We start from the raw sequence: 128202 nt of genomic DNA, 5'->3' as shown, positions 1-128202 counted from the left end.
AGAGTTCAATCACGTATTGAAATAAGCCGAGCTAAGTGCTTCTGTTTGCCTCAGAGGCGGATGTTGCCTCTCAACAGACACGATCATCAATGGCATGAAAAAGAGATGAGGTATTGATATAGTTATGAAACCAATGTTTCAAAACATGCCACATCATCAGCACAGCGAGATGAGATATTAAATATACATCTTCCTTACACAGTGATTACAGAATTACAACTGAGAGGAGGAGAGAGAGAGGCAGCTGAAACCATTAAAGACGGTGATGCTGGACAGGATTTCTTTTCACTCACACAGCTGAGCTTAACTGACCTGTGGGTTTTAGCCCATTAATTACAAACCGTGTACTTCAATGTTTATTTGTCAAATCTTTCTGTTGCGTTTAAGATATTTTAACAGCAAAATCTTTTAGGAGCCTCTTGGAAGCTTTTTATTTCACTTTTTTCCCAGTATTTTTTACCATGGAAATTTGCAAGCGGCAAAAAGTAGCTGCTGTCCCCATAAGGATCCCCTGTTTCTCTCACTTTCTGCACAATGTGTTCTTAAAGACTACGACCACAGATTGAATCTGTTGTAATGTTATTCAAGTCCTGTATTTAGAGATATGCAACATGAAAGGCTGTTCATTGAGGGAGGTGTCCACTGTAGGGGGTAACTGGCTGAGAAGTAGTTCCAGGAGCGGGAGGAGGGAGTTACCGTTATAAAGCTACGATTTTGAGCGAGAGTTCGGCGTTCTGGGAAATATGAGACACATGATGAGCGAGCGAGAGCTAAACGAGAAAAGCAGTTAGCCAACCTGTTTGTTGTGTTTCTGCTGCTTATTGACTGAATATTCCTCATCACACTGCATTTTATACATATACTGTAATTAACTTACTGTATTTATTTGAGCCTTTTTATATTGCACCTGATTTATACTACATTATTTCAAACTTTATACCATACCATTTCATATTGCTAAATGTTGCTGTTGTTACCCATATATGTCACTTAATGCTACCAGGTCACTTTAGATTGTCACTTATGTCACTTTAGTATATTAGTTGTTTATGTCTCTTATTTAATTTAATTACACTTTTATCTGTTCCTATTTCTATTTGTACTTTCCTTCTTGCTACTTCTTACTTATCTTATCTTACACCTCAGCCTCGAGTTAGCTGTTGCTGCGACAAGGAAATAAATCCGGGCTCCACTGAGTTAGCAATGCACATCGCCTCTTCCTCGTTCTTCTTACATCCGTCTAACTATGCCGCAACGCTACAATATATTTATATAAATCTACAGTTTTGAGCGTGAGTACAGATATATTTAAGGCGTGCAGGAAGCACCGGGAACAACAACATGTCTTACTTTGTCTTAATAAAATAATAGTGCAGTAATGGTGCAGGGCGGTGTGCTCTGACGGTGATGTCGGCCTGCAGGATGCAGAGCCATGATTAAAGCAGAGTCTGTACACGATTCAACCTTAGGTTAAAAAAGAATTCATTACCAGCCTGGTGACATCGCTGCTGAGTAATTCTGACATAAAGGTTAAAGGTTAATTATGATTTCAATGCATGTTAGAGAGATTGAGTTTGTTTACGTTAAATCACAGGTCAGATTGCAGGACTTTAAGTCGGGGATAACTGCAGGTTGGTTCTGGTGTTGAGTTTTGGTGCAGGTTTAAAGGCTGTGTTTCATCACACCTGAAGTTCTGGTGCAGATTGTTTGGTGGCTAATCCAACCTTCCATGGTCACTGTGCATGCTTTATTAGCGCTGTAGTGTTTTCTGTTCAGTGAATCACTAAGCATGTAGCATAAAACTGCATTAGACAAAAACACAGACCAGCTGTCATCACGCGAGTCGACCGAACAAACTCCATCGACTTGGAAAGACAGAGAGATCCAGGTTGTTGGAAGGTTCTGGAACTGCAGGAAGAAAAGGTCAACAGATGTTTGATTTGTTTGTGAATATAAAAATATATATTTTTGTAGTGAGATTATGTTACTCTAGTTCTTGAATATTTGGTGATTGAAAGTCTTACCCCATGAATGATAGAAATGACACTGATGATAGTTTACCCTCCTAATGAGCGTGTATCACATGCCCCGCCCCCTCCGCCTCATGATTGATCCATAAAACCAACCAGTTACCACTGTCAACGCAGATAAATCAACCAATCACATGCATGGATGTGTTTAATCACACATTAGTCTAATGCATATCTCCTGCTGTTTGGGGAGCTGCTTTTACTGCTGACACACACACACACACACACACATACACACACACACACACACTGAAACAACAGCCCAGCAGGCCAATCTTCCGCCCCATCAGCGCGTTAACTTTCTAATTTACCGTGTTCTTAAAGCTGAGGAGGAGATAGTGAATGAACGAGCGTCCTGAGGAGGAGCCGGTCCCTCGCGCAGCGGGGGCTGGGAGGCCCCCAGCAGCCGCGACACACACTCAGACACACACTCAGACAGTCTGAGTATCACCGTGATGCACACACACGTCTAATCAGTGAGATGTCACCTCCATGATGATGAGTGTTTGCCTTCAGAAGCTTATTGTACAGAACTTCATTAAAATCTTAACTATCGATCCAGAAGAAGTTCAAGATAGAATCAATGTGCAAGTCAGGATCTGTTTATCTGAGTCATGTCTATAATGACGGACAAAAATATAATTGTATAATCATAGAAAAGGCAGTTGGGATGTAGTGGGCCTTACTGTGTGGAGTCTGCATGTTCTCCCTGTGCATGAGTGGGTTCCCTCCGGGTACTCCGGCTTCCTCCCACAGTCCAAAGACATGCTCGTTAGGTTCGTTGCAAGTCTGAGCATGAAAGGTTGTCTGTCTCTACAGCCGCTTTCCCACTGGTCAAAAAAGCTGCTAACACCCGGCTTTTTTGCTTAGTGGGAAAGGTTACAATCGGCATTCAGACCTGGGTCACATGACTCTGCAGTCGACCCGGGTAATTATCGCCTCGGCTCCGATCAGCATTGATGGGAACACAAAACCCGTGTCTACACGTTAATCTCCGCCCCCTTTCCGGCGCGATGCTACGCTCCGTCGGAAACTTCTGCGACTCCTCGTCATCTCAGCTACAAATTCTGCCCGTCTCCGTCCGAGCAGCGCTCGAACATCGTTCCAAATTTGTCGGCGCCGAGTTTGATAAACAGACTGAATGAGTAATAGATACAATAAAGACCTAACCACTTTAACATCTACACTGGTTACTAACCCTGTCTCCGGCGCGTTTGTGACGTCAGACGGTCACGCAGCAGAAAAGAGACCGACAGGAGGATACTTCACTTGCAATGGGAAAAGAGACAATCGACATTCATTAGCGGGTCTACCTCTGTCTGAAAAGGTGGGAAAGGGGTATAATGGATAATCATAACCACAATTATAAAACATGAGATTAAAATGCATTTATATAAGGCTGTAGAAAACTCTAAAAGAATGTTTTAAATCATGCATGATGACTTCATATTCAGCATTTACAATGCTTTATTAATAATAATAATAATAATAATATAAATAATAACCTTTATTTAAAGAGCATTTTTTTAAAGTCACAAAGTGCTTTAGGCAGCAAAACAAACAGGTCATAGAGTCAAAGGCAGATATTAAAATAAGTCATTCAACAATTATATAAAATTAATTTAAAAGAGCTCTAAAGGACATAAAATTAGTTTAAATGAATTCTAAAAATTAAAATTCAAGTCAAATTCAGAAAGGCTCAACGATAAAAGAAAGTCTTCAGTAGGGATTTAAAGGAGCTCACTGGCTTTATACAGCCAACAAGCCAACAGTGTTTGAAAGAAGAATCTGAGGTTACTAAGTAGGGGTCTTCACTGGTCCAAAATGATGGCACCTGACTCCAGTTGGCCCGGGAAATATGTTCTGATTGGATATGAATATTTATACCCAGAGATACTACAGACCCGCCTGCCACATGTCAGAGAGGAGAGAGACGTGAGACTGGAACACGTCGAGTCCAAAAATAGACCCGCAAAGGTGGTAAATAAAACCCCACAGTTAAAAAACAAATGATCTTTTCTGTTTTGTTTCATTCTGCCGCTTGTGACGGAGCTGCTTAACATGCCTAACGTCTTAATAGAGTCAAAACGTCTGACCGGGCGATGCACACGGAAACTTACATCTCTTATTTTTTGTCTTTGTCAACAATTTGCATGAAGAAGGAACCGACAGAGGAAGTGCTGCTCGGTTTGACCTCTTCATATTCATTTTCCTTTAGTTCCTGTGTTGAAAGGTTTCCATCTTTCCTCTCCACTGACTCGCTGAATGAACATGATAAAACTTGGACCCGAAACCTCGAGTCACGTGAGGCGAGCGAAGACATCTATGACTTTAACCAGATATAACAACACAAAAACTTGCTCCTCTGACATTTCCATCCTTGCTCTGAAGAATGCTTGAGTTTGTGATGTAATGAGCTACAGTATGGACGGACCGCTGTGAGTGTGTGTTCTCTGCTCGCTGGTTCAAACGTCACCAGGAGTTCCAGGGCAGAGACAACAGCAGATGAGAGAGGCTGAGCACCAAAGCAGCCGTGAAAATCCTCTCTACATCCTCCTCCTCCTGCACGCAGATCCCTATGAAATGGAATCATCTTTTCCTTCTGCACCTCTTTATCTCAGCCCATCCTCCCTGACAAACCCCCTCTATCCTCTGCTTTGTCACTGTTGCCCAAAGTGCCGTCTTATTGCCCCACTGAGGAGTTCACTTTACCTCAGTGTTTGTCTCCAGTCGAGGTTCCAGGTGCTTCTTCGACGGTCGCTCTCATTTTCATAAAGCGAAGGAGGGAGTTAAACAGGTAAGTCACGGAGGGAAGAGAGCAGGAGCGCGAGAGAGATGGAGAGACAAAGGGAAAGACGAAGAGAGAGGGAGAGAAAAGTTAGTGGTCAGCAACACCGCGGGCATCATAAATCAGATTTCCCACAATCCCCTGCGGAGGGGCCCTTCGCTCGGCCTTGTGTGGACACGCTCAGCGGGGCGCGGAGCATCGATTGGCGTCGCCACGCCGATGCTGACTGTGCCGGGTTCGGAGGGCGAGAGGGGCGAAGGGGTGAGGTGGGGGGCTCGGTGTTGGGTGTGTGTGTGTGTGTGTATGTGTGTGTGTGTGTGTTAGTGGTGGGCTCATGAAGAAATCTGCCTCAGCATCAAACTAAAACAGCAAACCAAACCCAGAAAAAGAAGGCGTGTGTGTGTGTGTGTGTGTTTGTGTGTTTTTGAGGAGAATGTGCAGACTCGGGGGTAAATTTCCTCCCCCATCAGCACACCCTCACTCACTTCTACTTGCCCCCTTCTTCTTCTTCTTCTTCCCCGCTCATCACAATCTTCTGCCCACTCACTCCGGGGCAAACAGGGGGAACAAGACGTTACTGCTGCTGCAGGGTTTGTGTAGCGAGGTCGAGATCCAGCTCACACAGCCGGAGGACGCTGTCGACTCAACACCGAACCCTGGAGAGAAAACACACTGACATCAACCAACATGTCAACTTTATCTGTTAGTGTGTTTGAATAGAGCTTATGCCTTCTTTTACTCGAGGGAGCGGGATCGCTTCAGTGAACTTACAGTGGTATAGATCCCTAGTTTTGGCTTGCTTGGCATGCTCCTGAAAGTGCAGGTTGTTTTACAAAAGTTTCAGATGCTGATATCAACGATACTCGGTAACAAAGAGGACGCACGACAAGTTATACCAAAGTATGAGAGAAAAGGTCACTCTCCTGAGTCAGTGGGTCTCTTTTCCCTTAAAAAACTTTTAAACCATAATTACTAAAATAAATAAATGAATTTTTAAGCAAAGCAAAGTTTTAACTTCATGGTTTCCTATAAAGTCCCAACATATTTCTGTTTATCTGGTTACACAGACGTGTTTTCACTCGGGGTTAATCGGTTGCCAGGTCTGGTAAGAGAAGCAATATCTGTGTTGCCAGATCTCTCTCAGGTGAGTTTGTGTGTCAGGTTTCAAACAAAGATTTGTCTGTCATGTGTCAGAATCTTTAGATAGATGTTTCCTTTGGTGACTTTGGGGCAAAAGAATCGTTCATATGTTTGGTCACGTTCACTTCTCCCAACTGAGTGAAGTCACCACCTGCCGCTAGTCTCCTAAAGGGTCGGGGCATTGGCAAAGAAGTTGCGCTGCATTGTGGGTAATATAGGAGGCAGGCTTTTCTAAAAGAAACCTTTTTTTTGTACAAGATTATTTTTTGGGCCATTTTGCATTTATTGGATAGGACAGGTGAAGAGACAAAGGAAGTATGGGGAGAAGAGAGTGTAGAATGACGTGCAGCAAAAGGCTGAGAACGGGGGAGTCGAAACAGCACTATAACGACAGAAACCACGTTTGAGAAAAATGTAGCTGATGTGTATTTTGATTTTATAGTTTGACTCATGTCCCATCTGTTCACATGGAGGAGGCGAGCTTTATGACCTATACTGCAGCCAGTCAGCAGGGGGCGACAGAGAGGGTTTGGCTTCACTTTTAGGGAGCTGTCATGTCGGCCATTTTTTTTTACAGTCTATGATTGAGGACTGTAGCCTCTGTATTTGGGGCGTCTGCTCTACCCACTGAGCTAAACCAGCACCCCAAAACAAACCTGTCTAGACCGCTGGTCAAGAAACAGGGCATGAACCATCGTCTCTCCTGTTTGTGATCGACTATCTGGGGTGAATAAATAAAATCAATAGTATGTTACAAACATAACAAGGGAGTGCTCCTGCCTACCATGACTGTTGAATGCTCTCTGGCCTCCTGGAACAGTGCGATCTTTATCCCAAAAGATTCCTAAACTCTGCACTGCACAGGTACCTGGAATTCTGTCAGAATTCAGAATACATCTAAGAGGCAAGATGTTACAAGATTGCACATTTAACTAGTGCACCAGTAACTCTGTCACATCCTGACGTGTCGCTGCTTCCCACCAACGATGCAGCTGCAGATTTGGAAAGTGTTTATCAGCTACTTTGGTGATAGAGAGAGGCTGACAGGACAGGTGCAATAAATACCTCACAAGCTTTTTCTTACCTGTATGTTACATCTTCCTGAAGGAGGCGGAGCCTGTACAGTGAGTGGTAGTGTTACATGAAAGCATGAACAGTGTAACTTCTCCACTTCAACCAAGCGTAAAAAGTTTTTAGAGGCAGATTCAATCTTTTGTTTTAGTTCCTGACATTTCCATTCCTGCTCTTTAAAGAGAACAATGCAGAAATGTGCACAAAACACACGTATGTGAACACCATCGCTCTGTTCCTGCTGCCAGAAACAATGTGAAGGAACTGCGTGGACCTTCCTCACACCTCTCCTTCTCTACTACTCTTACTTCTTCCTCGCTCTCCAGCCCTCCGCTCTTTCTCTCACTCTCTTTCATAAATTTCATTAACAGAGAAATCCCATTAGCTCCCTCTCTGGCCCTGCCTCTCAGGGTTAACAACTTTGCTTAGCCATGTAAATTCAGAGCTTAGTCAGGCCGATTCTCCACACAGCCACCGCCGGATGCACGCTGTCCTCGCCACATTTAACGCTATCTCTGGATACGTTCATGTGTGTAAAGGTGTGTGTGTGTGTGTGTGTTGGGCTCAGGATGTGAGGTCTGTGTAAACCTCTTCCAGAAGATAATCTGGATATTGTGCGTGTGTTTGTGCATCTCCATATCATATACATACTGTACATATTCTCAGGGTCTGCTGTATGAAGTGGAGGGGACGGACACTTATCTCCCGCGGGCAGGACCGAGGCGTCTTACCGCCGGCCTCCTCTGGCCCTCCTCCTCCCCAGCAGTCTTCCCCTGACCTCCCCCTCCTCTCTCGGAGGCTTTTACACACAAACTGGAGAAGATTTACTCCACACTGGCACCACGATCAGCTCGCTGGCTCCCAAACAAAGTGAAGCAGCTTAAAGTGATATTTCACTTCAGGGGAACATTTTCTTCTCTCTTATAACACAGGTACTTCAAGGAATCTACAGATGCTGTTTTTCTGTCTCACTTGTGAGTCTGGAAGTTTCAGGATGTTGAACAGATGAACAGAAACATGTTTTTATGTGGATGAGTTTGAAAAGTTTTGCTTTTACTTCCAGATATGTAGAGAGAGTTTTAAAGGCGGTGCAGTTTGAAAGATTCAAAAAACAGCTGAAAATGTTTAATGAAGAGAAAGAAAGTAAACTATCCTTCTGTTCTTGGGGTCGCCAACCGAGGCTTTCTCAGTGTCCAACCAACAATGTGTTTTGAGTGGAGCCGGACAAACTTGTGCTGCAAAGTTATCTATAGACTCATGTTTATGGACACCTTGTAGCTCTGAAGAACAACCATCTCCTCCTCCCTCTAAGGCCGGAGATATACTTGCGCTTTAACCTTGCATTTGCGTACACAGCCGGCTGCATCATGAACGTAATTGTTCACACACTTGTCTCTGCACTACTTGTGTTACTGGAGGATACCTCTAGAGGGCACACCAGAGCGCTCAGGCCGTATGCAACTACCGTATGTGCGGGATGTAAACAACAAAAACTGACAGCTTTTGTGTGTTCGGTGGACAGAACACACGGTCTGCACCGTCCCCGCTCCGTCTCTCCAACATGTTCCTCTGTGCACAGACGTACCGGACTTGTTTCCATTTATTTTTGCAGATTTCCACGTCGACGTCTAAAACAGAACTTATCTGTCTGCAGCTGTTTGACAGGCATGTTTGTCTCTGTGCAGCGGCAACGACACATCGTACAGATGTGGATCATTACTTTTTGAGGACATGCACAGCCGACGCTCCAAACAGATAAGCAGGGCAGCCATCATGCGCACGCATACGTGTAGTTAAAAGCGAGTATATCTCCGGCCTAGCAGTACGCTTGACATGCTGAAAACTGACACTAAAGTAAGACGTGGATATGTGCAAAGGTTTACAAAGGGTCAGAAGTGGGCAGTTTAGGATTTCACTTATAAACCATTAATCTAAAGATTGAATATCATAAAATAAAGATTCATATCAGAAGCAAAGCGACAGACAGCTGAATAAATTGGCATTATGGAAACCAAATAAACAATACCAATAAAAAAATACTTTATATTAGCTGTTGAGCGATGCTTACTACTCTTTATTCCTCCCTAAAATATCAATAACGTGCTGCGCTGGTCATTTGAGGACTTCAAAGCAAAGACTGCAGGTCTGATTTTCTGACTGTAGCTGGTTCAACCCGCTGCATTAAGCTAAAGGATCTGTGGCTCCAGGGAGGAGGATTTGACCCATGAACAAGGAAACATGTCAATAACATTTGAGGGTCAGAGGTCAAGTGGCATAAACCTGTACGCTCCATTATGAAACACATCTGTGAGGCTCACAGCAGCGCTCTGATCCACTTCCTGCCTCAGGCGAGGGGGCGGGGGGTCCTGTGTCTCCGGGCGGTCAGCTGTGACTCCGAGCTGACCCTGTTCTCTGCTCGCTCTCAGGTGCTCTCTCTCTATTTTTGGAGCAGGCTGCTCAATGGTTTCCTGATTGATTGTGATCCTGATCAATGGCTGGCGGTGGCTGGACTCCTGTCCCAATACTGGATCTATAGCGTCTCCCTCCCCGTGCCTGCAGCCTGCACCGCTTCCTTCCTCGTCTGGGACTGAAGGAGGTTTATCAATGAAGCTCAGCTCCCACTCCTCTGTCTGCACACTGCAGCCACTTCCTGACCCAGTCAATGTCCTGTCTGTCTCCTGTCACACATGGTCACCGAATAATGATCCAGCGGTGAAAAGTTTCACCAACAAAGAACCTTTCCCACTGCCTAACAACAATCTTCTCAGGGTCGGTATATTTTTTTTATAAAGATAAAAATAACATGTTTTCTTTCTTACTTTCAAGCTGCAAATAAACACTCACATACCTGTGCACACACACACACACACACTTGCTTGTCAAACTCCAGCTGGCTGGGGCATCGGGGAGTCAGATAGGGAGGGGTTGGTTCACCCACTGTGAAAGCACTTTGGACATCCCTGGGATGAGCGAGGACAATCAAATCCGTCCTGACGGCGTCGAGGCTTTCCTCTGTGGGATCAGGCCTGGATGAGAGCCGGCTGCAGAGGCCCAAAGCCGAGGATTCAGGCCAGCGACCAGCCAGCGGAGCGCGGCTGTCAGTCAGAGCGGGCAGAGGCACCGAAACTCCTCAAACAGCTTCCACAGGATCAAGAAGAGCACTCTCCCCGGCTTAGAGAGAGGCTGCTGGAGACACAGATTGGAGAGGAGAAAGAAAGGACGTCATGTGAGACAGACTGAAGTCCACAATCAGGACTCAGCCGCCAGATTTCAGCTCCTGTTTCAGGATAAAGAACAAAACAAGTTATTTAGAGGAAGGATTCAGTTTCTGTGCAGGCGGAGACGATGAAACAGGTGATCGAGAGATGGATGATTTAGAACAGAGTGCATTGGCTCATAATGACCTGCTGTATGTTTTCACATCCAAGATCTGACCATGTCACAGATATCACACACACACACACACATACACACGCACACACACGCACACACACACACACACAAACACACACACACACACACACACACACACACACACACACACACACAGCAAACAGAGCTCAGATTAGAATACCAGTTGAATTACTGTCTCGCACACACACTTACGCAGCACATGTGCAGATCAGTACCACTCAAACTGTGTGTGTTGACAATGGTCCTAAGTGGACGTGTGCGGGACAGCAGGAGCATGAATAAGTGATGTCAGTAAAATCACAGAGCGTGGAGAGCATCAGGCAGCCGACACACAGACATACATCTCTACTGTACGAGCTGCGAGGAGCTTATGGCTTCAGAGAGAGACGATATGTTGATCACAACACGGCTACACTGAGCTGGAACTGTGTGTGTGTGTGTGTGTGTGCGCGTGTGTGTGTTCTCACAGTAAATTAAAGATGGGACAGATTTAAAGGTTAAACTGCACATGAACTTAACACTTTTTAAACCCAGATGTCCTGAATGTCTGACCCATCATTATCTCTCTTTCAGTGACATGACGTCACTTCTCACTTCTGCTAGACGGCCGGAATAGTTGCTTGGAGCTTCTAATGTTGCTGCAGATGGGTTCACATTGACTCAAGATAACATGGGTTATAAAGTAATTATATAGCATTACTTTTTATAGTTATAAGCAGGAACAGTAAATGAGTACAGTCTGGTTTAAGATTTAAGTTAAAATTTCTGTTCTGGTTCATCTCAGTGTTAATCTTGGCAGCTATATTAGATTAAGTCTTCTGACCACTTTAGCCTTTAAAGTTTAAGTCGACGAAAATTCAAAACATTTTGGTTCAGTTTTACTCAAACCCCCGCCCCCCCACAAACTTCAGCTGATCATCCATACAGTATAAAACACTGAGGACACAGCATCTAAAGATTACGTCCGGCTGAAGCAGACAGCCGCTGATCGTCGTCTTTGTGGGAAGAAACGACAAATGACAAATAAAACGCGTAAAGTTCACAACCACCTTCTTGATAACTGTTATCAACCCACCGGGTTCCCCAGGTACAGGGATTCATTTGTTGTACTCTGACAGGTGAGACGCACAGACAGCCGACCACCAACATTTTAAAAACAAAAACAAACACCTGTGTCGTCAGAGTTTTTATTATCAACGATCTATTTTTAGCTCGTCAACGTCTCGTCTTCGTCATGGAAAAAAGGTTGTTGACGAACTTTTATTGTCACAATTTTCATTAACGTAAATTAAATTAAGTTAAATATTTTTTAATTGGAATAAAACAGGATTCAAACATACATAAAACATAATCCTTTGATTATGTAAATAAAGTATTTCTTCCTGTCTTTCATAAAAGAATGGGCTCTTAAATCTCAGAGGAGAGCAGAAGCTGGAAATCCCAGCAAATTGACCTTTGACCTTTCTCAGTGCTCACGCGGGTTGACAGGAGAAGTGGGTGCATGAGGAGGGGAGGAACAAGCTGGAGGAGGGGGCGGGGAGGGTGAGGAGAGGGAGTTTAATTTTTCAACAGGACTGTCAAGGACACACAGCGGTCCAGCCGGCTCCGCTCACCTGAAAGGATGTGTTCAGAGACCGAGCAGCAGCAGACGTCCTCCTCACACATCTGCACGTTCCTCTTCTTTGTAAACATCACAGAGCTGCAAAGAGCTGGACAAGAAGCAAAAAGGGTTTCTAGGAAACATTACAAAAGAGGTGAAAAGAATAGTTTATTTATTCATCATTTTTCTGGAGCCAGAGGAGCTGAAATAAAAGACACACACACACATGCATGTATGAACGCACACACACGGCCTCCTCGTCCTCCTCCCTGGGTAGCTGTTAGCAGTGTTTCACATGTGTGGAGAAGCTCCCACCAGAGACAGCGGGGAGAGTCGAGGGTCTGCCACTTACAGCCGAGATCACCACAGTGAAAAATTTATATCAGACACACACCGCGCCCACTGAGTGTGTGTGCGTGTGTGTGTGTCGGAGTGTGAGTGTGTGTGTGTGTGTGTGTGTGTGTGTGTCGGTGTGTGAGTGTGTGTGTGTGTGTGTGTGTGTGTGTCGGTGTGTGAGTGTGTCTGTGGTGCAGGGAGGAGGGTCGGTGGGGAGCACTTAAGTCAATCCATGTTGAATGAGTGAAGTACATGTGTTACTGTAATGCAACAACAGGCATGTGCATGTGCTGTGTTTACTGTGCGGAGCCTCAGGTTTAATGTCCATCCATCCACCCATTCATCTTAACATCCATCCATCCATCCATCCATCCATCCACCCATCTTATATCTATTTATCATATGCTTATCCATTCATCCATTCATCTATCTGTCCATCCATTGTGTAATTCACCTATTTGATGGATCCATCAATGAATATATCAACCATCAGTCCATCCGTTCACCCATCCGTCCATCCGAACATCTGTCCATTCATTGACACCCATCCTTCAGCCATTTATTTATCTATCTATCCGTTAATCGGCCCATCCATTCATATGTTACCCACTCTCCTGTCATCCATCCATCCATCCATGCATCCTCTCGCCAGCACATCCATTCATCTGTCACTCATTCCTCTCTCATCCATCCATCATCATATGTCCATCCATCAACCTATCTCTTAAGAGGTCATAAGTAAGTCCATTCACCTTTTCATTTGTCCAACTAACCAATGACGTCCATGTTTCTGTTCCAACATTAACACATGCATCCATCCTTTCATCTCTCAATTCTTCCATCCATCATCTGTCTGAGTCTCCATCCTTCCTCCAGAATATCCATTGTTACTTGGTTCACATGGACCCAAACTCACCCACAAAGTATGAACAATAACTTCCCTGTGTCGTCTGACGCAATGAAAGAATGTAAAACAAGCTTTTCGGGGAGGAAAAGTGAGCGCAACGTTCCCCCACATGCAGCCCCGTCAGATTAGATTAGGATTAGACTGAAGCAAACAGGATGTCATTCTGTGTTAATCTCCCCTAAACTCAGTTTAGCTCTACCACAGCTGACAGCTGAGGCTCATTTGGTCTGAGAGACGGCCGGTCGCTGCTGACATTATCAACCTCGCCTCTCCATCCACACACACACACACACACACACACACACACACACACACACACACACACACACACACACACACACACACACACACTCAAGAGTTTACAGAGTTGAGGAGGCCTGGAAGGAACATAGTGAAGCTGGCAGCCACCTGAGAGAGTTGATCCACACAACTGCCTCCGTCAGCAACTTCCTCAGAGCTTTTTAGCCACTTTCCTCCTCTAATTCAGCTCCTCGTCACGGCCCGGGTTCACACTGTTCCGCTCCAGACGTGTTTTTGGTTTGACGTCCCCGAGGTCTGCGGAGAAAAGCTACGCTTGAGTCTCTCCAGGTGAGACGAGGAAGTGGAAGAGGGTGGGGGGGGGGCGGCCTGATTTCTACCAACTCTCATGAACTTACTTCCCCTACTTCCCTCCTGTCGTCTCTCCATCTGTCCCCTCCATGTCTGGTCCGTCAGCACCACCACACCCGCCTCTGTCCAAAGACAAGGAGGTCCTGACTGATTGACGGGTCGCTCATCAGGAGGGACGTGTTCAGCCTATTGAAATCTACTTATTATCAATAATTCAGACACACCTCTCTCGGTCCTCCAACAGCGTGGCAGGTAGAGGCTGAATGAGTGACTCGGTGGCTCTGGTCGCCTGCACACAAACACAAACACAAACACAAACACAAACACAAACACAAACACAAACACACTCTTCACGCACACATTTTGACTTTCTTTGAAAGCTTAACCTTTCACTGCATTGCTTACACCCAACACGAGCCTTTCCTCAAACTCGGCCTGATTCTGGCCGTCACACAGACAGTCTGCCCGGGACAATAACCAGCAGAGAATGTTCACAGCTCCAAGTCTCTCTCTCTCTCTCTCTCTCTCTCTCTCTCTCTCTCTCTCTCTCTCTCTCTCTCTCTCTTATTGCACCTCAGCTGGGCCAACAAAAGGATTCCCAGCTTTGTGTAGAGTGAAGGACATCTCCTGTTCCCTTTGATGCCTCTATTGAACACTTCTCCAAGGTGAGCTAAACGTCTCCTCTCTCCTCCTCCCTCAATCATCTCCTACCTCTTAGCTTCCTATTAACCCTTCCAAACCCGCCTCCAGTCCGCCCAAATCCGGGCTCTGGGGGAGACAGGCCGAAATGAATAAGGGGGCCGAGGAGGGTCAGCAGAAAGGCATGATGGGACTTATCAAGGAGCACATATGGGAATTGCGGGGGATTTGAGCGGGAGCGTGGCGGACACAGGAATGGATCAGCCTGTGACATCATTAACCACGGGGAGCTTCCATCCGCTTGGATTTCTGGGATTTCTGTAAGCCATGCGGTGAAGGGTTGGAAGAGGCCGGCCGGTCGGGGGGCGGGAGGACCAATCAGGGAGAAACGTCTCCCGATTTAGGGACCTGGGCGTGTGATTGGCTCAGAAAAGCTGGTATCGTGATTGAATTTGAAATTAAAACATGAAACTTGGCGAGACATAGAGACGCTGAGAGAGAGTCCAGGATGTCTTCTTTGTGCTTTTCTTTTTTGCTCCACATCAAGAATGAGTAAAATATGATAAACACACAAACACACACACACACTCACACACGCTCGCCCATGTGCGTGCAGCCCGGGCTGAGTTTGGAAGTATCAGTGGGTAAGTTTGTCTCTGTCAGCAGGTCTGGCTGCTTGATGGTCGGACTTTGTCGAGGTGTTGTTTTTTCTCCCTTCGTTAGACTCGGCGTTAATTACTAATCTCACGGTCCAGCGCAGGACACTTGTGCTAACGTTAACTCTCTCTCACTAATGAGGGGGAAACCAGACAAACAGAGCGGATTTACAGCACAACACATGAGCACTATTTCACCGTCACACACACCGACACAGACACACAAACACTTCAGAAAACAGCAGACAGGAGCTTCTAGAGACAGACCAGCAAAGATGAGACTCACTTATTGTGATATAACTACACACAACAACACACACAAGTGTACACCTTCAGTGACTCTGTCCTGACTGTTTCTCTGTAACTGTTTTAAAAAGTGCTCTGCCTTTTATTAAAAGAGTGAGAAGCTCAACACACACTCACACAATCACAGAAACACTCCATGCATGCGCACACAATGCAAGCAGCAGCATGCTAAAATGCTAAACCAGCAAATATCTGCCCCACACCAGATGCAGCATCGGCGAGGGGCAGGCATCCACACCACCCTCTCAAACGCATATGTGCACACACAAATATTTGTGTGTCTATACTTCAGAGGACTCTCACTGATGTTCATACAGCGCTTAACGTTAGACTCAGTCTAACTTAAAAACAAGTCATCAAAGAGTCCTCACATTAAAATGTCCTGACTCACTCAGAAAGGTGTTCACATCTTCTTCTTCTTTCTACACTTTCCCATGGCTCCCCATGATCCGGAGCATTTTCCCACTTTCCAATAATAATGTTTAAAAATGTCCTCGCTTGGCTAAGTCTTAATTCTTCCAAACATTTACTCTTCACTTCCTAAAATGTCATCGGTATCAAAACAATGTTTTATTTTAAAAACACAATTCCTGAAAGGGTCCTCGCTTCCCAAAAAAGATGCTAAACTGAAATTTTTCATGTGACGATCGCTGACTAACCGTCTCTATGCAGGCTTGGATGTGTCTCTAACTGTCTCTCAGTGCGTATGAAGGTATTTGAGGAGTGATCACCGAGGCGGGCCGGATTCAGAGCGCCTGGGCCTGCCGCTCCGAGAGAATAAAAGGCCAGCCCCAGTGTTTTTCATCGCAGCCACCAGCTGCACATTTTGCACCTCACACTTCATTATGTCACACAGCCACATTTACATCACTGACTTTACGGATTCACACACTCTATATTTGCAGTTCAGCTGTTAACTTTATCACAATAAATACATAATGTACAGTCATCTGTTGAGTCCATCCCGTGCTTGTCATGGCCTTGGAGCCAGGTTACGGCAGTGCACTCCCCCACTCTCCTCACGTCCTTCAAATATTCTGTTTTGTAAATGTACTCACTTTACAGAAATCTAAATTTTTAAATAAAACTTGTACTTTCTAAAAATATGCAAAATTTCTGACTTCTGATTTCTTTTACTGCCAAAGATGCCTACAGTCACTTGTCCTCACTCTCAAGGTCAAACTGAAAAATAATCTCATCTTCTGCCAAACACGTTCCTCAAAAGATCTGTACAACAGAAAATAGTGTTTTTAAAAGCTGCTGACACTTTACAAAAATGTTCTTGTATCCAACAGTTTTCCTCCGTATCTAAAATGTACACACTCCGCATAAACGTCCTCACTTCTTGATGAAGTTCTACTTTTCTAAAACGTCCTCGTTCCAACATTTTGCTTAATTTCCAAAAATGTCTTTTTTTGCAAACTTGTCCTGACTTCCTAAAAAGTCTCTCAACTCCCAAAAATGTCTCCAGTCTCCCAAATGTCCTCACCCTCAAGGTGCAAAACTCAGGTTGGTCCTCACAAAGACAGAAGCACAATAACACACACACACACACTTACACACCTTCCCCGTCCTGCCTCGGTGTGCTGCCCCCTGAGGGACACCACAATTAATGACCCTACTGATGACCGCATCAGTGCTGGTGGGGGAGGCGGCGTCCTCTGAGAGTGTACATCATGACCAGAGGTGAGCTGTGTGTATGTGTGTGTATGAGTGTGTGTGATCAGGCCAGTGCATACAGAAGAGCTGAGGGAGGCACCTCAGGGCCCAGGTGATGTCACACAGCGCTGGCTGCACGTGTGTAAGCCCAGGCTTGTGTGTGTGTCGTGCACACTGGTTTCCTCGCACCAGGTGACGGGTGTGTATCGACGGGCCGAGTGTGTGTTTTTGCTGAGGTGTGTGTGTGGATGTACGTGTGTGTTGGAGGCAGACGCAGCATTTTAAACCTCGAGCTTCAGCACAAAGGGAGCTGTGCTAGCTAACCATCAGCGCTTTAGCTGCAGCGTCCACCTCTGACGGGAGGGGCGGAGTGCGTTGGGCCGCCTCCCTGCCCGGGAGCTCCCATTGCCCCCCCTCACCCCCTCTGTGGCCCCCAGCCTGGTAGAGTGATGAAGAGGAAGCTGTCAATAAGAAAACAAGCCACGCAGAGGTTCAAACAAACTGCTGTTAGAGACACAAACTAACAAGCCTCAGGCCAAGGCCTCCTCTTCTTCTTCTTCTGTTCTTCTTCTCTGGTCGTCAGCGTCTGCTCAAAGGCTCCTTTTATCATGCACGTCACAGATTCCACCCTCTTCAGCACTTTGTGCGTTTGATTACACCTGTTTATGTGCTGCTGATGTTGTTTGCTCAGCCTCTCCCTGTGTGTGTGTGTGTGTGTGTGTGTTCATGACGCTGGTGTGTATGGGTGCGTGTTCTCTTAAACCAACCTGCTGACACAAGGTCTGTCCAGTTTAGATAGCGAGCTCTGAGGGCATTGCTGAACTTGAAACTCTCCTCCGTATCTTCAAAGTTTACTCTGACATAAGTGCTCACATTTACACTCTCGCTTCATCGCCTCGGTGTGTGTTTTAGCTGCGGGCCGCACTGACGCTACGCACGCGGGCAGAAACTGGATTTTTGCAAACATGCACAAGAGACAAGTCGATGGGTCAAACTTGTTCATGTCTCAGTTAACTCTGAGGATTTTGGGCCAGTTAGGAGAGACTTACTGCCTGATACATGCAGAATGGGCTCCAGGTGACTGAAACTGAAGTGGCTCTCCAAAACAGAGCGTTGAATCAAAGTGTCAATCAAAGCTCGCATGCAAACTCCTTCACTTGCCTGAGAAGGCGCTTGCAGCCTAAAGTCTTGACACAGCCTCCTGTGAGCGTCCCCTGCAGTGAGTCCCGTCCAGCATGTTGTCATGCAGGCGTGTGCGTCCTGTGACCTTAGATGCTGCCCATGATTAGTTTTTATGAGCCCTAATGAATGCTTATGCATTCTCCGGCCACCTCTGATTAATATTGATGAGATCCTGGCTTTGCTGACACGCACCTTTTCCAGAAAGGCTTGATTATGACCCGCGCATGTTAACACGGGAGTCAGGTTGAAGAGGGACGAGAGGGACGGTCACGTGGGGCTTTCAGCCTGGACATCACAACACTGTGTTAAGTCCTGGAGACATCAGAGCGGAGGAGAGCAAAGGTTCAGCTGCAGCAGGAGTAGAAGCGTAAAGAGCAACAAGAACCAGATCTTCTGCCATACTTACCCCATACCTGCTGCCCCCATCGTGTGGAACATGTTTGTAATAAAAAATTCAATTTCCCCTCTGGGATTGATGAAGTATGTCTTCTTCTTCATCATCTTCTTGGTCTTTGTCTTCTTATTCCTCGTCTTCTTCTTCTTCTTCATCTTCTTTTTCACACACAGGAACTCCTTTGGCAGCTTATTTGTGCCTTCCCTCCATTTTTTCCTCCACTTTCTGTTACTTGTTTCACTTTGAGAGCCAACATTGCTTTGTTGTTCACATCATAATCTTGATCCAGCCAGTGTTTAAACAAAGGCACACTGCAAATTGTAGAGGCGTCAGGTATAACGTTATCCTACAGCAATCATGCAGCCATGAGAGTGATCGATCGCTTCTGATTCTTTGTCTCTATTTAAGAGGTAATTTTTACATCCCAAAACCACAGGGGGCGAAGTTAACCTTTGACCCTAACAAGCTGCACCTTGTGTTTGCATTGCTGTTGGAACAATTTAACACAAAGCAAAGGCAGGATGCAGTAACCATCTCGACTCTTTTTACTAACTGGGGTTTGTATGAGTGACTCACTAAAGCGAGTCGGGTTTTTGAGTCACTTCAGTCAGTCAGAGTTTGAATCCCCTCTGGCCCAGGCGCCCACAGAGCATGCGCATTAGAGACCTCCATCACCCGATCGGGCTAACTTCCGGTTTAGCATTGCGCTAACATTAATGGAGATTTGATTTGAAGCATTAAACAATTTAAACTAACTCTGAGGTTAAAAAAATAACTGTTGTACACAATTGTGGACGAGTTAGTGGAGATGAGGACTCGTGGACTCACTCGCTCGTTTCAGTGGATTGACTCATGACTCTCACAGGATGTCAGAAAGAGGGCGCAGGTCAGGAAACACCTGAACTCACCTTAAAGTGAAACTTAAACTGATGAGCTCTAAGTTTAAGCTTAAAGAAACTTTATATTAAACCGTAATATGTTCTTTGTGAGATGTGCTGAGGTAAGAGGTATGACTGATCTCAGAGTGGACACATCTCCTCCAGGTGAGTGTTTAGCTCCTTCACAGCACCTGGATTTAGCCCCGCCTTCAATAATTAAAGAAAATGGAGGGCAGAAATGGACTGTGCCCATTAGAGCCAGCTGTCCATCACAGAGCTGTCACACGGCAGGACGAGGGTTCACTCACATTTAAATCCACAGACTGAATCTATTAATCACAAGCTTGTGTTCGTGACGGCAGCAGCATCAGAGTGTTCTACCTGTGCAGACAAACACTCGCTGTGTTCCAGGTTTTATACAGCAGGTGCGTCGGTGTCGATCAGCTGTTTGTGACTCTGTTTGTATCGCAGGGAGACCAGAGCAAAGGAAAAGGTGCAGATTAAGAGCGAGGCGAGAGTAAAGGTGAAATGACAGGTGCGGAAAAGGGAGGCTTGAATAATTCAGTGACTGGTCTGGCAAGATTTCATCTCTCTGTTGATCACGAGCTACATGTTTCCTGCTTGTGCTGCTCCTACCTTCCATCCTCATCGTCTAACGGTAAATCTGGCATCTTTTCCTTTAATGCACTGATTTTAGCAACATGTTATTATTATCATAAGGGACACTTTGTAGTCTGCTGCTATGCTTTATAGTTTTTGTTTTTAGGTCATTCTTACAGCAGAAACTTGACAATTAAAGCAAATAAAGAACTTTGAAACATCTGGAAGCCCTGAGACATCAGTGAACATTATCGAACATCAATCTTGTGTACCCTTCACCTTTGGAAATCACCTCAATTATGTTAAACGAAGACGGTGTCCCAGCTTCAGCTCAAAACTCCCGCGATCTTGTGATCTTGTGAATCCAGCTGTTTGGGCCAGCGTTCTGCTGCGCTGCGGATCAGACACGCTTCCCGTTAGGGCTCGCGCCGTCTGACGGACCGGAACCACGGCGCAGACGGAACGCGCCGCACACGGATCCTGTGGGATCCAGGCGTAAGGAGTCAAACTAAACAGCTAAAAATACAACACAGGCCGTTTGAGTCCGACAGCTGAATCAGCTGGAAGCAGGAAAGTTACGCGACAAAACAAAGTCACTCAGATAATTTGACAGGTATAAGTCATGTTCACTATGATTTATAAGGTGTATAGTAGTGGGCTATTTTAAAGATAAAGAGACTATAAACGTATCAACACTCTGAGCATGTGAAAATGTAAAGTAGTAGTCTGTGTAAAGTGTAGTCTTTTCCAGATTTTCATCCATTTCCTCATTTTGATTGAAGTTTGTCTCATCTTCATTCTTTTTGTTCCCTCTAACTCGTCTCATCACGTCTTTCTCCTGTGTGTTTAATGCCTGCTGAATGTGCATCTCCTCTTCAGGGTTAATACACACACACACACACGTAAGTCATAGGTGTTTCGTCTCTGTGGACTCTGAGTCACGGCACAATAAGCATCATGGGAAATAAACTCCTAATTGGAGGAAGGGAGCGAGAAGCCATGGTGACGTGTTGATGACATACCTGTAAGTTTAGATCTTTGTTGTTTGTAGTCAAACGTACAAGAAAATCTAAGTGTGGCTGAGATACATGAGGCACTAAGTAACAAACAGGATGCCTCCTCCTGTACGTTTAAAACCCAGATATAAGGAGGGAGGCTGGATGGGAGGAGAACAGCAGGAAGCTGGATGTCAGGATGAGGATACAAACCAACTAGCTGTTGGTTTAAAAAGTTAAAAAGTAGAAACAAACACACATACAAATCCATATTTAACTTGCGACGTCCTGCCCTCTCTGCCTGCTATGGGATTGGTTGACTTCCTGGTTCAGGAGCCAATGGGCAGACTCGGAAAGGACATCAGGAAACTGCCCGCTCCTGAGCTTATTGAAGGGGCCTCCGCTCTGACCTCGGCCTCTCCTCTCTTCCTCCTGAGCCTCCACCAGCTGCTTAGGTTGTTTCTGTGTTTTGTTTGACTTCAACACTAAACTGCATTCATGACTGACGCAGCTAACTGACATTCAGTTTTACAATAAATCAATATTGTTTAAGCCGTATTTCATGTGTGATTTCCTTCTTTGTCTCTGACTTTGAGCCAGTTCGTGACAAGTTGGGGGCCGGTCCGGGATTTGCAAAAGCAGGCAGAGAGGACGTCACAAGCTGGAGTGGTTTCATCTCCAGTCTGATGTTGAGCTGATAGTTTGTTTCCACGATGCAGCAGAAGGTCACACACAGGTCGCCTGATGTTCAGCGGTGTCGGATGCTCGCTTGCTGTAAGTCTTGTTGAAATTGGGACAGAGCCGGTCTTTGTTTTTCTCATGCTCGCAGCCTTCATGCTAAGCTAACCAAACTTCTTCCTCAGTTTTTAATGCACGGACATGACAGCTATCTAGCTCGCCTTCTTGCAACAGAAATGAGTTAATTTGTAAAGTGTTTAACTTTCTGTGAATCCTGAAACCAGACCTCTAACACAAACAGCTCCATTACACCTCGTCATTATTTCACACACTTTTAAAAAAGTTGAAGAGGACAAACCCAGACAGCAGTTTACCTCAGATGGTTTGACTGATGCTCGAGACGATCAGGATGATAGTTCAGCTAATTATGTACAGATAATCCACAGACACGGTGAGATGCCTTAAGGTGTCCAAAGGCCACGCCTCCATGGACTGAATCCTTCCAGTGAGACAGAGCCCGATGTGAAATGTGTCTCTAAACATAACTGTGGAGGTTTGTGTGTGTGTGTGTGTGTGTGTGTGTGTGTGTGTGTGTGTGTGTGTGTGTGTGTATGTGCATGTGTGTGTGTGTGTGTGTGTATGTGCGTGTGTGTGTGTGTGTGTGTGTGTGTGTGTGTGTTATGAGACCCCCTGAAACAGAATATTAATTAAAAACACTGTGGATACAAGCTGGTATATTAACATGAACGCAGCGTGTTTGTGTCGCTCTGCCCGGCTGGAGTGAGAACCATCTCCTTGGTAACTCAGCACCCCCCCCTCTCCTGATGCTGACCTCCCACTGAGTGCACCGACACCCCCGTCACATCCCACCCAACCACCCCATCCTGACACACACACATAGCCGCTGCATGCCTCATGAATATTTAAGCAGAACTGGTCCTATGACATGCAGTATCAGACGGGTGCAGGAACGTCCCATCTGAGCCCCTCTGAGTCTGATTATTAAGGACACGCCCTCACACACAATTAACTATGTACAGTGTGTTTTCTTTGACTACAAACAAATAGCATCTTTATGGATGATCCCACTCCACCTCTGTAAACAGATCACCCTGTGTGAAGATGAAACATAAAGTGAAAATCCAAAGAAGAAGAAACAAACTCGACGCTCAGATGAAGCAAACAGTCTAAAAAGGAAAGCGACCGTCAGCCAGGAAAATCAAGAGTTACAACCGGAGCCGACCGTGGACGTCACACATGCAGCGCTGTCTGGATATCTGGGAAGTGTGCTCCCGCAGTTACCGTTTATCGCCATAGGTGCCGCCAAAGAGACCAAAACTCAGTTTTAAGGGTGTTTCTGATTAAATGATTGCTAACTGTGGGAGATGAAATAAGGGCTGTGCACCGGAGCGCCTAGATCCACCATAAAAACATGCCAGACATGCATGTGACATTATAAATCTCGCAAAGCAAATGTGCATCATCACGCTGTTTGAGTCATGAATAGACAGAGGTTTAAGAATCTATTCTCAGAGCATATTGTCCCCACTTCCAGCTTATCTCCATCTCTCTGAGTTTGGTTAAATAACTTCCTTTTTCATGACCGTTTCAGCTTTGATTTGTAACATTTGGATTTGTTATTTACAGCACCGAGGGTGAGTTTGAGAAGGCTCCACAATCCTTCTGTTTTCTTCTTTCCAAAGAAGCAGAACACTTATTCTTCCTTTTGTTCTTCTTAGACATGCATTACCATCTAAGCCTAACAGTTCTCCACCTGTTAGTCACCTGATGTGCAGACTCCTTCCAATCAGCGACTCTTTAACCACTCGTGTTCGTCCTTCCCTCCCTCTCCATCCTGACCACAGGCCTGCCTGCTCCGCCCCTCCTGTCCTTCCCCACATTTCCACTCTGGCTCCCCACAGCTGTCACTCACTCCTCACAGAAGCGTGGAGGTCCGGTGGTCTGGCAGGATGTGGAAGATGAATCTGTCTCATCAGGCGCAGGGTGAGCTCCCTCTCCGGGGGGGATTCCCGCCCGCTCCCCTCCTGACAGGTTTGATGAATCTCCCCTTCCCCTCGACTCTGGACGCAAATCTTGAGGTTTTAACCAAACGCACCACTGCTCCGTCGTTCGGAGGAGCGGGAGACGCACTGTGGGACATTTCACTAATGAGAGAGACGTGACATTTCAACCTCAGCTTCAGCCCAGCTCAACCTGACAGGCTGCAGATGTGAGTCGTCCTTCTGCTGCGAGGACAAAGTCAACAGAATCCAGAGGTGGAGGGAGCGTTCAGATCTCCCACTTCTAACACAGTGAGGAAACATGTAACCACACACTTACTCCGTTAAGGTCAAAGTAAACGTACAGCTTCCAAACTTTCGGAGGGCTGCGGGGTTAAAGTCAGTGATTCGACCCCGCGTCATGTTTTAATCTCTGCCTTTGGTTTTTCTCTGAGTCATTCAAGTCTTTTCTGGCTATAAAGAGAAGTAAAGAGAAGTAGCGAAACTTTGTAGATTCGTATGTTTGCTGCATCTTTTGAGTGTAATTATAAACTGAGGAGTTCACATGTCGCTATATTAAGGGAACTATTATTTCTGTTTGAGTACATTTGCTCACTTTCTTCCCCTTTCAGCAGAAACCAAGAAGTGAAAGTGGACAATGAACCGAAACACAAACTCTTGTGCAGTGTGACTTTTCTTTGAAGCGTCGAACTCCACCCTGCGCTGCAGTTCTGCCTCGTCAGAGCTTTTCAGTTTCCCATCAGATAAACGTGACTTTACAAAAACCTGTGAACATCCAGACGCACAAACACGAGCTGTGATTTCAGTCAACATAAAACTCCCACGTGGTACGTTTCTGTTTTTGACGATAACTCTGCGTCCGTCCTGAAATCTTAATAAAGGCCATGCAAATTTAATCCATGTAAACAGGAGCAGGTGAGTGGACGGAGGAGGATGACTTATTCATGGAGGCCTATCTGACCGAGACCTTCAGGCTGACAGAGGCTGCGTGTGTGTGTGTGTGTGTGTGTGTGTGTGTGTGTGTGTGTGTGTGTGTGTGTTAATGTGCGTCCGACAGCTCATCAGGCTGATTGCGTGTGAATGTCACCATGCTCGATTGCTGATCTACACCACAGAGAATCACAGGCGGCGGAGTGAACATAAAGACATGCTGCAGGAGGTCCTGATGTACAGTAAGTCTACCACAACAAGACACGATGCACCGAGAGAGGGCAGGTTCTCACTGCAGCCAAGCTCCACGTGTGCAGCTTCCTCTGATCCTCCCTGCTCTACATTTGTCCCGTTCATTTATTGTTTTCATTCTTAGAAACATTTGGAAAGTTTTGCACAATTTTTGGGCGTTATCCTACAAACGTCCTACATGTTCCTGTCCCCAGGTCATTCAGTGTGTTTTCCTAAGACTTTCTGAAGTACCAGCGCTTTGTCACGGCATCTAATCAGGTCTCATTCTGCATCTCATGGAAGTCCAGGGTCTGTTGGGTGTCGTACAGAAGAACATGGCAACATCTGTTTTCTTCCTCTCCAGCACGTTCAAATCAGACGAACTCTTGGGTTAGGTTAAGGCAACAAAACAACAACATGGTGGATAATAGTAAAAGCATCATCAGGTAGGTGTGATCCCCAGTCTCTTGGGGAAAGGTTGCGTCTTTGTGGCCCATCCATCGCCCCCAACATCCACCCTAAGCGGACTTTCTACGTCTTTATAAGCAGTGAATCAAAGCTTTAGCTCATGAGCGTCTAATGATGCTAATGATTCTTGTTACCGTAAGTTTAAGGCCGGGTGTGTCTCAAACTCTCTCTCCTCAGGTTAGACGTCCAAATTGGCTCAGAGTCACATGGCTTATATACGAAGTTAGCGCATGACTGCTCGTTGGCATCTGGACCAGAGAGAACAGCCTGCAGCATGTTTGTGCCACAGCTCCTTTACTTGCACCTACTCTTTCCATGTTTGTAGCTGACTTTGTATTTAAACTTTGCAGAGAATATCAGCAAACTTGGTCGAGAGGATACAAACATGCCTGCCCTTGTGTGTGCATGTGTGTGATATTTAGGAAAGAGTGTGAAGTTGATGGAGGGGAAACATGGAGTGAACAGAAGTGTTTGGCTGGAATAGGAAAAGAAAGATCGCCGAGCATTTATTACTTTTCATTTGACGGATGGATTCAAGAACTTGAATCAACTTCTAAACTAGACTGTGAATGCATTCAGCCATGAAACGGTGAACCAAAACAGAACACTAAGGAGCCGTAACAGCAGCAACAACTACCACAACAACAGCACGAGGCGGAGAACATCATCAGTTAGAGAGACGACCGCGAGACGGAGGGAAAAGAACGGCTGGCCCCAAACTGCCAACACGTCTCACCACAAAAAATACCTCTAAATGAAAAGGCAACATGTCAGACAAGTAGCTCCTCTCTTCCACTAACTCCCTTTAGTTTCTCTCTCTTTCTACCTCCTCTGCTTCTTCTCGTCTTCTCTGTGACGGCCCACACCTCTCTGTCACCGAGCGCGGGCTGCCATGACAGTTTCAGCACTCTGTCTCCGTCTCCTCCGCACGCCGGCGGCAGCGCTGAGTCTGCACTCCGTCGCCACAAACACTTCTTCATTCTGTTTATTTCTGCTCGTCTTTCTCTTCCCGCAGAGCGATTCCTCTGCTCGGTATTAAACAGGCTAAATGAGGACATGCTTTTATAAGGCAGCGGCTTTGAGTGTACCCCAGTTTAAGTTACATCGCAGAAGAAAGAGGACATTGTACCGTCGCTTTCTGCTTTCTGTTACTCCGACAGTCTGTCAGATACTCACAGGGACTGAATCACTCTGTGATTCTTATTCTACATTTAATTGAGGAAAACTTTTTGGAGTTACAGACACCAAACTTCTACCAGCACAGGCAGAACTCTCCTGAGCATCACTAGGAAACCATTGGAAACAAGGCATGATCTGTGTTTCCCTGACCAACCACATGCTCATCAGATCATCAGTCTCAATGCAGATGTTGTAAATCAGCTTACAGTAATGACGTAATTCAACATATATGCCTGTGATTGTCATTTAAAGTTGTAATATAACTTCCTATAACCTCTGGAAGTTGAGTTTACAGGAAGCAAATGTGAATTACTTCTTGTACTGGACAAGAAAACTCAAGGAAGGAACACAAAATAAGACTAAATGATAAAAAGATCTGAACTCACAGAAATGTGCAGAGCTTCCAATCTGTGTAATATCGACAAACATATATTTGCACATAAATGCAGAATCTGCAGGCGAAGGACAAGATGTCGGATGTGTCCTGGTTTCGGTTTGAATTTTTTTTTCGCATATTCAACCCTAATTCAGGCCAGATTTGTTCCACATGTTAAAGTTTACAAATCAACATGCAGGCTAACTGGGCCTCGTATGTTGTGAAGTGCTGAGTGCTACCTGCAAAGGTCATATTCTTTGATCTCCTGCTCCAGAGGTCACATGAGGTGTGGACGGAACATCTGACCTTGCTCTATTTGTATCTTGCCGAGGAGGCGTTTCCTTTTTCATGTTTCGTCTGTTGTCCTGTTGACTGTCTGTCCGTGATCTTGCCTGAACATCCTCCTGTGTGACAAAACCCAGTTAACAGACATTACACAGACACAAACACTCGGTCTGGAGGGGATGGAGGACTACCTTTTAGATGTGCATCAGTCTGGACAGTGTGTGTGCCTGCGGGTCCAGGTCCCGAGTGTGTGTGTCAGGCTCAGTGACACCTCCGTCACTTCGACTCTGCAGCTGCACCGTCGTTACCACCGCGAGTGCCTGCGCGGCGTTTTGCGGGTGCAGAGGGTGACAGGATGTGCGACAGCGGGCGGCGTGGTACTGGCACTCCCCTGTCATCTGTGCAAACACAGACCCACCCTCAAGACTGAAGAGGACTCAGTCAGAGTCACACGAGACTGCGTTCACTATTCATGTAGACGGACATTTCAACATTAAAGAACCAGCTCAGACCAACTCAGAAACCCTGGCCTGAAAGGTTGATGATCTTAGAGGCCAGAGAGCGTCTCGCAGTTACGTGCATCATAAAATATCAGCATTACCGCTGCAGGCTAGGAGAGGCACGAGACCTTCAGTGGCTCTTGCTCCTCTTGGGGGGATATGTTTCTCTTTTTAAGAACAGAAAGAAGGTTTGCATACCGCACAGAGTGTAAAGCCCTTTGAGGCAAACAGGATGAGGGCACACCAGAGAGCTCAGGCCGTATGAAACTACCGTATGTGCGGGATGTAAACAACAGACATGGCAACACTCGAGGAGGTTGATATTATTAATTCTGAATACTCGGTGGCTGACAGAATTCTGCAGCCAGCTCAGGCGACTGATGACCGGTGTACAGAACACACCGTCTGCACCGTCCCCGCTCTGTCTCTCCAACATGTTCCTCCGTGCACGGACGTAACGGTCCCGGACTTGTTTCCATTTAGTTTTGCAGGTTTCTACGTCGACGTCTAAAACAGAACTTATCTGTCTGCAGCTGTTTGACAGGCATGTTTGTCTCTGTGCAGCGGCAACGACACATCGTACAGATGTGGATCATTGTGGACTTGGTCTATCAGCTTGTCTTCAGAACTTTCTGCCATTGTTGTCCCTGCTGCTGTGTTGACCCTGTCACACCCCTCTGCCCTCTGCCTCTACACTGCCCCTACTGGTCATGTGCAGACTGCAGCTTGCGTTCATGTAGCGTTGAGGACGTGCACAGCCGACGCTCCGAACAGACGCAGAGGTAGTTAAAAGCGAGTATATCTCCGGCCTTTTACACACTCGACATGTCTCATTTTCACATGCCAAACATACCCTCCCAATTGGACAGTGTATTTAAGCTGCAAATTTCCCATCTCTCCCTCTGCTCTGTGAATGCCACTGCTGATCTGCACCAGCAGCTGCTCAGTCCTTTCAACCCCACCACCACCACCACCCCAGCACGCACCTGTGGGCTCCGGCTAGCAGGGGTTAAAATCTGATGTTCTGCTGCTGCAATAAACATTTCAAACATGAGCTGTCTGACTGAAATAAATGTTTGTAATGTTTCTCTGTCTGAGACTAAACTGTGTGCACTTCCAACCGCAACCAAGTTAATTCACCTGAACAAGAAGCTGGGCCTAACGTAGAAAAAGAGCAACTAGATGGAAACACAAGTTTTAGTTGCGTTAAATAACCCTGCATGAGGAAACACTGAACAGTAAGTGTGGGGTTTTAGTGATAAGGGTGAACTGGGGACTGAAAGAATGTGTGTGAGAGAGTGTGTGTGTGTGTGTTTGCTGCAGGAAGCGAGTCTGTGGTATGGCTGCAGGCCAGGCTGAGTGGAATAATTGATTGTCGATTGACCCTCCACTGCCACTGAGGACAGTCCTCTCCACTGCATTACTGCACAGACCCATCTGGTCAACAGCATGTGTGCACCTGCATGTGAGTGTGTGAGCGTGTGTGTGTGTGTGTGTGTGTACCCTCTGCCCACAAACCGCAGCCACAAACCACCTGCTATCTTCGAAACATGACGGCCTGAGTGACCTGTGACACAATAACAGTGAATAAAGAAACCATGACTGGTTGATTCAGACAAAATGCTGAATCACACACACACACACACACACACACACACACACACACACACACACACACGCAGAGAGAAGGGGAAGTGAAACATGAATGGAAGTGATAGTGGTGGTTTGAGGGATTCAGCAGGAACTCGAGCCCTCGTTAAAAGCTTGACTCAGTAAATCGCCTCGTGACTGCCGTCAACAGGAAATAAAATAACGTGAGGGAAATTCTCTTTAAGTGACTTCTTGGCAACGGGAACAATAATGAGCTGAAACCTTCGATACACAATAAATACACGGTTCTAACACCACCGTGTAGTTATTAGTGTGATATGGAAAATTACTTTGATAACACTTATTCTGCCTAAATGCTTCAAAGAGCTGATTTCACCTTTATGGCTCGTTTCAGGTGAATGTGGCGTGTGATTCTCACACACACACACACACACACACACACACACACACACACACCCCTCCTCCTGCTGCTGCTGCTTGTTTGGAGATCAGCACATCATCCCTCCGCTCTCATTTGTTTGTTTGTTTGCCGGTTAGGTTTGTTTATTACTGTATTTCCACAGCACGGGACACAGTTAGATTTGCTGTTTGGGCATATTTTCTCCTGTGATAGCATGTTTGAATTTGTCTACTCAGCATGCGGCGTGTCAGACTCTGTGTGTGTGTGTGTGTGTGTGTGTGTGTGTGCCTGCACGTTCAGGGGTCGCAGCAGCAGTACGGCGCCATCGGTGCCAAATTGCTTTCCTGGTCGCGTCAGGCAGGAGGGACCGGCTCAGGACGGTGTGGTGCCCCCCTCCCCCCCCGGTTCACCCCCCTCCTCTCTGCTCTGTGAGGGCTCCGCGCCCCGGGGTCACTAACTCAATCACCAGATCAGGAGTAATAATTATTAATACCCCGTGAGCGTTAACAGCACGCAGGTGATTTATCAAAAATGTCGATTACATTTTGCGCAGGGTGACAACTTTTTGAAGCTGAACACCTCCCGCGGGAGCGGAGCCTAACTGGAGCCCGAGAACGTTCCGTCTGCACGGAGCCGAGCGGGTTTCTGCTAAATGAAAAGGCCTGAGTGACCAGGAAGGAAGGATATTATTTATTTTTCAAAATTAAAGCATCTCAAACTTTCACCTTAATGAGAATTTGCTGTTTTTATCGTCCGGTTTCTGAGTCTCAGGTTACCTGGCTTTGGTCTGCAGGGCAACACGACCTGACATGCTGCAGACTGGAACCAGAATTAGCTGTGAGTGTTAATATATGCACTTTTACTTATCGTCTACTGATCCCCAAACAAGTGCACTCAGAGTTACGTTGCTCAGGACACAAGCATCATTATCTCCCCAGAAACTAACCAACATGTCTACGCTGTTCGATGCTAAGTTTTGTGTGTCAGCAAGATTGTAGTGGTTTGACTAAACATAACTTTAGCTAATCTACAGAAATACATCCACATGAACACAGAAACTGTGGGCGAGGGACAAGAAGAAGCATTCTGCTTTGCATTTATAGTCAGAGTCTTATCGTCTCAGTCGACCTGCAGGCTTTGGTTGGTTGGTCTCCGCGTGGAGAGCAGCAGAGAGTCCAAGATGTCGTCTCTCAACATGCGCAAGGAGGTCTTGGCCGATACCTGAAAAACTGGCCATTGATCCCAGAGCCTAGTTGTCAGACCACAGATGATTTACTAAGGATAGACTATGTCTTAAAGGGGCCATGTCTTCTGAATGGATATTCTCATTTTTCATTGGTTTCACATGTTTGTGTCTTTATTGTTCCCAGTGAAAAAGTGAAAACTGCATAATTCCGTGTTTTTCCAGAATGACCTTTTTAAAAAGGTCGCCTCTGAAACGGGCCGTTCAGAACAGCTGCAGGTTTCTACGTAGAACCTTGCCTTCGCTGCAATCGACTCATCATCGTTCGCCTCAGGCTGCCTTCTTGCACGAGCTTGTAGTCAAGTTGTTGTCAAGATTTAAATTTACCATTCTTGCACCTGCTGGAGATTCTGGCTCGTACATATAAGGCCGAATAGCCGATCCTAGAGCAGCCATGTTTTCTACAACTTTGGAGTGACAGTGCAGTGCGGATGCTCGGTCACTCTAAACACTGTCAGCCAATCGTGGCTAAGGTCTGACCTTTGAATGGCAAAACAGCTTGTTCGTTTCAGGAGGAAGGAGAGGCTCCGAAAATAATTAAATTAAAATATGTATACAATTTCTAAAACGAAACAAACTTCACCAACGTGATTCAAACATTAGAATAATTGGGAAAAAATAGAATAGAATAATAACTTATGTCTCCTTTAAAGCTAGCAGGGGCCCTTCTATAAGACAGGACCACAACAAAGGTAACAAAAGGCCACAGAGAGCTCAGACCAGGCCTTGCTTGTGAGTTGTATCCAGAGTCGCTGAAAATGTAATTTGTTTTTCCCATGATTGTGACATCAAGAGCGCCACATCTCACTCTTCTTATCATTTTGCCCAGTGGTCGCTCGCCGTATTGCAGCCACACAGCATTTTCCCTGGTGGCCACACACATAAACAACACTTCAGGACACTTCAAACTGTGAACACGATTAATTTTGACTCTTTTTGCTGTGAAGTTGTGATCTGTGGAGGTTTAACGTGTGTGTAACTTTTCTCAAGCTGATTAAAGTTTACTGCATCACACTCAAGTTTACAGGCTGAGCAGAAACATCCCTGTGGATATTCAGTGGGTCGCATGCGCTGGAAGTTTACCTAGCAACTGTTTGGGCTTATTGGTAAGAAGAGCAGGTGTTAATAAAACATGCTTGTTTGTTTGTTGGTCCATGTTACAGCCTCGCACCGAGTGGTGAGAACATTCACAGTGTCAGACCCTGGACTGGAGGTTGTTATGGTTTCTGAAGTTCAGGACAACAACAGGTGAAGACGGTGGAGGCCGAGGTTGTTATCAGTCTTATTAAAAGCATGTGAAACTATCAGCTGCAGGCTGCCTCCACTGTTTGTCTGGACTCTGTGTTTATGATGTGTGTGTGTGTGTGTGTGTGTGTGTGTGTGTGTGTGTGTGTGTGTGTGTGTGTGTGTGAGTGTGTGTGTGTAGGTGGGTATACTGTAGGTAAGCTGAGCCGAAGAGACGCTGACTCTGTTGAATCTCAGCAGCAGCAGCTCCAGACGCCAGAGACACACTGCACCTCTCTCTCTCTCTCTCTCTCCATCCCTCTCGTTGCTTCTCTTGTTTTGTCTCTCACATGATGCAGCTCTGGACCGACTCTAGCTTACAGAGAGAAAAGCCCTCAGTGTCTCTCTCTGCCTCACACACAGACAAACACACGGAACATTTTCCTTCATTCCTCTGCATCCAACCTCAATCTGCGTGTGTGGTAAGCACACACACACTCTCTGACTGTGTGTGAGGTGATGGCTGTCACACTGCTCAACGTTTCCTCTGAGTCAGCAAAAACAGGAAGAGGAGGAAGAGAGTGATGGAGAGGCTGAAAGGAGGGAGAGAGAGACGAGGAGAGAGAGAGAGAGAGAGAGAGAGAGAGGGAAAAAGGAGAGAAATATTAGGGGAAAATTAAAATTTGAACGGCAAGTTTCTCCTCCCAAAGAAAGATTTCATCACTCAGCAGTTTCATCTGTTTTAAAGTTGGACACCCGAAAGATGCAGACAGATAGATGTTCTTTAATGATACGAGGGCAGTGCAAGTGTAGCATAAACTGAGTGTACGTATTGATGTCTTGTGCATAGATGAGTGTAGTGAATAAATGCACAATGACTCTACATCTGTCTGCATTTACAGGACTGTAACAGACGGAAAAGAAGAGCCGAGTGTTTGTGACAAATGTTTAATATCTGTATCAGCATTTATTTTGAAAGGAAATGACGTTTTGCAAGGAAACAATTTATATTAAATTTAAACAATTTGGGGAACAGGAAAAGGTTCCTTAAATGCATAATGTGTCTGTGTGGCTGGGTTTGACTCACTCACACATCATGACTGTTATTCAAACAGGGAAATCACAAGACTGAAATACAGCAATAAAAATATGCACATTTATGGAGCTCTGTGTCTGACGTTCTGCGATAAAAAAATATACTTATTGTTCATCTAATCTATAAACAGTTTGCTGCACTCTCACTACTCTAATGAAAACTTATTAAGCAGCTAAATGAAAAGATTACAATCAGGTGAAAACACATAAACATGCACGTGCAGAAGCTGCAGAGTTGTGCAGACCACTGACTTTCTTTTATTGACCTGTTACCATCCACTCGCCCTCAACACAAACACACACAGTCAGACACACACTCACTCTCTCAGACACACACACTCATTCACGGAGAGTTATGATATGTGCTCGAAGTGAGCCGCCACCCACCCGGCCTGACGGCGGTGTCACATCAACACCAACGCGGGGTGGCATCTGTCTCAGCCCGCGATGCTTCCAGAGAGAGAAAGAGAGAGAGAGAGAGAGACAGAGAGAGAGAACACTTAATGCAGCTTTGGGCGCGTGCACGAGCGCGCGCACACACAGTGGACATGGAGGGTATCATGCAAAGCTGCCCTATGGACACACTCTAAACATACAGTGAGTAAGACAGAGACTTAACCTCCTCTACCTCGCAATTCTGAGGGGGCAGGCCGGCTTCATCCATCCATCACCGGCTGCTGAAGCGCACAGAGGCCGGCTGACAGGCGGCCAAAACCGGGGCAGCGGAGCTGCGGAGGAGGCCTGCTGTGTGTGGAAATGTGGAAATCTGCGATGTGATGTTTACAGCAGCCTCTTGTCCGACATCCTGCACTCCAAACCTGCTCAGTCCAGAACAAAAACCGCAAACAATCCGCAGTTTAACTTCTGTCATCACGTGTGACAGCAGGGGAAACATCAGAGCCGCGCGCGCTGCTCTGGGAAATATTGAAACCGGAAATAAAGGAGGGAAAAACCTCATTAAAAATAGAATTAGGCTGGAAATGTAGATTTATTTTTGCACCACCATAAATAATAATAATAATGTTAGCTAATAAAAATAAGATTCAGTCTAATAATTCATTTTTATTTTTAATTTAAAATCAACATGTTCTGTGCATTCAGTTTTCTTGACACTCGTCAGCATTCTCAGAATTGATCGTCATTCAATCAAATTAATTTGGCATATTTATTATCATCTTAAAATAACATGTTTTATTTTAATAGATTCGTAAATATTTTAAACTTACATTTTTAAATATAAACCATAAAAACATGTTTGTTGAAAGCAGGTTTTACTCGCAGCTGTTTCGATATTCTTTTGGATTTTTCTTCATAAATAAGAACAAAATCATTTTGTTTTTTAGAATCATTTATCTGATTAAAAACAGGTCATTTAACGGGCTTTTTTAAACTACACCATCACTGTGAAGCGGTGAAACTCCGGTGGCCTAGAATAAAATAAAATCTCTCTTAAATTTATGACGTTCTTATATAAAGTGAACCTTTAATTATTTACAGGCAGGAAGCCTTTTTGTTGATGTGTTTTTTTCAAAATAAAACCTTTTCACTGCATGTGAAAATGACGGCGGCAGCACTGTGACAGATTTGGGACAGAACTTTTTATTAAACATTATGAAAACAAGAATCTCAACAACGTTCCACTTTGTAGGTTTTTCACTTGTTGACACGTTAGGACACGTTCATTGAATAAATATAGAAATCATATGTACAGATATACATCAACAGCACTGTGCAGAAGTTTGCTTTCCTCTGTTTGTCTCCTTTTAATTCAGCGCAGGATTATTTCTCATCAGATTGAAGGGTTTTATTCTCTCGGTGTTTCAGGAAAATTAGTCAAATCTGGATTTTAATAACCGAAAAATTTACATTTGTACAAAGACATGAGTTTTATATTTAACAGACTAATTTGCAGGCTGACTTTTTAATCATTTTGTTTTTGTTCTTTTGGCTGGGACATTTTGAGGAGCGTTACAAAATTCCTCTCACATTTATTTCGCATTTTCTGCTTGTTTTTCGTTGGCGTTTCGATCTCAAGTGTCTCTTCCTGCAAGTTCGCGCCCTCCAACAGGTAGGCTGAGCATCGGACACTTCTGCACAATATTGCACATATATCTAGGCAGCAGAAAACACACGGACCAGGGATTTCTTGTTGACACAATAATGCATCGAGTTACTCCGACAAACAGTGAGCTCTACCACCTGCTTTCTAACAATCAAGCATCCTCCCATCAGACACAAGATCTTTTTAAGACACCGGGCTGCAGGAGAACCCCGCAGGCCCGCAGACAATTACCGTCTACAAATGTTTCAAAGTAAAAAACAAAAAAAAGAACCATTGAACTGAGTCTTTTTTAATCATCAGGTTGGTGCATAGAGTTTTAGCAGCGAATGCAGTCCATGTCCATCTAATAAACGAGGCTTTTCACCTCATCAAATTTACATCCAGGTTGTAGAGAGTAACAGATCAAAGGTCCTATCAGTAGAAAACAAAACGCTTTATCCAGTTTGATCTCTTCTTAGTGCAGTATAGGCTTGCCTTTGACATTACACATGTTCAGTAGGAGGATACCATAGACGATTTGCATGCTGTAACATACAAACATTTGTATTAAGACATTTCGAATAATCCAAGCAACAAAAGCAGTTTTCTTTAAAAAGAGAGAAAAGGGTAAAATAACACAGGTAACTGTTTTCTCTACACATTATGTACAGGTGGAAATAAATACGGTCTAAAATCTGGCTCAGTTAATCTCTTTTTGTTCGGTTTTCTTTTCTTTTTTAAAACAATAGAAAAATTGATTGAAAATAGCAGTTAAAGACGCATCCATGTTTTCGCAGTAGCAGATTGTTTTGCAGGTTTGTCCGCAGTCTTTGCACCTCTCAGGGGGGGGGAAACATTATTGTGGCTTTTTGCATACCCAGGCCTTACTGATGGCAGAGGAGGAGGAGGAGGAGAAGCCTTAGAGGAGGAGAGAACCATGGGCCATGCTTTCCATACACGTGGAAGGATCGTGGGAGATGACTGGAGGTTACCATACATGTCCTGCATGCAGGGTTGCAAATGGGGATGGGAAACTATAGACTTGCAATATTGAAAAGGTCTCTTCTCTGCATCTCAGACCGCCTCACTTTCACACTAACAGTCTGTTGAGAGGCGGTGTATTGCTTGTTCTGCTTCTGTTTCAGTCCGATGTGAGTTTTTAAAAATCTCTCGTTCCCCAAAGTTTTAAGACAAAATCATCTCTGAATTAAGACAGTCATGTTCAGTGTCAGAGTGGTTCAATAAGACCCGGTGTTGTTGCACCAGAGAGAAGTCTACAGGCTAATGATCCCACGTGCCAACCTGACAGCTAACAGAAGTTTAGCCAAAACATCTTTAAGACTCAAAATGCGCACAAGGATTATTTTTGTGCGCATCTAAAACGCGTAATTGTTGAGTTGTTGTGTTGGAAGTCTTTCTGTCGAGGGAATAACTGTAAACAAAATACAAAAGGTATAAATTAATGTCACGAGGATGTTGATGTTGGGGTTTATTCAGAGTCTATGCTACAAATCGTCTCTCAGTCTCTCACATGAAGAAGTCGGTGTTGGCCTGTTTGGGATCTCTCGTGTTCGCGGGTCCACCGGCATTGTAGGTCCGGCTGGCCAGCTTCTCGTACTTCTCCTTGTAAAGATCCCTCTCCTTGGCGAGGCGCGCCACGTCCTGCTTCAGCTGCTCCACCTGGCTCTGCAGGGTGCACTTCTCTGTCTCCAGCATGTGCCTCTGCTGGACGCGTTTGAAGCGGCATGACTGCGCGTAGCCCCGGTTCTTCAGGGTGCGTCTCTTCTGCTTCAGACGGATCACCTCCTCCTTGCTGAAGCCCCGCAGCTGCCGGTTCAGCTCCCGCACCGTCATGCTGACCAGCTGCTCGTCCGAGAAGCGGTCCTCCAGGCGGGCGTGGTGGCCGTGGTGGTGATGATGGTGGTGGTGATGGGCTTGGTGGTGGTGGGCCGCAGAGGCCGCGGACAGGTCCTCTCCGACGTACTGCTGCCCGCGGAAGCCCTCGTAGGCCTGGTGGTGGTGGTGATGGTGGTGCGCGTTCCCTATGAGGGCCTCCACCGCGTCCTCCGGGGTCAGGTTGAGCGCCTCCGGGTTGATGTGGTGCTGGTAGCTCGGGATCCAGTACAGGTCCTCCAGCTGAGGCTTGCCCGCGTTGCTGTGATTGTTGTTGCCGCTGCTGTTGTTGCTGCTGCCGCTGCTGTTGACCCCGCTCGTGAGGCTCTGGTTGGGCTGCGCGCCCGGGCTTGGGGCGCAGAAGCTCGGCGAGGAAGGCACGGAGGAGCAGGGTGTGCTGATCGGGGTGGAGGACAGGGAGCCGGACGGGAGGCGGTGGCAGTAGCGGTCCGCCTCCGGCGGCTCCTTCTTCACCTCAAACTTCATCAGGTCAAAGTCGTTGACGTACTCGATGGCCAGAGGGCTGTTTGGCAGCTCTGCGCTCATGGCGAGGTCGGTAGCCATGTCAGTCCATGCGACGACTCCTGCCCTCACAGCCAAACCGACGGCGGGCAGCCCTCTCGAGTACAGACTGCGAGGATGAATAAAAGCTTGTGTGGTGTATATATAGACTCACACACGCGCGGGGTGCGTGGGGCTGCTGCAGGCCGGTGGGTGGGTGCACAAACTTATTAAGGCTGCTAGCCTCTAAGACAACTTCTATATATAGTGGCGTGAATATACGTATGCATGTAAATGAACTTGTACACCTGCCAGTTTGCCTCCGCTCGCTGCTCTTGTTGACAACTTATCCCAGGTCAAATGCACGCTCTAATACCAGGAGCCCCCGGGGCGGCTGAAACTCGAGCCCGGTGAATTTGGAGACACCAACCTGTCTTGTCCTCGCTTCACCTCAGCAGCCCACTTGCCTCCCGGTGATTTACTGTCCTCGGTTCTGCTCGAATCAATGGCACGAAAAGGTTTCGTCTCCTGCGCTCGGTGTGTTATAAATATTGTCCAAGCATCCTTCTTCGCCTCCTGCTGTTTACAACTTGATCATGGAGTCCCAGGCAGCGGGGCTGGAGTCACTGCAGCATGGCCCGGTGAGAAAGTTTCTCTCACTATCAGAGCAGACAGTGTGTGACAGTCACAGGACGCAGCGTAAAACGTGCGTAAAAGTGTTCCAAAAAAGTCCCGGATATCCAAAATGGAATGGCACGTGCAGAAGTTTTCAAAGTTCTCATGCATGTGAGATGAATCTGAAGTTGCAGGCAGAGCTCCTGCTTGGAGGGACAGGAGAGTCTGGTCCCCTGGTGTGGTGGTCAGTCCAGATATTTGGCTCAAGCAGCGGATTAGTGACAGCTTCGGTCCCCACGGTCCTGTCCCCCCTCACCGGGGCGCGCTGTTGCTGACCTTACGTGTGTTGACTCAGTGTGTATTATTATGCAAGAGGTGATAAATTCCACTTGGTTTTCTCTCTAACCCTCAAACTATCTCTTGGAGCTTCACAGTGCAACCTCGCAGTGTCACTGAGACGCTGGAAGGCACTCAGCTCTTATAAAGACAGCGTGGCCCCCCGACCCTCCCACACAGAGGTGTGACGGGCCAATGGGAGGACATCACAGCAAGTGCATTTGCATTCTCCTATAGCAAAGCCGAGCAGAGCCGAGCGGAGCCGAAGTGAGTGGAGCGCGCAGGGGAGAACAGGTGCAGCAGATCCCCCCCTCTAGTGACCGAGCAGATGCTACTGCACGGCGCGGCGCGGAGTAAGACGAGCTCCGGTAGTTTCTCAGAGAAAAATGTTTACTCGGAACAGAGGGACTGTTTTCCCCGTTTCAAACGCGCGTGTCGGTTATGTAATGAGGCTGTCAGCGTGGGTTTGGATTTCACGAGGAGAGAAAAGGACTTCCGGGTTGTTAAATTAATGTGTTTTATACATTTCTTGGGACTTAAAAGTGGAAGTATTTGATATATACTTCTCATGCATATATATATATGTATATATGATCTCATGCAGTACGAAACTGTTTTAATAATGTTTTAATTAATGTTCAAACTCTTTGAATACCACAATATTCATATATGGCTATGTGGAGAACTTCAGTGTTTCTGCTGGGGTCAAATTATGAGTTCATGATATTAAACATCTGCTAAGAGGCTTTTCATCAGTGTGAGCAGTATAATGCTGACTGTCAGAGTCACACTATGGAAACAGAAGCTGGCCACAGATAACAAAGATGAAGGAAAGGGAATACAAAGGAATAAACACAAGTTTTTTAAACTGGTTAAAAATGAACAATACTTAAAAACGTATGAAACAGGTTAGAATGGTTCTGTATCCTGTATATGGTGTTAAGCTGGTTCCTGTAGTGTTCAACAGGAAGCGATACTTAAACTCTTGATTTGACCAAATACGTCAGAAACGTTAAACTTTATTAAAAACAGCTTACTGTATCTACTTAACTCATTCAAGTCTCTCAAAGGGAAGCCTGAGGATGATTCTGACACCTCAAACTACCAGATCTATCAATACTGATCGATTGAAGGCCGCGCGATCCTCTACCCAGAAATCAATGCGCATTTCCGCGAGGATGTGAGGAGGCCGCGCTGTGGCTGCGCGCGGGTTAAGTATGATTGGATAGTCCTGGCGCTGGTCTGCGGGGTTTTCATCCGCAATTAACCACAAATTGCATCCCGTCTCATCTCCGCGGATCGACGGATAATTAAGCCCTGCCGCGTGCGTCTCCATTCTGGACACATATGTCTTTTTTTTTCTTGGAGTGGGAGAGGATTTAGGGGGTGGGTGGGTTGAGCAGGATGTCGATGGTATCATGGGAGCAGGACTTAAACCGGGACAGCGCTGCACCTGACCCGTTTAGCCTCTTCAGCAGCGGCTGCCCCCTGGAGTCCCATCTACCAGCATATATGTGAGTGATATATCTGCGGATAAAGTGCCTATCTGCGGGAAAACACAGGTGGCAGTAAGTTTAACTTGGTCAGATGTGAACGGAAAACCTTGCACAGCTGCTGAGCTTAACTTCCAGTCCGAAATGGCCATGAAATACGCGCCCCCCCCCCCCTCAAATCTGCTGGCGAGGATGAAAAGAAGAGTAAGAGATGAAGGGACGGAAATCATATCGAGGTATTTTAAGTTTAGGTGCGCTAAGTCATTAGGAGACGGTTTTTTTTATCAAATAAGCAGAGCTGGCCCTCAAACGCCAAGCTAAGCATTCTGCATTGAAATGGCACATTTAAGAAGATCTGCTGTGGTCCATTCATTGTCAGGGGAAGGGGAGTGTCTGCGGCCGAGGGCTTGAGACATAAATTTTTGAAGTCAGGGTTTTCATTGTGCCTTTGCATATTGGGACTTCGCTGCAAGTGCAGTTCTACCGATTTAAGCAAAATGGACATCAGCAAGGTGGAGGATCGACGGCGTGCTTTGAGCCGGCCGCGAGGCAAGCTTTGAGCCGAGGTAGCCAGCATCTAGATCCTAACAGAGCGGCTCCAGGAGGTGGCTCAGGGTTATCTGAGGCCTGGGAGGGTTTTTGTCACTGCCGTTAAGCCACTAATGCTGCTGTGGAGGAATCAGCTTTAATTGTGAAGGGATGAGACACGCACGCATGTGCACGGACACTGAAGTTAACAGGGAGGCTTACTTTAGAAAGCAGAGTTTCACCACATGTTCGAGGCCTCGCTTGTATAGAAATCATGTTTGTTCACCAGAGTGATGAAAGGTTTTTACTCAGAGAAGCAGAAGTTTCCACTGCTACTTCTTTTGCTCGGAACAAGGTCCTTTCCTAAGTAATTGCTGAGATCTGGGAAGAGGGCGACATCGCTAAAGACGACGTGAAACCTGAAACCCAGACAAGTTCACGGTTTCCAGAAACACACACAAACTTTTACAAACACACTGCACACCTATTATACAGAGACAACACACCGCTCAAACTGTGACAGCGCAGAGACACAAGAGGTCAACAGGAACATACTCAGTTTGGATGGAGAGATGTGTAAATCATGTAGACACTGCAGAGAGCAGGATGATAACTAAAACTTTAGTTTATCACAAATCAACAGAGAGTACTTTTCCTGTCGCTTTTCGGTCAGTTTTGGTTTCATATTTTAAGGTCCTGATTCCTGTCGGGATAAAGCTCCTATGAGGGACTTTGGGCTTGCCTTGATTTTGGCGATCCCTGTGGACAAAGTGGTTCCTCTTATTTCTTCGCTGATCTTGTCCTCGACATGTATAAGAAGTGTTTAACTAAAAATCTCTTCTTTTAACTCTCACACGTATCACTAGCTGTGAATCTTTGCTGTGGAGAATAAAGACAAAAGGCTGATTTGGCAGCATGAAGTTAATCGCCTCATCTGACACCGACCCCCCGGCAGCGGTTACAGGCATTCAAAATGACGATGAAGATAAAATGAATCTTATCGCTGATGGTCTGGTTTGCTTTTGTAGCTCATGTTGAGGCATCAGTGTTAGAGTCAGTCCGTTTCATAACCAGCTAAAAACTCCTCACAGGAGCTTTAAACATGTTTGAAAGCTCAGGCAGAGTCTCCGTAAGGAGAGGATCAGGTGGAGAGGCTGTTCAGCAGAGAACCTACTGGTCTGCTATCATTCAGGCCCAATGTGGACTGCTGTGACTGAACGAGCGCCGACAGAAATGAGATGAAAAAATGTAACCTTTGAGTCTGTTGTGTTTTGTTTGTGAAACACAAGGGTGTGCAGTTTGTGGTCTTACCTGTCTAAGTATTTCTCCCAGTGGGCCCCTGGTTTCATCTCCAACTGACTCAGGTTGTGTCCAACTTTGTCAGATCACTGTTGTCTTAAAAAGAAGTCAGACGACAGTTGGTGAAAAGAGACGGAGAGACTCAGAGGCCGTCCAAAGCACTTCAACAGAAGTCACGCTGAAAGTAAGATGTTGTTTTTAATCCCTGATAGCGCTAAAAAACGGTGTGAATGCATTTACGTTGCTTCAAAGGTGAACCAGTCACTCAGGCTGTGAACGAGACAGATGTTTGTTAATCACTTTTATCAGTCCACCTGTTAACACCTGTTAACAACCTGCCTTATGTGACTGCTCAGCTTCCTCAAGACTTCTTGTTTTTTTTGTGTCCATATCCTGAAATCTTCAGATGATGGTGCCGATTTACTTAATCAGAAACTGTATACAAGTGCAAAACACACACACACACACACACACACACACACACACACACACACACACACACACACACACACACACACACACACACACACACACACACACACACACACACCAGTTCTTATCAAGTCTTTCAGCACACACTCTCTCACACGTGTGTGCGGTGAAGAATCACAGTTGACCTCTCTTTTTGTCTCTCCGAGTCTACGTGGACAAATGATTTCTCTCCCTCTGTCTTCTCTCCGTCTCGTGCGCTTTTACTAAAAATTGAAATATTGATCTTAATTAGAGTTTGCCGAGCTCAGCAGCTCGCGGTGAGGGTTTTAGACAAGAGGCAGCAGACATCTGTCTAAGGCACTTACGTCTTCAGCGCAGGAGAGGAACAACGTGGGTGAGGAGGAGGAGGAGGAGGGGGGGAAAACGTGTGGTGAGAAGAGAAGAGTGATGGCTCCCTGTCTCCTGCCTTTTCTGAGAAACATGTCGAGCTCTCCATCTCCGCTCGCTGCTGTCAATACATCTGAGAGAAAATCGAGTTGAAAGAGTAGCACGAGCACACACACGCGCACACACACAATTCAAATATCCACCCTGACAAAATGTTTTCAACACAGAAAACTGGCAGAATGTGTTCATGAAGTTTCACATGTTTCTGCACAATCATCACCTGATCTTTCTCTCTTTGGTTTGAGGTCATGTTAACAATAATGCTGAAGACATTTTACAGGCATACACAAGCACTTTCCTAAAACTCAGCTTTGACTGAAGCTTGCAGGACGACTTTATCACCTCCACAGCTGTGATTTCATGCTGTCTGTGGAGCTGTTCCTGCAATACATGCACAGTTACAGACAATCAGCATCTTTAAAGCTAAAGTGCGACACAAGAACCAACTTTTTAAAGCTTATTGTGAACAATACGCAGAGAAACCTACACATTATTTACACATACAGGCAGTCTCATGCAGGAACAGACTGTTTCCTTTACATGGTTGTGTGCATTGTGACCTCCAGCTGTGTATAAATGTCGAGCTACAGCCCTTAAATGTCACGCTGCTTGTTTGTCCTCATGGGAACGCCTGTTAAACAGCGTGGTAATGTTGTAAATATGAGGTTCCACTCTCTCCCTCTCTCTCACACATACAGTGTATTAATAGTTCTATTAGCAGAGGTGTGTACTCTGCAGAGCTGTGGATGTCCCAGCATCCCCTCTGCCCCACTCTGTGTTACCAAACAACCCTTTAAATCACATACAGACAGACAGGAATAAACAGCAGAACACAGGAAGGACTGAGGCATGTGTGCAGAGAAACAAAGGTTTAAGTGATAATCTTGAAGATTTTCTTGTAATTAAATGTCTAATTATAAGTCACTATCGCCGAATGCCTATGGCCCGCTGATGAAAGCCTTCGCATTTGCAGTCTTATGGAGACGGCTTAAAATCACAAGCGGCGCCCAGTTAGTGACGCGTTTTCCATCAGCCAGCAGTGGTTGGTCTGCCAGAGAGGGTAGGCGGAGCTAAGCGGCTGCTTATCGCTCTCTGCAAGTGTTGCGAGTAAACAGTAATCTACTATGGCTGAACAAACAAAGAAAAGATGGATGACTACAGATACAACTTCAACAAGAAGTGAAAAAAGAAAAAGAAACAAACTCGACGCTCAGATGAAGCAAACAGTCTGAAAAGGAAAGCGACCGTCAGCCAGGAAAATCAAGAGTTACAACCGGAGCCAACCGTGGACGTCACACATGCAGCGCTGTCTGGATATCTGGGAAGTGTGCTCCCGCAAATTACCGTTTATCACCGGAGGTGCCGCCAAAGAGAACGAAACTGAGATCTTCCAGATTACAACTTTAAGTTCTAAAGGCATGTTCATGTTGTGAAACATTGTTTTAAGAGCCAAACAGGGTCCACAGTGAAACAATAAGACTTGAGTTATCTTGGAACATTTTCAAGGTAAAAAATTAACTTTAACACTCAATAAAGAAAACTGTAAACATGTCGTCCTCTTTAGGACAGCCAAAAGCTAAATGCTACATCACTGCCTTTGTCTCGGGTCACACCGCTCTCTCACCAACAAATAAAGTCATTCTGAAATTACCTCTTGTCCGGCGTCTTGCTGTGTCAGCTTCTTTGCTTCCTCCGTCCATGTCCTCGTCCGTCTCTTCTCCTCTGCCACGATGACCACACTGAGAACACCAAGCTGAGGCTGCTGGAGGCGTTTGCCTTTTGGGCTTTCTGTGAGAAAGCTGTTCTCTAAAGGATTGCACACTTCTCATGGGAGATCTTACCTGCTGAACTAAAGTCACACAGTGCATGAACAGGCGTTCTGGGTGCAGTGTGAATGAAAAAGACGCCATGTTTAATATTACAAGCCAGCGATCATCTGAATGATTTTTAAGCTGTAAAACCGGTTGCATTGCGTGGCTACATGCCTCTTTCAGTGTGTTTTGTTTGTTGTACGTTGGCTCATCGTGCAGAACGTTTATTTCTTTAAAAGATCATGATGTGTATTTTCGTGATGGTAAAAATACCGTCAAGTATCATGAGTGAAAGAACAGAGGAGCAAAGTAAATATTTATATCCCAACTTCCCTTTGAAGCTTTTTTTAGAAGTTTTTGGAAGGAGAGAGGAAATTCTGTTTTATATATTAAATATATGAACTTTAGTTATTTTAATACTAAGACATGTAAGAGACTAATTTCTGTGTGCACACATTCTCTTAAATCACACACACACATACACACACTCACAGCATGGTGATGATGATGTCACTGTCCGCTCATGTGTCCCGTCTCTGGTCTTTAAAGTGAAGAGCACTGCTGCTTCTGTCACCACCTTCCCAATGAAAACTCTCACAAACACGCTCGGGTCGTGTGACGACACCGCGGCTCCCGAGCAGAAACACACTCGCAGCCTATAAACACTCTCACAGCGCTGACCTCACATGTCTGAAAGAGTCTGTGAAATAAAGACACACTGAGAGTTCATGTTTTATTTCATCTCTTTAAAATGTACAAAACCTGATGAGAAAATCTGCATGTAAACAAATAAAGTGAAAAGTTTCACAGAGTTTAGAAGGTAATACTTTTGGGCCCTGAGTGAAGAAATTCAGAGGGAAGAGACACAGAAACACCTGTCACACAAATCATTGAGTGTTTGTCACCTCCACTGCTGCTGCTCTCTGTCGTCTCACAGCCGAGGCTTGATCTGAAGCTTTTTCTCTGTTGAAGACAAAAGAAAATCAAAGACGAGTATCAGAAGAAAATAAGACAAGATGACAAAGTCTCCACTCGTGTGTAACCGACTCTGATCCACCGTTTCAATCCTCTTAAATGCTGAGTGATGACATCTCAGCTGGTGAGTAAATGAAGAAGAGAACAGGGATGGATGAAGGTGTGTGTGTGTGTGTGTGTGAGGTAGCAGTCTGGCAGTGATACATTGTGTCTGAGCTAATTTATGCAAAGTGAAGAGGAGCTTGTTTGGCTTACTTCCACCTTTAATGAGGCTCTGGGCGGTGCAGTGTGTTGGACGAGTGTGTCATTAGTAATACTTAAGAGCACAAAGCAAGCAGACGGAGTGGGCGGAGGGACGATGAGATGATCACTGGCTCACATGCGTCCGTGGTTATAGCTGTGTTAAACATTAGACAGGCTCAGCTTAGAGCTGGAACTAACCAATACGTCTGCTGATTTCTTTTTTTGTTTAATGATTAATTCAAATGTCAGAAAATAGTGACAAGTGCGTATTAGAAGTTCCCAGAGCCTCACGTGAGAGCTACAAATTAACGGTTCTCTCTCTTGTTTTGTTTGTTACAATATAAATGATACAAAAAAAGCAGCAAATCTTCACAGTGCAAAAGGTGGAACCAGACATTTTTAAGTTTCCTGTAGATTGATGAGTCCAGCTAAGACCTAAGACACCTGATATTGACAAAATGTAAAGACGGAAATTTAGTTTGATTCCCCTGGTCTGAATAAGTTTGTTTGAACAGTTAAAAACAAAAAAGGTGTCTTAAAGGGCTTTACAATTTGTGCAGCTTACTACATCCTCCAACCTTAGATTCTTGATTCAAAAAAGGAAAAAACAAAGGGCAGCAAACTTTTTCTCTAAGATATATAATGTGAGACATGATGAGAACAATCCTATAAACAATCATCATTTTCATCAGAGTACTTTTAAAGTCGCTTGTTGTAGATTAATCATGAAAATAGGAACATTTTATAGCTGTATTTGCATTAAGCAGCAAAAAGGTTGTATCATAAGCCTCTTTCACACACGCACTGCACTCCTGAAAATGTGTCGACATCGTCCGGGTGGGCTGCATGTGTGAACGCAAATATTTCACCTCAACTTTGCAGACTTTTTCCTGCCAGCCTCCAAGTAAAATATCAGCAAGAAGTCGGGGCGAGCCGACGTGTGAAGGCAGCAGGTTATAGTCAGGAACATTCACCGCGGGCAAGTGGGGGGGGTGACGACGTTTATATCATGTGACCGGTGTGAAATCAGAAAGACACATAACAGGATGATTAAAAACATCAGAGGAAGAGGAAGGATCGTTTACAAGATGAGAACAGCAAAGATGTCTGCAGACCGGAGAGATGAAGAGATTCGGGAGCTTCTGGCTGTGAGGGTCGAGGGAAATTGTTGCGGGGACCACAGCGTGCCTTTTACGTCACGTCCGGCCTCATTTTATGCAAAATGCAAGTGCTGCTGATTCCATCTCTCCCTGGTTAGTCAATTCTAAAAACAAAAATAAGTTCCCATTTTAACGGATTCTTTCATTATATTTTATCATCTCTCCTTTTCGACGTGTTTTCCAGTCCTATAAAGTGAGTCAACAACGTTTTCCAGGATGTTAAGGAACCCTGCAGGCAACACAAGCTGCTGATGGACACCAAAGAGAGTCTGAGGCGAGCCGGACAGGCACACAGCAGGCCCAAGAAAACTCACTTAAAGACCAAAAATGAATACAAACAGAGGACACGTGACAACATCTACAGCAACATTATTAGAAATTTGGGTTGTGTGTTCTGTATGTGAGTAGAGAAGGTAAGAGGTCGGGAAGACTAAAGTCAGGTCAAAGGTCATGCTTGTTTCTAAGCAGGCCTCTAAATATAACCATGAAAGGGAAGGAGGATTACCGAGGAATGAAAAAGTAAGAGTTACCGGGACCGTCTTTTACACACTCATCAACATTTCATTCATGAGGTTTCATCACTCTGATTTTCTCACCGTCCAGCAGGAGTGTGGAAAAGCTGTCGCGATAAAACAGTTCTAACTTGGGTTGATTAAACTTCAAAGGATGTTTTGAGGGAAAAACAAGCATTTGTTATTGTGCAGGGATATGGATGGTTTCCATTAGGGCTGCTAATCAATATAAATATTATCCAAATCAAAACAGGGCAAAGGACAACATCTAATCTGATCGGGGGTTTCTCAGTAGGTGTTCTGGGCATGTCCAGCTGGAGGGAGACTCCTGGAGCAAACCCAGAACAGGCTGGAACGTTTTAATATCTCATGTGGCTTGGGAACGCCTGGGATTCCCCTGGAAGAGCTGGAAAATGCTGATATAGAGAGAAATACCTGGATCACAATAGATAAGCTGGATGGACTTCTCTTAAATATATTGAATTGTGCCGTAAGTGACAATAGGGTGGATTTCCTCTTGAAACGATCAGCTATGACTGACTGGAGCAGCTCAATGATGGCAGTCCGTTATTGCTCTGAGATTCGGGACTTTTGTTCTCAGAATGAGCAGTTAAGATGAGTTTGATGGCCTGTGTCCAGCTTCTGCACCGCAGCAGACGTAGCAGTGACGGATGTGTCCCCTCTCGGCAGTTGAGTTCTCTTGGGACATTTTCATCTTGTTCGTCAATGAAAATCACCTCGGCCTCGTCTTTAGCCAAGATAAATGTCCCGTATTCACGTGGAAAAGAGACTTTAGAGAGTATTCTGAACTTCAGCACTTCAAGTAAAGGCATGCTTATTTAAGGACATATATTACAAGACACAACTTTTATCTTAATTGATTCAATTCTGTTTTTATCAATATTTTCTTTTTCTAAATGTCTGATGCTTTCTTTGCCATTTCTTTTTCTGTGTAACTTTGGATTGTATTGTCTCTTTGATTGTAAATAAAGCTGCATAATCTCAAATGGAATTTACTGTAAATCATTATATGAATGTAGACAATAAAAACTGTTAAAGTAAGAGAAACTCGGAAAATGGGAAATCAGGTGAAACACGTGTGTGTGTGTGTGTGTGTGGGTGTGCGTGCATGTGTGTGTCCAGCAGGCAGCCTTGTGGGGGGATGATGATGGGGGAGGAGGTTGGAGGGGGGAGGCATCCTCTCTCCTAATCCTCTATCAGTCAAGTCTGTCAACAGAGAGCTCAGCTGTGCCTCCATCCAGCCCAAAACCTAAATATTATTACCTCTGTCCTCTGAGCATTATTACTCCTCCCCTGAGCCCCATCACGCTAACTGTACAGCCCCCCTCCCTCGTCTGATCATCATTATCTGTCTGCAGCTCAGAGCAGCCGCCACTCCCCCATTCACATGAACTCAGGAGTGATCCCGAGGCTTTCAGGACAAACGTGATCCTTCCACAAAACATCTCCGGACAAAACGCCTTCACACAGTCAGCAGTTTGACGCTAAGTAAAGCACAGTTAGTCTTCTTACGGAATGTTCTAGTTTTTCACAGCCTGGATGTAATACTCACAGTTTAAACATATTTAGTTTTAATGTAAACATTTAACAGGCAGAAATCTGGAGACGTGGACAATCAGACGAGTCACATATAACAACAGTCTGAGCACTTATTTGGAGAGTGGAGAATGGATGCTCTTATTTTGTCCGGTATCATCCCTAATGCACAGGAAGTGTGTGATAACAATCATGGTAGATACAACAGTTTAAAACAAATAGACGATAACAGATATAACTGATTTTATAAACATGTTGCTTTATGGAATCATTTGGTGGGAATAACCTCACCCAGCTGGAGTCTAATTGCTGCACATGAAAGGTTATTCGTTTGAATATTAATGACTCTGTAGGCGTTCAGACATTCTGTGGTGTTCTCATGTCAGACTGTTTGGTTCTGTGTACCCTGTGGGACACTCTTGCTTTGTTGCATGCTGTGTTTTCATACCTTTAACCTGTGAGGTCTCAGCTGGCAGTGTGTCCGGTGCGTCCGCCTCCTCTGGGGAGCTGGAGAGGGAGATGTAGGACGGCAGTTTCAGAGGACCTTCGGTGGGCGCCCCTGCTTCTGCCTGAGAGTCCTGCGGCATGACGACTGACAGACGGGGCCTCGAGGGGAGAAGGAACATGTTAGATTTGAATATGAACTATAATGATTGTTAATTAGGAGTGAGCTCTAATCTGCTTGACTGACCTCTTGGTGGTCTCCTTGGTTCGGCCTCTCCTGGTTGGGGCGGTGGAGGTGTTGCTGGCGCTTCGTTTGACTCGTTGGCGGTGCTGAAGCTTACAGGAGGCACCTCGAGGGCAGGACCCCGTCTTAGAGAAGTCTGGACACACCAGAGTGTGCTTCTTCTTACACTGATGGTTAGAGACAGGGACAAAACACAACCCCACAGTTTTACGTCTAACAGCAGATGCTACTTTTATAGGGAATTCGTCTGAAACGTGATAAACTGAAGATTACTGAAACCACGGCTTAACCACAGATGTTTGATTCAGGTATGAGCTTCACTAAAGTGTAGCTACTCCTCACAAACCACTTTAATTCAGACGTGTAATCCTGTGAGAGGAGCACCACCTCTTGAGTCTTAAGCAAAGTTTAGTTCGTCTCAAGGTCGCTCAGGGAGGATATATCCTGATAAGGTAGCTGATATGTTGTTCTGTTAATCCAATCTTTTGTAGGTTACTACTTTTTCCGTCCACTCTCCATTACCGTGCAAGTGGGTCACAGTTAGCGTCATTCTGGAGAGCATTGTGCATGAGAGGGTTGAGCTTTCACATGCATGTTTGCAGCTGAGTGTCTATGACAGTGTAATACGGGTGTAAATTGGTGGCTTCATTCTCCAAGAGATCCGATCCCTCCCACCTGTCAGAAAAGCTAATTATATTCACTCTGGGGTGCAGGCTGCGAGGAGTGTGTGTGTCTGTGTGTGTGTTGGGGGGTGAGGAGTGCGGGAAGCAGATTGGTCCAGAAATAGAGTGTGTATCGGGGTGTGTGTGTGTGCGTGGAAGAGAGGGGGATCTGGAGATCGATTTTCTGGGACGCTATGGTCGACTCTCTCTGGAGCCCAGCAGCCCTGACTCACTGCCATCAGAGCCCCTCTCACCGCCTCACACCCATGTTCTTGCACCCCTGGGTTCCCAGGGTCAGCTCGCTGTCAAATGTTTCTCTGGATCATCTTATAGGGCTGCGGTTTTGACGCCACATTTCACTCCAGAAATCGGTCTGCTGCTGGTGTCAGTGTTCGTTTTATATTTGGTGTCTGACATCAGTACCGAAGCTGTCAGGTCTATAGGCCTGAAACACACCCTCATATATAAACATATACATACACATATTGTGTCTTAGTATTGTGAGCTGTAATGCATAGTTTAAGGGCTGTAAATTATTATCTTTTCTTTTTTATCTCTTATATAATTTTCTATTTGTCTGTATGTGGAGAAAGCAAAAGCTGTCCAAATCTTCAAGTTGCTTTTTTGTTTATTAGTAAATAAACCATCAAACTAATAACATGCAAAAGAAGTGCTTTAATGAGGATACGCCAAATGGATAAATGTGTCTGTCTCAGACGTGTGATGTGACGACAGGAGTTAACAAAGCTGAGGCACTCTCAGTGTGAGGAACAGAAAGTGTGGGAGAAAGTGACTGTAAAAGCTCAGTCCACTCCGCACTGCTCCATCATACATCCTCATTTTCATAAAAAGACGGGCGGAGAGAGAGAGAGAGAGAGAGAGAGCGAGAGAGAGAGACAGAGAGAGAGAGAGAGAGAGAGAGAGAGAGCAGGGAAATGGCAGGAAAAAGCTAAAGTGGACAGAACATCTTTATCCCACACCAAGTTAACAATTTTCCACTTGATTTAAGGAATGCTGGGATGTCTCTGGGGCCTATTAGAGAGCTCTCTGCTGGGCCAAAACCAGGAGGAGTCAGCACATTTACCAAGAGACCGAGAGAATGAGCAAAAGAAGCAAGAAAGAGAGCGAGAGGGAGGGAGGGAGGGAGGGAGGGCAGGAGATGGAAAAGACAGTAAAATAAAAAGGGGACATCACATGCATTTACACGTTGGGCACGGAGCCGACACTTAAAGTAAGTAGAGCAGAATAATAAATGAGCTCAGGTTGCTCTGTTATTAACATAGAGAGGCTAATATTAAGAAAATGAAAGTTCACATCGTCGCTTGATCTCAGGTCGTGTTCAGACCGACATTAGTGCTGCCTCAAATGAATGCCTGTCGTCCGTCTAATATCTGCACTTTGGTCATTTTAGCTGCTTCATTGTACAAAGAAATGCAGAAGCAACAGCAGGACAAAAGCAGACTCTAAATGTCTCTTTAGTTTTCATGAGGTTTTTTAGCTGTAGACAAATTATCCACAAAGGTCTCTCTCTCCGTCTCCTCTCAAAAACAAAAGGACCTGGGGATAAAACCCGTTAAATTTGTGTGTCTCTTTTGACAGGGCTCCAGGTCTACAAGCCACGTTGTTGCTACCGTAATCTCTTTTTACTAGGGATGCATGATATTTTTTGCCGATATCCAATATTTTCCAACCCTTTTTGACAATTTTGATATCGATACGTTAGGCACACACTCGCACAGAGGTAATGTCAAAGCATTACGTCAAGTGTTTTTATGGCATTTAATTAAAGCGGAAAATATCGGCAGAAAAAACTTTCAAGCCATAATCTGCAGATAACGATAACGTGCCGATAATAGAAAATGTAAAATCTGTAGGCAGAGACGTGGATTTTAGGAATGGCAAGTGTTCTGGTTTCCATTTGTACGCTTGAAGTCCGAGTAATATTGACCAATCACGTATCAGCAGGCTGCTGGGTGTGCAGGACAAACAGTCTGAGTGGAGAGCAAAAGCAGGCGGAACGTGATCCACCATCATGACATCCCGGCTCCCATCAGCGTCATCAGATGATGATTAAGCTTCTTATTAATCTCTATAAACAGACATCTGCAGCAAGTTCAGCTAACAATCTGTTCAAGATCAAAAATTCAACTTGAGACAAATTCACTTGGCGAAAGCCGTTTAGTGTTTAGATTTCCCGACTTCCTTGAATGCACCAGATCGATAAGATCTCCGTCCAACAAACTTCTCATTTTAAAAGTAGTTTTCTTCTCCTCTTGAGGACAGACCTGACAAAGCTTCATGTTGACTTGTTACTAATCTGCATCATGATGTTGTTATTTCTGCAAACTGAAGAGCCGTTAATTAAAGTCGATCACAAGAAAAACGTTTCTGTTTCTGTAAACGTTGCAGCACGCGGAAAAGGAAGTCTTGACTGGAAGTCGTTTATCGCTAACCGCTGGCTACATGCCCGGCATGTTCACCGTTGTCTCCAGAGGCTATACCGTCATCAGACTATAGCTGATGGGATCTGAGATCACTGCTACCGTAGCTCACTAGCTGACAGAAATCCTTCATCTGGTTTAATCATGTAGTAAAATACAACGAGGAAGTGACTAATAGAAACAGAGAAGCAAGTTTAAAATGATGAAAGGTAAACATGAGACTCATGTAGGCTGATGTAGGAGTTTGTTGTGGTTCTGAACTGAAGAGAAAAACTAAAGAGTAGTCTCATCTTCGTATTGAACAACCAAATCTGAGTCAACTGACCAAATTATGTTGCCCCTTATAGCAAACAGGGCAAAAATGATGAATGACAGTTGACTGTCGGCTTAATGTGTCGGGGAGAGAAAAAGAACCTGATGGAGGAGCTGATGTGTGAGGTGAAGAAAAAGAAGATGATAATTAAAAACCTTTTAAAAACTGATGCTGTGGAGAAAAGAAACGGGCGGATGATGGGAAGGCAGAGAGCGATCCGGCGAGGTGGAGGCGAGTGTGAGACAAAGCCAGGATGAGGCGGGATGGTGGCAAGTCTGCGAGGAGAAGGAGGAGGAGGAGGAGGAGGAGGATGGAGGCGAGGAGCAGACTTAACCCCTGAGCTGCTGGAGTGTCTGCCTGCCTGGCCCATAGTGCCATCCTCAGCAGTTTTCCCATCTATAATTACTGCCTGCTATCCATCATAGAGCCACCAGAGCCTCACCGCACAGCGCTCCATAAACACGCACACACAAACACACACACACAGGGGGAAAATCACAGACCTAAGCACTTCAGCTAATAGAATAAATATTAATATCCCTTTTGTTTTCTATATCCTCATTTCCCCATGCACTATTTAAATGAGGTCTGACAGTGTGAAAAAGCATCTGTTTCACACCCGACGCTCAGAAACAAGCAGCGAGAGGAGGAGAGGGGGAGAGGGGGAGACAAAGGGAGGGAGACACACAGGAGGGTGTGTGAGGTGGATGTGGGGACAGCATGTGTGTGTGTGTGTGTGAGGGAGACTCGGGTGTCTGGAGTCATGTGTAGGTGGCTCTCTGTTACCCATCAGGCCCGCAATGTGTCACTCAGACACTACAGTTATGCCATTATGGACGGCCACCCCCTGCAGCTGTTCCTGCCTGTGTGTCACTGTGTACATGTGTCTATGTGCAGGAAGGGGGGGGTCTGTTACCAACTACTTGTTTACCTAAGCCCCAGTTTAACTTTAGGAAACCTATACATGCTTTACAGTGTAATTATATGTCCAAATGAAGACCGCAGCTTAGACAAAGAACTTCACTGTGGAGTAACGGCGTCAACGCAGTGCTTAGTAAAGAAACTATTGTTTCAATGATTCCATTAAGTCCATAAAGTTGAACCTGTGTTGATAGTCAGTCTAAATGGGACAACTGACCAGCAGTCACAACCCCCATCTGACCCGGGCTGAACATGGGTCAGATCCTGCCCGGTTTTGGTGAACAGGTGTCTGTACTTGTGATGGACTTTATCAGAAGATAAGGATGTTTAAAGAGCAGCTCCAGTCATGTTTTAAGACTTAATGCTCTGCTTGAAATGATAAAATGTGTGTAAAAATTCCTGAATCTGCATAGGCCCCGCCCACTATGCACATTTCCAAATGAAACACGAGCATTCGCTTGAAGGGGCGCGATGAACTCCAGAGGTCGCTCCGCACATGGAACACACCGGAGACAAATCCTGTGGAATTTGAGGGTTTACGTTAGCAGTCAGTAGTGACTTTGTAAAAATTACGATGACGGTTACAGCTGGCTCGCGCATCGGCGAAGTGGTTGCCATAGGTTACACATAATGATATGCATAGCGTCGGACCGTCCGTTAACGGGATTGGCTCCTTAGGTTTGTGACGTCTCAAACCTGCCAATCTGAAAACGTGTTGTTCAGCCTGTCCTTGGTGCACTGCAGTTTAAAAGCAGACAGGCCCAGCCATGGAGATGATGCTGATGTTGTCCCTGATATGTCTTGTGGCACATGAAGAACACCACATGGAGATGTTGACAAGGTTAAACACTTGATTTTCACTGGAGGGGTCTTTAAGGGTTGTTTAACTGACTCCCTGAAGGAGAGACAGAGAGAGACAGAAGTCCCACTTACACAACTTGTTGACAGCTCAATTGGTGGGGCAAATTCTGTCTGCTGTTAAACTGCCCCCTAAATTGCTAAAAACGAAACACTGGGGCAGCAACATTTCAGCGTTGTTTATTCGGGGGTAAAAAGAAAAAATGTAAATGTCTTAAATGTTTTTGTTCGGCATTATTGCCAAATCTTTGTCTGAAAAGGGCTTGAGAGAGAGGTGGTTGGACAATATGACTACGGGAGAGTTGTAAACAGTAAGCAGAAAACTCACCGTACGCTATCATGCAAACCCTTGTCTTAGGACGTGTGGAGATGTGAGACTCGGAAACAGTTACCCTGTGAGTTCTTTCTCATACGAGGGGGTCAAACACTGGATCATTTAGAAGACCAGCATCACACTGAATAATTTCCTTAATTCACTAACTGAACTGGCATGTCCTGAACTTTATCTACATCTTGCTCGGTGTCTGGTGATTGCAGGTCATCTTCTGTGTAGCTGTCACGAAGATAAACAAGTTGTCCTCTTTGCCTGGATGAAAGCCTTCTCTTACAGTATAGTAAGACCGAGTCTCTGACACACTACGACAAACTGAACTGTGTGTACGTGTTGCTGCGTTACCTTCTCTCCCTCGGGACAGTAGCCTTTGACGAAGTCCTCACACACTTCAGCTTTACGGGACACGTAGACGTGGCTGTAGGGGCAGTCGCTGTTGTTACAGATTCCCTTCAGGAAGTAGGAACACACCGGCATCTAGAAAGGGACAAATATGACAGCCATTTAAAGATTAGAAGTTTGATTTACAGTATTTGACAAAAACACGGTGAAAAGATGGTAAAAAGATGGTAGAAAGAGGGGTTGAAACTGGGCTAGGAGACTTCTTAAATATTCTGGGTTATTGGCGAAATGTCCAAAAATAAATTGAATTGATTTTTGAAATGACTCTGACTGAATTGAGAACGTTTGATCCTTGGCATTCCTCCTGAAAACATGGCAGACATAAGTTGATTTCTTAAAGACTTTTCTTCAACACGTGCTGTGGATCTGTGTGTGCGTCCTCTGTCTCTCTCGCTCTCCTGCCGCTTCAGGTGGTGCTCTCTTTGCTGGCGCTAGCCATTGAGCTCACCTGTTGCAACTTGATAATCAGGACTCGGAGTATAAACAGTAGAGGTCTTGGGGAGAGGACGGTGTGTGGCCAGTAGATCATTCGGTTTCTCGTGTGTGGTGAATCCTGATCTGTTGTGTTTCTCCTCCTGTGAAAGGAGGGTGATCTGCCCCTCGGCGTCTCAGTTCTTCTTTTGTTTGTGGCAATTTCGGTTTGGTTAAAACGTAATCGAAAGATCGGTTTCTGTTTTGTTCTTGAAAGAAGCTTGTTTTCAGTTGTAACTTGCACTTGCCTTGAATTGTTTTTAAATATATTAGTTTTTTTCCATTCCTGGTCTCCCTTTTTCTTTAATTGTTGTTACCCTCATCCCTGAAACATTAATTTCTATTTACAGATTGTACATAGAAATATAGAATCTGTAAGGCAAGTGTTGTGTTTGATCTACACTTGTAGACCGAGTGATACTGACCAATCACACGTCAGCAGGCTGCGGCGTATGCAGGAAAAACAGTGTGGAGAGCAAAAGCAGGCGTAACGTAATCCGCCGTAATGACATCCCGGCTCCCATCAGCGTCATCTGACGACGATTTATCTTCTTATTAATCTCTACAAACAGACATCTGCATGCTAACAGCTAACAATGTGTTCTAGATCTAAAATTTAGCTTGAGATGAATTTAATGGATGCTGTGTCATAAAAGCCGTTCAGCGGTCAGATTTCCTGTCTTCTTCGAATGCATCAGATCAATCTGATCTCCGTTCAACAAACAAGCATTTTAAAAGTTTTCTTCTCTTGAGGACAGACCTGACAAAGCGTCCGTTTTTAAAGCTTAATAATCTGCATCATGATGTTGAAGTTTGGGCAAAGGTAAGACCCGTTAATAACAAGTACATCACAACAGAACGGCCTCCTTTCTCTAACAATGCAGCACGCGGAAAAAGTCTTGATGGGAAGTTGTTTAGCGCTTACCGTCCGGCACGTTCACCGGTGTCCCCAGAGGCTGTATTGTCTCAGACTATAGCCGATGGGATCGGGGGAACGTGACAAAGATTTTATTAAAATTCAAATTATCAAGTTAAAACTGCGGCCAATAAAGAAACAGGTACCAGGTACTTAAACGTTTGTGAATGGAAAACAAGAATTCAGGGGTTTGAAGCACAGCGAGTCAAGCAGTGAGGCTTTTTTTCTCACTCACGCCACAAAAATCTGAATCTTATTTTCTATTTTGTATTTTTCTGGCCTCCATTAAGATCTTCTGCTAATGGGGTGTGAAGTTAAAAAAAAGAAACATCAAGATCAGTGATGATGTGTGCACTAGATAACATGAGATTATATGAGTTTGTAAACAGACATGCGGTTCTGAAACCACACCACCACCATGTTCAGTTCACATGTCTCATCTGCCGAGCAATCTGTCACACTGAGCAGCTAAATGACCTTAATTGCAGTTGACAGCGGCAGAGTGAAAGTGAATGTGCTTCTTGACAGCATGTGTGTGGGGTGTGTGCAGAGAGATCTACTGTTCGGTGTGCGTGGGCGAGTCTGGTGGAGGCCGCTCTAAATATAACCCTGAAGGGGGGTCCAGTGGGGGGGTGTGAGAGGGACTCCTCCTTGTTGGGTTGGGATCAGTTCTACCTAATTAACTGCTACAGAAATATTTATCCAGGCTGCAGCTTGTCCGGCTCTCATGATGTGTTTATGTGCTCTGGATGTGTGCAGGGGAGGGACGTAGGGGCTGGTGTTCCCGTGAAGTGTGTGTGTGTGTGTGTGTGTGTGTGTGTGTGTGTGTGGGGGGGGGGGGGGGGGGGGGGTAATGCCACGGGAGTAGGGGGTTTTGGGTTTCGAGGTATTTGTGGTAGTGGGGGGACAGGAGGGTGGGGTGCAGGATTCAGGCTCGCCTATCTGTACTAGCGGCCGGATCAGGTTCGGAGGACTGCTGGGTGCATAACGCTGCAACCCCCCCCCCCCCCCAAATGAATCCACCTTCTCTCCAGGACCCCCATACAGTCCTGTTTAAGGGGCCCACGTGAAATAAGAGCGGGAGTATCCTGTGGAGGGATGGGCCAAAGGTTCGGGGGTGAGGGGGGGCTGCTGGAGAGGTGGCATAGCAAACAGACAGCTGGGCTCTCAGCACTTACAGGCAGCAGGGTGACAGCCAACACAGGTGCAGGGCATTGTGTGTGTGTGTGTGTGTGTGTGTGTGTGTGTGTGGAGGGTGAGGCAGGGCACCTGTTATAAGGTTGTTTGTCTAAAAAAAAAAAAAAGAGCTTTCCCTTTATGGGTGTCTGCACTTTCCCCTTTCCCCCCCCACACACACACACACACACACGCTCACACAGATCAGCTGGAGGCTTGAGCCAAAAGTGGAAGCTACCAGGTGACGCCAGCTGATAGGACTTAAAAACAACAAATCTGGACTTCCATGTCTACATAATGAATTGAAAGTTTTGTATAGTGCTTTTACAAAAATGCAGGGGTTGCTTGGTGCTCACTTTCAAAAGAGCTACCCCAACACTGTCTGCAGTTGCCCCTGAGCAGGATAAGGAGTGTAATCAAAGGTCTGAGATAAAGTTTGGTTTCCACGTTGCTGTATGTCCAGACCTGTGCTACACTCACACACACATTTATCCTGCTGATCTGTGGATCTAAAGGTGACCCTCCGTCATAAACTCGAACCTTTAGGCTGCTGGTTTGCTCATGACCCTCTCCATCAGTTGAAGTCTCCCCTTTACTCCTTCCCATGTAATGGAAACAGGAGCCGTGCCAAGAACCCAAATTTGATCCATGTACCCAAAAGTGTGTCATCTTACAGGAACATACTGTACCCAACCCTGGCCTTTGAAAACCTATAAAACACTGTTGTCCAAAATCTAGGCCGTGTCGAGGGCACGTGCCAGTTACCTTCTCCTTCGCCACCTTATGGGAGAACGGGCAGGCCCCGTCTGCCTGCTTGCATGTGCCTCGCAGGAACCTGCAAAACAAGAGAAACACGTCTCTGCATGAGCTGCATGGAGGAAGAAGCTGCTTATAAATAAAGATGATTTGATAACAACAGAGACACATAGGAGTCTAATATAACTCTCTCTTATACCTGGCTTTAAAACATGCTAAAGAGGGGGCGCTGGTTTAGCTCAGAGGTTACATCACTTGCCCCATATACAGAGCCCACACTCGGCCCCTTGCTGCGTGTCATCCCCACTCTCTCCTTCCCTGGTTCAGACACTATCCACTGTCCTCTCTCTAACAAAAGGCATAAAGCCCCCCCACAAAAGTGCTAAAAAAAAAAAAAAATTCCTTTTCTCACTTTTTGAAAAGGACTTACTCCCTGAACCTTTACACCTGATGACTGAGGTTTGCATACGCAGGAGAGCAGCCTGTGCCTCCAGGTTTGACAAATTGACCTTTCTTCTGTGTTGTTGTTACCTGGTGCAGACGGCCACCTTGTCTGGGTCGTGGATGTAAGGGCAGCTGTTGCCACGGTTACACTTGCCGAAGCGGTTGTAGTACATGCAGTACTGCTTCTGCTGCTTCTTGTGACGAGCGTGTCTGATGATGGCGAGGCTCCGCTGGACCGCACGGCTTGTTTGAGAGAACACAGACAAAACCACAGGTATCCCCAAATCAATAACAAGCAGCGTGTTGAAACAGAAGAGGACAAAGTACACCGGGATTAGAGTTTCAGCTTACACCTCAGAGGAGCTTTCAGTAAATGTATCCACCAAATGCTAATTTTAATTTTAAAAGATTACATCTGGCTTTACAGCCCTCAGCTGAAGTGATGAAAGGCAGTTAATACTAAGGGAGAGAGGGAGAGGAGGATCGAATGTAAAGTCTTGGCTGGGTTTGATTTCATGATGGGGCCGTCGCATGAAGGGAGCCAGCAGGATGGCCCACATATAACTGTTGTTAAGTACAAAGTTTCTGAGTTGATATGTATTCAGATATGTTCACACTACTAGAGTTTCAATGCTTCTGGTAAAAGGGGTGGTGGTGTGAAAATCTTACCTGGCCAAATGTTGAGTAGGGGAGGGTCGGCTGTAAGCAGGACTCGTGGAAGAGAACTGAGCGGGGCTGAAGGACCTTCCTACATGTGGAGAAAACACAAGTAAGAGAACATGTGCAGGCTACAAATGAGGGACAAAGTGAAGTATTTGAAGTAAACTCAAATACTTTGTCAGCTTTTGTTTCACTTCTGTGTGTTACTCTTTGTCTATGCAACTTGTTCAAGTCCAACAATAGTTAAACTATTCCTAACGGACTACAAGCAACTAGTTTAGCACGATGACGAAGAAGGATCCATGTTTGTCAGTTTTTGCTGTATTTGCATTTATTCATACTATTTAAAAAAAGGTTCTCATTCTGTATTTCCCGATGGTTTTACTTGACGCAAGTCTCATCTCTAATTGAAATAAAGAATAGTATTTTAAGTGCTCACATCAGATTTGACAGAAGCGACGCTGCAGCTAGATGCAATAACAACCTGATATGTGCCTGGTTATTTATACTGCGGCGGTTTGACACATTGGTGCCAAAGCCAAACGTGACGTCCATCTCGGTCTGAGAATATCGTAAACATGATGCACCCGATGCACTCCAATGACAGTGGAGGGAGAGCTGTGTGTGTGTGTATGTGTGTGTGTGTGTGTGTGTGTGTGTGTGTGTGTGTGTGTGTGTGTGTGTGTGTGTGTGTGTGTGTGTGTGTGGGTTTGCTGGAGGCCATGAGACGAGTGTAGGAGAGGACATTGAGCTTGGGTTTACACATGGCAGTTAAACTAAAATTCTGGAACTTTTTCGGTGTTAAAGCTCTCATCGAGCGGTCGCTCTGGTTGTGATTTAAGCAGAGCAGAGTTACAGGCCAGTGGCTTCAAACCAAGAACAAATGTGAAGCTTGCTTGGGGAGGATGCGAGGACACCTGAGGCATGATTGTGGAGAAATGTGCAGGAATGAGTGTGTTGGAATGCCGGTCACGGGTTGAACAGAATGGAGCTCTTCAATCTCACCTGCAGGTGTAGTTGCTACAGAGTGTGTGTAAAGAGAAAAGTGGAGGAGGAGGTAGAGAGCAGATCTGGGCTTTAATCTGCACCGTCCAGTTCTGCAGACCCTCCCCCTCGCGGCTCTGACAGATGACAACTTTATTATTTCAGATGGCAAATCCAGCCAGTTCCCCTAAGTCTATTAGAGAGCATGTGGACAGAGCTGCAGCCACAAACATGAATAAACACTCCTCTATCACCTCGGGCTGCACAGATCTCCTCTCCATGTGTACAGTCGGGTTAGGCATCGAACCACAGCACATATGTGGTACTAGTGCTGCACGGTATGACTGCATCACGGTATTTTTTTCTTTCATGTCTGGGTCTTTTTATAGGTTTATAGCAGGGGTGGCCGGTGACCTAAAATAATCTATTAATATTTATTTTCCTTTTGGCGGTATCGGTATTATGTTGCGGTATTATAAAACGAAAAGGTACTCTGATTGATGAGTCTAGCTCTTTTTGCTCTATTGTCAATGTAAGGGAGCGCATCAATGCAACAACAACAGTAACAATTATACGTAATATTATTTGGGACTTTAAAGTCTATTTTCTATTTTACAAACCAAAGATCCTCCCACCTTTACCACACTTGGTTCAGGGACTACAAACAGACTTGTGTGCTGCAGCTGGGTTACTTGTCATCCACCGTTTCTAACGGTGTTCAAATGTATGTTTAATCAGCGTGAGCAGCCTCGTGACTCACTTTTGGAAATGAAACTCATGCATCCTACTTCCTGTCGCCAAAAGCACAGCCTCATGCCGTGTGTGCGCAGCAGGCGAGGCCACTCCGCAGCACCTCTGTTCCATGTGGCCACAGCGTTAAACAGCACCGGGGCGAGGTTCCACTAATAACGGGGCCTAACTGCGCGTCTGACTCAATCATCCCGCCGACATCATATATGATGCTGATGTACACAGGCAAGTGACACACACACACACACACACACACACACACTCACACACACTCTGCATGCAGAGCGTCACATCTCTGTGTGCTTTGCGGAAGAGATGCACTGATATCAGACGGACTTTTCCTGTAGATAAGTGATGGAAAACATGCACGAAAACCAAACTGTTTGTGTTTATCAATGTCACCATGTCGTGGCAGAACGTGACACCGGTGACAGTGTGAAACCGGTATACCACCCGCCCCTATTTGGTGCAGACTGACGTGAGTCTTTAGCACTGCTAATGTTTGTTTTAAATGACTTCTGAGATTCTTTTCCTTTGATCAGACAGTTCCTGCTTTGAAATTCTCTTTACCTCGTAAAAGTTCTTGTGCAGCTGCTTGTGCAAAATCAACTGCGAGTCTTGGCCACTGGTTTTTGGCACATCAGCAGCTCGTTTTGTTGACTGTTAAAATACCTTCGAACATCAGCCTGTCACCTGAGAGCGACTGAAGTCTGACAAGAATTTTGATGTTATCGGCGGCTGTGTAGATCCATTACTGTTGCTATAAGGATATGTGCAGATATTCATAAACAGCATTTATATCACTACGACACATCCAAAAACAATCTAAAGTTGAAACACAAGAAATGGTTCAATTTACATTAAGAAGTATAAAACATAAGACGCTATACTTTGACCGATAACTGACGTCAAAGTACCCGAGTACTGATACCAACCCGTGACAATCACAGCTCTGGACTGCACAAAACCTGGACAGTGTGTTGTCAGAGCTGCCAAAGACCATGACTGTGACGGTCAGATTACCTGTTCGGTTGATGGACATGTTGGACGCCACAGTGCGGGACAGCTTATTGGCTGACACCCGGTACAGGGAGCCACGGATCCAGCACATGCCACTTCCTTTCCAGTGCTGAGAGGGCGACGGGTGTCTGTCGTGGGGAACTCGCAGACGGCTCTGAAGGAAACTCCTGCGAGTGAGAGACATGACGTTAAAGACTCATACTGAAACAACCTCATTGTAATAAATTCACTGACATGATATTTGTGTTCGATAAAACGTGGGATGGTTAATTGTATCTGTGAGGCTCAGTTTACAAACGGTGTAATTTTTTCAGTCATGCAATCCTCCAAACTGGAAAGATTATCTGCTCATCCCTTCCTCAGTTTCACCCCCTCCTCAAGCTCCTCCACTATATCTCCCCTCCTCACTTTATGTTTCCCATCCTCTAGTCTCCCCTCGTCCCTCCCTCCCTCCTTTCCTCTCTACCTCCCATGTCACAGCACTCTGTTAAATTGCTCCTCTAATGGAAAGGACGGCAGTGTGGAAATGGAGAGAATTGAAAAGAGGAGAGGAGGAAATCAATGAGATAATAGGCAGGGCAGGGGGCCAGGGCAGCGAGGTTGGCCCCTACACTGGAGCGTACAGACCACACACACACACACACACACACACTCCTGCTACAGTATGTACAGTACACACAATCACAGGCCTCTACACACACATGCTCACCATTCAGAAGTCACTCAGTAGACCTCTGTGCGTGTGCGGAGGCTGTAAATACAGTGTGTATGAGGCTGCTGGGTGGTGGTGGGGCGGTGCAGGGGTTATGGCGATAAATTGCGCTGTCCTGTCACTTCTATTTGGGGCGGATTGGGGCTGGTGTGCAGGGTGCCGCTGGAGGTAATTTGCTGCCGTATTTCAGATGGGCTGGAAATGGGTTTAGAGCGAGAGTTCATGCCTCCCATTACAGAGAAAAGAGAGGGTTACCCCGAATGCACGCAGCGCACAAAACAACTGACACGGACGCTTAACACGCTGCAGCCGGAGAGCTGCTGCACTGCTGCAAACAACTGAGCAAATACCAGCCATCAGCTGCGTTCACGTACACGCTCTACCTGACTGCGCGCCATAACTCAGCGGCACAGACACTCACTTTCACTGATACAAGATCAGTGGCTGCCCTACACAGGGCAACTGCAGCCAGGGGAGCTGTAATGGAGGCTAATGTTGGAGCGCTGACTGCCACCCAGGGAGGCTTAAACAAGGACCGGGCGGCCTGGGGAGCCACAATGGAGGTTAATGGGGATATGACATGAACAGTTAACACAGACGGCAGTTAACCCTGACACGGGGCTGCAGTCAGGGGGGTGACCGGGGTGTTACACCCCAGTCTGTTGGGATGTTTTCACACGTGGTTCATATGATGTGGAAACCTCACGGTGATTGTCCTCTGTGCATTTGTGTTAATCAATGTTTTAATTTCCACCATTCTTCCTCAACAAAATGCAGATGTTCTTCTTATAGTTCATTTTTGTAATTAATTATATCCCTACTAAAGTACGCATTAACATCTTCAGATCTGTAGGTAGTTTTAGAGGTGTGTCACGTTGGCTTGCAGAGGAACTTGCTTAGGGTCTTCACGACTAATGGCACATTTGTCCCCAAAGAAAACAGGCATTGCAGCTCAGTGGCTGAGGCAGTCTAACGGAGCATTTCCAAAACCTTTCATAAGTACGAGTCATTAGCGCCTCAAAACATGTCAACTTATGGCTGAGGTTTAAAAATGACCTTTAAATTCAACTGTTGGATTTGTTTAAGTATAAAAGAGAGCCTGTGCACAACATCCAGGCACGATCCAGCCAGTCTGTGTCCCAGAGCACTCAGCCATTTACTCCTCAGTTTCAGTGTAAGCATGTTAAAGTGACCAGCAAAGATTACCACCGGGCAGGTAAGGCAACCAATTAATTTTAAATTCTGCTCATGCATCAGGTGTTTCATCTCTCCTGTTTCTTAGAGAATGTCACTGATGGTGTCATCGTGACATGTGGACATCAATTTTCTTCCTGCGCAGGAAAGTTGGACCACCTGCTTAAGGTGGTACACCTCGGCATTATCACAGACTCAGACTTTGCTGTTAGTTGTAAAGCAGCGTGAACAAGCAGAAATAAGCACTGATTTAGTTTAAGAGGGAACAAACTTGTTTATATACATGTTCCCTTTTTTGTCAATGTGTCCTGTAAGCCTCATTTGAGCAGAAAAGGCTTCTCAGACCTCTGTGACACTTTACATAAAGTACATAATGTGAATGCGTTTCACCCCCAGACTGAACACCATTAATGAAAACAGCCTCTGTAGGAGCAGATTACCTTTGCAATAAGGCAATCTGCCTGCAATGAGGGGACGGAAGAGGCAAGCAGTGTAAGCAGCAAAAGAATCAAACCAACAAGTAACAACATCATAAATAAAGGTGTTTTTTCTCACTGTCCTCAGACACGACTTGGTCTGTTTCTCCAGCGCCCCTGACCTCCAGAGAAAAATCTGTTAGACGAGACCCTCGCGGCCACAGATGCACAAATACTCTCCTGTTGGACACGTTACCTGATCAGGAAGCTAACTAAAGACACACTGGGTTCCGGGACACCTGCAAACATACATAATTTGTCCACATGACTCAAAGTTTAAGGAGTCAGTAGTGAACGCATGAAAGAAGGCAGTTTATGCTGTGTGGCCTTAAAAAGACGATGTTCCATCCTGTGATGTATAAGGAGGCCAGTCGGTCATAAAAGCTGCAAATTTGTCTGCAGAAGCACTAACCAGAGACACATGTTGAAAAGTCCAACATTGTCAGTAAAGATGAGGTTGCTTAAACAGCATGCAAACATAGCTGTGTTGTGAAACACACGGGCAATGACTGAAGGTCACAGTGAAAAAACAACTGCCCCAAAATAAAAGGTACAAATGTAGAGAAAAGGAAGAAATGAAGGGGGAAGCAAGGGCATGCACAGACTCCCCTGAGACTCGTCTGCGCATGTATTCCGCGTTTATGTGCGTGTGCATGCAGGTGTGTGTGCGTGCACTGGTCTGACCATGCGATGCTCGGATAAAGGAGAGCGCAATTCAGCACTACCGCCGCTGTTGATGAATGATCTGACTTTTGTTTTAGTGACAGGGAAGAATTTGGAGGGTCGCGCGACTGCTCCGAATAATGCTGCTCTTGTCTATTTGTCTGCAACCCAAGCATTAGTAAGCTCATATTGGGAAACAGTTACCCTTGAAACAGAGCGCAGCACAAACAGTCATCTGGCTAATTCCAACAGTGAGGACTGCTGCTCTTCTTCAGGCACTTAAAGGAAACCAAAGCAGTGTCATTACGCATCAAGATGCCATCAAATCCAACTTAAAGGGAGGCGACTGTAATGAACGAAATCCACTTTTAGAGGGAAACAACATTTAGAGTGTTTGTGCAGAACGGCAGCAGAAGAAGATCATAACAGAGGACTGCAGGTGACAGGTAGATGACTAATGTGATAAGTAAAGAGTAAATGAATGAATTGGGGGATAAAAGGCGATGAATTGGGGAGTGAATGCGGGAAAAAGAGGAGAGAAGTGAAGAAGAGGGAGCGCTGCTTCACTTTATTGCCCAGTCTCTTACATCCTGTACTGATCGATACTGAAGCACTAAAGGAGATGAGCGCCTGGACAGAGTGTGTGTGTGTGTGTGTGTGTGTGTGTGTGTGTGTGTGTGTGTGTGTGTGTGTGTGTGTGTGTGTGTGTAGATGTTTAAACTCAAACATAGTGTACTTATTTGGGGGGTCCTGTAATGTTTGGGGCCATATAAATTAAAGAGAGACAAAGACGGTCAGGGTTAACAAAAGAGAACAATGATATGTGACAAGACATCACTAACATAGAAAGAAAAAAACAAACAGAACAAGCACACAAATGCTGAAATCAAAGACGCGACTGCAGAGAGAAAAACAGGGCAGTGTGAGAGCGATGAAGGGAGCGCCGGGCTGTAATTTATCCTCCCGTGTGCATGCTTTACGGCTTTCTTAATTCAACTCCTGCTACTATTAATGGAGTTAATGTTGAGATTATATCTATTTGCTGGTGGCGGGGGTTGAAATACTGCAGCCGATTCCCCCGCCCCCTTCAAACTGCCGCCCAGCACTAAATCTACCGCCACGCTCTCTATGGCTGAAAGCAGGTAAGAGCAAGGCATGCTGGGTAGGGAGGACCCCTCTTCCTGTGGGCCTGGGGCAGGAAACAAGCTGGTTCAGAGGGTTTAGGTAAAGTGCAAAGTAAAAATGTGCAGCTGATTTTATACCTCTTCAGTGTTCTGCATCTCTGCTTTAACTTTTTGCTTCAAATGTTCTCGTGCATTTTCTCATCTGCAGCAGTTTGAGTTGTTTTTGGGATGAAAAGCTGCTGATGAAAAAACTCCTCTCACTTAATCAGACAGATTCCTCCTACAGACTTTTATGAATCTCAAAGTAGGTTTTGGTAGAGACCTGTGTGTTGTCCTCGCTCTGTCCACTGAACTTAATCTGCAGCCTGGCAGCAAAATTAATCAAGATTTTATCAAAATCGCTTTATGGGCAAGTGTAATATACAAAGTGCAGGAGCTGCAGTTTATGAGAAAGGTAAAATGTGTGACAAATCAGCATTATAATGAAGCAGTGTAGTGCTGCAGAGATGTGCTGGTCTACAGAGCTTAGGCTCCAGACGTAAGAAAACATCTTTTTATTTGGTAAAAACTTAATTGTGAAAAGGAAACAGACTCAAATTATTATTCCCACTAATATTAATCACAATATGTCGAAATTATAACAATATGATCATCATATCTGTTAATCAACAACTTTTGCCCAAAATTAGTCAATAATTAACGTTGTAATCTCAAAGATCTCAGTTTTGTTCTCTTGACCACCTATGGTGATAAATGGTGATTGCGGGAGCACACTTCCCAGAGATCCAGACAGACACACACCAACATTTTGATGCAGCTAAAAGTCTTATTTCAGTGTTGAAAGCTTTCTAACTCGTCTGGATGAACGGAGCAAAACGGCAGTTCTGTTACCAAGATGCGCATGCATATTATTGATGACGTCAGCTGTAAATGGGTCTATTGTACTCTGCCATGCTTCCGTTGTCAAACTGCACGTGCACGCTTACATACGTCATCATTGTTTACCAACTGTAAATGGGTCCATAAAATTCCCTACAGGCTACCTGGCCTGAAGACATTGGAACCCCTGGACCTGCATGTGAGTCTGGTATTTTGGTTTACATGTCCCTGAGTGAGGGGTTCAGCTATGAGCAGGCGCACAGATAAGAGCAGAGAACATATGAGGACGGGGTTCAGTGGGTCTGATAGGCCAAAGATGAAGAGCAGCACTCTGTAGTTAAGAGCAGAGAATATGAGCTCATGCTGCACTCAATGGCTTCAAACTGATAAAAGCGGAGGCTCTTTGGAGTTAAACAGATAGATAAGCATGAGAGGGGAGCACATTGATGGGTGTGGGGAGGGGGGGTAATCCACTATCCCTGGGGACCCGACCTGTCCCCCTCCCTCCCTATCTCTTTCCTCACTTCTACACACTTGGTGATATTTCACAAGATGTCAGGGGGCTCAAATTGAAAATCCCTTGATGAATCAATATTTACTGCAGCAGCTAAATGAATAGTAATAAGTCACCAGAGTCCAGCCACAGCCCGGGCCCCTCTGTCTTACCAAATCTGGATTACACAAATGAACCGCCCATTCCCAACACACACACGCAAAACAAAGGCATAAGCACAAAAATGCATCAATTATTAAAGGCTCTTTAAATATACCCAAAGACCAAAAGACGATTTAAAGGGTAAGTTACTCTAATGAAGAAAAATACCTTTTTTTCTACTAAATCTGTGCTTATTTTGTTTTTCTGCCTCAGAGATTTCTGACGTCGTTCCAGTTTCATGGGACTGAGTGCAATTTTGTTTGTGGCGCTCACACAGCACGGGACATCTTTGGGAATCTTACAAATTAACTACATTTTTAATCAATGGTTGTTTGAATAAACTGACCCTTAAAAGACGACACTAAACAGAGGATTTGATTAGCATATAAAAGTAAAGGATTCAACTTCAACATCAAAATATTTACACAACTTTCTGTTGTCTGATTGTTTAAAGTTTGTCAAAACAGGTTCCAGCTTCAGAAGTGTGATGACGGCTATGAATAAAATGTGTTTTTGGAGGCTGTTGGTTAAACAAATAAAGGAATGTGTCGCCTGGGGGTGTGAAATCCGGTCAGCAACAATATCAATATGATCACTTAAAAACAATTAATATGAGATTTATTGCAGATGAAATAACGTCGTGCAGTTACACATGGCTCTTGTGAATTGAACACACACACAGTCCGTTTGCAGGAAGAGCATCCTGTTAATTCTTTACACATTAACAGACCATCAAAACCAACCACAACAACCTTTCACTCGAACCACTGCAGAGAAAGCTCAACACCACTTTGTTAATAAGCATCTTTGTGTTGTGTCTTTTTCATAGTGATAAAGCCATATACAAAGCATAAACCTAATGTCCCTCAACCAATAACAGCCCACTCATAAACATTTATTAACTCTCTACCTTCACCACAGTGACTAACACAAGAAGAGATCAGCTCTATAAGATTCTCCATTCTGGTGCTTAAATGATTTTTTCATTACTTGATGCAAAAACGCTTCTCTCATTGTAAAGATTTCTCTATAAGTGAATGTATTAACTAAACACTTTTTTGATGTCAGCCTTTTGAAAATGGGATGGACAGTATTTCATTACATTATAAACTGACAGTAAAACGAATGATACATTTAATCATTAGTTGCTATTAGGGCTGCTTCCAAATTGTCAACCAAATGTTAATTGTTAAAAAGGTCTCAGTCAAACACGTTTTGATGGTCAGTTAATCGCAGAAAAAAGAGCCAGACTCCATCCAGGAGCTGCACTGAACTGACACACCTGTTCCCTTTAAGGAAAAGGCCTTATGAGGAACATATGGATGTGACTTAATCTCCCGAGTGTTGCAGGAAAAGTACGAGGATGTCCTGTTGACACGTTGCAGTGAATGCTTTCCATAAGTACTCAGAAAGTGTCCACATGAGCTCAGGTTGAAGTACAGACCACAGGCTGTGTCGTGTGTTGTTTGCTGCTAAAGCTGTTGTTTAATGAAGCGTATCCACCACGTCTCACAACCATTCCTCACTAGTATGTTAGTCAGCAAGTTGGCAACTGTAAGCAGGTTTTAAGCCAACTCTTCTATCTATGGTTTTCCTTTGCTGGTTCTTCTGACACGGCAAAATCATAATCACTTTTTTGTTAGCATCGTCTTTAACAGGCGGCTCGCTTCTAGCATGTGCTTGTGAAATTCATATTTAAAAGGCTCATTGTTACTGTTTTGTATCAATCTGTAAAAGACAACAGTGTTCACAATGATAATTCTAACCTCTTCTTCAGCCCTGGACCTTAAACCATTTTGGAAGCCCTAAAATGTTTACATTAAGATAATTAAATGAACATGTAACAACTAGTGAAAATCTCTAGCCGTGGGCAGCCCTAGTAGCTGTGCTACTTCTGATGCTCTACTAACTGTGTAACAAGGCTCATTGGTGAAGAAAACCTCAAGTGAGGATGTGAGACTGAGTCTGTCCTGCGTGAGAAGCCTTCCCTGCTGGTGGAAATTAATGTGAAGAGCGCATTGGTGTAAATGGTTTATTCTCTGGGTTATCTACTGTGTAAAAATGAGCACCATAAATTTCCGACCTCTTCCACTCATGCTGCACATGACGGTGACATAAAAGAGGGGGCCCTGCTCTGCGCTGAGGAACATTAGGCGGTGAGATACATTAAAGCTGCATGAGGACTGTTTCTGTGTGTGTTTGGATTTGGTAGCATGGATTACCTGGCTGACTGGATCCTCTTGGTTCGCCATGAGAGGGCCGGGTTGTAGTGGGGTGTGTGTGCAGTGCTGGAGCCCGGGCGGGTCACCATCTTGTAGCGTGTCCTGAACACCCGCTGAGAGGGGGGGCTGCGTTGGGAGGAGGAGGCGGGACCTGAGGACAGCAGAGGTTATGGATCAGTGTGTAAATGTTCAAAGATTAACATCCAGTCAGTGCCTGAACAAATGCACAAACACACTGAATGCATAATATGTGCATACACGCGCAGACAGACACAGGTTTGTGCGAGGACTCTGGCAGGTGTGCTCTTTAATAAGCTTCACATATAAAAATGAGAGGGAATAACAAAGGCAGAATTTTTATGAGCCTAATAAATCACATCCTCTGTCTCTTTCCTCGCTGCCTTCATCCCTCCTGCCTGCTCTCCCTCCCTCATTCTCACTATAAGTCTCATTCGTTATATCATTTCACAGATCCATCAGAGTAGAGGCGTTAGAGTAGAGAGATCGGAACAGAAAAAAGAGAGGACTAAGTGTTTTTATTTATTTATTTATTTGGCTGTGTATCCATCATGTTGTTTTATGAAGGCCTACACTCACTGATGTACCCGCATAAAGGAGAGAATTTGCATTGTGGGTCGTCCAAGTCCCTGTTTACCTGGATCAAGGACATCATGGGCCAGGGCCCTCTCAAAGTTTGTGTCAAACAGGTCTCTTAAAAAAGGATGAAGTTAAAATAACTTGATAAAAGTGATCTTTTGGGCCATTGCATTAAATGGTCAATCAATTATCTGTTGGTATAAGCCAAATATCTCAATTGTAAGTGTTTTAACATTAACTCTTCCTGACCCCTCCTATCATAAAAAGCTGCACTCGGCTGTTAGCTAGCAGAGCATCATCATTGTAGGAGATGTGTGTTTTGCTGTCAGTTGGAAAACTTTGTTGACATTTTCAAACACGTGCGTAAATGATGATGTTTTCAAATCCACCACGAAGGGGAATCTACACAGGCAGCGCTTGAAGCGTATTTTTGACAGGGACAGAGCCGCTCCAATGATATTCAATGCTGCAGTCTCCAGCAGCCGCGTATGCTGCGCGGGAGGCGGGCGTAATACGCGAGTAATTTTCTGCAGCTCCGTTCGTTTTATGCGTCAAGTCTATTTTTCCACGCTGCTACGCGTCAGTGAAGCGTAGAAAGCCATAGACTGCTCTGTACATACATGCAACCAAGGAATCCATGTTAAACGATCTCTTCATTTTGGCCAACTTCGATTTCAGTTTCCTGTTGAAGTTATTGATCGGCCAGATGAGCAGGCTAGACTAATTAGAAAGTGCAATGAATATGTACATTTCCTCAACATGTGGGTAAACCAATCCTATTAATGTATTCTCATTTGACTTCTGCATCCTAAACAAAGAGTTTATACACGATTAAGAAGTCTACAAGTTGGTTGTAAAGTCGTCATTTTCTACTGTTTCCAGCAGAGTGAAAATTTTTTGGCGTCACCGCCACCCTGTTTATGGCCAGGAATCGCAACTTCCATTGGCACCTGTGAGACTTATCTATGCTGCAGTTGCAGCCGCTGTAGATTGTAAAATAGATGCTGCTGTGACGCTTGCATGCCGCGCACGTTCGTCTGACGCTACAGTGTCGGTGTAGATTCTCCTTTAGAGACAAACTAAATACATAAATACATAAATACAGCCAGATTCAAGAAATGCAACAGCAACTTCACTACTAGTTTAAATTAGAAACAGACAGCAAAATGGGAATTACAAACAGCAAGTTCCCAACAGACACATTAAAGACACTAAAAAGGTGACACATGTTTTTTGGAACATAAAACAACAACATATATGCATATGAAGAATATCAGATGCCAAATCTGTATCAGAATTATTTACTTCCTTATTTCAGTCTCAGCCCCAAAAACACAAAAACCAGCAGCTCACTGTGTTCACTCAAATAATTCCATCCCAAAAAAAACCCGTCTTGCATGTCATTATGTGCACTCCCCCCTCCCTTCCTACCAATCATTCACTGTGCTGGTCAGTGACAGCACTCTGTCTTCCTAATGAGTATAAAAAAGACAGAGTGAAGAGGGGTGTGAAAGAGGGATAACAAATGAGTTTATACCCTCGGAGAAGAGCTCATTTCCTATCACCTCTCTCACAAGTCTTTAATTGCCAATTGTCAGGATTGTTGCCGTTTTAATTAGCATCCAATAACAAACCGTGACCACCGGGGCCGCGGTGACAAACAATAAAATGATTCGATTTCCACTTCTACACATTCCAGCTTCTCTCTCTCCACTCCTCTCCCTCGCTCGTCCTCCCCCCGGGCGCTGGTTTCATTTGTCAGCTGGGATGCAGCTCTGGATCAGCTGGAGAATTCATCTCAGACAAACATTTACTGTTGAACAAATCGCTGCGAGCTCAGGGACCAATGAAATACTGACTCCAAGTTGAGGACACAGAGAAACGTGCACAGGCTCTTGCAGATGCTTCATATGAATGTTCTATGTGGATATAAACTATTATTATACCATGTCTGTACAACTCTAACTTACAGGTGTCCATTAAAACTGTAACAGGATACCTGAATAAAAGATCCGGTTATAACGTCCCTGTCCTGTATGTATGAGTGCAAAGGTATGTTAACAAACGGCTGCTTAGGGCTCCTTTAAAAGATTATTACTTGGACTAAAACCAACTGAATCTTGAGTTTACTGACTACAAACACACTTGAACAGCACTGTATGATTTAAACATACACTACCAGTCAAAAGTTTGGACACACTTTCCCATTCACTTGTATGAGAAAATGTGTCCAAACTTGTGATTGGTAGTGTATGTAACCTTATTTCCCTTCAGTAAAGGGTAATGATTTGATAAAAGAACAGCATCCCTTGCCGAAGTCCCCCCCATGTTTACTATCGGCCTGGTTTGCTGCTTCCTGTTTGGCACATGTGACAGCCCATCTCCTCATTATTGACATGCTCCTGTTTGATTTTATTGGGTCGTCAACATGAGGAAAGTATTCTCCTCAGACAGCTCGGACTTAGTTGTATCAGCCCGATTGTTTCACCTTCATCATCACCAAACAATCAAGATGATGAGAGTGCATCGCAGTGATTTCAAAATGCCCCTGCAGTCGCTTGGTGTAAGGCCAGCAGTAGCGATGTTACCTCTTCCCTAGATTTCAGTAATTACTTGAGTGAGTACAATTTTCAGAACTTATAGAGACAAGAGAAAGAAGTATAAAAATAAAACCCAAATTGTGACAAACTGGAATGATCCTATCAATGAAGCAAATGGTTATTAGAACAGCTAGCTCTGAGGGTAAAAAGGGTGTGTTGGCTGGTAAAAGATCCAGTCAAAAAGAGAGAGACAGTGAGAGAGAACAAGAGAGAGTATGGGTGGAGGTGGGGAGGAGGTTTGTACTGGATTAGTTGCCTGGCTTGTAGTCGCTTTTTCTCCCACAATCCATCTGTATTGCAGTCAGAGCTATTTGTGCGTCCTGGCAGATGACAAATAGAGCTTGTCAAAGGTGCTGCCATGATTCCCACCCTGCAACCTCATGCCCCCACCTCAATCTGCCTCTAAACCCCCGCTCCAACATCACGACACGCGCCGTGTCCAGGACGCTGTCACGCAGCTGTTCCACCCTGGCTACTGTTTAATGACATCTATAGTGAGCTGTATTGTTAGTGTGTATTCCTCAGTGTGTGTGTGTGTGTGTGTGTGTGTGTGTGTGTGTGTGTGTGTGTGTGTGTCAGCAGGGATGGATGGACGCTGTTGCTCTGATTGTAAACCACTGCAGGTTGTGTTGGTTGAGTGGCTCTGGGAGCAATGGGGTCTCAATCTTCCACTATAGGCCCATGACCAACGAGCATGTGAACGCACACACTTACACACAAACACACACTTACTCACACATATACACCTGGGGTCTCAATCTTCCCTTAATAGACCTTTGACAGTGGCCTGCCTTGCTGTGTGGGGAGGGGGCCGAGCGTAGTGGTGCCCTGTGAAGCTGTGAAGACACCGTTTGCAAACGCATGCAGCTCACACACCGTCCATCCATCTCCCTCTGACTCGCTGCTGTGAATCTACAGATAATCTACTCGAGCCCCCCACACCACGCTGAACACATCCCTCCCTCTGCAGCCTGCCTTCCAGCCACAGAGCCACATTAAAGGGGTTGGTTCAACATGTTCTCTCACTCTAGTGGAACCAGGTAGTTTTTGCTTTTTTGGTTCAGGTTTTAAGCCTATAAAGTTTTTGAGATGTATGCCTCCCTGTGTGGTTCTGATAAAGGTAATCATCCCCCTGTCAGATCAGCATCCAACATTATTTTCAGGGTTTCAAGATGATATCCATCATCAGCCCAAGATGGCATCTTCTAAACGCTTGGTTTCGCGTGATCCAAATGCCAAAAACATTCCCTTTCATATTTTGGAAGAATTTGAAACCAGCAAACATTTACACTTAATCGAAGCAACCTCGGCCTCTGTTTAAAAACTATGGAAATTCTCCTTTGAAGTGTGAGCAAGAGTGGGTGCAATGGCTGCGACACAATCCTTGGGAGCAAATTAAAATACGTGACAGAAAAAAAGGCAAACTTGAAATTAATTCTCTAAAGCTTAACCTGTAAAAACACATCAAACTAGAACTATGTACTTCCTGGAGGTTTGAATACACAGTTTTCCTGTGGAATAAGATGATTTTACTGATAAGTGAGGTTTGTTCTGTGATAGTTTCCCCCTCAAATTCAAGAGTTTAGATTACTAAGAGCTGTAAGACACGATGGCTAATGCTACAGAAATCAGACCCAAGTCATAACAACAATTACACATTTTACGTGGTACGTTTCCAAATTGATTCACCTAACTTGGGTGGAGGCAGAAATCTATCCAAGCAATGACAGTTTGCAGTTCTAAAGACCTCTAAATGTAACTTCAGAGAATCAACTCTTAAATAAATCAGGTTATTTTTTTATCCTCTCGTTGATGTAACAGCTCTGATCCTCTTCTGTTAGACCAACTGAGGAATCCACTCAACTGTTGTGACAAATCACTAATGTAGATGCTGCTTCATCAACATAAGGTGGCAGATGTTGCATCACATAAATGGATCCGGGAGAGTTGAACTCGAGTCACATCCTTAAGATGACTGAGCCTCGTCTTAGCGACGTGGACCAGACTTTGGGTAAAGTTGTCTGCTACTTTAGAGCTTTGAGACTTCCATGCTCTCTATCTCGCTCCCCACAGCCCTCTGACTGGGGCTACTGACAGGCCACTGCACCGCACCCCCCCTCTTCTCCATCCTCTTAGGGATCCCCCAGTGATCCCTCTCTCCATACCTGACGGCTAATTCAGGGAACAGCGGTCTCTGTCTGCCCCCTCCCTGGGACGAGTCGATGGATAATAAATCTTATTATTGACAGTGCCTGTTCCCCCTGCCATCCCGTGTCCCCGTCCCCTGGGGCTCATCTTCTGACTCCCACTGCTCCAGCGCTCTTCCAGAAGACAGCGGTGCCATGCTAACATCAGACTTAACAAGGGAGTTACCACAGTTTAATAACCCACTGTAAGCCAGAGTGGTTATGATAATATGATCTCTGCGTGTCTGACACCGAGCGGTTCTTTCTGACAGACGACCAAGAGTTGTCAACAGTTTGATGCCCCACCCTGCCAACAGAGAACTGCGTTCCATGGTCTTAAAAATACTGCATCCCGTAACTCATCTGAGTATATCATGTAGTCCTAGATTACGACAAGTGTAATAGTATATTGATAAAAGTATATACAAGGTCACTGGGTTCACTGCAGCAGGATATGGATCCATTTAAAATTCCTGACCTGCTGTCAGAGTCCAGATTTGTGTGTGACTGTGCTCAATGTGTCATGTAGTGTTTGACAGATATGTAGCTTGTGTTTATATGAATGATTTGGTCAGAATTACATTGCACATGCATATGATTGTGTGCAGACAGAGAGCGTCCTGATGTCCTGAGACTCCTGTCACAGTTTCAGTGCTCTTCCTTAACAAGGAGAGAGGGCGAACGACCGGCAAAATGTATGTAGCGGAAACACTGCCGGTGGTAACTCAGTTTGCATCGACAGTAAAAACAAATAACTTTTGTCTTGTCCAGAGAACCATCTAGCAGGGCTTTGAGGCTGAATTTGTCATTTAAATCCTTTTCTTTTTCTATTTCTGCTCACGGAAGTTTGTGTCCGCATGCTATCCGCAACATTGCGGCTGCATCGCTTCCTGATTTCTCAAACTACAGGGCGGGTGGAGGGTCATAACAGTAGCACACGCGTGCGTTAATCACGCGTTAAAATAATTAGTGGCGTTAAAGGGACGTTAACGTTCCAGACGTTATTAACGTGTTAACTTTGACAGCCCTAATTCATATGTGTCAGATTGAGCCAGTTTCAGTGTATGCATTGGTTGATACGGCTCAAGTAAAATGCAGTGCAAAAAGGTCAAAGTGGTGAAGAAACCCTACTGATAATTACCAACACGTTCTCTCTCCCAACTTGCCAATACCACAGCTTGGTGACTGGACACTCACTATAAAATATAATAGTTACTGCTCTACCACCAGCTTTGCACATACAGTCATGTAGCAAATAATAAATATGCAAAATCTGGTAACTTTCAGTTTAACTAGTCTCTAGTTAGCGATACTAAATAACCAAAGTCTGGTTAGACTGTAAGAATAACGCCTGCTGAGAATAATTTCACATTTTTAGTGAGTTTTGAATGTGCAGCTATAATGTGGTAAACGTTGTGAATCAGTTTGTTTAGGTTAAGTCTCCAAATGTACTTGGTTATAATTAGTAAAAAGATCATAGTTTGGAAATTAAATCGCCACAAAAAATAATCCCAATATTGTTAAACAACAGGCCACTGAGCAAGTTTCTGAATTTCACAGGTACATTTCTCTGGAAGTGAGAGCGGGCTGATGTGACATAGTTTTTCCACCGGAGAACAAACAAATTAATGTATCATTGTATTTCAATACATCTTAGTCATGATTCTGTGAAGAATGAGTTAAAGGAAGCCCTACCAAAAATGTTGGAACATGTAAAATTATATTCAACATGTTTTTTTAAGAGCTTTGATCAATCAAAAACCTCACATCTATTTAAAGGGTTGAGCTTGCAGTAAATCTGTGTTAATATGAAGAGCATCTCTGCAACAGATGCTGTTTGGGAAAATGTCGTCCCTCTGTGGGGAAATTAAAGCTACGATTATCGTTTATTTCCTCCACAAAGGGGCAGAGGAACTCTAAGAAACATCTTAAAGACACACGGCCTGCCTTTCAAAGTTGTTATGGAAAACCTGACAGAGAAAATTTGCTATTTACACATCCAGCATACTCAGAAAAAAGGTGATGGCATTGGTGAGATTGACTGCACAGTCAATGTGACAAGTTAAACATTAAAGTCAAATGATTTAATTATAAGATACAAAAATAGGGAGCAGTGGAGGTTTACGTTACAGTAAATGTTTTCTGAATCCTTTAAGTAATTCTACATGTGACCTTGATTAATTTCTGCAGACTAAAATCAGACCTGCCATCAGAGAACAGAGGTTACTGTAAGTGCAGATGGCTCGACATTAATCAATTGCGCTTCACTTCTGTTCCGTGTCACGACCGATTTAACACCTGGCTGCAAGCGAGACGCCTGAGAATAAACAGTATTATATTTAAGAAATTATTTCTGTATGGCGGACTGCACTCTTTAAGAGGAGCACTCGGGGGCTCCATTAGTGTATATGTGGATGAAGAGTTGACATGGACTGACAGGCTGATGGCTGCGTGGGGCCACATACTGACACAGGAGGCCCCTGGTGCGTGCCCTCAGCTGTCAGCCAGCTTGGTGGTGATGTCACCGCAGAGAGGCGTGTTCAAGAGTGTGTTTTGGAAGGAGTGGGGTGGTGGTGGTGGTGATGATGGGGGGAGGGCGGGGGGAGCTACTGGCTTGTGGCCTCGTCCATCATCGCTGTGGTGCCATCAGCTGTAACATATACCAGCTGACCCGGGGAACCTCGGGCCAGCTAGGGCAGGGGAATTCTTCTAATGAGCCGCGCGCACAGGCACAAGAAACACAAATGTTTACTGGAGGGTTGTTGCTATAGCCTAGCTTAATAAGGTAATGATATTTCTAACTTATATATGAAAATGCAAAGATCGCATGACCAACAAAATTTTAATAAATGAAAAAAAACAGAACTGCTGAAAAATGATAGGATATTAGATGACCATAAAAAAATCAATAATTGTTTTTAGAAATCATTTTAGCACATCGTCCGTCATCCAGGTATTTTTTGTAGCTCTCAATAACAGTGCCTGTTGATGATGATTCATATCGGTGCACACACTAAACAGTTGAGATACAACATTTTAATGAGTAAGCTTCAGTTTGGGTAACTTGCTTTCTGACTGAGCTGGCGAGCCGTTTCATCTGCATCCATATCATGCTATCATGGGGAGCTAATGCCATTATGGTAGGGAAATCCGCCGTTATCTGGCGGAGGCCCGGGAGCTCGCTAAACTACACTTCTTTAATCTAGGACGCCCGCCTCCGATGACATGGCTCGTTCAAAATCGTCAGGTTTGAAATGTAGAATGCAGACCTGAAGATGTTTTAGACGATCCACCGGTATATTCTTGTTGTATTTCAGATTCTGTACCGCTCTGAGCCTGCAGCGATCAATGCCCTTGACTGGAATACGGTAGTATTTCACTCCAGTGTCTCTCTGTACACTGTATTTGAGTCATATATGGGATATTAAATGTCTCATCTACTTCCTGGGGGAAAAATTAACTTTGGAATCAATTATTCTCAAACGTTAACAGTTTGATAGCTTACCTGTGAGCAGTAGGTGAGGTTGTAAAGATCTGTAATTTAGCTTGGGGCCACCCGTAACGACAGATTAACAGTCAAAAAAAAAAAGTAAATTCCCTTGAATGTGACGCGTTAAAAACAATAAACTTAAATTATTAGATTGATCTATATGTTTTCAAAAACGTAATCATAAAAGGTAAGCTTTTTTTCCACATGTTCGGAGCACAATCCATGTCTAAGTATTTTTCCAACTGTTGAATGATATACAAGGAGACTTGCAACATCCTTGATGAATAATTAAATGATAATAGCCCCTATGCATGCTTTTCCAGAGCAGCCATATGCTCCTGTAGCCGTAAAGCACATCAATAACGTAAATAAGACATGATGAAAACATGCATTTCCTTTGAACTCAACCTTGACCCTGACCCCTACCCTGAGAGCTGACAGAGTCTTCTGCGGTGATCAGAGCTCCGTCAGGTTTTGATCCGCCACGAACATTTCATGTCCGTCCCGTGACGTGTGTGTCACACGCACAGTGTCGTGTTAGGTCAAAGGGATGACTGTGGCTGTCAATCAGCAGATCCCATTAGAAGAGGAAGAGCCTGGGGCTTTGTCCACTTAGGGACTGCCATTATTACATATGTTACACGTGCATCTGTTTGGGAGGGTAGAGAGTGAAGGTGTGTGTGTGTGTGTGTTTGTGAGACTGAAAGCTTGGGGGGGCGGTAAGCGTGTCTCATAAAACATTTTCCAAGTGTGACTAGGGCACCTGAAGGTTAAGTGAGTGCATCCCTACAGGGAAACACAAGATTCCACCAGGGATGTGAACCTCTGCCCCACATGATACACGTCAAGACCCCGGAGCAAGTGAGCAGCTCCATGTGGGAGACCTGACAACACCCTTCATGTTGTTGGAGGGGGAGGGGGGCACAAGTAAGAGGGACAAGATACGAGGACCAAAGAGACAATGAATGGTTTTTGGGAGTTTTGACAAACCTAGTTTTATCGTTTTTGTGATTTACAGAACGGCCTTTGTTGACTTTTTCCCCAGCAGAGTTTTACAGTGAGTCGTACGTTAGACAGTGACAAAAAGCAGGAGGAGATTTTTCTTCAGAGGATACAACACATGCATCTACAGGAGAGGTTTAGCAAAGAGATAAGAAGCACCACTTGGTCCACATGGGGCTGCTGAAATCGTCACAAAATGAAAGTGTCTTACTCTTGCTTTGAAAACAGTTACACAGAGAACGATGAAAAAAGCGAACTGATGGCTGTGCATGTAGCAGCTGCTGTGTTATTTTGTTGAGAAGCAAAGCTGTAACATCTAGAAATAGTTTCATCCTTGGAAGTTTTGTCTGAAGATGTTATTGCACTAGAATTAACTCATTTTAGGATATAAGAGATTGCTTGTGGAGCTACAGTGTGTTGGTTACTGAGTGATGGGTTAAGGGCCCTGCAGCAGTTCTGTATGTCAGTCATCACAGACACACAGGCACACACAGACAGGGAGCAGAGGTGGCTCAGTGGTGTAGATTTAGACCAGGACCGAGGTTCTGGTTGCAGATGCCAGCGCGGTGAGCATCCATCATGCTGCTGATTCTTTTGAGCCAGTGAGTGATGGCCCCCAGTCAGCCGGTCAGACACCAACCCTCAACTTCTGTTTCAGCCACTGAGTGAGAGACGAGGGGGTGATGTACACGCCCGCAGGGAGACACACAAGCATCGCAAACGTGTCAGAGTGTTAAGGGAGGAGGGGAGCCGAGCATGGGTCAAGCAGAGGGGAGGTGGGGGCGTCGGAAAAAAGAACCACAAAGACCAATCGAGGTTTGGCCCACTCGTTTCGGTCGCCAAAGTTTGGAGAACATGAAGATGCTGGAAAGGTTCAAGACAGTGGCATATGAACCCAACAGCCAACTAGTTTTGCTAGTGTGATTTCCCAGTGGCACAAACACACGGCATAGGCTCTGTGTACAAGAATAAATCAGGCTTTAGTTCAGATGAAGAGACATCTTCATGCCCCTGTGGGCAAAGCCACAGAGCCCTGACCTTAACCCCGTTTAACACCTTTGGGATGGACTGAAATGCTGAGCCAGACCTTATCACCCAACGTCAGTGGCCAACAACTGATGCTCTTTTTACAGTGGCTCAGTGGTAGAGTCGGCCATCTCTCAATGGGAAGGTTGGGTGTTCGATCCCTGAATGTTAAAGTGTCCTTGGGCAAGACACTGAGGAACTTCAGATAGCAGCCTTTGCCATCAGTATGTGAAAGGGTGAAGGTGACATGGAGTGTAAAAAGCACTTTGAGTGGTTGGAAGAAGTGCAGTCCATTTGCTGCGCTTTTGTTGTGGTATCGTCCTATATAACTGTCATGTTATTCATGTTAACCACTAATCTCGCACTGTTAAAAACCAGAACGTCCTGCAGGTTGGTCCCAAGATCTGGTGGAACGTTACCTTAAACAGTGAAGGCTGTTACAGCAGCAGGTAAATGCCCATAGTTTAAAGTCTTGGTGTCTGTTATTTTTTGGTATTTATAAAGACACGAGTTCCTGCATTTTAAACATGTGAAGTTAAAAGCTGTTTGTTTACTTCACATTCCTCACTGAGGCGCTCTGATCAGCTCTTTTATATCGATCCTACAGCCTTGAAGATATTGGAAAAAAGAGCTTTTATGTTTATAGCTTCTTTGATTGGAATAATTTACCCTGTACATAATCGATGGCTGTCCTCATTTGCTTTATTTAAAGATGCTTTGGTTTCTTATCTAACACTGCAACTGATTGTTTTTTCCTCATTGCGTGATCTTATTATTTCTTGTGCTTCTTAATGATTGATTTTTTTTCAATGCTTGATGTAAATCTGAAGGGATTTATCCGGATATATAGTTAATTTGATCAATACATTATTGTGTCCTCTATCGTCAAATATTTGAATAATCAAGTATTGCGACGCAGATCTTTAGTTTGTTACGACATTAATCACTTTATTTTTAGATATGTCCCACTCTGTTTTTGACAACAGCATTTGGATCGTAAATCCTTCAGTAACTGTAAAGGTTTGCGTGTCCAATAATATATAGAGTATAGATTTACACATGACTCTTGGCAGTAACACTGATATTTGACCTTTGAGTCTGGATGTAATGAAGAGGGCGTGCTGAAATAACTACAGAACCTGTGTCTGAAAGTTCACTTTGGCCCCGGTCCACGGTCAGCTCAGTAACTGGGGGGGCCGGCCCTTGACATGGCACTGCATTTACCGGGGTGAAAAGTGAGGGATCAGGGGCTAAAGTTCAGGCGGGAGAAAGGGGGACGACGGCGTGATGAGGGACCGTCAGGTCTCCTGTCGGCTTGGGTGCTAATTTGGTGAGGGCAGGGGGCCAAGGCTCCTACACACTCCTTTCTGACCCTCTAAAAGAGCAGCAGGTGGTCTGAAGAAAACAGGCTGCAAATAAACAAACGGCTCCTCCAAATATTCTCCACCTTCTCTTCCTCATCAACTTCTCTCCAGTAATTGCTCGCTCTCTTCTCAGAGGAAACTACTCTCTTTGGAAGTCTCTGTAATAACTCAGTGATGTTACTCTCCATGTCTCCATGTGTCCTTATCTCTATGTGCCCTTCTCTTGTGCAGCATCCTCGCCAACCCACTCGCTGCCCCCCCATTCCATGGCGGCATTCTGGGTGCAGCTGCCAGGGCCTAATTGGTCCCTTTGGGCCAGGGAAGAGTTGGAGGTAGCCCGCTAAAATGCTGATCGCAACCAGGAGGAGCGGGCATCTGCTCGAAGCGGACACCGCTGCTGAACCACTGGTATAGTGTGCTCACAAACATACGCAGACGCATATGCACCAAGAAAAGTCCTTCAAAGTCACAGCAGCTAAAAGCCTTCATTCAGTCAGATGATAAAGTCACAGCAAGAATATATACTTGCCACTGCTTGGTGGTATCATATCATCAGCCCGCAGGTAAGAACACCAGTCCAACACGGACCTTCTGTGTTGCATAAAGACATGTCATTTGAGAGTCAAACAGAGAATGAATTAAGCACCTCTCATATAAACCAGAATGTGACAATTCTGGCAAATAAAGGAATACAACTCTTCCTGAGCATGCTGGGAAGTAAGGCAACGGCCAATCACACGTCAGCATGTCAAATCAGCTGGAGTGTGTGTTTCCTTTGAAGCGTAGGAAACGAGTCCCCTTGACCTCTTAACAACCTCACGACTCTTGTTGCTTGAAGCAATAAAAAACAGTTTTACTATGTTATTCGAAGTGTTAGAACGACATTACAAAAGTTAGAAGTAAACCACCAGAGCACAGTGCTGCAGCCACACTGTGGAACTTCTGTGAGTCGGTGCTTTAGTTAAATAGTTACGCAATCACCATCATTGTGGTAATCTAACACACGTTGCACCAAAGTGGTCATTTATATGTACAAACTCATTAAAGTGAGAATGCACTGAAAGACAAGCCTCGATGTGAGAGGGACGAGGGAGGAAATAGCAGCATGGTAATCCGTTCAAAAATAGACCAGGGGTCATGGACCTTGAGGATACAAACTAAACTGTAAGGGAGCAGATATGTTATAATGTTTCACATGCACGGGTGCATGCATGTAGGCCTGGGGTGGGGAGTGCTACAGACAAGTGGTGTTAACAGGAGGCAATGATCTAATGTTTCTGTGCAAGATCTGACCATTTTGTTCAATCCCAGCATTATGTGATAAACAAAAAGACATACGACATGAGGCATATTGTAGAATTAAGCTTAAATGATCAGCTCTAATACCTCCACCATTCTCTCTTAAACAGGCTTTTATGTATGAAAATGTTTAAAACGTTATTAAATCTAAATCTTGTGGCGTTTATCACTTGGTCACTTTGAATTTTCTGTGCATTACAGTTTATATTGTCGATGGCGTCTATTTGGCCGTTCGTCCAGCAAAGCTGTCATTGAACAAGACGGTCAATGATATCAGTGTGCGTCTCCACAGAGACAGAGTGAAGTATTTAACAGCTAAGCCCCACAAAGACAGGACACAAATTAACCACACACGCCACAGGCACACACACAGGGCTCATACACACTCTCTCTCTCACACACACACATACACAGAAGACCCCCGGACAGGAGACAAATTAACCACTTCCCACAGAGCAATTCACAGGGGAGCAGGGGACAGTAAACGGCGAATGATCAATATCGCTTTCTTCAGCAGCGCCCACACAATACCAGCCTCACACGTGGATACATTTAATACCTTTCAGTACATGTGCAGACACATAAACACACACACGCATGCATCCAGGGGACGGATCATAAATCGCTGTGTAATGTAACATTTTAGGCCCAAATAGGGACAGGTGTCCTCATGGTGTGTGCTGGTGTTCCTGTGACTGAGGAGGTCTCTGTGCTCATGATTCTCTTGTCCCCTTTAGACAAGTGGCATTCTTAACCCCGCCTCCTCTGCTCCTTTTTTACTCCTCTTTAACTCTGAAGCCACAATGACAGGAGACAAACTAGCTATTTCCCCCAGAGCAACTCACCGGGGACAGCAGAAAATGAACTGCCCCAGATCAATACTGTACTCTCTCTCACAGTCGCTCTGTGCTCTCCTCCACAGACGCACAGCAAAGTGTGCCCCCACCCCGAAAGAAGACACTTGGAGATTTGCAGCAGAATTTCAGATATATAAATATGATCGAGTGTGCTGGCATGCATTATCTTGCTAAACTGAAAAAAAGTGTGCATGTGCAAGGATTTAAGACACAGATAAAGATGCAGGTTACCTGTAGAAGATTTTTCCTGTATGTTACATTCACGATGCAGCCCTGCTATTTGTCATACTCTGGTTAAGGTCAACCTGCTTACATGCAGCTTTAATACACTGCAATTCCACGTCCCAGCTTCCATGAATAAACCAATATACCTGGAGCAACATGCCCACAAATAAAAAGATCCCCCTGCAGAAGTATAGAAGTACAAAAGCACTGCACACACCCCCTACGGAGTCATCTATGAGCCGCAGTGACTTTGACACAGGGGACATGATGACTCTGTTTCTATACACTGTGCTGCCCCCCAACTTGGTGGCCTCGATCGGGAAGTTAGTTTGTGTTATTGCAGTTGATCTGAGCTCACAAAATAATAGCTGTTTGAAGCTGCGGCAGACCTGCAACTCCTGTGCTCAGCCAGGTAAAATGATGGCGTCTGGTGGCTTTGAAGAGAGCGATGTAACAGCTGTTAATGGTTTGAAAAACACATCTTACTTTAATAAGGAGGGATCTGTAGGGATCCTTTCTGTGATGTTGTCAGGCACTTTGAATCGGATTCATTTGACCCTGAAGGCATTACGAGACTGTGACTGTCTTGCACCTGCGGGCTGAATCGATCTTCTGGAGCCATTTCAAAATGTTTTGAACCTATTCATCACACACTCACACACAACACTGGAATTCCCCTTAAACGTTGTGTCTATAGTTTTATTTGACAGTGTGTCTTGTTCCTAAGATAGTTAGCAAGTTAACCTGTGTGATCTTTGAACGATCCAGAACAACCTTTAGAAATGAGTTACAGTTTCTTCAAAGCACGGACTAAGTATTAGGGCCGGAAACAGAACCACTAGCATTAATATTAACCTGAAATAATGGTCATTAGTAACCATCTTGTAAAAAAACTGAATTGAAACGTTTACGAGGTGGCCACATATTTGGGATTGTATCTCTGTAAATACGTTCATGCACCTGCAACAAGGAAACCTCAGTGTGAGTTTTTGTTTGAGTGACAGGTTGCTGCGATGTGAACAGGGGCAGTAGATCACCAGTTGCTCAGGTTGCTGAGCCAGCAGTGAACATGTGCAGAGCCCCCTCTGCAGCTCACTGGCAGGAATGCAGCAGCAGGATCTGCCGGTGGGCAAGTGTACACGTGCAGGTGTGTGTTTGTGTGTGAACATGATTCTGGCTGTACACCCTGACCCACTCACAGGTGAGTAAAAATAGTACTGACCTCCAGTTCTGGGATTTTCTGCCAAGTCTGTGCTGGCCCAAGAAGACGTGATGGAATCAAGACCAGCGGCTGTCTCTGACCAATCAGCGCTTCGGCCTGCTGCCATCTACTGATCAGGCGTTTTTGATTATATGACCATATGCCTCCTCGCATCCTCGCTTCACCTGTGACCTGGAAATCATTTTCCTATCTGCCATCATGGAGGATCTTCCAATCCTTTTAATCCACCTGTTGTTATTATTATTATCACAAAGCAGAGCTAATAGTCTGAGCTTTCCACCGTTTGCTGCACTCCCCCTCCAGCCTCCATGCCAACCCTGCTTGCATGCAGCTGCTGAAAACAACCATAACTACCACAAATGCAAACGGCACTAACGCTAACTTGCTGCAAGTCAGGTTCGAAGCCCCAGTGCTTCTCTGAATCACACAAGCTGTTTTAATTGAGAGTTCAGGAGGAAGTGAGGCACTTAATGCAGCAATCAGGGTACGTGTGACGGACACACTCAGATAAACAAAAACACACCTCCTCCAACCACACGAAGACTCGAGGACTCAATTACTCTGCTTCTGTTCAGAGCAAATCTCACTAATTAAATAGGTTAAGCATTAATTATTCAACCAGTGAGAGACCCTTGATGGGGGGGTTGAGGGTACTGAAGGAGCATGGGAAGGGGTTGATGGAGGGGGATGCAGCGTTCTTCTCGGGCTATAAAACAATCCACACCCGGCGCGGCTAATCAATACAGCCCTGCTGGAATTAGCAGTTATCTTAAAGCCCTTTAACAAGAGCGTGCTGACTGACAAACACAAACAGGCATCCATTATTAAATACCCAAACACAACAGGCCCTGTGGAAGAGGAGGAGAGGGACAGATGAAACACTGGGAGGAGGGATGGAAGGGGAGGTGGGTGAGTGTGAGGTAAAGGGAGAAACAGAAATGAAATGGAGAAAACATTTTACTTTATTAAGCTCTTTTCTCACTGGTCAAAAAACCTGCTAACACCCGCGAACACCCGTCTTTTTTGCTTAGTGGGAAAAGTTACCACCTCGGCTCCAATCAGCATTGATGGGAACACAAAACCCGGGTCCACGCGCTAATCTCTGCCCCCTTTCTGGTGTGATGCTATGACGCACACAGCTACAGATTTGCCCGTTCTCCTCGCTGAGGAAGAGCACTGAAACAGTGACAGGACATCAATCACACGTGAAGTTGTGGCAAGCAAATAAACAACAGCGGGACCAGTTTACTCCTCACAGTGTTCTAAGGGCAAAAGAGGGTCCGACATCGGACGCTCTCTGTCTGCACACAATCATATACAGTTCTGTTACGCAATGTAAACAATCCTATCGTGTATCTCCGTACGTCCCTACTGTAAATGCATTGATTGTCGCTTATAAAAGGTGCAGATGTCATTTGGTAACTGATGGTGCTGGTACTGGTACTGTTGCAACAAAATACTGTATTCATGTTGCTGGATACAAACTATAAAATCAGACCCAAGTTGTAATAAACTGGAATGTTCCTTCAAAGAGAGAGAGTCAAGCATGTGGTTGACAGGACCGATCGATCATTCAGTTTACACCTGTCCATCATGTCTCTGCCAAAGAATCTGCTCCACATTTGTTCCCAACACCGACAACATTATTGCTAATGGTTAAATCTGGGGGACACCTGTAGGAGGGTTATGGTGGGCTTAAGAAGCCTACCCTCTGCCTGGAGGTCAGGGACTTAAGGGAAAGTCTGGGCATTACCCTCAGAGGTTTGCGTGCCAATCATGGCTGGAGGCACACAGTCAAATACCCGTGAGGGGCCTGAGACTTAAAACTTAACTTTCCCCATGGGAGGGTCAAAGACATGAAGGAGAGAGGGGAAAGGAGAGGAAGACTGGTGATCAAGAGAGGAAAGGAGGCACTTAGATGGGAAAGGGAGTAGTATAGACTGGTGGTGGGGGGGGGGGGATTGTAGAGGGTCACTGAATAACTCAACAAGACCAGAATAGATTTGGGGGGTTCGGGTGTCCAGGCCGGTATGACTGAAATGGAGAGTTGGAATTACTGAAAAAAAAAAAACCTCAGGAAGACAAGGGGTCATGTTTCTCTCCAGCCCGGGGCCTCGACCTGGAGACTGGCTGTGGGGCTCGGATGAAGAGCCAGGTGGAGCAACGGTGAGGGCATGAGACTGAAGGCGGGGGGGGGCAGAAAGATGGAGACATACAGAAAGACAGATAAAAAAGATTTCCCTAGCACTACAGGAATATGGGTTGTGACCCCTACTTGGCTCCACCAACCTACTGAGACTTGCAGCCAAGACATTAATTAGGGGAATACGTTTAATCCCTGTGGAGAGGGAGGAAGTAGGGAAACAGAGCGATGGTGTGGCTGAGCAATCACACAATGTGGCTGCAGAGAGAAGACAAACAGAGGTAGGAATCATGAGAAGCGGAACGTCTTGAAAATAACTTGTAGGTGTATGTGTGTGGCCACTGTGGCCTCTGCACTGACGACAAGAGAACCAACATTTAATGCCTGAACATCCCCTGATCTTCTCTCTGACCCCTCTGTCCAAAAAACTAGAGTCCTAGAAAAGCAGTCCTTCAACTGAAGCCTCCTACTGCAGAAACATAGTACAGAGGGCTCCTTTTAAAACCTTTGAAACATTGCCATTCTTTCTCTATAACATTTCTTGTTCATGATAAAATAAAACAAGAAACAAACAGCCATTTGCAATTTGTAAACAAATGGTGCTCAACTATTTGGAGGTGCACAGGAACAAGTGACGTGTCACACATGTCTCTTACTTTGGCAAATAATATCTCCATGTTGGAAAACCAGTCAGTGGAGAACGAATGTATGATCATTGGTTAGTCAACAGTTTTTAGGGACCTTTATGTTATGTAAACTTGTTTCTGATTAGACAGCTAGAATAAAAACGTCTACCATAAAAGAAAACAAGAAGTTCTAAGGACCAAAGGAAATGTAATTTCAGACGACTGTAAGTGGATAATTCAGAGTTCAGCTCTGGCTCTGTAGAGCTGATATTAAGGTCCCAAAGTGAAGCCCTTTAAAAGAAGATTGCATTGCGTGATTAAATTCTAAGTACAATCTAACTTCCTTGAAACCCCCCTCACGACCCTGAAGCCATAAACCAGCCCCATGTCAACAGCCATGCCCAGTGCCCAGATAACCCTGCCTCGTCCATGATGACCAGCCAGTGATGAATCCCCCCCTCCCCCAAATCAGTCATACAATCCCTGCTCAACCATGTGTCCGTGTGTGTCCGTGTGTGTCCGTGTGTATATCTTTGTGTAAGTGTGTGTGGGGGCATAATTAACATGCCGAGCGCTCCTCAGACTCTTTGCTCGTCTTCCCACGTAAACAGCAGCCCCTCAATGATTATTATGGTAACAAGTGAGTGTGTGCAGACATATGGGGGAGAGCTGGGGGGGATAGGGTTACTGTCAGAGGGGTGGGGTGGAGCAGGGTGAGGGGGGGGCAGCTATACCAGCATGCTCTCCAGCTGACAAAAGGTTAAGATTTATGGAGTAGCTCCTAAAGGCCCCTAACTATCTCCTCCCTGATACCAGATCAGACGTTGTTTATGATACACAATAAGACCGCACAGGAAAACAAACTGATCAATGAAATCAAAGTTTAAACACAGTTTTGTTACAGAACTGTTGAGTTTGTTTAGTTTAAAATACAGGAATTACTTTTTATAGTCCCTGATATGCTCCAGAACAGGGCTGGGCGATATGGCCATAATCCTGTATCACGAAATAGGATTTTTCAAATCTCGATATATATCACGATATATCGTGTTTTCTGCTAATTTAACAAATAATTAGTCCATATGAAATAACCACACGGTAAAGCCTATTTTTGGATAATCCTGTGTGAATTAAATACTTGGCAAATAAAAAGTACAGAGTTTCTGTTTTCGCTGAGCCTGACTCCTTTCTGCACGTTAATGTCCGTGTTAATAAACAGCGCCTCTCTCTATGGTTCACTCCAGGTTCACTCCCACGTGCGAGGATTAGAACGTAAAGCGTTGTCAAAATGACGTACAAATTGCCGTAAAGCAGTTCAGCTGCTGGTTTTGTGACATCACGATAGACATTTTCATATTGTTTTAATGATTGTCATATTGCCAGCTCTACTCCAAAAGCATGTGGATGTGCACAGAGTTCAGTGACACGCTATTTTATTGTGAAGGAGACGCACTTTGCTAAACATAAAATAAGAAATGATCAGACTTATTCTTCTGCATCTGCCTCCTCCAACACATTTCCTGAATGGAGAGTGATGGATGTGATCCAAATGTGTTTTTTTAACCAAAACCAAAAAACATTATTTTTATTTTATTAGATAACTTGCAAAACAGTTTTAAAGGCCTAGTAAAACAAGTGTTAAATCACCTTAAAGAGGTGAAACAGCTAAACAGTTTGACACTGCACTAACTATAGGCAGAAGACATCATCATGAGGAGTTGTTCCTGATTAAATAGTAGAAAGTTGGATTATTTTCAGCATTGATACCCCTATAATTAAAGACAGCAACACCCCAACCCCAGCCAAGCTATTTACCGAGAAATGACACGGGCATCCTCTGCCATGTGTTCTCAAATAATTAGTAAGGGCTTTGCCTGGGTCCTGTTAGGTTTCTGATTTATTCAGACAGCCTGGCACATGGGCCACTCCTCTGGATAGCAAGAAAACATTTACCTCCTTAACTGGGAAGGGGTCAAAGTCATCTCAGGCTAAAGTTTCTGAACTCAATAGTATTGATTACACATTTCAACACATGCCGCTCATCCCCCTCCTTGATGATTGTAAGGACAAGGCAAACAGCACTATGAGTTCATCTGGGAGTTCAGTCAAGATCTATAACATGTGATAATACTTATTCAAATATGTGAATATTGCTATGTATAAAACCTGATGAGCAATTTGAAACTCTTTCAACAAAGGTAATCTGGTCATTTGACAAAGTTGTTGACCATAAATTTCTCGTCCTCCAGGGCAGCGAGGTCCATCTGCACGTTGAGCTCAAATGAGTCAGAACTTTAATTATGGCCAGTTGACAGTTTGATGAGCGTCTGTGGGAGGAGGAGGGGGTTTACAACACGAATAGGGAGGAGTTCCTCATGTGGACATACTGTAGGTACAGGGGTCTGATCACCAGCGTGCACAGCCCCCCTGGGTTCTGAGAGGTTAATCAAAATGCCAAATGTTACCGTGCACCGCGGCAGAGAGCTATACTGAGCCATTTCTGCACAAGACACCATCTTCAATGGGAAACTGAATCATTCACGCAACCGAACAGCGATACTGTTTATGCACAGGCACACAGATAAATGAATGCAGAGCTACTTTGTTTCTACTAAATGCAAAAACATGAATGAAAAAATAACAAAACATCTCAATCTGCAATGGCAGAAGATTCTACGTAAATCATTAGGGCAATGCCACAATTCAGGATGTGTCAAATATTTCTGTGTGGGTGCACTTGTCTTGTAGAGTGTGTGTGTGTGTGTGTGTGTGTGTGTGTGTGTGTGTGTGTGTGTGTAAGTGTGTGACAAATGGAGACAGATATAAAAAGAAAGGAAGAGATAGGAAGAGAAGAAAGCCACAGACAGACAGACAGACAGAGAAGACAGAGATCCACCTGTTTGACACAGAGAGCCTGAGAAAGTGCAGAGGAATGAGCAGAATGCCTGTATGTGCGTGCTTGTGTGTGTGTGCGTGCATTACAGGTTGAGGTCCACACAGTTCAAATGTGTGTGTTATCCAACTGATAATACTATGGGAGCTCTGGGGAATGGCATCCAGAGAACGGTATGCAGGAAAGCAGCTGATGGGACAATCACACACACCAACACACGAACTATTAAAATCATTTGACCAATAAAAAGCATGTAGAGTATGAGTGATGTAGAGACAGATATAGAGTTACTCATCCAATACGTGCATAGCAGCACCATCTGTGTGCAAACAAACAAACAAAGAGTGAGCTAATGTCCCTTCTTTGCATGTTGTGCGTGTGTGTTCGAGGTGTGTGTACATGTGTGGGAGTGAGACAGTGAGACGGGAGCGCACGACAAGTGGCCGCGGTGTGAAGGAAAAGTGGGAGAAACTGGAGCAAGTGTGAACCAGAGAGTGATGCAAATAAACAAACAAAAATAAACAAACGTGTGTCGTGCCAAGATGAAGCCAAAAAAGGACAGAGCGCAGTCCAAAGACAAACTCCTTGGCAGTGATATTGTGAAATATTATGTGAAATAAACATCAAAACTGTCTTACTTTTGATTTGGATCAATAAAGTCTATCCTATCTTATCCTAAAGTAAAAGTACTCAGCACAGCCGGTCCACGGTGTGTGCACACAGTGGGTGTACATGAGGAGAAAGTGGAAAATGTCAGTGGGAGCACGGCCTCGATGCAGAGGAGCACGTATGATTTATGGTTAAAATAAATGGGATCACTGTTGGCACGGTAAGAGGATCCCCCGAGCAGGGGGGGGTGACGAAGGAGGAATCTTTGGCGGTGGTAATGGGCTCCATGGTATCTTTGGGTGGGTGGGGGGGCAACATGTTGGTAAGCTGATGCTGAGAGAGCAAAGGTAGCAGCACTGCCACAGTGAGAGAGCCAGTCCTACTACAACACACAAACAGGTCAACAATCTGACCTCGTTGTGTGTGTGTGTGTGTGTGTGTGTGTGTGTGTGTGTGTGTGTGTGTGTGTGTGTTGTCTTAATGGACACATCCAAATGATCATAGTCTCTCACAGTAACAAGAGGCAGTATGCTGTAAAACTAAAAAACAGCCCTGCATTAAAGCTAAATGGTCTGCTCCCTTTGAGACGATAAACAATACAACGTGAGTTACGAGTTATACATCCATCATTATGAATGTACAACGTGTCAAACCGGAGAGAATTATAGAACCTAAGAAACAAATCAAAGCAACAACCACTTCTCTCTGCATTCTGCGCCCATGGAGTGGCGTCTGAGCGACACCTCCGTTTGACCTTTAACAACGGTTGCCATGGAAGATTCAAGTTAAAGATTCCTGTTGCAACCTTCTCTTCATAAGATTTCTTCCCGTCTGATCACTCCGGTCCTGAAACGGTTTTATTAATATTTTGAACTCTCGTGACTTTTTTTACAAGCTTTGACCATCAGAAATCATGCACATCATCGGCATCGGCTGTGTAACCAATCGAGGGAAAACCACCCTCACCAACAGACTTATCAAGAACCTGCCCAACTGTTGTGTTGTCCATCAGGAGGACTTGGACATGGACGCCATGATGAGCACGATCGACGCATGGATAGAGAACCCAGTGAAGTTCGAGAAGTCTCACGGCGTTAATAACACCCTGGATACTGAGATCGTTCCAAAGTCTGACGATAAGGAGGAGACTCACATCCTTATCATTGAGGGCTTTCTGCTTCAAACCTGCAGCCCTTTGATCGACATGCTGAACCAACGTTACTTTATTTCCATCCTGTACGAAGAATGCAAAAAGAGGAGGTGCTCTAGGAACTTCGCAGTGCCATACCAAAACACAAGAACAGTGACGTAACAGCGGTTTCTAGTTGTGAAAGATTCTAATATAAAGAATCTAGAGATAAAGGTTTGTCTCTGCAGGGAGCCTTTTATATGATCTTGTCAGACACTTAGAATTGCAGTCCGAGTCTGTCAGGGGCAAAAACCAGCACTTCTACAGGAAGTACTTTGACTGGGCGTACTTGCCCGCATGGATTACGTCGAAGCCGTTACAGCTGGTTTCATGCCTACAAACTGAAGCAATCTACTACTTATAAAACTTTTTGTACCTGCTAGTCCAAAAATATGTTCAAAAGAATGACACGACATTACAGCTCAGACCGGGAGTAGGATTATGCAGAAAACGCCTGCAGTCTGCAAGTGATGTACAGTACTGGGCTTAAAAAAAGTCACAAGGCACATTAGCAGAGCAGCGAGGACAGCTACAGAGAGGAGAGAGTCTGAGGGAGGCTGGATGAGAGATGGAGAGGGAGGAAAGAAGAGCGGAGTGAGATAGAGACCTGAAACGCTCCAGAAGCCTGTCACATGGGGCCCGGAGCCACACAGCTCAGCACTCTTCCCTCTGTGTTCTGTCCCGTCCTGACATTTATCTGCTTTATTAGATTATCTGGGCTACATGGCTGTCTCCCAGCGCATGCATACACACATATACAGTAGATGTATACATTCACATAGACGCACACACACCTTTCGATTCATTACAAACCTAACTGCTTACTTAGGTTTATGCCCTTTAAATTAAAGCACAGATAACAGAGCACCTCAGAAGAAATCTGCCCCCCCAACATGCAGAAGAGAAGCTGCAGCCGGCCATCGAGGAGGAAATTAAGACACATTGTTTGCGACTGTATTATCATGCATGTGTGAGTGGTCATAAGGTTGCTTTTTAACGGGCTCATCTATAGGGACTCTGCTTCCCATCATTAGTAATTCAATTTGCTCTTTATTAGCAGCTCTTATCGGAGGCACAGACGGCTACGAGCAGCTCTACTCACTCCATCTTCCTCCGCCCTCACCCCTGCTCCACCTATCCTGTGTCTCTGACTCTGAATCCACATCTTTAATTAGAGATGCATGTGTTCCTGCTGTTGGCCATTCAGGTTCTTTACATGACATATGGAGAAATAATGAAGAGGAAGAGAAGGGATGTAGGAAGTGTGAGAGAGGACACATAAAGTTAAAGAATCAGAAAAAAGAGAAGCAGGCTGATAGACGCAGAGCCATGGGGACGAATAAAGCCTAATGTTAATAGTGATGGCTTTTCTAATGTCTTCTGACTCCATTGAGTATGGGAGATTACAGCAAGATGGGCATGAGGCGTGTAGGGTACACGCAGAATGACCGGAGGGTTGGAGGGGCAAGAGGAAAGGAGGGAGGGGGAGAGAAGGAGGGGGGGAGGCGGCTGTAAAAACAATGATTGCTTTCCATCAGGTTAGGCCTATATTCTACAGTTCGTTAAAACAATCCAATTTGCAAAAGGATAATTATGCATTAGCTCCTTTTTATCTACTGGAGGGAGAGCAGTGCCAGGGCTTGATAGCAGTGGCGCTGCCTGCCTCCACCTCTGCAAATTACCCGCTATCGGCACTTGTTCGCCATCACGGCTGAATTGGGCAATCAATTAACCTCCCCCCTCCTCCTCTTATAGTCTGCCTGTAAGCCTCTCTAGTGACAGCCTGCAACACAAAGACCATACACTGACTACATGGATGTGAGCTGCTGCCCTCTACTGGACATTACTGTAATAGCTGCTGTCAGAGCGGCAGATGACGGGCCAATTACTCAAAAGCTCTGTATCAATTCCAAACCAATTATATGCAGCTTTTGAGTATGTAGTGTGTCTAAAGTGGAAACATTAATTTATAAAAAGAGATGAAAAAATCTAAGTACAAGCAGAAAAATAATGTTTGCTTACAGTGTGCTGCTGTTGTCTCACAGAAGGGAAATGCAGCAAAACACCAAAAGACCCAGAGATCTCTAACAGCACGTCACCTGCGTGTTTGAAATCTTCTGCACTGACTTTGATACAGAAAACACAGTGAGACATGGTGATGTTTGGGGTGAGCTTGGCAAATATTAGAGACAAGAAACTGGGAGAGTGTTCCAACAGAAAAAAAGTATGTAAATCAAATTAAAATCTCAAACAAGACCGACATGCGTCATCCTGTCATCTGGAAGAGGCGGAATAAAAGCTAATCTCCCTGATTGCAAGACTGCTCCCTCCAAGGACAGCAAATGTGTGTGAGGACATCAAAATACATCAGTGAGTGACTGAGTCTGTATGTTTTTAAGAGCTTTAAAAAATCCAGAGAGCATACACAAACAGAAGAAAGAATCACTGTGGGTGTATTTGTACCATAGTTGATGTAGAAAATCTAGAGGGCAAAGTGGATGTGAGAGTCTTTGGAAAGAGGTAAAGACTGGAATACAAACCTGTTTGCAGAGTAAAAAGACGCCTGCTTTGAAGAATAGCTATGATAAATGAAGTGACGTTACTAATTGCAAATACTTATACACTAATCACTACTCGCACTACTACTTTAGTGAGTAATGTATGTGAGGTTTCTGAAAGTTAGATGGAGCGTGTGCTGCTTACTTGCTCTTGAAAAGGTGGGGGAAAGCCGTCTCAACTTGTGTCTACCAAAAGACACAAGCTCCCTGGAGGGTGTCCTCCTAACTCCAGTGGGAGTCCTGGTGAAGCTGTGGGTCCGACTCCGTGGGGAGAACTTTACTGCTGACGGGCCGGCCCCCTTCTCTGACCCCCCTCCACTGCGACACAGAACAAAGAGAAAAAGATTAACCATTAATACACTAGATGTTACTAGTAAGCAAATGTTACGGAGAAATCTCTATCCAATTCATGGTATACAAATAGTCAGCTATACTTTGCTGCCACCTTCTGGCCAAAGGAAGTTGCCCAAAAATTCTCAGAGCTGTATCAAATATATATTGTACTGTACCATGATTGATAATTGAAGTAAATCAGACTGTTTATGTTTCATTACTTACCCAGTGGCAGGCTTCCTGATGATTTTCATCCTGCTGCGGAGCTTGAACGCACCAGGAGAGGGCGTGAAGGAGAAGCGTTGGGTAACAGATGTGGGAGAAACAAATCCTCTTTTCCCACCTTTGTAGCTTTTTTCTGATGTCCAGTGGAAGGCAGATCTACGACGCGCCACTGTTGCCCCTCCTGGTGCTGCTGCATTCAAATTCTGACCTCCGGCCTTCCAGCGGTAACGGTTATTCGATGAGGGGTTAGATGAGGAACTCACAATTCCCTTTTTTAACTTAGGGGAGGGAGCAGAGGGTGATCTGAGCTTTTTTGTGGACTCTCCCCTCTCCAGAGCTCTCTGGGAGAGAGTCAGGGCCTTGGGAGAAAGGGATTTTCTAGCTAGTTTAGCTTGCGCTCCAGCAGAGGAGGAGACCCATCTGTACTTAGACGTCTTTGAGGCTACAGTGACTGGGCTTAGCTTTCGAGGTAGCTTCTTAGCAGGGGTTCTTTTGCTGGTTGAGAATAAGGGGGAGCTTCCACCAGCTTTTGTGACTGACATTGGGGCAACAGTCACAGCTTTGCCTGTGGGTGAGGACACAGAGCTAGCTTGTTTTGGACCTGCTCCTACCACATCCTGGTTCTTTACCCAAGTGAATTTGGATCTTTTTAAAGAAGACGCACTGACTTGTCCAAGGCTGGTGTGAGATGTGGGCTTAACCGGCTGTTTTGTTACTTTAGACAGAGCAGAGAGCGGTGGTACAGAATGACCAGTCGTGAGCATTGCTGGAGGTTTTGTAGTAGTGGTCTGTTTAATCTCAGTGCTGTTTTTACTTGGTAGGGACGGTTTTAGGGGGCTGCTCTGTAAACTAGTCGAGGTGTTGGCCTTGACTGAAGATGGCAAATCTGCAGAAACACTGACATTCTTCTCTGGCAGGACAACACGCCTCTGTTCAGGCTTCTGCTGGAACCCTTGAGTCTGTCTGTGAAGTGTTTGATGTTGGGTACCAATGCCTGTTGAACCCGTACCTTCTTTTTCGTCTTCGTGCCGAGACACAGCTGTTTTTCTAAGAGTCTCAGTATTTTTTTTCTCTGTTGCAACTGCTTGAATCCCTGTGATGCTCTTTATATGTCCCTCTTTCTTCTGTTGAGAGATCCCTGATGGTAAAGCAGTCATTTTGGCTCCATCAGTTTCCTCACCTCTGCTGTGGCTGGGCAGTGAAGTTCTTTGAGGTACACTTGTGGAGCTAGACTGATGACCAGAAGAGGAGGTAGAAGCTGAGGGATGTCCAACAGAGGTCTCCGGGTTCTTGTTTCTCAGTGAGTAAGTCTTCCTCCAACTTCCACGGCTCTGGGGAGCGTAAAGTGTCCCTGTGGAGCTGTGAGGGTGGATAACAGATGTGCTGTGACCTCTACCTCTGGCTGACGTTGAAGTTTCTGGATGCCTCTGCTCAAGTCTTGCAAACGGGGTGTCGCCATGGACGCTCTTATGTGTATTGATGAGATCTGGAAATTTGTAAATATTTTTTAGTGGTACATTCACTTACTTACAGACAATAAATAAATAATAACAAGACACAGATAAAGCCATGTAACACAGCTTATCCAACAAATAGTTATTTTCTTCTGTTAGTGGCACGTATCAGTACAGCGTACATTTCAAGATTTTAAATGTAAATTTAATTTATTCCAGAAGTTCTCATCATAATATGTGATTTGTTTTCAACTTTTCCTAATGTGCATAATTCAGACAATCTGTGTTCATCCTGTGCAACTAAAGACATCTGACTCCTTGTTAATTGTGCTTGATCTGGATACATGTTAGTCATTTTTTTTATAATGAAATCATTATTTGGTTATAATCAAATCTTGAAATCTAGCAAGTAGCTTTTCCAAATGTGTTCATGCTGCAAGGTAAATTATTTCTATACACATATTGTAAATAGGTCTCCTCAAAAACAGCATTTAGCTCTGTAGCTGATGGAGAAGTGTGGCATTCACTCCAAGAGAAACCGTCAGGTTGACCCTATTGTCTTAGAACTTCCCATTTTCTCTTTATTGATACAGGTATCCAATCTCTTTATCCCTGAGCAGCCAGAGTAGTAGCAACTACTGTATGCCTAAAACACAGCGTGAAGCTCGGTGTTGTTTAGGCTATTTTACTCTCTCTGAATCCTCATATCCCTGCACCATAATTTAATGTGGGGGAGACACATGCAGCACTGAATAGCGAGTTAGTGAAATATACTAGTCCTTGACCTATCTTAAGCATGTTGACAACAACGTATGCTGGAGAACCTGACTAGTTGCCGTTATGCCTTATAATTGAACTTTAAGCTAAGCTTAGCTTTCTCGCGTGCACACCAGTTTTGTTGTTATGATAGCGAACAGGAGAGTAGAACAGGGATTTACCGTTAACCTTTTGACATAATAAACAGCAGCTTATTTGTATTTACTCAAAATGTATTGTTCTTATTTTCACATAAAATACATATTGAAAGATAAAATAAAGGCTCCGACGTATCTTCTTGGACCTGTGGGTAACGTCAGTTTGAGCTGGATGTAACGCTAACGGTTAACAGTCGTTTTTTTTAAACTATATAAAACGCGGGCCTGAAAACGTGACAGCTTTCCGACATAAACAGCGCAACAACTATAAACTGTTTTTCAAGCCGCCTGCCTCCAAACAACCTGTCGACATTGAACAAAGAAGACTTACTTTGTAAAAGTTCGATTTGCCTCTTCAGTGCTTCTCTCTCCTCCATGTTTACAACGAAACAGTTTCGTCATCAAATATCGACGAAAACAGGCCCTTACGGATGACGTATTTGTACCGTCCAATCACAGAAGGTAGGTTTGGTTACCTGCAAAGACCTCAGTATGGTCTTACAGGCTAAATTTATATATATATATTTTATTTAGTTCATTCTTATTTATACAATAAGTTTATATGGGATGCATGCATATATGCACAACACCTGTTGTACGTATTTTGTTTTAAATTGCTTTTTGATATCTTATTCTTATTGTGTATTTTTATCTAAATTCTATTTAAAGTCCCTGACAGCAGGAGTACCACTGTTTAATAGCTTTCCTTTTTACTTATTTTCGTTCTACTTCTGTGATCATTTTTCTGCACCTAAACACCAAGTCAAATTCCTTGTATGTGTAAACCTGATTCTGATGTACAATATTTTCCTTTTTGCAAAGAACTTTGCAAAGCTGCATTTCTTGTTGATGCTATGTTAATAATAATACTTCTTATTACTTCAATTTGATGTTGGCAAAGAAACGACAGAAAAATAAAAATGAATTATGAAATAATATAACATAATATTAAGACATGTAGGCTATACAAGAAATGAATTCCAAAGAGTGAGGGCCCTACTCTTTATTGGCATCAACAAGTCAAATGAAGAAAAAAAGTTTCCGGGCATTGTTGTCTGGCAGGCCCTTCAGAGATGTGCAAAATGCTTGAGTTCAATTTTCCATCCGTTAATATGGGGTTTAACTTTTAAATAATTGTATCTGTGAGTACAGTAACATGGGCGTAAGCCTGATACATGGTTGTCTGGAAGACCGTACTGAGGGTTTCAAATGACCAAAGCCCCTTCGGTGGACTTGCTGCTAGCTGTCAAGTGATTTGAAAACAACAGAGTTCCAAAATAAAACAGTTTTCGCTTTATAGAATTATTAATATCTTTCGAAAAGGTAAATAAGTTGTTTGATGGGTCTACAAACTCAAACCGTATTTCTGTGTTAATGGCGATGACGCCGCTTTGAAATGAACCGAAAGGGGAAGTGAAAGTTAAGAATAGCTGGATTGGACATTAGCCAAAACAAGCGAAGATACAACAGAAAGCAAACTCTGAAGTTGCTTAACAAGTGAAGGTAAGGCTAACTATCCCTAAATTTATCACGGATACTTGAGAGAGTATGGTAAACTTTCGGAAACTATTCCTGATTAAAGTCGTACCATTGACGTAGCACTTAGCGTTTGCTAAGATTTCTATTTGATGTCGTAACTCGCTCTAACGGCAGTTTGTGTGTTTAGTGTGAAGCTAGTCGATGAGCTAGCTTGAGTGTTTTATACAAAAATCATGACAGGGTTGTTGTCATTTTAGTAACACCTGTGTGTGTACACTGTATACCTCTGTCAGCGTGTTTTCTGTATCTGTGTGTGTGTGTGTTTCTGTACAGTATCCTGCTATACTACATCTCCTGACCAGAGCAACATGGCGTCAACAAAGTACCTGTACTTCATCTTAACAAGAAAACCTGAACACCAAACGCACGTCAATGCTGGCTGCATATGCTACATCAGTGAACTCAGGCATAAATCGACACTCAAAATATCTCCTTCTCCCTCCAAGCTGTGTGTCTTCTTTGTGGGTTCATATTCAGTATTAGATCATGATGTAGAGGTGAGCAGTATGGAGAAGCTGAGTGAACAGGAGGCCAGGCTGCTGCATGCCCTGTCTAAAGACACAGAGAGGCTGAAGTGGTTCAAAGAGAGAGATGCTCTTCAAACAGCACTGGGACTCTCTGAGGGCACGGCAGTGACTGTGGACGAAGAAGGAGAGGAGCTCAGAGGCATCATTCGCTACATTGGAAAACTGACATCGCCAGAGTATCCCTGTCCATTAGCAGCGACCTTCTTTGGCATTGAACTGCAGGTGGGACTTTAAACTCAATTTAATACTAATTTCTCCTTCTTGTATCTGCCCATGTATTTAGTTTTGGTTTTATCTGCTCTGGTTGCCTCCTATACATACAATTAAATGTACTGTGAGGAGTTATTTAGCTGCTTACGTAGCATATTTAATTTAACACTGATGCCTCTATATGACCTTAAAACCAAGCCAGACAGTCAGTGATTTTAATGTCGGTCGCAGCTGTCACCCGTTTGGATTCCGATGCAGCGATTCACAACATTGATTGAAGATTGAAAAAGTCTTTGTTTACGGTTTCCCAGCAAAGGTTTAAAGTGAGTGGTCTGTAGACAGTTAAAAGGAAGCAAGAGGAGACTTTTAGAGAAGATACACACATAGGGAATACACACGTATGTAGAGGACAGGATTAGCTAAGAGATAAGATGTCCTGAACCACAGGTGTCGCTAAAATCTACACTCAATAAAGGTTTCTCACAGTTGCTTCAAAGTAATAATCTTGAAGATCTCAGTTTCGTTCTCGTTGGCGGCACCTTATGGCGATAAACAGCAATTTTAGGAGTGCTCTTCCAGATAACCAGACGTCCACTGTTGACTGCCTTTGTTATGGTTGTAACTCTGGATTTTCCTGGCTGACGGTCGCTTTCCTTTTCAGACTGTTTGCTTCATCTGAGCGTCGAGTTTGTTTCTTTTTTTTCTTTTTTTTAACTTAATTTTGAAGTTGTATCTGTAGTCATCCATCTTTTCTTTGTTCATTCAGCCATAGTAGATTACTGTTTACTCACACCCGGAAAAGCAGCCACTTAGCTCCGCCTATCCTCTCTGGCAGACCAACCACTGCTGGCTGATGGAGAACGCGTCACTAACTGGTCACCGCTAAGGCTTGCATCAGTGGGCCATAGGCTCAGTCACCATCATGTTACCTCATTCAATGATAGTGACAGACATTTATTTAAATTAAGTTTTCGAGATTGTTACTTTAAGTATGGGGTTTTACTCCTGTCAATGAGTTGTGTTTTATATATATATAATATTAACTGAGAGTGTAAGTGACATTCATTTAGTAACGCTGCTATGTTTCTCTCCCCCACAGGGAGAAGACAAGGGAAAGGGGAAAACTGATGGGTCATACCAGTATAGAAAGCTCTTCTGCTGCCCAAAAAATTGTGGTATTTTTGCACCGTTCTCCAGAGTCAGGCCTGTGGTTCCCAGCTCCCTGTCACCATCCATCCCTCAGTCCTCTCCTCAGCCCGAAACAGAAGGGCTCAACATAGGGGATAGAGTTACTTACTTCATTGATGACAAAGTTTGCCCTGGGATGGTGGTAGATGTGCAGAAAAAGGGCGGAGAAGATGTTGTTTGGATCTCTACGGTAAGTAACCTTTCAGTTTTTTAGTGTAACTGTTCAAAACATTTCTGTAAGAATAGTTTGGAATCATTTCATAACTTGTCTTTGTTGCTGTTTTCAGGACACAGATGAGAATGGAAAGCGAGGGGGCGAAATCGAAGTTCCTCTGCAGTTTGTTTTTAAGGGGGAGTTGCCTGCAGGTTTGAGCTTCTCTTTGCATGATGAAGTTTAAAGCTTATAAACCAAATGTGTGATAAATCTGACCCACATATATTCTTTACTGTAGAGTCAGAGAGCATGGATGTTGATATGCCCCCGCTGGAAGATCACACTGACAATCTGTACCTGGATCTGAGCTTGAACTCTCTGGTTGAGGTGTCTGTGACTTCAGGAAATTTGTATGGAATGATCCGCTGGATCGGTAATCTACCTGATCGACCAGAAACCATGGCTGGACTAGAGCTGGTAATAAATACACCAACATGTTACTGTGCAGATTAAAGTCTAATTGAAATATATAATATGACCACTTGTGGGCACACATCATCTTATATGGGAAAAAGCTCCTTTCTCATGCCAGATTGTTTCTAGAAGATCTAATCCTTTGAAAGTCACCTTTTTATCTTGTGTTTTACCTTTAATTTAACCTTCAATGTACAAACTTTATTTGTCTGTAAAAATCTGTGTCCAGGAGGAAGAAAAAGGCGTGAGTGACGGTTCCTTCAAAGGTGTGCGTGTCTTCGAATGTGCCCCCAGGAGAGCTCTGTTTGTGAAGCTCAGCTCCTGCCGTCCTGACTCACGATTTCAGAGCCCATCGGCCAATCACAGTGAGAGGATGCCGATACTGAAGGACTCGGGTAAGGTCAAGATTGATGAATTTATTTAGGTTTAGTCTTGACTAACTCCTTGTTCAGAATCCTTTTTTAAACTGGCATCATCCATGTCATTGCTTTCTTCACTTTACCTTACAGCACACAGGAGTGGCCTGTTTACAGCTGCCTTGATTGGTCAGTTTGTGTGTGTTATTGTGTGACTTTAGTGTTTAACTGGTTCGTTAAGATCCATCCCAATATTTGTGTAACACGAAATACATAAAAAAAAAAACAATCAAGCCAGTGGTGGACCAGAAACTCCTTTGTTTTGCAGGCTAAAACACTGTTTTTGTATATGAAGTCTGGTGACACTGCGGAGGGCGATGAGTCGTGGCTGCTTTCAAAGACATGCACTTTAGTCGTCGTACTTTGATGGGGCACCAAATCTTTTCCTATATTTGATTTCAATATGTTGATTTATCTTCTTGAAAAATAAACATGTGAGCTCAGATAAAACAGACACATGTTACTGTTTTGAAATAGTTTTTAGAAAATAGATTACTTATAGGAAAAAACACTATGTGGGCAAAAAGGGTTTTTTCCCTTCATTTGGGAACACTGTACAAAATATCTACTGAACATGTAAATTGTGTAATTTGTTCACATATTGATTTCTGTGTGTGCTACCTCAGAGAGAGAGATGGAGTATGATACAGGGAAGCTGGAGGCGGTTCCTCCTGTCAGCACGGAGCAGGTTGACCAGATTCTGATTGGACGCATGAAGGGGATCCAAGGCCACTGCAACTCCTGCTACATGGACGCCGCCCTCTTCAGGTCTGGATCGTGAATACAAAACAATAAGAAATTTGCAGTAGCAAAATTAAAACAACACAGGCGGTTGATAGCAGCAAGAAAAGACAATCTCCATGCAGCATTATCATGTGATAACTCTTGTTTCTGTCGGTGCTTCCAGCCTGTTCTCCTGCTCCTCTGTGTTGGACTCTATGCTGTTTATATCAACTAAACCTCAAGATACCCAGATTCAGAGCACACTGCTCCATGACATTGTGAACCCCCTTCGCAGGTTTGCGTTTTTATATATTTTGCAAGACATTTAATTATTTTAGTGGAAGTTTAATAATGTTTAATTACTGGACCTTCTGTATGTCCTTGCAGAAAGGGCTTTGTGGAAGGGCGGCACATCATGAAGCTGCGGCAACAGCTGCAGAACCACGGCTACAGTCACTCCTTCACCACGGATGAGAAGGGTAGGTTTAAAGGGGAATTCTGTGATTTTGTGGTCTAAATAACTGATATGTACAATAAGTCTTTAAATTGCACGTGTTGATTGCTTAAGCCGAAGGCCGCAGAAGAGGCTGTAACGACTACAAAGTCATATTTCAGGGCAAATGCGCCCAATCAAAGTACGTCCAATAAAAGTGCTTGTTTTTGCCACAGAATTTTTTTTTTATGAAAGATTAATTTTGGCTTTTGCCTTTATCAGGTAGGATAGCAGAAGATAGACAGGAAATATGGGGAGGAGAGTGGGGGATGACATGCACCAAATTACTGGCACATCAGGAGTCGAGCCTGCGATCAGTGAGACGAGGGCTGTCGCCACTCTACGTGGGGCGCCTGCTCTACCAACTGAGCTAAACCTGCGCTCCGCTCAGATTGTTTTTAAAGTGTCTGACGACATTACAGAGAGGAGGACCTTTTTGTCAAGGAGTAAGATGTGTTTTCTAACCAGAAACAGCTGATGCATTGCTCTGATCCAAGCCACCAGACACCTGCCATAAAAACTGTAATTCCACCTTGCAGAACTGAAGTGTAATCCATGACGTTTTAAGACACTTTGAAAAACAATCTGAGCCTGCCAGAAGAAAAAAAGAACTTTCGATGAACACACTTTCACCGGGCATATTTGCCCTTAACGAGTACATTGTAGTCATACATCAATCTACTGCAGAAGTTCCAGACCTTTGGTACCTGTTCGTCATAAATGCCATAAATTATCATCAAAAATACTGAAATTCAAAGTGACTGCTGTTGTCTTTCAGATCCTGAGGAGTTCCTCACTGTCATCATGCACCACATTCTTGCCCTGGATCCTCTTCTCAAACTGTACGGTTGCATCACTTCAGCTAAACCCTGTTGGCCGATACATAGCAGGAATTCTATGAATAAACGTTTCACATGTCTCTCCCCTGTAGCTCAGCTGGCAGTAAAGTGCAGGACAGTTACTGCTATCAGATTTTCTTGGACCAGAACCACAGCCTGGTGCTGCCGACAGTCCAGCAGCTGCTGGAACATTCCTTTCACAGTGCAGGACTCAAGCTGGCAGAGGTGAGGTCACGTGGTTTATCTTAGACTCTTCATATACTGTAATAACAATGATAACTTTATTGTATAACGCTCTTCTCTCTTTTCTCTTAAAAAGAAACACAAACACAAAAACAGCAACAAGACAACTTAGAAAATAAAAGATTGAAAGAGGAAAAATAAAGGAGGAAGGCAGATGCACAAAATACAACAACAATTGTCAAACAGTTACGGCCTCCTCAAGATTTTCTGTTGATCTTTGTGCCTCTTCATCAACTGTTTGTTTCAGCACCAACATATTTCCAGGTTGAATGTCTCTCTTGGACGGGGATTGTATTTATCTGATGCTTTCCCCGATTCTCCACTAGATGGCGCTGCGTGACAGTTTTCTCATCACATCTTCTCAGAGTTAATTTCTGTGTTTTCTGCCTTTATGATTTTATTATTTCATTGTCTTATATTTCCAGGCTCCATCCTGCCTCATCCTCCAGATGCCTCGCTTTGGGAAGAAATTCAAAATGTTCGACAAGATCATTCCCTCTCTGGAGCTGGACGTCACTGACCTCCTCTCTGAAGGTACTGTAGAGCACACAAACACACACACACACACACACACACACACACACACACACAACCACACACACGTGCACGCAAAATACATGGACTTACATGACTTAATGCAAATTGACAGTGTGAGTGCATCATGCGGTGTGTGCTTCAGGTCCTCAGCAGTGCATGCTGTGTGGAAACTTGGCTCAGGAAGAGTGCACCGACTGTTTTGAAGATCCAGTTTTCAGCCAGACAGGATTCAAAATGTTCTGCAGGACGTGTTCGAGTCAGGTACAGTGATCTTCGTTTTGACAGCAGAGTCATTTTGTCTGTCTTAAAGGGCCAGTCTGCCGATTTTCAACCTCAGTCCTATCTTGCTATTATGGGGAGCTAATGCCAGTATGGCCAAAAAAAAAAGAAGCATTTTCACTCTGTGCCTTTGGAGGACGCTATCCGTGTGTCCAATGGGCCCTGGACTACATAAAATGCGTCATCAACGGCAGTATTTCACTCCAGCGTCTCTCGCTGGGCCGTTCCTTTCAGAGGGAGGGGTGCAATGCATGCTGGGTGAACGTTGTGGATGCATCGATTTCAAATAAATTAAACATTAATAATAAATATTAAACATGTTCAATATTAACAATCTGTTATCCTGTTGCGTGGGGGGAATCCCGAGGACAGCCGAGCACACACTCGGCAAACAATAGCCAATTGTGAAACGAGCTGAAGCAACAACCGCAGCCATGGCAACAAAAGCAAACATGAAGCATAAAGTAACAGCCCATGTTCACGCTGTCTCCACCACTTCATCCACAGTTTGTTCTTTTTTCTTCCTGAATTTTAATCACCAATCACCAATTCTTCCTGCCCGTCGTCCGCCATGTTTGTTTACTCTAAAGTCCCGTTTGACTGTGTGAGATTCAGTGAGATTTCCAGCTGTGAGAGTCGGACTCGGAGTTGTTGGTGTTTGGGTCATATCGTTGCTCTCTATATCGTCATGTGTGGGGTCTCTCACATTTTCAACAGCTGTTAAGATTTTAAAAAATCTTTTAGTGTGGGCCAGGCATTAGTTTGATTGGAAGTTTGGGTAGACGGTATCTCAGTCAGATTTAGCTTTGGAACCGGAGGGTGGTCGGTTCAAGTCCCGGTATGGACCAAGCATGGAATTGGGGCTGGTAGCTGGAGAGGTGTCAGTTCCTTTCCTGGGCACTGTCGAGCATGTGCAGCCCCCTCACTCTGACATCTCCGTTAAGTCATGTCCATGGGATCCTGTTTGTGCATGTGTGTATTTCGGGCCTTTGTGTGTGTAGCATGTTTCTGAACACAGAGTGAAAACATTGATTTTCCCCTCGGGGATTAATAAAACATCTCTTCTTCTTCCTGATAAAGAGTTAAACTCATCTGGACAATTGGATTGTTTTTCACGGTAACGAGCCCACTTAGCCTCTTATTGGCACTTTATCATCTTAGTCGCTACAATACTTATTAAATGATGAGTGACTCATGAAGTAAATAATAAAAACCTTCTCCTCAGATTATCGTGAGACTGCGTGATTTGTTTTTTCCAGGTCCACTCTCATCCTCATCGCCAGTCCCATAAACCAGCTGACCTGGACATCCCTGAGGGTTACTTGAGTCGCAGCTCGCCGCACACTCTGACCCGAGACAAACTGGAGCTGTTTGCTGTGCTCTGCATCGAGACGAGCCACTACGTGTCCTTCATCAAACACGGACCCAACAGCCAAGACTGGATCTTCTTCGACAGCATGGCAGACAGACAAGGTGAGCGGTCTGTTTATATGCATCGTCTCAGTACGTGCAGCGTTAACACACGTGCTGTTTGGCTCATCTGTTGTGTTGTGTTCAGGAGAGAGAGACGGCTTCAACATCCCCGAGGTTAAGGCCTGCCCTGAGGTCGGCACGTACTTGCAAATGTCCCCCGCCGAGCTGGCCAGTCAGGTGCCTCGAGACATGAAAGGTGTGGCCAAACGGCTGTTTTGTGACGCCTACATGTACCTGTATCAGAACACCAGCATGTGTCTCTATCGCTGAGGGGGACTCATCGGGCGCTGGAAAACCCTGCAGCTTACTCTTCTCTTGATGCTTTGGCTGCTCTTGTAATTTAATTTAGCTGACGTTGGTTTGTTGGTTATGAATGTGTGGAAGTACACACATGGACATTAAAAACGTTTATATAATTCTGCCCTGGTGATGGGAGAGATTTATCAGGCTTTAAACTGTAGAACAACCTTCTTCCTGAAGTGTTGTATGAAGAAGAAGCACAAACTGACGTGACTCGCTCAATGATTTTGCACTATAAAACAAAGAAATTGACTTACATTGACGTGTGATGGCAAAGACAAATGACATGTTGCACTGTTATAAAACTGTGTAGTTTACTGATTCCTGCTGATGTTTGATTGATCACCTGTAAAAGTTATATTTACAGATTTATACTTCACAGCCAAACAAATCCAGTGATGAAGAATATGTGCGATTTCAAAGTGGCCCTTTTGTAATTGATGCCAATACACAGTGCTATTGTAAATAAGACCAGTCGGCTCGCCTTGTATCTTAATGCTTTCTGACTGTTTCGCTCGGTGACTGGAGCATTCCTTTATGAATTAAAGAGAACTTTCTCAGACTCCTTGACATGTTTAAGGATGAAATGGTACTTTCATTTTTAATGTCATCATATTGCAGCATCTTTCAGCGCCCTAACTGATGTCGTGTATGTGCATGTTAAATTGCAAGGTGGGGAAATCTGCACTCTAAAGGCTACAAAGAGATCCTGGTTGAACATTTATACTGCTTGTTTATTACTACTGGTTCTGTAATATTGTGTAATATATTGATTTGAATAAAACATATCCCAATTCCAATGTGCATAACAACTCAAAGAGCAGGAGATATTATTCTATACATTGATTTGCCCTGCACAACATCAGGAAGATCAGACCCGACCCGACCCCTCAGAAACCACAGACAAAATGTTTTGCTTCGTTAACCTGTGATTTGGCTGAAACCTTACTGAAAGCGTCGTTGCAGCACCGCTAAGCAGATCAATTGAAATGTTTGGAGTACAGAACAATAAAGTGACACATTTATATCTTCAAATAAAAGCAAAAGCTTTCAGCGTTTTAGTCTGCAGAGCAACAACGAGTGTGCAGCTCAAGACTTAAATACAGGTACAGCGCATGCATTAACCATCATCAGTATTTAAAATAGAATCATCTTTCCTCTAGTGCAGGATCAAAATCATTTTATACTTCAGTGAGAACCATTCCCATTATTTGTGGTTGGGAAGCCAGTGGGGGATCACACTGCTGCACGTAGTGACTGCACGAACCTGTGAGGGTTAGCATGAACCCTCCTACTTCACCAGCAGGCTCGTGTAGCCAACGTGGAAGTGCCTTAAACTTGCATTATATCTGATGGCCAACAGGGGGCGACTCCACTAGTCTTATTGTATTGAAGTCCATGAGAAAATGAGCCTACTTCTCAGAGGATTTATTACCTCACATTAATTAATGAGTTTTTGGTCTTAATCATTTTTTAAGTCTTCTTTAATGCAGTATGTACCTTGTTAACCAAGCTAGCACTAGCATTAGCTGATCACTTAGCGTTTGCTAACCCCTCGCTCCTCTGCAGCTCTGTTCAGAAATGCTTCTAACTGCAGAAAACCAAGATAGCAACGGCTGTCAAACTTTAAAACGGAAGTCCCAAAACAATGGGTGACGTCACAGACTTTACGTCCACTGAATGATCTCATGATTTACAAAGAACTCTCTTCTTTCTGCTTTCTTCCTTCAGAGTAGATGTAAGTTAAAAACAGCCTTGGATACACTCAAAATGTCTCAATCTTTGCATGCAATCACACCACCGTATCTGAACACTTTCTGGACTCCATCGTGGAGGAATTTTATGCCGATATTTATTTCAAAGTCTGTCCAAATAAATCCGATATGCACGGCTACACAGCGACATCAGGGCCGTCGGTGGGTCTGCCTCTATTGTTTCCGACTTCTTCCATATTTCACAGCTGACTTTAATGCCGTTAGTGTGAAACATGAAACAAGCAGGAATGAACCAGCACACATCAAAGGCTCCGAGTCGCACACATAACCTTGCTGTGATCTGAAACGTCTGTTACATTTAAGCTACAACAAAAAGCTGCTTTGTGGGCTTTGAAGTGTGCTTCTGTGTCACGCCAACCTCGTCCTGAGCAGTCCAACACTATGTGCAGCTCCACGTGATCTGAATAAATACATTTATTTCACATTAAAGTGTAAGTCACCTCAGCTCTCGCTCTCATCTCATCTGTTTCTTCACACCATGCCTGGGTGGATATTTGTCTTGCTTCCAGATGCTTTTGATCCTGCCGTCCTTCGTGTTTCCTCTCCGCCTCGCTGTGATCAGCTCCGTGGATGACCTCTACACTCGTTAGGAGTGCTGTGTGTGCTCTGCTCTGTGATGAGATGGGTGTTTTATATACCCGAGGGCAACAGCGAGGAGAGCAGCCTTGTCTTAATACTCGGCCCTGCTACTCAACGAAGCTGCATCACTTAAATCCAACAGGCTCAGCGTTTTTAAGCACACTCCTCAATATGCAAGAAAAGTACAGATGGTGCATGTGTGTGTTTACTTAAAGGGGAGAGAGTTGTGCTTGTCTGAGCAGTATGGTTGAACTTCTCCTGGGTTTGTTGAGAGAAGATAATGTCTGCATAATAAAGCGCGGCGAGCCCCGAGCAGCAGACCTTTTCCACGTCAAAGTCAACATGACATTTCCCGCCGCGCGACTCCAGAGAACAGATCGTTTTTCCTGGAAGTGCAGACAGTGTGGAGTCATGCTCTATCTGATACAGTCACACACATATCTTGATGCAGATTATTTTGTTTATCAAGATTATTTTCTTGGCATTTTGCTTTTATTTATAGGACAGCTGAAGAGAGGCAGGAAATGTAGGGAGTAGAGAGAGAGTGGGGGGTGACATGCACCACATAATCCGCAGACAAGTGCATCAAAGACACTTCTGTACATGGGGCACCTGCTCTACCAACTGAGCTGAACCATCTTGATGTAGATTAAATTGCAAAGATATAAATGTATTTATGTGCTTCTTATCTAAACCAACAATTACAAGGTTCTTTGCAAAAGCCAACTTAAAACGAGACGATCGACTAGACAAGAAAAAGACAAAGAAAGAGGCTAACAACATGCCAAATACAAAAGTACGATCACAATAAATAATCAGCAGCAAAAATTTAATTTATGTACCTAAACATAGAAATGCATACATGCTATATACACACACTGTATAACATACATTACAGAATTCTATGGACACTGGCGGGCCCAGGCCATTAAAGGCTTTTACAAAAGGCCAAGGTCAAAGCATGATTCATCTGTTTCCCCACAAATTAGACAGATGAAGAGCGGAAGAGGAAGAAAAGACGCTCTTGAGTGATTTAAAAATACAGTTGTGTTCGACCTTCAGAGCAGTCCGACCTTCTCAAGGACACAATTAGCAGAAAACATGCACCTGTACGCCTGACAACAACATCTCATCTATGATTTCATGTATGAAACTCCCTCAGGTCCTCAGCAGTAGCCTATATAAATGCAAATGGGCGTGGCACACGTGGATGGAAATTGATTCTGGACAAAAGACTGTATATTAGAAGAAGTAGCTATGCCTCTATCCTGATAGAGAAGTCGACTTTGTAATCACAGGTAGGAAAGCATACGCTGCTTGTATCAACAGTTTGACTCTAAATAGGACATCATTTACAAAATGAATGTCATGCTGTGTTGAAGAAAAGTTGAAACTAGCTGTTGAGACCATAAACTCATCAGGATAATATTGACTATGGTAATAAATCAACCAAGCAGTTTCAGACTGCTTTTTGCAACCAGTTAAGTCGCCCCCTGCTGGCCACCAGCAAGAAGGCAGGACTAAGGCACTTCCACATTGGCTTCACTTTCAGAAACAGACACTACATCCACTTCTTAAGCCGGAGATATACTTCCTTTTAACTATGCAAGCCTGAGGTCACGATTCTCTGCCCGAAAACGGTGGATTGCTGCCTCAAGGTGGGGAGTGAGTCTCTGCCTCAAGTGAAAGAGTTCAAGTACCTCGGGGTCTTGCTCATGAGTGAGAGGAAAATGGATCGTAAGATTGAGGAGCTGACCCGTAAGGCGAAGCTTTCGATCCACCAGTAGATTGACGTTATAACCCTCACCTGTGGTCATGAGCTTTGGGTAGTGACTGAAAGATTGAGGTCGTGGATACAAGCGGCTGAAATGAGTTTGTTCCGCAGGGCCTTAGATAGAGGGAAAGGAGCTCGGATATCTGGAGGGAGCTCGGCGTAGAGCCGCTTCTTCTTCGCATCGAAAGGAGCCAGTTGAGGCAGGTTGGGCATCTGGTTAGGATGCCTCCTGGGCGCCTCCCTGCGGGGGCTTTCTGGGCATGTCCAACTGGGAGACCCCGGGGCAGACCCAGAGCTCACTGGAGAGATTATATATCCCACCTGGCTTGGGAATGCCTCGGGATCACCCAGGACGGAGGTGGAAACGTTGCTGGGGAGAGGGACGCCTGGGTCACCTTACTGGCGTTTATAACTTTCTGACATGTTTCTGAATTCAGACTTCTTTTTTACTCAGCATAAGTTCACACAGTTCTCATTGGGTCATATTTTCTCCCTCTGCCTCTTTCCTGTCCATAAATCGTTTGCATTAAAGGTCACACATGTGTTCATGTGTTTATGGGCATCTCTTTTCTGCCACTTTTAATCAGTTCAGATTCATGAAAAGTTCTCTCCCATGAGAAGAAAGGCTTTTATTGCCCCCTCCTCAGCCCGCGAGAATTATGACTTTCATCGCCATCTGCTCTTTCAATTACTTATCAGCATTAGCGCTCATAAACGTGTCATTAAAGCACACATGCCGGCCTAATACAGTCGTCTTTACGGGGGTTTGTGTGACTTCTGTCTCTGGAGTGTGAGATTAACTGGCAGTGATGTGAAGGTGGTGATCTTTGCATGTGACGTGAGATTTGTTTGTCATATGGGACGCTGATCCACATCCATCATGATGAGCATATTACTCCCTGCTTGTCACTAGGAGTATTCACAAAAGGGGCTGCTGGCCAATTCAACATCTGCATAATTTACCACTGGAAAGGTTAACCCCGTCTCATCTGCAGCTTCAAAATCCTTCCTCCCAGAGCGGTTTATATTTCCATGTTCCTCTTTATACCGCAGCCAACACGGCAGAGACATGTGACAGGAGAGTGTGATTGAACGATTCAAAAGTGGTATAAGAAATGTGCTGCATGAAGCCACATGATAGATAATAATAAAGCATGTTGTGCGCTTGTTGTCGTGCTCAGAGAGAAGCTGCCTGTGGGACCGCAGCTTATTTATCTCTCACAATAAAGAGAGCAATGAGTTTCCCCGTAATGGCGCCATGAGACGTGGCTTTTAGTGAGAAACCACTGATCGATCCCCCAAAGGATGCAAGTCCTCCATGCAACCGGTGGCCATCTGTTAATCTCCTACTTTACGTATCATGTGGATGCTGGAGTCACTTATTGGCAGTCTGGATAATGGCTCTTTGAGGGACATGCAGTCATCTCGCTAAGGCTCCATTCATGTCGAAACAACATCCACCACAGCTTTCAATCTCTACCACGCAGCGCTGTGTGGAGACGACGCATGACGGACGTTTGCCAAATGTCAACTTCACATGTGGAGAGAACTCAAACTCTGACAAGACGAGGCAGAGCGATCATAGTGGTGTCTAAAAAGATGCTATAAGATGGATTTACACTAAATTTAATGAACACATTCATGTTAGAGGTCTGCACAGGGCTTCTTGGGCCCGTTACGGTCGGGCTCCTCACTTTACTGTGATCAATCAAGTCCGGTTGGGTGCTGCAAGGTGGAGAAGTGGTTAGCATTGTTGCCCCACAGATAGAGGGTTCCAAGTTTGAATCCCAGGTCAGACGTAGTAGGCCTTTCTGGGTTCCCTCCGGGTACTCCGGCTTCCTCCCACAGTCACACAAAGAGATGCTCGTTAGGTTCTTTGTAAGACTGAGCAGGAAAGGTTGTCCGTCTCTGTGTTTCGGCCCTGTGATTGGTGACCTGTCCAGGGTTTACAGTGACAGCTGGGATAGGATCCAGCCCGCCTGCGATCCTGAACAGGATAAGCGGTACGGATACTGGATTGAAGTCCAGGTTGGGTCCAACACTATAAACTGGATCCCAGGCATTCTTTACTCAAGTAGACGACAGAAAAAAGATTCTGATAAAAGTAGAAGTACTAATACAACTTTTTTTTACCAGAGTAAAAGTGTTCTGAAATGTGCTTTACTGTATAAAAGTAGTAAGTGTCCCTCTAACAGACGTTTCTAACGGCTGTTTCTTTGCAGAACTAACAAACCTCACGTCATAATCTGGAGACTTGAAAGCTAACTGTCATTGGGCGAGAGGCGGGGTTACGACAGGTTGCCAGCCAATCACAGGGCTGACACATAGAGACAGACAGCCTTTCACGCTTACACTCACACCTATGCGTAATTAGAGTCACCAATGAACCTAGCGAGCATGTATTTAGACTGTGGGAGGAAGCCGGAGTACCCGGAGAGAACCTACACATGCACGGAGAGAACATGTAAACTCGGGATCCTCACCAGGAACCTTCTAGCTGTGAGGCGACAGCGCTAACCACTGCACCACCGTGCAGCCCGTTACTAAGTTCATATAAAAGAAAAACACACTGAAAATAATGAACATGAACTTGGCTGTGTGTGAATGTGTAAATCACAGTCTTGCTGTTCTGAATCTGCTCCAACATCATCGGTTATGTTGACTCTTTCATTTCACTTGTTACACGTTCTCCCTTTCGTTGGACACTGTGTTCACTGTAATAAAAATAATCAATAAGTCCTCTTGTATGCATCAAAGCTAATGTTTCCTTTGGCAGCAGACTGAAGGCAAGACAAGTTTATTTATGTGGCATATTTCAGCAACAAGACAATTCAAAGTGCTTTACACGAAACCGCTAAAGCATCATGACAAAGGGCAAAGAAACACTTTATAACATTACAAAGCAAAGTGAAGCTAAAAGATGAGGGTCAAAGTTACGGTGTGGTGACAAATAATCTAAATACTTCTTAACAAGGCAGCTGTGAACAGGTGAGTCTTCAGCCTTGATTTAAAAGAGCTGGGTGTTTCAGTGGACATGCACTTGACTGAGAACTGAGGTGAAGATGTTTCAACTCTTCAACGTCAAACTGATGAAGACGGGAAGAGCGATAAAGATACACTGATATATTAATGGGTAAAATGAGGGAAAACATCAAATCAATTGCCGCTGATTTCATGACAAAACTCTCAACCAGATAATGCTGGAGTCTGTTGTTTTAGTTGAGATATACAGGTACATAATACAGGTACATATTAACCTCCTTTCTGACCTTCTGCATCACGGGCTCAGATTTGTCCAGTGATTCAATGAATGAATGACGGGAAACAAAAGGGCAATTTATTCTGATGTTCAGAGACTAATACAAAAACAAAGGTGTTGTTTCTGGAGGTAGAAATGAAAGAACACCGTGCTCTAACACTGTACCTCCTCTTCCAGGAACCACGGACAGAAGCAACACGTGTTGTTGTGAGCTTGTGATGCGAATGATGAAGAGAATGTGATGCTGCTCCTCAAACAGCTAATGATCTTAATGAATGGCAGCCAGCCTAATGGAAAGAATGTGAGCAGTGCTCAGAGATAATGATGAGTAATGTGTGCGCGTCGCCTCGTTCATCTGATTAAACCGAGACCCTGAAACACTATAGCAACCGTCACCGCACAGAAAGCTCGATCCTGTGGAGAAACAACATGTTAGCAGAGATCAATGAGCCTCTCTAAAAGGCAGCAGAGTCGAGCTTTAGACGAGGTTATAATTAAGAGTCGGCTGTCCGTCTCCAGCCTGATGTCGTCGTTACACCCGGCAAAGAGAAGCTGGAGGCTAACTGTCCGTAAACACAACAAAGACGCAGGACTCACTGCAACAAGAGGCGCGTTGAACACGAGACAGAATCAACATTTAGTCATTCGTAGGAAGTGTCTCACAAAATGTTTTACCTCTACAGTTTGTTCAGACATCCAAGGTTCCCTGAAGATTCATCGAGCATAGGAGGGAGTGGATGGAACTACAGACACAAGGGCGAATGTTTTGTGTCAACAGTGGGGGAGGGAGGCATCAGAAAGTAGCTTCATCTCTCCTGTATCTTGTATTTTGGAATATCTCTATGCACCAATTTATGGACGAAATGTCTTTATTTGCATAAAGGAAAACACAATATTTATGTAAAAGAAAATTCAATAAATAAATGACTGTTACTTCCTGCATGGAGTTCAGTTCTAGCGAGATTTAAACTGTCCAAAGTGACGTACATCTGAGAGTTAATACGACACAAGCAACGATCAAGACGAGGAGGGAACGAAGTCAGTGAGAGCCAACAAACAGCTTCAGGCAATGCATCATCTTCATCAATAGCGTCAATATCATTAAGGTCAGAGGTCATAAAGAGCTGGGTCTTTAGCTTCTTCTTAAAGGTAAAGGGACTCTACGGACCGAATGGAGTTTGGTAGCTCGTTCCACCACCGGGGGACGACCTAGGGGAAGAGTCTAGTTAGAGACTTAGGGCCCTGTTGTGATGGGAGCACCAGGCGCCTTTCACTGGCAGAGCGTAGTGGGCAGGACGGAGTGTAGACCTGGATGAGGGCGTTCAGGTAGGCAGGAGCCGTGTTTGTTGCTGTTTTTTAAGCGAGCAACAGGGTTTGAATTTGATGCGAGCGGCGGCTGGGAGCCAGTGGAGGGATATGAGCAGTGGAGTGACAAGTGCTGAAGACCAGTTCTGGATCATCCGCAGAGGTTTGAATGTGCATGCAGGAAGGCATGCCAGGAGGGAGCTGCAGTAATCAATGTGTGAGATCACGAGAGCCTGTACCAGCAGGTGTGTTGCATGCTCTGACAGGTAGGGTCTGATCTTCCTGATGTTGTACAGGGTTCACGTGGTTCTTTTATCCCTGAATGTTTGATGAAACAAATGCACAAATCAAATGACAGCGAGAGAGAGAGAGAGAGAGAGAGAGAGAGAGAGAGAGAGAGGAAACACTGCTAGCTGAAAATAGCTGAACATTCAACGTCCTTGCACATCATGTCCTCCTCATGATGGAGTGTAAATTATAACTTTAGTGCTCCTTTAAATTTTCATCTAGTGTCATCATCAAGTCATGATTTCCTTTTGCTCTTCATGTGTAGCCATGTGCGTACATAGATTTAGAACAGTGTACAGACAGTGTACTGGAAGGTGTGACACCCAGAAGCCAATAGCAATTGAGTATTCACGCAAACCATGATCGTGACCTCAAAGCGTGATCACCTGTCAGGTTATCAGGACAAACATCTGTATGAAGTGTGAATTGTTTTTTAGTGTGGACAGCTAACACCTTTCGTTTGTCTCCTCTGGTTACCAGCTTGTCGGTGTTGGTCCTGACTCTGACCTCTTCGGGACTAATGAGAGAGGAGAAAACGGACTCTTCATTCTGAAGGCTTCCTCTCAGTCAGCGGGGACGGACCTGCTGCTGCTTTTGTAAAGATAATGCTGATCATGTTCGTATTTAATGATGTGGTTGTGGGAGGAGCAGCTCCTTTGGGTCAGGGCACTGAGGACAGATGCTGGTGAATACGTTAATTTTGGTGGGAAAGGGGAATAACTTGCCGTAGGTGTGAGCGTGAGTGTGAAAGGTTGTCTGTCTCTGTGTCAGCCCTGTGATTGACCGACGATCAGTCCAGGTGTAACCCCTGCCTCTCGCCCAATGACAGCTGGGATGGGCTCCAGCCCCACCAGAGCCAATCCTGTCTCTTAATGCAGATGTCTGGTTCCTCGTTTCCAGCAAATCATCAATGGGACCAATTTACCATCGATGCTGTCTGCAACATCTCCACCTATCTAAGGTCAGATGTCAGATATAAAACCTCTTTCTAGCTGGACACACATCTCTGGGGTCGGATTAAATCTGACCTTCAAATGCGTCTGAGAGATAATTTATTAAAACACTCCTCACATATCAACCGGAGATCCGAATCCCAGGGTACAGAAACGATTTCATCCTCTCTTCAGCCCAGTCAATGTAAATTTAAGAAGTAATTTAAGAGAGTGTTACACGGATTCTTTGCCTCAATGTGTTAAAAAAGTAATTGACAAACACATGAAAGTCTAAATCTTCATGAGTTTGGATTTTGCTCTTGTTATTCTTCCTCAAACCGCTGAAAAATGTGTGAAATAAAGCAGCAAATTAGAGTCTGAATCATGAAGACAAACAGCAAATAAAAAGAAACGATCCTGAAGTGAGAGAAGGTAAAGATCAAAGATCTGCCTTCGAGTGAAATCATTATATGAGATCATTTAAAGTGTTTCGAGCAGCAATATAAGATATTAAATGTTACATAATAACGACCGTCAGTTTATTATCATTCAAATGATCTTCATAAAATGTCTCCTGCCTGATCCCAGAGGGGAGTCTGAAGGTTATCACGTCCTGCCTGTCAGTGAAACGTCCGTCACAGGCGTCATCAGCAGCAGCGATCTCCGTGCTGCAGGAGGAGGGGGACAAGCCGTCACTGCACAAACAAAGGACAACAGGGACACGTTGATATGGAGATGAAGCACACACGCAGGTAACAGTCATGTTGTTCAGTCCCTTCCTTAATAATGAGCAGATGCTTGTATTGTGAAACGAAGGGGAGAGTTTCTACACTGTATTCTTACTCTGTGGTCTGTTTCCAGACGTTGTCCAGGACGTCGTCCTGCCTGCCTGTCAACACTTTAAAGCTCTAACAATCAGTCATGTGTCCTGTCTTGTCTGAAAGCTATAATTCAGTATTGAGTCTCCCTGGTCCAATCATCTGTCCACAGCTGCTTACACTGTGACATCAGTGGCCTCTTGTCTCTGCAGAGCGACAGGTTGCAGTTCTAACATGTTACTTTAATCTACCGAGTGCAGAATATTTACAGGATTACAGCGTCTTCTTATGCAACACTTTTCTCCCAAGAAAGCTCAAGTTGTTTTAGAGCGTTCAGTCCTGAGGCCTGTGATGTTGTTTAAACATCAGAGGGCATCTTTGACTGTTACTTCTTACTAATGTTTGTGTCATCGCTGACTTTAAACAGTCATCGAGATAGTAACCCCCCTTTTATCACGCGTTCTATAACGCTGCAGCAGCCCAAATAACAAGTAGAACAGCATCATGTATTTGTGTGGATTCTCCTTTGCACATACGGAAAGCATTCAATGTGCATGTGCTGTGAGAAATGAGCATTTCATTGTTGTTGACTTTTGTGTCATTCAGTTTGTACACGTTATTTGGAGCTCGCTCAGCCAATAGAAGGCTTCAGTGAAATGTTTTCCCAGTCGCTCACAGTGGATGTGTCATGTGTTAAACAGAAAAATAATCTTGCTAATGAGATCAAATCTACGGAGCAATCTGACACGGACCTCGTTGACATTTTTGTGGATCTGTACAAAACAAGGTCAGATTAAAATGGGAGAAAGAATCTGGCTCTGTGCAGTCAGCCTCCACCAGCTCGTCTTTGGAGGGATTTCTGTTCGATACTTTATAACCCCCAAAATAAAATGTGCAGCAGCAGCTGAGGATGGAAGGGCTCTGTGCTGGAGGAAACGTGGAGGACAGCGGGCTGAGCATTTTCATATAATTTGGAACTGCCCATAAATTCGGGCCATACATGTGAGCAACACTGCAGCTAAGGTTTCAGTACAAAATAAATTAAAGACATTATTAGCAGCTAAAAAAGCGGTAACCCGAAAATGGTTACGATCCAAAACCTCCAACAGAGACTGATTGATAGATTCTGTCACTGATACTGAAAGTATGAGAATTACTGTCTCACTAGATCTGAGGGGAGGATCGTTTTTGTAATACTGGGAAAAACTACTGTTTTCATTGTGTTGTGTTCTTTTCTGTCTGTTTACAATGTTACGATTTCATTCAGCAGACGCTTTCGTCCAAAGCGACGTACATCTGAGAGTTAATACAACACAAGCAACGATCGAGACAGGAGGGAACGAAGTCAGTGAGAGCCAACAAACAGCTTCAGGTGCTATTGGACACTGGTGCTGATTTTTTCAGCTCACCAAGGTAGCAACTTGTCAATCACATGTAGCCAAGGTATCTAAGAATCACCTGCTTTATCGTCTATTTTACTCTAAATAGCATCATTATTTACAGAATGAACATCCTGCTGTGTTGATGAAGACTTAAAACTTGATTGAATCAGACCGTAAAATGTAATTTATCTAACGTGTTTAAGAGGTCAGAGTGCGACCTGCCAACGGGGTAAATCTATACCTGCAGTACCTGAAGACTGAGAGTGACCAAAACAACATCAAGCTTCCTCTGTGCGTCTTCTCCTTTGATAAGAGCAGCGAAGATGAAGTCCCAGGGCGAGGAGTTGATACGTGACACATCTGTGCGCCTCTGTCCCATTAGTTTCCGTTCTTGGGTTCGGAGCCTCGCAGCGTCTCTGCGGACCGTCTGGGGACAAGCAGCTGCACACAGCAGGTGTCCAGCAACCAAACACACACACACTCTGCACACAGGAATGCCGGCACTAATCCACAAAGGGACAAACTTGGACAAACAGAGACGAGGTCAGCTGTAGTTCTAATCAAGCAGCAGGGGTCCAGGTCAAAGGTCAAAGATTTTACCTCACAACTGTATAGTAGTCTGTCAGTTTGAACTTATTCTGTTTAATTCTGTTTAATGTGACATGCTGCCACATTAAAGGGGCCCTGTGCAGTTTCCCTGTAAACAAACTAAAGTTGAGTTTTAACTATTGTGTTAAATTTTTTTTTCCCATAAAAATCGGCAAAATTTTAAACCCAGCTCTGTTTACATCCATCTTCACTCGCAGCAGCAGCGGCACCGGGGACTTGATCTGTGAAGGGGGGCTGGATTGTGTAAAGCGAGTGCTAATGATTTTTGACGCCACAACAAATCATAAATTGAATCACTGCAGAAACATTTATTTATTTATTTCCCCAGATTTACAGGTAGTTTATGAGTGCTAAAGTCAACTTTGTAACACCTGTGGTGTTCCTGGTCCAAAAAGAGGAGACTGAAGTTGAACCGGAGAGAGAGGAGGACGTCTCAGAAGTGGAATAACATTGATGGATTTTTGAATACATTTTCAGCATCTATTCTTTGTATATTCACTGCAGTTACTCACGTTAAACACCAGTCTGAGACATTGTTTACAGCTCAAAAAGATATTAAATAAAATATGGTGATGATTCATGATTTCTGTGTTCATGTAAGAGCACTTAAAAACAGACCGCTCCAATCTGAACACCAAAGTAAGGAGGGAGAAACGAACACGACAGGAGGGTAAACTGCAGATAACAACTCCTCCATGCTAGCAGCTGCCTGCCAGCTGCAGCTAAGGTTAGCCTGAAGACACTCAGCACATAAGAGGAGTGGCTTACTGTTAGAGCAGGCGCCTCATGTTCAGAGGCTTCGGTCCTCGTCGCACTGATTGCAGGTTTGACTCTTGTTCTGCCGATCATTTGTCGTCCCTCACTCTCTCGTCCCCACGCTTTTCAGCTGTCCGATAAATAAAGGCACAAAAAAAATCATATTTAACTTCCAATATTAAAACAACGCAACAATTCATCTGGACTGTCTAAACCAATGATTTGAGGTTAAACACGGAAATTGTCACATTTTGCAAACACAAACAGTTTGACCAGAGCCCTGTGAATATGTACGAGTGTTACTTTAGCTTACGTTTTAACTGAATGATTTCCTACGTTTAAACGTTGGGGTCTCTTCGCACCTCCACATCAGCTTCCAGAGGCTATAAATCACATGTGCAACACATTCTGGAGATTTCAGTCCTTTCACTTTGATAGAAACTGTAACCACGTTAGAGGGAAACTGTTTCACATGTATAACTGTTTACTTCATTTTCTGCTGTTTGTCTCCCTCAGATGATTTTGCTGTTTACAGGCTGTTTTACAATCATTTTGCTTTGTGAAGTGTTGAGCTGGAATAAATAACTTCTTACATAAAAGTAAATCTCTGGAGGCTTTGGTTCATAATGGAAAAATAATCTGTTGTGATGAACGGGGACATCAGACGTGGAAAGGAGGTCAGTTTGTCCCAGAGTCTGGCACAGTCCCATTATTTCTCTTTAATACATTATTACTGCTGCACTCGTGAGGAGATTGTATAGATTTATATCAGACCCTGGAGGCTCAGCCTACATGTGACTGAGTCATCACCTCCAGCCTGACAGAGACTTCTCTCCAGAAACACGACAGAGCTGGAGGCGAGCTTAATGAAACAGACATTCACCTGCTGCTCTGGATGATTTGTAACGTGATGAATGCTTACAGCTTTAAGTTTTTCTTGACTAAATGGAAACGTGAAGAAGTAAATCTGTGCTGGTGTTTCTTTATATGTTACATGGTGAAATGCTCTGCACACTTTCATCCAGTGCGAGTCTAAAGCCACACTTTGGTCTCAAAAAGGTACGAAACAGAACACCGGAGGGCTTCTACTTTTACCTTTTCTATTTCACTACATAAAGACCAAACAAACAAATCAAATGTTTCTTTAGCTGTCGGTTTACTTCATGACTTTACTCGTGATTAGAGCGCACATTTTGGTTGTCAGACTGATACACTTTGTTAATTGTACCTGGTTTCCTCTTTTTTCCACACACCTCTGCTGCTGAGTCACCTGCCCAACAGATGAGTCTGGAAGAAGCTGACTGAAGCTCTGAGCTCACTGCTGAGAAACAACCACACCAACAGCTCTCTTCTTCTTCTTTGGTGTGTTACGGCAGTCTGAATCCATGCAGTCACATCTCTGCCACCTTCACGTTTCAATCCTCCTTATTTTCCAGCTTTATTAAATCTGTTTGTTCAGTCCAGTCGCCTTTAAAGAGACACACATCCACTTACTGAAACACCCCTGCCCCGTGACTCGGCCCACTGTGCGGAATCATTTAATGTCTCTGACGTTTAGATTTTGTGCACGTAACTGTTTCACTCTGCCTGTTTCATTGCACTAACTGCTGTGCAGGAGCTTCAGTCTCTTCTTATATAGCAGTTGGGTCCTACCAACTGATGATGATTAGCAATTTTGAATCAATTATCTCACAGGGGATACATTCCTCGTCTGTGAAGTTTTCTAACACATAAACACACCAGAACACATGTGATGGAAGTTATCTTACAAATGCAGCTAAAAAAGCATTTCTCATTCAACAACAAAAACATAAAACACCCCTCACCTCTTCCATACTTGGCGCCTTCCGCTAGGAACAATTCTTCACTATCCAATGGCAGGCCTCAGCTTGGTTTGGCACTTCCTGGTTACAGCAAGAATGGCAGAAAGAAGAACAGGTAACAAACTTATTTTCAGATAAACATGTTGCACAATAAATCAAATGTTTTTATAAGGAAATCATTTTTTATCAAGTCTTTTCTGACACACAGCAGAGAAAAGTATTTCAGAGTTAGGATAATGTGGCTAATTCATGCGCTAACATAACACAGGTCTCCCAACCGGCTCGATGTTATTAATTTAAGAGCGTGTCCGTGTGCGCGTTACTCTGTAGGACACGGGCTGCTGACGATTTCATGAGGTCTCGAAACTCTTCGTCTCTGAGAACAGGCTGAGCAGTGCAGCGTGGGGAAGCGTCGAGGCATGAATGAGGGAGGGATTTGAAACACGTCCTTGCAGAGAACTTGTGACTTCTCAAACTTTCTCGAACCTTAACCAAGCAGCTCTCGCTGAGGTTCAGAAAATGCTCATTTAAACCTTTTTTGAACACTTATATGTCCCCTTTCCAGCTGGGAGGTGTTGTTACCTGGTGAAAGCAAACGTTAATTCTAAAGTCAAAGGCTTCTCCTGGTTCCAGCCTGACTGTGAGTTGATTCTTGTCCATGCATGTGATAAAAACAGTGCAAACATATTCATAAACACGCCTCTCTACTGAGGGCCGACATAACTGTGCAGTATTCTGAGCCTTTTTCGGTGTCAAGAATGCAGCCTTGCAATATTCATGAAGCACAGAGCACACAGATAACATGTGCAGCCTAATCCTGTGTTATCCCTCCTCTCTGCTCTCAGGTGCTGCTGTCTGCAGGAGTCTCATTGTTGGTGGTCTGCTGGCTTAGCCAAGGGCACCTTCTGTCATTAATCGACCTCTGCAAGGTGTGCAGCACAGTGCCACACACACACACACACACACACACACACACTGCGGCGGCTCTGTGGGCTGCTGTCAACCTGCACTGTTTATGTTTACTCTCACTGTTTATATGAAGTGTCCTGAGTAATGAAACATAACTGCAAGGGCAGAACTATTGTGCCAGAGCCCTCAGCCAGCAAACAAACTGCAGGCAATATCAAAGCTCCCATAATAGACCTTCTTACTCTCACAGGACATTTATAGAAATATGATCACAGTTAATATCATCGTATTTCTCTGACATGAAGCATGACAAAGGACTGAATGACCTCCGCAGCATTAAGGCTGCACAGAAGAGCACGAAGCCACGACGAATATCAGCTCATTATCAAAGTTAGCAAACATGAGCCTCCATAAGCTAGCTGGGCATACCAGACCAAGAAAGGCAAGGACACTGGAGGCAGCGTTACTGAGGAGGCTGCAGCACTCATTTATAAAATCCATCAGTTCATGAAAGAGGTTTAAACTCAAAGTTTTGTGCCCCACTGACGGCTATACATGCAGTGTACAAGTATTTTTGAGAGGAAGAAGATTTTATTGTGTTTGTACAAATGGATTGTTATTTATGACATTTATTGTCGTATGTATAAGCAGATTAATAGATTCCTTGCAGAGTGGAAATGCAAATGCAGTAATCACAGACTTCAGGGCACTGATCGTCCATCAGAAGTGACTTTCCCACTGGTCAAAAAAACCCACTAACACTCGCCAACACCCGTCTTTGTTGCTTAGTGGGAAAGGTTACAATCAGCCTTCAGACCCGTGTCAAATGACTCTGCAGTAGACCCGGGTAATTATCGCCTCGGCTCCGATCGGCATTGATGAGAACATAAAACCTGCGTCGACACGCTAATCTCCACCCCCTTTCCCGCGCGATGCTATGCTCCGTCTGTAACTTCTGCGACTCCTCGTCATCTCAGCTACAAATTCCACCCGTCTCCGTCCGAGCAGCGCTCGAACATCGTTCCAAGTCAGACTGAATGAGTAATAGGTACAATAAAGACCTAACCACCGTAACATCTTCACTGCAGGTTTTCCTGGTCTGAAAAAACCTGCGTCAACACGCTAATTTTGGTGGGAAAGGGGTAAGAGAGGCCAGTTAGCTTCAGCGTGCATCAGGTCGCCTGTAGACCATTTGTTCACCACTGTAATGCTGGGTATAATTTCCTGTTTTGTTGCTGTTGTTTTGCAGTTGTTTATTGAGGCAGGTGTCCACCGTAGTGGGTAATCGGCTGAGAGGAAGTTCCGGGGAGAGAGGAGGGAGTTATTGTTATAAAGCTACGTTTTGAAGCAGGAGTTCTAAGAGATATAAGACGCATGATGAGCGAGCGAGAGCTAAGCGTGAAAAGAGTTGACCTGTTTGTTGTGTCTCAGGGAACGCCTCAACCTCAAGTTAGCTGTTGCTGCGACAAGGAAGTAAATCTGGGCAATGTAGTTATTCCTTTATATCAGCAGTATGCTCACAGCGCTGCATCTTTATTAACCATACTCACTTATAAATGATTCTGGTCGTTAAGATGAGAGCCTGACTCAGACGGACTTCATGTGTCCTTGCAGAAGGCTGCAGCCTTAAAACCACTCTGAAGGTGAAGTCAGACCGAACGTCAGGTGAATTTTTCACTTGCATCACTCAGCCAATCAATCAATCAATCAATCAATCAATCAATCAATCAACCTTTATTATACTCGAGAGATCACTGATGATACGATGATATCGAGTTAATTACAGAAACAATTAGAAAGACAAATAAACGGCAGCATTAGAAGAAGCAGAAGACAGAGTGATGAAAACATTTGAACACAGGGAGGTTGTTTGGATTTCAGTGAATATTTAACAGCCATTGATCCTGGGACGAAGAAGGGATGCATGTTTTCAGAACTTATCAGGCAGTTCTCTGAAAACACCTGAAAGTGTTCTTGATGTAACAAGTTTGTGTTTCAATGCTTATGAATGCAACTCATTTCTTCTTTCAGAAGTCACAAAGACTCGACAAGAAACACTCGCTAACAGATCGTTTCAGTTCCAGAGTAATTTTCTTAAAAATATGAGACACTGTCCGTCCTCAGGTGAGAAGTGTACCTGAAACAGGTGAACGTTCTTTGTTAATGGTTTTTTTTTTTGTTAAAGTGTATCTTTGTGAGCGTAATATCTGAGGACGACTTCAGGTAGTGGAATTAATTTGTGCTCAAAGTGATGAGATATTGTAGGTCAAAGGTCAACAACACCTTGATTTCACAAACAAATTTGGCCACATTTAAATCATTCTCTAATTCAGACAAAATGTTGTGTTATAGGATTTAATATTGAAGTAAATGACATGTTCCCCCTAAAAGGTCAAAGGTTAACTTCACTGTGACATTGTAATGTCCTGCAGAAACAGAGACCCTTATCTTAAGTCAGAGACAGGAGAGTCTGTGCCCATATTTCACAGAGGATGAGAGACTGAATCTGTGACTCGAATCTCTCGGGCTCATCCTGTAACGTCAGTGATTGTTTAGATCTTCTGAGCTGCTGAAAGACGTGTCAATCATCCACGTCTTTGAACGGCAGCTCAGTCAGTAGAGACTTGGGAACCAGAGGGTGGCTGCTTTAAGTATGAACCAAGTGTGGAATCGTGGCTGGTAGTGGGAGAGGTGCCAGCTCAATTCCTGAGCTCTGTCAAGATGCCCAAACCCCTCATTGCTCAGGGTGCATGTCCATGTGCAGCCCCCTCACTCTGACA

General features: G+C 44.5%; 3 protein-coding genes and 1 pseudogene across 3 annotated transcripts; 2 read left to right on the top strand and 2 right to left on the bottom strand.

Annotated features, from left to right (window-relative positions):
* Positions 1–36135: 36135 nt before the first annotated feature.
* Positions 36136–37971, bottom strand: mafaa (MAF bZIP transcription factor Aa). Its single transcript, XM_069679919.1, has one exon. The coding sequence runs from the start codon at positions 37941–37943 to the stop codon at positions 37014–37016; it is 930 nt and encodes a 309-aa protein (XP_069536020.1). The 5' UTR covers positions 37944–37971; the 3' UTR covers positions 36136–37013.
* A 7624-nt stretch (positions 37972–45595) lies between these two features.
* On the bottom strand, positions 45596–100198 carry zc3h3 (zinc finger CCCH-type containing 3). Its single transcript, XM_069679721.1, has 12 exons — positions 100150–100198; positions 97451–98936; positions 97038–97210; positions 71007–71157; positions 63085–63248; positions 60337–60415; positions 59755–59910; positions 59233–59302; positions 55848–55979; positions 49980–50143; positions 49737–49894; positions 45596–45804 (listed from the first exon to the last, which is right to left on the bottom strand). The coding sequence occupies exons 1-12, from the start codon at positions 100193–100195 to the stop codon at positions 45773–45775; spliced, it is 2811 nt and encodes a 936-aa protein (XP_069535822.1). The 5' UTR covers positions 100196–100198; the 3' UTR covers positions 45596–45772.
* Positions 94059–94457, top strand: LOC138607184 (nicotinamide riboside kinase 2 pseudogene; annotated as a pseudogene).
* An 874-nt stretch (positions 100199–101072) lies between the features above and the next one.
* cyldl (cylindromatosis (turban tumor syndrome), like) lies at positions 101073–110012 on the top strand. Its single transcript, XM_069679893.1, has 15 exons — positions 101073–101321; positions 101631–102106; positions 103194–103472; positions 103570–103648; positions 103735–103913; positions 104140–104305; positions 104953–105094; positions 105234–105344; positions 105437–105528; positions 106321–106384; positions 106474–106606; positions 107050–107158; positions 107304–107422; positions 108700–108913; positions 108999–110012. The coding sequence occupies exons 2-15, from the start codon at positions 101666–101668 to the stop codon at positions 109181–109183; spliced, it is 2313 nt and encodes a 770-aa protein (XP_069535994.1). The 5' UTR covers positions 101073–101321; positions 101631–101665; the 3' UTR covers positions 109184–110012.
* Positions 110013–128202: the final 18190 nt, after the last annotated feature.

This window comes from Semicossyphus pulcher, unplaced genomic scaffold, assembly GCF_022749685.1.
Source record: "Semicossyphus pulcher isolate SPU_LCO1_2020_fin unplaced genomic scaffold, fSemPul1.0.p SCAF_4, whole genome shotgun sequence".
Lineage (NCBI taxonomy): Eukaryota > Metazoa > Chordata > Actinopteri > Labriformes > Labridae > Semicossyphus > Semicossyphus pulcher.
The sequence above is the reverse complement of the archived record's forward strand: the minus strand, read 5'-3'. Positions and strand labels throughout refer to the sequence as shown.

Excerpts from the sequence above, each read along its gene's own strand:
- zc3h3 (XM_069679721.1), bottom strand. The coding sequence starts at position 100,195 with ATGGAGGAGAGAGAAGCACTGAAGAGGCAAATCGAACTTTTACAAA. Across the intron at positions 97,211-97,450 it reads ATCAGGAAGCCTGCCACTGG|TGGAGGGGGGTCAGAGAAGG; the intron begins GTAAGTAATGAA and ends TCTGTGTCGCAG. Across the intron at positions 49,895-49,979 it reads ACCAAGGAGACCACCAAGAG|GCCCCGTCTGTCAGTCGTCA; the intron begins GTCAGTCAAGCA and ends TCTCCCCTCGAG.
- cyldl (XM_069679893.1), top strand. The coding sequence starts at position 101,666 with ATGGCGTCAACAAAGTACCTGTACTTCATCTTAACAAGAAAACCTGAA. Across the intron at positions 103,914-104,139 it reads CCATGGCTGGACTAGAGCTG|GAGGAAGAAAAAGGCGTGAG; the intron begins GTAATAAATACA and ends ATCTGTGTCCAG. Across the intron at positions 105,345-105,436 it reads ATTGTGAACCCCCTTCGCAG|AAAGGGCTTTGTGGAAGGGC; the intron begins GTTTGCGTTTTT and ends ATGTCCTTGCAG.
- mafaa (XM_069679919.1), bottom strand. The coding sequence starts at position 37,943 with ATGGCTACCGACCTCGCCATGAGCGCAGAGCTGCCAAACAGCCCTCTG.